Source organism: Chionomys nivalis, chromosome 9, assembly GCF_950005125.1.
Source record: "Chionomys nivalis chromosome 9, mChiNiv1.1, whole genome shotgun sequence".
NCBI classification, from domain to species: domain Eukaryota; kingdom Metazoa; phylum Chordata; class Mammalia; order Rodentia; family Cricetidae; genus Chionomys; species Chionomys nivalis.
Genome location: NC_080094.1, coordinates 54,923,210 through 55,049,090, shown reverse-complemented (window position 1 = coordinate 55,049,090; position 125,881 = coordinate 54,923,210). Strand labels below are relative to the sequence as shown.

The 125,881-nt window shown below is 46.5% G+C and overlaps 4 protein-coding genes across 5 annotated transcripts; 2 read left to right on the top strand and 2 right to left on the bottom strand.

Moving 5' to 3' along the window:
* The first annotated feature begins 11,832 nt into the window (after nucleotides 1–11,832).
* Rtf1 (RTF1 homolog, Paf1/RNA polymerase II complex component) lies at nucleotides 11,833–74,789 on the top strand. The gene is made up of 18 exons (XM_057781573.1): nucleotides 11,833–12,039; nucleotides 28,545–28,655; nucleotides 42,641–42,788; nucleotides 46,180–46,384; nucleotides 49,308–49,422; nucleotides 50,512–50,623; nucleotides 60,401–60,536; nucleotides 61,407–61,584; nucleotides 65,353–65,435; nucleotides 67,759–67,846; nucleotides 67,944–68,051; nucleotides 68,615–68,692; nucleotides 69,212–69,333; nucleotides 69,493–69,550; nucleotides 70,641–70,718; nucleotides 71,373–71,468; nucleotides 73,565–73,676; nucleotides 73,925–74,789. Exons 1-18 carry the CDS (start codon nucleotides 11,833–11,835, stop codon nucleotides 74,029–74,031), a joined length of 2,142 nt encoding a protein of 713 aa, XP_057637556.1. The 3' UTR covers nucleotides 74,032–74,789.
* Nucleotides 74,790–82,927: 8,138 nt separating this feature from the next.
* Nucleotides 82,928–91,439, top strand: Itpka (inositol-trisphosphate 3-kinase A). The gene is made up of 7 exons (XM_057781903.1): nucleotides 82,928–83,505; nucleotides 89,402–89,498; nucleotides 89,575–89,791; nucleotides 89,901–90,105; nucleotides 90,298–90,399; nucleotides 90,665–90,736; nucleotides 90,846–91,439. Exons 1-7 carry the CDS (start codon nucleotides 83,023–83,025, stop codon nucleotides 91,047–91,049), a joined length of 1,380 nt encoding a protein of 459 aa, XP_057637886.1. The 5' UTR covers nucleotides 82,928–83,022; the 3' UTR covers nucleotides 91,050–91,439.
* A 254-nt stretch (nucleotides 91,440–91,693) lies between these two features.
* Ltk (leukocyte receptor tyrosine kinase) lies at nucleotides 91,694–100,364 on the bottom strand. Of its 2 annotated transcripts, XM_057781338.1 has the most exons (20): nucleotides 100,322–100,364; nucleotides 99,676–99,819; nucleotides 99,415–99,586; nucleotides 98,837–98,987; nucleotides 98,567–98,713; nucleotides 98,279–98,435; nucleotides 98,007–98,189; nucleotides 96,455–96,553; nucleotides 95,751–95,903; nucleotides 95,097–95,192; nucleotides 94,603–94,798; nucleotides 94,023–94,113; nucleotides 93,824–93,888; nucleotides 93,321–93,450; nucleotides 93,129–93,226; nucleotides 92,893–92,985; nucleotides 92,697–92,798; nucleotides 92,439–92,573; nucleotides 92,273–92,363; nucleotides 91,694–92,165 (listed from the first exon to the last, which is right to left on the bottom strand). In XM_057781338.1, the coding sequence occupies exons 1-20, from the start codon at nucleotides 100,362–100,364 to the stop codon at nucleotides 91,836–91,838; spliced, it is 2,676 nt and encodes an 891-aa protein (XP_057637321.1). In that variant the 3' UTR covers nucleotides 91,694–91,835. The 2 variants fall into 2 exon arrangements, with proteins under 2 accessions (XP_057637321.1, XP_057637322.1); XM_057781339.1 differs by lacking the exon at nucleotides 98,007–98,189.
* Nucleotides 100,365–103,365: 3,001 nt separating this feature from the next.
* Rpap1 (RNA polymerase II associated protein 1) lies at nucleotides 103,366–124,868 on the bottom strand. Its single transcript, XM_057781711.1, has 25 exons — nucleotides 124,736–124,868; nucleotides 122,028–122,278; nucleotides 121,297–121,445; nucleotides 120,959–121,048; nucleotides 118,300–118,420; nucleotides 116,813–117,034; nucleotides 114,830–115,009; nucleotides 113,479–113,594; nucleotides 113,197–113,295; nucleotides 112,162–112,263; nucleotides 111,816–111,983; nucleotides 111,408–111,587; nucleotides 111,156–111,290; nucleotides 110,577–110,747; nucleotides 109,804–109,961; nucleotides 109,142–109,300; nucleotides 108,817–109,018; nucleotides 108,212–108,321; nucleotides 107,821–108,016; nucleotides 107,484–107,636; nucleotides 107,133–107,275; nucleotides 105,658–106,414; nucleotides 104,124–104,300; nucleotides 103,931–103,990; nucleotides 103,366–103,831 (listed from the first exon to the last, which is right to left on the bottom strand). The coding sequence occupies exons 2-25, from the start codon at nucleotides 122,203–122,205 to the stop codon at nucleotides 103,682–103,684; spliced, it is 4,176 nt and encodes a 1,391-aa protein (XP_057637694.1). The 5' UTR covers nucleotides 122,206–122,278; nucleotides 124,736–124,868; the 3' UTR covers nucleotides 103,366–103,681.
* Between the last annotated feature and the right edge of the window lie 1,013 nt (nucleotides 124,869–125,881).

Sequence of the window (125,881 nt, the reverse complement as noted above, 5' to 3'; positions counted from 1 at the left end):
GGTCCCGAAATGGAATCAAAGTTTGAATAAAGGATGAAAGAAATACGTATCTAAGCAGCCCAATCTAGGTGTGGTCCTGCTCAGCACTGACTCATCATTATTGGGCTCCAGTCTCATCCTGTAAGGTGGTCTGACAAGGAGCTGGGTAATAGTCTCAGGTCATGAGGAATTGAGCCAGGCTGTATCTAGTAATAACATCTAGCCATAAAGAATGACTTAGCCCCAGCCTGACCGTTCAGCTCCACCTTCAGAAACAGTATGTCCAGATAGGGAAAGCAACCCAGCCTGCTCCTAGTCAAACCTCAAAAAAATAACAGGAACTTCCTGGTAGTTACCCAGGTTTGTGTGTACCTGTGCCACAGACTGTCTAAGTATGCTCAACCACCATCCCATGGAAAGATTGAGGACCCTTGTTGTCCCAATAAAACAGTTTTATCCTGTTGAAATTGAGTCTGCCTGTCTCTCCATCTCATTTTTTTCCATGTAAAAACTGTATAAAATCTGTTTCCCAGAGACAAGTTCCCCATTTGGCTATTGGTGTTTCTTCTCTCCACATGAGATTCCCAGGGAAACTCCCATTTTTTGAGGTACATTGTTCAAACCGTGTGATAGATGGAGAGACACAAAACATCTCTTTAGAATATCTATTTTTACTAGGCTGGGTTTTACACACATATAAGTGCAACATGTGTGTTTGGTACCCTCAGAGGCCTGAAGGTATCAGATCCAATGGAACTGTAATTACTTAAGATTATAGACCACCAGGCTGGGGCCGGGCAGTGGTGGCGCACGCCTTTAATCCCAGCACTCGGGAGGCAGAGGCAGGCGGATCTCTGTGAGTTTGAGACCAGCCTGGTCTACAAGAGCTAGTTCCAGGACAGGCTCCAAAACCACAGAGAAACCCTGTCTCGAAAAACCAAAAAAAAAAAAAAAAAAAAAAAAAAAAAAAAAAGATTATAGACCACCAGGCTGGGTAACAGTAGCACACATCTTTAATCCCAGTACTCAGGAAGCAGAGACAGATAGATCTCAGTGAGTTCAAGGTCAGCCTGGTCTACAGAGCGAGTTTCAGGACAGCCAGGACTGTTACACAGGGAAACCCTGTCTTGAACTCCTTCCAAAAAGATTGCAGACCACCATGTGAGTGGTGAGAATCAAATCCGGAAAAATGTTCTTAACCACTGACCCATCTAGATTTTCTAGTCCCTGTCCCAAGGAAATGTCATGCCCAGAGCAGCACTTGCCAGAAATGCTGACCACAGCAAAATCCAGACGTGTCACTTATATCAACAAAGAAACATTGATCATTTGTCTTCTTTAGATCCTTAGATCTGTAACCCTCACCAGCATATGTGAATGAGATAAGATATACACAGTCCACACTCAAGAAGAAGCTGTTTACTCGGGAGGCAGAGGCAGGCGGATCTCTGTGAGTTCGAGACCAGCCTGGTCTACAAGAGCTAGTTCCAGGACAGGCTTCAAAACCACAGAGAAACCCTGTCTCGAAAAACCAAAAAAAAAAAAAAAAAAAAAAAAAAAAAGCTGTTTGTTGAGAGATTAGAAAGCGTGCACACATGTATTGAACTCAGGACGGGATAGAGAGAGGAGCAAGGGTAAGGAGTGTTCACCTGAGTCTGGTTGAAGCTTCTCTTCCCCAGCGATTGTCCAGGAATATCAGTAGAAACCTTGCTTACAGTCAAAGAAATGTCCTAAATGTCTTATGTAACTCCAGTGTTCTGGTTTTACCTCATCAAATTATAGGCCCATTCAAGGTGCCTCCACAGCCACCCTTTAACTTTGCCTACCAAAGAAAGGGGTCAGATTTCATAGCAACACTTTCAGTAAGAGCTTGAAAGCCAATAAAACACTACACATGCCCAAACCTAAGACATTTAATTGAGAATCTGCTACAGGAGTTGGCACCCAAGCAGGGATATAGCTTTTATTTTAACAGTGTCTTAATATATAGCCCTGGCTGGCCTTGAACTCACAGAGATCCACCTGCCTCTGCCTCTTAAGTGAACTTGGATATGTCTTATTCACTTCTGAGTACCTTTCTTTCTCTTAACCCTTGAACTTAAAAATCTATATTAAAATATTTTTAATAAAACGCCACTGGGCTAGACCTGAAATTTCTTTTTCATTCTGAAGTCAAAGATCTGGTTTAACTTGATTTGAGGTCCTGTAGCAGTGTGACAGTGTGGAGCGGTGTCTCTGTTCCTGTCACCACTAACATAATCCACAAGCCTTTTAAAAAAATTTATGCCGGTTGTGGTGGCGCACGCCGGTAGGATTTGCTGAAGGAGGCAGAGGCAGGAGGATCACGAGTTCGAGGCCAGCCTGGGCTACACATTTTTTGGCCGGGCGGTGGTGGCGCACGCCTTTAATCCCAGTACTTGGGAGGCAGAGGCAGGCGGATCTCTGTGAGTTCGAGACCAGCCTGGTCTACAGAGCTAGTTCCAGGACAGGCTCCAAAACCACAGAGAAACCCTGTCTCGAAAAACCAAAAAAAAAAAAAAAAAAAAAAAAAAAAAAAAAAAAAAAATTTATATTTAAAAAGCTTCCTCATAGCAAGAAACCTGCTGCCCTCTAAAATGCCAGCTTTGCTGTTAATGATGATAACGGACTCTTCAGGGCTGGGGATGTAACCCAGTTGACAGATGCTTGCCTAGCGTGCATGAAGCTGTGCATTGACTCCCCTAGGACTTGTGGTGCTCTCTTGCCTTCTCAACACTTGGAAGGCGAATACAGGAGGTTGCCTCTGAATTCAAGGCCAGCATGGGATACACAGTGTGCCGTGTCACATAAAATACAAACAAAAACAGTAAATGTTAAAGGAACTGGGCCTGGGAAAGCAACCACCCCCCAAAAAAAACAAATAAACAAAAAACATGCTTGGGACTAGAATTAGTGTTTGAGATGTTATTCATTTGGTAAATATTTGCCTAGCATGCATGACGTCATGAGTTCAATCTTTTCCACTGTGTAACTCTGACCTTGTGCACATCTGTAAATGTACCACTTGGGACATGGCAGTAGGAAAGTCAGTAGTGCAAAACAAGTCTCAGCTATGTAATGAGTTTGAAACCTCTCGGTTACATAAGATCCTTCATGTCTTAAAAGAAAATATGAAGTTGCTTGGGAACAGCTATTGGGACGCCTAAGGCAGAAGGATCACATGTCTGCCTGTGTTACTGAGTGAGTTGAAGCTCAGTTGAGCAATCCTAGCAAAACCTTCTCTCTCAAACTAAAAGGGAGGGCTGGGATTAACTCAGCGGCCAGTGCACTTGCCTAGCATGTGGAAGGCCCCAGACTATATATATAAACTTTATGGGGTACAGAAGGGCAGTCATCATTACTTGATGGTGCAATGGAGAAGTTTTAAAGTTATGGCATTTTAACAAGCTGAGTGTCCCCGTAAACACCTGTAATGCCAGTTCTTTTTTTTTTTTTTTTTTTTTTTTTTTTTTGGTTTTTTGAGACAGGGTTTCTCTGTGGTTTTGGAGCCTGTCCTGGAACTAGCTCTTGTAGACCAGGTTGGTCTCGAACTCACAGAAATCCACCTGCCTCTGCCTCCCAAGTGCTGGGATTAAAGGTGTGCACCACCACTGCCCGTAAAATGTGTAGCCCAGGCTGGTCTCGAACTCGTGATCCTCCTGCCTCTGCCTCCTTCAGCAAATCCTACCGGCGTGCGCCACCACAACCAGCACAGCGAGTGTTCTTAAACCACTGAACAATCACTCGGGTTCCTTTTAAAAATTCATGTGTAGCCGGGCGGTGGTGGCGCACGCCTTTAATCCCAGCACTTGGGAGGCAGAGGCAGGCGGATCTCTGTGAGTTTGAGACCAGCCTGGTCTACAAGAGCTAATTCCAGGACAGGCTCCAAAACCACAGAGAAACCCTGTCTCGAAAAACCAAAAAAAAAAAAAAAAAAAAAAAAAAAAAAAATTCATGTGTATGCGGTTTTTTCCTGAATGTATTTATGTCTGTGGTACACGTGCATGTAGTTTCCACAGTAGCCAGAAGAGAGCACCAGATTCTCTGGAACTGGAATTACAGGCGGTGAGAATTGAACCAATGTGCTCTGCAAATGCTCCTGACTTGAACCACCTTTCCAGACTCGTCAATATATTCTTTATCTATAGCCTTTGACTTAGTTCCCTCCATGTTGGTCAAATTCCACCTATCCTCTATCACTAAGTCCATGACCCCCCCCCCAAGATAGGATTTCTCTGTGTAACTTTGAAGCTTATCTCAGAACCCGCTCTGTAGACCAGGCTGGCCTCAAACTCACAGAGATCCACCTGCCTCTGCCTCCTGAGTGCTGGTACTAAAGGTGTGTGCCATCACAGCCTGGCAACTATTTTTTAATTAGTTGATTGATTAATTTTGAGATAAGGTCTTATTATGTAGCCCTGGCTGACCTGGAATTTACTATGTAGATTTGGCGACCTAGAACTTTTGGTAATTCTTCTTACTCTGGCTCCTGGGTGCTGAGATTATAGGTGTCTTCACCACAAGTGGACAAAACGAGAAAAATCTGGCCTCTTTAAAATGACAATCGTGGCTGGGCGGTGGTGGCGCACACCTTTAATCCCAGCACTTGGGAGGCAGAGGCAGGTGAATCTCTGTGAGTTCGAGACCAGCCTGGTCTACAAGAGCTAGTTCCAGGACAGGCTCCAAAGCCACAGAGAAACCCTGTCTCGAAAAACAAAAACAAAAACAAAAACAAAACAAAACAAAACAAAAAAAAGACAATCGTGGGCTGGGGTTGTAGCTAAGTGGTAGATAGAGGGCTTTCGTAGAACACATGAAGCCTGAGTTCAATCTTCAGTACTAGAAAAAAATGGCATGCACAAATGTCATGTGTGTTGGAGCGTGCCTATAACCCCTCCTCCGAGGTTTAAGGATTTGAGGTGAGACCCTGTTCCAAAAAAAAAAAATTACAGCCACGATGTGGGAGGCTTCACCATTGGTCTCCTCCTGAGGTGGAGCTGGAGAAGAGTGTTACCTTTGCCCCAGGTTCACAAAAATTCTCAAGTGCTAAGTTCTGCCACGATACAAGGGTTAGGCAGACTCGAAGCTTCAGTTTCTGACTGGCATTCCCTAACTTGGTTATGACATTCTGGTGGTGAGCCCTGAAAGAAAACCAACCATTATTACTGACATAGTTTTCCACCTTTCCATTTCAATTCAATATTTAGCTGGGCACATAAATAATCATTATATTTCCAAGCCCCCATTGCAAATAGCAGTGGGATTAGCAGTGCCATGTGATAGCTTCCAGGACAGCTTGTTTCTGAAGTTTTATTTGCTTTTATTTTATGTGTATAGGCATTTTGCCTGTATTTATGACTGTGTAACACATGCTTCTGGGAACTTGCTTCATGTGCATGGATTTTTGCCTGTGTGTATATAAGTGTACCTAAAGTTTACAATGTCCTCGAAGGCCAGAGGAGAGCGTTAGGTAGCCTGACACTACAGTTACCGTCTGTTGTGAGCAACCATGTGGGTGCTGGGAATTGAACAAAGGTCTTCTGGAAAAGCAGTCAGTGGCCTTAAGCACTGAGCCATCTCTTCAGCACTATGGGAACCTTTCTTAAAAGACAACTGTCTCTTGAGGTTGAAGCCCCAGCACCACTGCAGACAGCAGGAGGCTGCTTTCTCTAGAACTTACAAATGACAGAATGCCATCTTCAACTATGGCAGTGAAAACAACCACTAACAAACCAGCAATGAACTGAAAGGCGTTTGGGATTTGAGGACTTCTTGGATCAGGGCAGTTGCACCTGCCTTGGGGTCCCAGCAGCAGCCATGCTTGTAATTGCAGTGCTCAAGAGACTGAAGCTGGAACAGCACATGAATCTGAGGCCAGCTTGGGCTACAGTGAACTCTGTCTCACACATGAGACAGAAAAGTGAGTCTTGGCATTTATTGTGCACATCTGGACTTTTTCATGAAAACCCTTTTCTCCAATTTAAGCCACTACTAAATTGGGTTTGTCCACAAATAGTATATTCCAGTTTTTACCTCAATTCAACTTTGAATTAGATTTTTTTCAAAATTTAGGGCAGTGCTGGCTCATGCCTTTAACCCTAGCACTTCGGAGGCAGAGGCAGGTGGATCTCTGTGAGCTCAAGGCTAGCCTGATCTACAGAGTGAGTTCCAGGACTGGCTTCATAGCTATTGGGAAACCCTATTTTTTTTTTTTGCACATGGTAGGCAAGGACTAGTTCTTTGTACACAGCTTATTTAGTTACTTTGGTGTGTGTGTGTACACACAGGTGTGTGCAGAGGTCAGAGGTCAATGTCAGGATCTTCCTCTATCACTCTGCTCCTTAGTTTATCACTGAACCAGAGTCCAACGTCTAAGCAAAGCTGACTGGACTTACCTGTCTCTGCTCCCCAGCACAGGGTTAGACACTGGCCTGAGCCTAGCGTTCTCCCTTCCCTTATTTATTTGCTAGGGAGTAGTCTCCTGAGACGGAAGATTTATCAGCACACCAAGGATTCCGCTGTTTGCAGATTTGCTGCCACAGAAAGGACAGAAAGGACAGCAGGATGACTCAGGGAGCAAAGGCGATGGCTACCAAGACTAATGACCTTGGTGCATTTCCTGGGACCTGCGTAGTAGGAGGAGAGAGCTCACTCCTGGAAGTTGTCCTCTAACCAAAGCATAAGGAAAACACGTTGGTAGGAGGTGTACCAGCATCACTACTGGTCTACTGTGGAACTGGGGATGCCGTCAGTGGATGGGTTTCCTTCCTTATAGTGCCCATTTATATCCTCTCTGGTTGCACATTTCTCTGAGCTCTTTAATCTTTTCTTATATGTTTTAGTAGTTCTTACCTTTAAAAAAAAGTAATTGCTAGAGAGTTTTCCACGTCAAACCCTTTTTAACAAAACAAAAATGACCATCTAACTGATTTTCAAGTTTAAAAAAAGATGTAACGGGAAGCTGGAGAAATGGCTCAGTGGTTAAGAGCACTGCCTGTTCTTCCAAAGGTCCTGAGTTCAATTCCCAGCAACCACATGGTGGCTCACAACCATCCGTAAGGAGATCTGGTGCCCTCTTCTGGCCTGCAGGCACACATGCAGACAGAATACTGACAATACTGTATACATAATAAATAAATAAATCTTTAAAAAAAAAAAGATGTAACGGTAAAGACAAAACTGGGGAATAGCTCAGTTGATGCGAATACTTGCCTAGCACACACAAAGTCCTCTTCAGCACTAGGAGAGGTGACACAAGCCAAGTTCAAGTGGAAGAGGCAGGAGAACCAGAAGTTCAAGGTCATCTTTGGATACCTGGCCAGTTAAAGGCCATCCTGGGACACTTGAGAAAAACAGCTAAAAGAAATACAAACTAACTTGTTAGGAATCCATAGTTTTTTCATTTTCTATTTTATTTAGTTTGTTTTTTTCTTTTTTAAATATTTGCTTTTCGTTTTCTAGGTTTTCAAGTAAATAATATACAGTAAAAAGTAAAAAATAAAATAAAATAAAAATAAAAAAAGCTTGGTGTTGGTGACACACACCTTTAATTCCAGCACTCAGGAGGCAGAGGCAGGCAGATCTCTGTGAGTTCGAGGCCAGCCTGGTCTGCAAGAGCTAGTTTTAGGACAGGCTCCAAAGTTTCAGAAAAACCCTGTCTAGAAAAACCAAAAAAAAAAAAAAAGTAAAAGGTTTCTATTTTGCAATCTAAACACTGAGAAGATAGAGGATCAAACACAGCAGCAGTTCAGGCCCAACTGAGAGACCCTGTCTCAAAACATTTTCCCAGCTGGGTGGTGGTGGCGCATGCCTTAACTCCCAGCATTCCAGAGGCAGAGGCAGAGGCAGGAGGATCTCTGTAAGTCTGAGATTTGCCTGGTCTACAGAGTGAGTTTCAGGACAACCAGGGCTACATAGAATAACCCTGTCTCAGGAGCAAAAACAAAACAAAACAAAAAACCAAGACTTTTTGTTTGATCTCTTTACACACACACACACACACACACACACACACACACTTTTGTCTTTTAGAGTGGTCTTGAAGAAAAACAGGTTTTCATCCACCACCACCACCTGAACTATGAAGACCAGGCTGCCTTAAACTCTGTCTCCTGAGTGCTGGAACTATAAGCCTAAGTCACCACGTGATGTTGGAAGTCTTTCTATGTGTTGCTTTTATTGGTTAATGAGTAAAGAAACTGGCTTGGCCTGAGAGGGTAGAGTAGAGCCAGGCAGGGAAAACTAAACTGAATGCTGGGAGAAAGAAGGTGGAGTTAGGAGAAGCCATGTAGCTCCTCTGGAGACAGACGCCGGAACTTTAACTGATAAACCACAGTTTCCTGATGATACACAGATTAATGGAGATGGGTTAATTTAACCTATTTTTTTTTTAGATTTATTTATTTATTTTGTATACAACATTCTGCCTCCATGTATGCCCACACGCCAGAGGAGGGCAGCAGATCTCATTACAGATGGTTGTGAGCAACCATGTGATTGCTGGGAATTGAACTCAGGACCTCTGGAAGAGCAGCTAGTGCTCTTAACCACTGAGCCATCTCTCCAGCCCAAGGTGGGTTAATTTAAAGATATGAGTTAGCCAGAAATATGCTTAAGCTATTGGCCAAACAGTATTGCAAATAATATGGTTTCTGTGTGATTATTTCAGACCTGAGCTGCCAGGCAGCTGGGAAACAAATAAGTGGCCTCCTACAACAACCATGCCTAGCTATTTTTTAATTTAAAATATTAGTCAGTATGTCTGTATGCATACACGTGTTCCAGCACTTCTGAGTAGAGATCAGAAGACAACTTTTGGAGATCAGTTCTCTCCTTCCACCTTGGATGAAATCTGGGGGTCAAATTCAGATGATCAGGCTTTCGTGGCAAATGCTTTTACTCAGTCATCTTGTTGACCCATCTTTGGTTTTCAGTGGGTTGTTTGTTCATTGAGAGAGGGTCTTATCTAGCCTGGGATGGTCTTGAAATTACTATGTAGCTGAGTCTGACCTGGAACTCCCGATCTTCCTGATTCCACTTCCCAAGTGCTGGGATTGCAGATGGGCATCGCGATACCTGGCTACCCCCTAAGTGGAACAATTACAACTGACATGTACCCAGTGTGGGTTCTTTTTCAGAAAGAACTCTGAACATCTTTTTACATATTAACTCACTTAAAGTTTCTAAGAACTCAAAGACAGAGGCAGGCAAGCAGGCTCAATTATCTTCATTCTAAGAACTCAAAGACGGGCAGGGAGCAAGCTCAATTATCCTCATTCTAAGAACTCAAAGACAGATGCAGGGAGCAGGCTCAATTATCCTCATACTGACTGGAAACTTCCAATCAACCTTTTGGAAAGCACTCAAGAAAGGGTTTAGAGAGCAGGACAGCTATTCCCTCAATGTAGACACTGATTAGGCTCAACAAGGAGTCACTTGTCCCTGACTCCTTAGAGGACCCTTGTAGGTGGTTCAAAATTCATCAGATTTCACTCCAAGAGCACCTTTAAAATTCATTGCTTATATTATGGCCTTTTAGCAATCCTGTGACGAACACATTTAAAGACCCCTTCCCAGAGGGCACTGGACTTAAGGGTACCTAGAAATTCAGGAGCTTTTGTGGTTGTTTTGGAGGATCTTGGCCATGGACTTTGTGCGAGTGTATGCTGAGGATTAGATGTCTAGGCATTACAGCTGGGGAAAACTCTCCAGAAGTGGTACCTGGGTTTTAGTTTGTTTCCCTCATCCTAATCCAAAATATCTTTTCAGGTAGATAACAGTAGACAGTGTTTTCTCTCTAGGGGTGATATTGTGTATGTATACATGTAAGTACACACACAGAGATATAAACTGGGTCTTGCTTTATAGCCTAAGCTACACTCAAATGTGATCCTTCTGCTGGGGTTAGTATTTTGAAGCATGCACATCTGTTGTTGGTTTTAACTGGAGATTGAGCCTTAGGCCTTACACATGCTTCTAAGTACCCTACCACTGAGTTACATCCCTCAACACTTCATTTATTGAGAAAGGGTCTTAGTACGCTGCTCAGGCTAGCCTTGGACACATTATGCAGCCTTAGCCAGGCCTGTGTTCCTTATGCTCTTCCTGTCTTAACCTCCCAAGTATAACTCGACACTTGGCAAGGGATCTTTGATGTGTACCATAGCTGAGTTGAGAAGAATAAACTTAAAGAGTCAAGGTGGGATAGTGAGCACAAGAGCAAGAGCTTATCAACCCAGCCGAGGAATATTTGCATTCCAAAACTATCAGAATGAATGAACTAATGGGCTCGAAGAAGGCTTGAGACTCTCCTATTGCTGTTTATACCCCCTAATAATCCAAAACCTAAACCTGCTGTATGTAAGATATATATATATATATATTATAATCTATCTATCTATCTATCTATCTATCTATCTATCTATCTATCTATCTATCTATCTATCATAATTTCTGGTGCTGATCGAGACAGGGTTTCTCTGTAGCTTTTGGAGCCTGTCCTAGAACTAGCTCTTGTAGACCAGGCTGGCCTCAAACTCACAGAGATCTGCCTGTCTCTGCCCTTCCAAGTGCTGGGATTAAAGGTGTGCGCTACCACTGCCCGGTCTAAGATTTCTTTTTTTTTTTTAATATTTGTTTATTTATTATGTATACAATATTCTGTCTGTGTGTATGCCCGCAGGTCAGAAGAGGGCACCAGACCCCATTACAGATGGTTGTGAGCCACCATGTGGTTGCTGGGAATTGAACTCAGGACTTTTGGAAGAGCAGGCAATGCTCTTAACCTCTGAGCCATTTCTCCAGCCCCCTAAGATTTCGTTATTATGTATAGTTTTCTGCCTGCACACCAGAAGAAGCACCAGATCTCTTTACAAACGGTTGTGAGCCACCATGTGGTTGCTGGAAATTGAACTCAGGATCTCTGGAAGATGCTCTGAGCCATCTCGCAAGACCCTCTTCCCGGCGGGTTTTTTATTTTTATTTTTTTTGGGGGGGAGGTGCTGATCTTTTGTCAGATGATTTCAAATTCAATAAAGACATAAAACATTTCCCCTCCTCTCCAAACCTCTCTCACATTTTGATAAAAGGCTAGCTTGCCTTCATCTTCCTAAAACAAAACCTGCAATTCCTGCCCCTTCTGGACACCAATCTCAAATTCTAGGGAACTGAATTCCTAGCAAATAATCCAGAATCTATCTTCTTTTCTATTCTCGGTCTCTTCCGATGTCGAAGGTATCGTCGTCTCTTACCAAGATACAACCAAGAGAGTTTGAAACTCCTTAATATAACTCATTAGGTACTGCTTTCGTTTTGGGCCACGTTCTCAGCTCATCATCCCACACCCCCGACACCTGCTGCTCTCCCACAATGAATTTGAGTTCCCCAAACTAATATTATTATCGCTGGACTTTTTTTCCACGATGCTATCCCTTGGAATATTCTTCCCTACTCTTTGGGTCGCTGTTCCGCTGTCACTAATACGTCCCAGGCAGGCAGGCTCCGGTTCCTCCACCCGTGCCCTCGGCAAGTTCCACGGGAACTGTCGTCCACTCTGGTGGCTCCTGAAGTCGCCTTCCAAGGCTGGAAACGCATGAGATTCCTCAGAGTGGACCCTGGTCCAGGGTCTCAAACTAGCTTCTAGCAGAGAATCCCTGGGAAACCCGCAGCTCTAACACCCTGCCCGCCGAAAGAGACCGGGTAACTCCCGCCCGGAACCAGCAGGAACGTAGCCCCGCCCCTCGCGCTGCGTCGGGGGTGGGGCGGGGCGGGGCGCCAGGCATTGGCGAACGGCGTGCGCCTGGCGGGGGGCGGGGCCAGGGGCGGAGCGGAGCGCGCATGCGCGGTCGCCTTTGTGTGGGTCGAGCGACGGCGGCGGCGGCGGCGGTGGCGGCAGTGGCGGTCCCACTGGCAGGCGGGCAAGAGGGTAGTCCCGGCGGCGTCCGGCGTGGGAGCCGGGGGACCACCATGGTAAAGAAGCGGAAAGGCCGTGTCGTAATCGACTCGGATACTGAGGACAGCGGCAGCGACGAGAACCTGGATCAGGTGAGGGCAGGCCGCGGAGGCGCGGGCCGGCGGAGCGGGAGGGCTGAGTCCTGGCCACGGGAGCTGTGAGCCGCCCGGCCCGAGCGTCCGACTCGCCCGGTGTCCGACCCGCTGCTGCAGCACCTTCCTGTCTCCCCGCTGAGTCTTAGGCCCTGGGAACCAGGGCCAGGCCTGGAGACTGTGCCCCGAGGACTTGGCGCCTCGGGCCGGGAGGCGGGGCAGGGATCGGGGCTGATGGGCCTCGGGGTTTGGGGTACTGAAGGGGGCCGCTGTCTGCTTGGGTCGGTTCAGGGCGTCATGACTGTAGGCCGAGAGATCCGGGCCGGGCGAGATAGGAAGTATCGTCCGCCAGCCCCAATGGCTGGGAGATTTTGGAGGAGGTGCAAGAGTGAGCATGGGCTGTGGGAGGGAAAAATAGCCTTGAAGGTGTGGACTCTGGAAGGAAGATGAAGTTTTTCAGATCGGACATGTGGACATAGGAGGGACATCCATAAATGTCCCGAAGAGCTTCCGCAGTGTTTGGGGAGGAAGACTTAGCTGTAGTCTCTTTGGAGACTAGGGTCATTTACCGTCGAAATGGGTTCCCGTTGGGATGTCAGACAAAAAACTCCTATCCAGGGAGGAGGAAAGAGGACAGAGAACTGAAAGTTGTGAACTGAGGGGGGCGGGGGAGGTATAGAGGGACTGTGACACAGGCTCTTAGCCTTTTTTTATGCAGCCGGCATTCTTTTTCACTTGAAGATCGGGGAGCAAGTATTGAAAGTAACTTGTGGCCTTCGTGTCTCGGAGTAGCCTGCATTTTTTGTGGCCTTAGTGTCTTGGAGTAGCCTGCATTGCTTGTGTAGTCTAGAAAACACTACAGGGAGGAAGCTGTTCTTGTTGCGGTACTCTGATGGTATCAGGAGGTACAAAGATGGTTTCCTCCATGTTTCATGAGTGACATAGAGGAGAGTATGCAAGATACAATAGCTTTATAAATGGAGTAGATTACTAAATTCGGAATCTGAAATTCTGAGTCCTAATTGCTTTCTAGCCATGTGCCTTTGGTCTCCACTGTAAAGTAGAGGCATATACCATCAGCCTTGTGTATTGAATTGGGCAGTTACATGGATCAAATGTTTATAATAATGTTGGTATAAGCTACAAAGTTTTTGTATAAAAACCTTCTTGGGAGTTTTCATTAATAGACCAGAGGTCTCAGAATTAATTTTGGCTTGAAAAGGGAGGACTTTTACGAAGGAAAGACTGATAAGGCTTTAATCTAAAGAAAGCCCCTCCTACACACACACACAAGTTTTTCTTTTTTGATACAGCATCTCAGACTATAGTCTGTTATTGAACTAAACTAGTTCTACCTTGACTCCTGAGTGCAGGGTTATCAGGCATGGATCACTACACCCAATCCAAAAAAAAAAAAAAAAAAAAACTTTTTAAAAATGGTGGTAGGGAGGTGGAAAAGTAATGGGGCCAGTAAAAGAACTATCCAAGGACAGGAAACCCTGTTTAGAGATAGGAACTGAGTGAATAAATTGAAGGCATTTTCATTGAAAGATTCCTGAATATCTACCAAAAATGTATTGCTGTCTATAAAAAGTTTTATTGATAAATTTTTAGACTGGTAGGAAGATTGGAATCTATATCATACCTCCGCCTTCATGGAGTGCAGATGTAGTCATTTACATCATATCTGGGGCAGATGTAGTCATTTACATCATATCTGGGATAAATGAAATACCTAAGTGCTCTTTATTCACATGGTCACATTTTCAAATCTTGGTGAAGTTGAACATATGAAGAAAATGAGATTAAAGGAGCTAAATAATTCTCTAGTAAGTAGTAGAAATGGAATCTAACCCTGACATTTGCAAGTTTCTACTACATCAGGTTAGTATGTATTTTTAGTTTTTCATATTGCGAAATGAGAATAATGTTGCCTTTAAAAATTGTTTTGATTTGTTTAAAAATATATGTGATATATATCACACACACACATACATACACACACACACACACACACACACACACATATAATATGCATTGATGTTTTCCCTGCCTGTGTGTCAGTGTGAGGGTACCAGATTCCCTGGAACTGGGGTTACAAACAGGAGCTCCCATGCGGTGCTTGGAATTGAACCTGGGTCCCCTGGAAGAACAGTCAGTGCTCTTAACTGCTGAGCCATCTCTCCAGCCCCTAAACATTTTTTTTAACATGTATGAGTGTTTTTCCTTTGTGTGTATCTGGACCATGTGTGTACCTGTTGCTCATGGAGACCAGAGGAGGGTATTGGACTGCCTGGAGCTGGAGTTACAGACAGTTGTGAACTATCATGTGGGTGCTGGAACCAAACCCAGGTCATCTGTAAAAGCAGCACGTTCTTCTAACAGCGGAGCCATCTCTCTAGATCTTGGTTTGTTTTTGAGATAGGTCTTGCTATGTAGTCTGTGCTGGCTTTGTACTTGGAGTTCTCCTGCCTCAGCCTCCAGAGTTTTGGGTTACAAGCTTGAGCCCCAACCACACCCAGCTTCGTGTCCAGCTAGGGAATAATGTTTCATGACCAGTTTCCATGTTGTTAAAACTCATGTTTTTAAGATACACTAAATAGAGAAAGTTATCAAATCAATTAGGGAGACTGTTTAGGGTGCTTGGTAAAGCCTTCCTACAGCATCTGTTCCAAAGAGGAATGAAACTGCAAAATATTCTGAACCTTAATGATTTTTGATGAATGATTGATTGGGCGAAGTGCATCTATTGGTGGTAGAGATATTTTATCTGATCCACAAAGAGCATTTCCAGGGGCTGGAGAGATAGATGGCTCAGTCGGTTAAAGCAGCATACTGTTCTTGCAGAAAACCTGCAAGAGTTCAGTTGGTGGCTCACAACCATTTTTAACTCTAGTTCTAGGGGATCACATCCCCTCTTCTGACCTTCACAGGCACCAAGTTGTGGATGATACATAAGCAAACATACAGGCAAAACAAACACACAAAGTAAAAATAAACATATCTTTAATAAAAAAAGTATTTCCAAAGTAATAAATGAAGGAGGTTGCAACTTTAGATGTAATTCTAAATATCTATTTGAAAAAAGAATGTGAAGTTTATATATGGTTTCACAAATGTTTTAATAGCAATTCTACCTCCCCTTCAGCTACTTGTTGGCATGTTTGCAATCAGATGGGAACTGGATCAAAAGTCCCTTTCCTTGTGCATCCTAACAGGAGCACCAGTGCCTTCTCTTTGTTTGTTTTTATTGTTGTTTGTTTTTGTCTGTTTAGCACTGTGTCTGACCCACAAAGGAATCCAAGAGAATGATCTGTCTTCTGGGTGGCCTTATCAAAGTCGTTTAGAAGAAATTTATAGTCCACCTGATTTTAGGATCTTGAGTCTGTAGAACATAGGCAGTGTATCCCAGGTCTTTCCTGACTAATGCTGAGTTTTCATAGGAGGCTTCACATTGGGCTTGGCTAGTTCATGGTCCTGTGGAAAGAACAAACCATGACAGGTCTGCCAATGTCTACTAGGAGACTGGTGCACGGTTAGTAAGGAGGCTGTTCCCGAGTTTTCAGGTGGGAATCTAACCCATTATGTCAGCATTACTGGAGCACCTCCAAATGAGCACTTCCTGAAGGGACAGTCAGTAAGCCGCTTGTGCTTTCCTTGGTGGTTAGAAGAAGGACCGCCTGTGTTGTTTATTTAAAATGTAGATTGACTTTAAAAACCAACACTATGTATGATACCAGTTTAAAAGGCACACATGATAATGTAAAATAAACAAAAAAATAGGTTGGGGGTTTGAGGGGCATAGTTTCTACCTCCGGTCTACTAAATCAGACCCTCAGAGACTGAAAGTCCTGGATTCTATATTTATAACAAGTACAGGCTAGGCAATTATGATTCATGATTGAGACCACTGCTTTGTATGTAAGTTCATCTTTCTTAGTAAGACATTGTAACTAGTTGGGGAGAGAAATAACTACTTGTTTCCTATAGTGTATCCAAGTTCAGGGCATACAAGCAACCCAAAGAACTTGACAAGAGATGTTTAGCATGGCAAAGCGGCTAGTGCATTTAAATCTCTAGTGATTAATTAGTGGGGTGGTTTTTGTATTTTCGTTGCTGCTGCTGTCATTGAATCCAGGATATCATTTGTACTAAATTGCTTTGCTTCTGAACTAAATACCCAGCCACTAGAGGCACTTTATTTGTTTAACTTTGAAAAAAATTGATATATATGGATATTTTTCCCTGCATGTATGTTTGTGTACCACATTCATGCCTGGTGACTGCAGAGAACTGAAGAGGGTGTTGGGTCCCCTGGAACTGGAGTTCCACATGGTGATGAGCTGCCGTGTGGGTGCTGGAAATGGAACCAGGTCCTCTTAACCCTTGAGCCATCTCTCCAGCCCTAGAGATTTTTTCTTTCTTGAGTCAGTGATTCTTTCTTCTTAGGAAGGTATTTGTATAGTGTGTGTGTGTGTGTGTGTGTGTGCTTGTGCATGCACTCGTGCTCATAAAAGTAACACTGGAGATTAAACCCAAGACATCATACATGCTGGACGTAGCTGTGCCACTGGGCTATACTTCCAAGCCTTGGAGGATTTTTGTTACTATCATGTAACCTGATAGTGACCCTGGTTTTTATTTGGCTGCACTATTCCTTTTCCATTTTTAAACTGCAGGATACTTGTCGTTGATGCTTTACTCATCTCTAACCTACCATGGAAGTGCATAGCTGTAACCCTAGCACTCAGGAACCTAGAGCAGGAGGAGCAACAGTTCAAGGCCAGACAGAACTACAGACTTCCTTCTTCCTTCCCTCCCTCCCTTTCTTTTTCTTTCTTGCTGCTTTGCCGGTCTCAAAACTTGTTCAGGTATATTCATACTAAAATGTTTTATAGTTTTCTTTCTTTCTTTCCTTTCTTTTTTTCTCTTCTTTTTTTTTAGAGAGAAAGTGTTTCACTTATATCTAAGCTGTCCTGAAACCTATGACAGTTTGCCTGCCTCAATTTTCCAAATGCCAGGATTACAATGTGACCCATCATTCCTGGTTTTCCTTCCTTCCTTCCTTCCTTCCTTCCTTCCTTCCTTCCTTCCTTCCCTCCCTCCCTCCCTCCCTCCCTCCCTCCCTCCCTCCCTCCCTCCCTCCTTCCTTCCTTCCGTGTTTTGTTTTGTTTTTTTTAAGATTTACTTATTAAGTATACAGTGGTTTGCCTGCCTGAGGGCCAGTTAAGAGGGCACCAGATCTCATTATAGATGGTTGTGAGCCACCATGTGGTTGCTGGTAATTGAACTCAGGACCTTTGAAAGAGCAAGCAGTGCTCTTAACCGCTGAGCCATCTCTCCAGCCCCATTCCTTTCGTGTTTTGAGAAAAGGTTTCTTTGGCTGTCCTGGAACTCACTCCTTAGACCAGACTGGCCTCAAACTCATAGAGATCCTCCTGCCTCTGCATTCCAAGTGCTGGGATTAAAGGTGTGCGCCACCACCCTCTGGCCATATCACTTTTAAGTGGCAGCAGTGAACTTTGTCTTTGAAGATGGCACAGCCCTATAATCCCAGCCACTCTACTTAGGCCTGTTTGCACTGAAGAGTAAGATGAAGGCTAAAGTGACTGAACAACTTGATAAACCATCCCAAAAGATAAGAAGAGAGCTAGGGATATGATTTAATGTTAGAGTGCTCACCTAACGTGCAAGAGGCTTGAGATTCCAACTCCCATATTGAAAAAAAAATGATAGTGTTTATCTTAGATGGGCCTACTAGAGATTTCCTAGGACCTCTCTTTACTGTTTTGTATAAAACACTGATATAAAGTATCCTCGTGCAAATTTTCTCATAAACTCAGGAAATATAAACGTTATACTTTTAGCTGACAGCATTTCATGTTAGTCTGCTATAGATTTTGAAGGCTATAATGAATTGGTGAGCGGCAGTGTTCTTGTCAAGTGCTACGTTTGTACAATGGTGTTACATGTAGCTTGCTGAAACTTATTTACTAGTTTCACTTGGCTTTTATTTGGAAATGATTAGAAGACCGAAGGCTCTTGGCAGCTTTGATTCATTTTGTGTGTGTGTGTGTGTGTGTGTGTGTGAGAGAGAGAGAGAGAGAGAGAGAGAGAGAGAGAGAGAGAGAGAGAGATCTTGAGGATTTCACATGCTAGGCCAGCACTCTCTACCACTGAACCACTCTTCTAGCTCTTTGATTTTTTAACTTTGTTTTGTTGTTCAAGACTTATTTATTTATTTATTTATTTATTTATTTATTTATTTATTTATTTATTTATTTATTATGTATGCAGTATTCTGCCTCCATGTATGCCCACACGCCAGAAGAGGGCGCCAGATCTCATTACAGATGATTGTGAGCCACCATATGGTTGCTGGGAATTGAACGAAGGACATCTGGAAGAGCAGCCAGTGCTCTTAACCACTGAGCCATCTCTCCAGCCCCGGGTTTTAACTTTGTAAAATTTACATTTGCTTGCTTATGTGTGTGAGGGTGCTTTAGTGCCATGGCATGTATATGAGGGTCAAAGTGCAGCTTTCAGGAGTTGATTCTCTGTGTGGGTCCTGAAGACTGAATTCAGGTCATTAAACTTGGTCTTGGTAGCAGGTGCCTTTCTTTACCTGATGAGCCATCTCATAGGCTCCCACTTGTGAGTGTCCCATTTTAACTGAGAGTAATGGAACTTTAGGCCCATGACTGAAGATTTATTTGTAACACCAACTTGCAGTAAGATAAATTATATATCCACTATGTAGATAAACGAAATAGAAATTAATTGAAACAATACTTATAATATCCAACAAACTTTTAAGTTTTCTCATGTTATCCTTACTTTTTTTGTTGTTGTTGTTGTTGTTAGTGGTTTTTTGAGACAGGATTTCTCTGTGTAGCTCTGGCTGTCCTGGAACTCACTCTGGTAACCAGGACTCACATAGATCTGCCTATGTCTACCTCTTGAGTACTGGAATTAAAGGTGTATGCCACCATCGACCTACCCATCTTTACTTTTAATGTTGCCCATAATCCATTAACCTTAATTTCTCCATTCTCAGAGTTAAAACAGATTCTGCTTCTCCAGCTAGGTCAGATAGTTCATATCTGTAATGCCAGCACGTAGGATGCAGAGAGAAAAGGTTCAAGGCTAGCTTGCATTGCACAGTGAGATCCTGTCTGAAAAACTAAAACAAGGCATGTGCGGTCCTCTTCACTCACTCGGGTTTCTTTCAGTTTCACAAAGGGACTCAGTCTTTCCTGCCTAGCTTCTTCTGTGCACACTGGTCTCTCAAATGAACACACAGCAACCTCCCTTTGTTCTTCAGAGCCCTAATCTTTTTCTTAACATCTGTTCTAGTTGTCAGCTTAAATGCCATCCTTATCAGGCCAATATAAAGCCCCACATACGTCTGCTCTTCCTTCATAACCTGCAATCCAATAAAGAAAGGGACTGTAAGCCACTCTCTCTATCAGATCCTTGAATGTGGCAAACACTTCCATTTTGTTCATCTAACCTAACACATTTGTTGAAAGACAACAATCTCTGCTGTTGAGTAAACAATAAATATACCAACAGAACCAATTCTAAAATGACTTTTGGCTCAGCAGAATTTTTTTTGAGATTTATTTATTATGCATACAGTATTCTGTCTACAGATATGCCTGCACGCTGGAAGAGATTCACCAGATCTCATAGATGGTTATGAGCCACCTTGTGGTTGCTGGGAGTTGAACTCAGGATTTCTGGAAGAGCTGCTTAACCTTTGAGCCATCTCTCCAGCTGTCAGCAGAAATTTTAAATGAATTTTCTATTTTTCTTAAAAGCTTTGCTATCAAAGCTCCCATCAGGGTTGGACATAGAGCTCAGTAGTAGAGTACCTGCGTAGCATACCTAGGAATGAACACACAGGCGCTCTCTCTCTCTCTCTCTCTCTCTCTCTCTCTCTCTTTCTCTCTCTCTCTCACCCCCCCCACAGAGTATTAATCAAAGCTGCGAAGAAGCTTCACTCTTCTAATCATTTCCAAATAAAAGCTAAGTGAAATTAGTAAATAACTTTCAGCAAGCTACATGTAACACTATTGTACAAACGTAGCACTTGACAAGTCAACACTGCCACTCATAAATTCATTATAGCCTTCAAAATCTACCGTAGACTAACATGAAAGAAACGCTGTCAGCTAAAAGTATAACGTTTCCATTTCCTGAGTTTATGAGAAACTTTTGTATGAGAATACTTTATATCAGTGTTTTATACAAAACACGAAAGAGAGGTCCTAGGAAGTCTCTAGTAGGCCCAACTAAGAAAGACTATCCATTGCTTGCCTGCATGTGTAGGTTAGAGGATGACTTTTGGGAATTGGCTCGCTCTTTCCACCATTGGTGCCAGTGATGGAACTTTGGTTGTCTGGCTTAGTGTCATGCACCTTTATCTGCTGAGAGCCATTTCTTCACCATACCCTGCTTTCCCTTCCTTACTCTTTTTTTTAAAGATTTATTTATTTATGTACTTTATGTATATGAGTGTTCTATTTGCATTTATGTTTGCATAACAGAAGAGGGCATCAGGAATGAACTTAGGTCCTCTGGAAGAGCAGAAAGTGCTCTAACTGCTGAGCCATCTCTCCAGCCCATACCTTCCTTAATCTGAGTATGTAGCCAGTGCCCACTGTTGAATCACGTTCTTCTGCCAATACAACATTCTGTGGGGTGTTCTTTCTTAGCAGTTCTCTCCATACCTGTGACTGCTTACTTTATAGGCCACCATTCCTCTGCTGAGGCTGGATCAGTTCTCAGACTGACTCCTCTACTCCTCCACCCTGGCTCCAAGTGCTCCTCTAAAATACCTTAGTGGATAGATCACTCCTCTACTTCAGACCATTTGCTGCTTTCTTGCTGTCTCCAAATGAAATATCTCTATTTCTGACCCTGGTTTGCATTCCTCTGATATTGTTTCTTCTTACTCTGACACACCTCATTCCCCCCCTTACTTAAACTATCAGTGACAGTTTTCTCTTTCAGTTCTTTGAGCCAACCTTATCAGCTTCATGACCTCAGCTGTTCTGAGGAGGCCACTGGTGGGAGCCGCATATACCCTTCTCTCTGAAGTTTCTGCTCGCAGCTCTTGGAGAAGCCTCTCCCACTCTCCTGCAGATAGGATTCACTTTCTTAGTGCTTAGCTTTATTGGAACTGATTCCTTTATTTTCTTGCCTGTCTCCTACTCTTGGCCTTAAATTCCATAAAACCAAGGACATTTGTATCTTTTCTTTGTTATCTACCTAACCTATGTTTGAAACATAATAGGTGCTGGTAGCGAGGTAACCAACCATTCTAGTTTGTCTGGACTGAGGTGTTTCTATGAATGCAGGAGTTTCAATACTAAAAAATTCAGGGTTGTAATGGGCAAATAATATCTAGCTGTTGGGAATTAGTTATGTTTATAGAGTTAAGAAAAAAGGAGCTTAGCATGCTATTTAGTTATGAAACCTCATGAATTTTATTCGTATGAGCTTTTTTTCTGTTTTCTTTTAAATACTGAAGATCAAAAAAAAATAGAGAAGATCGTGCCCAAGTATTAGACACATACTAGACAAATGCTCTGCCACTGAACTATAGCTTCACCCCTTTCTCTTTCTTTTTACATTTTTTACTTTATTTTTATGTCATGTTCATTGGTATGTGTGAGTATGTCAGATCTGGAACTGGAGTTATAGACAGTTGTGGGGTGCCATGTAGGTTCTGGGAATTAAACCAGTGCTCTTAACAGCTAAGCCATTTATCTCCCCAGCCTCTTTTTCTTTTTAAGACAGGATCTCACTATATAGCCCTCACTGGCCTAGAACTCACTAAATTTCTCAGGCTGCCCTTGAATTCTCTGTAGCTCAGGAGTCCTTAGATTTAAGATCATCCTGCCACAAGCTCTCCACTATCTCAGATTATAGGTTAATGTTATCAGTCCAGTTTCTTGCTTTATTTTAGGTCCCAGTTTGTGCTCTCTACTTAAATGTGGCCTTTGAACAGTGTGATTGAAACTGCTGTACAGGCTAGATATGGTACCACTTCACAACTAGACCTGTAGTAGATTGGGCACTGAGACATTAAGCACGTCTTTGGCTCAGCTTAAATTTGATAGATCAGAGTGTCACCTCGCACAGCATTCTTCTTAAGACAAATCAAGGTTTTCACTGGATGAGATGAAATACAGGGATGGTAGTGAAATAGCTCACTGGACATAGAAGTGTGACTGGCCAGTGTGGAATTGTGGAGTGGGCTATAGGGAAAAGGTAAATAGGTTTTGTTGTTGTTATCGTCATGGAATTAGAGCCCATAGAGATCTATCTACCCGTCTCTGCCTCCTGAATGCTGGAATTAAAGACCTGTGCTACCACCACCTGGCCACTTTAAAAAAAAAATATTTATTTAGTATGTATACAGGGTTCTGCCTGCACATCAGAAGAGGGCACCAGATCTCATTATCGATGACTACGAGCCACCATGTGGTTGCTGAGAATTGAACTCAGGACCTCTGGAAGAGCAGCCAGTGTACAGTGTACTCTTAACCTCTGAGCCATATCTCCAGCCCACTAAGTGATTTTTGTATGAGACTAGTCACATGGGACCAGGCTGGATGAAAAGCTTTCCCTGGGGAGGAAACTGGATACATGAGGGAAGCTCCCAAACCCGGAAGGGCGAGCAGTCTCCCCAGGAGGGCACTGCACTGTCTGCCCGTGTCACCTCCTCCTCTCAGTCCTTCCATTCTTCCACTTCCGACTTCAGGTCAGTAAGCTGTGTTCATTACAAAAGTTTTCTTTACAGAACTTCAAGTCTACAGAGTAATTCAGCTATATCTCCAGTCCCATGGACCACTTTTTGTAAAAATACAGATATCAAATAAAACACCCTTAAAAATCTCTTCCTGTGGGTTTTGAGATGGCTAAGCAGTTAAGAGTACTTGCAACTCTTCCTGAGGACCCAAGTGTGGTTCCCAGTACCCCTGTCAGGTGGCTCCCAACCACCTTTAATTTCAGCTCCAGGAGATCTGACACCCTCTTCTGTCTTCCTCAGGCACACGTGCACATGTGTGTGCACACGCATACACACAGAAATAAAAATGATAAAAATCTCTTCATGTGTGCAATATTGTGGAGATTTTTATTGGCTTATTGTTCTAGCCATCTGAACCTAGGAACCCTCATTAGGATATAAAAGATTAAGCCATGGAGTGGTTTGATCCAAGTTCCCGGAGTGGCTTTCTGGATTGAACTTCAGAAGTGAAGAGGGCAGTTTTCACACTATTAAGGTCTTGTTGTCTCCACACTACTGTTGTAGTGTAGCTACTGTGCTACACAAAGTGAAAGTGCTTGTCAGATACACTGTTAATGGATGGAAAGCCATGTGTTGGGTGTTTAGTATAAAGTGATCTCTTGTTTTTTTTATTTTGTGTTTATTTTTTTGCTCTAGGATCTTGCGCTCTACCCCAGGATGGTCTAGAAATCCTTCAGTCCTAGGCTGGCCTCAAGGTTGTGTCAGTTTTCTGTCTTCCAAGTGCTGAGGTCACAGACTGATGATGCCAGATAAGAGGTGTGCGTGCGTGCACATTCTTATCTTATGTATTTATTTATTTTTCAAGACAGGGTTTCTCTATGTTACAGCTCTGGCTGTCCTGAAACTTGCTTTGTTCTTTTTTGTTTTGTTTTTTGAGACAGGGTTTTTCTGCATAGCTTTGGAGCCTATCCAGGAACTCGCTCTGTAGACCAGGCTGGCCTCGAACTCACAGAGATCTGCCTGCCCCTGCCTTCCAAGTGCTGGGATTAAAGACATGTGTCACCACCACCCAGTCGTGTGTGAACTTTTAAGTACACAGGTGTGTGAGATTCAAAGGACAACTTGAGGTGGTTGGTTCTGTCCTTTCTGGGGTTCTGGGAATTGAATGCAGGTTTTCAGGCTCATGGCTGGTTCCTTTTATCCACTGAGCCATCCTGCCATCCCGTTTCAGTAACTTTTAATGAATATCTACTGAATATAATACTTACTGTTTCGGGGAAGGACTTGATTACAAGCTGTAGTCAAATGTTCATTACTGTAATGAATTAGGTTACTTCTTAGGGTGAAAGGGGATACTTAGCTTACAATTTTGGAGGCTGGAAGCCAACAGCATGGTACAGACTCAGGGTGGATGACATCGTGTGAGAGACATTAGATAGACACGTGTCTGTCTGCTTACAAAGCTGTTAGGCTTCAGCCATGAAATTGTAACTTCCTTAAGCTCCACTTCTGCGTACCATAGCCAAATCAGCTTCCTTTCCTCTTAATACCATCAAGTAATTCTCTGTGACTTAAACTACTACAAGAAGCTGGGTGTTGTGGCACATGCCTTTAGTCCCAGCTGTAGGCAGTCAGAGCTCTGTAACCAGGGCCAGGAAGTGAGGCTCCATCCCAAAACAAAAAGAAACTATTGCAAGAGTTAGGGAAACAAAACATATTCAAACCAGAGCAAGAGTTTTTCCAAATGCATGTTCAGTGAGTTGGTGTTAAAACTGAATTCCACAGTCCTCAAAGTGATGCAAGATTGCTTACCAGGTACAGGTGCCTGTGGCCAAGCTTGACAACCTAAGTTCAGTCCCTGAGACCAGGTGAAAGGTTCTGGTAGAAGGAGAGAACTGACTCTCACAGGTTGTTCTTTGACTCCCACGACTTCACGTGCACATGGACACAAATAAATGTAATAAAAAAATTTAAGTTTATAATTTTGCATTAAGTGAATATAGGGCAAAGTGTAATGGCAAAGGCCATCAACAAATTCACATACAATCCTATTTTTTTTATTTTATCCCAAGTGAAATAGAAACTGAACGTGAAATTGCCCCACAAATGGAAACAGTCCAAGTAGTTATCATCTGGTAGGTGATATACACTGAGATACATTCACATAGTGGAATGAAGTTTATTATTAAAAATGGACACACTTGGGCTGGAGAGATGGCTCAGGGGTTAAGAACACTTGCTGCTCTTGCAAAGGACTCAAGTTCAGTTTCCAGAACCCATTTCAGGCAACTAATAGCTGCCTCTAACTTCAGGGGATCTGATGCTGCTCTCCTCCAGACTCCACAGGCACTTGCATAATCCACGTGTGCATAAACTGACACACATATATACACATAATTTAAAATTATAAAATGGGGCTGGAGAGATGGCTCAGTGGTTAAGAGCATTTGCTGCACCATTGGGCAGTGGTGGCGCACGCCTTTAATTCTAGGGAGGCAGAGGTGAGTGAATCTCTGTGAGTTTGAGGCCAGCCTGGTCTACAGAGTAAGTTTCAGGAAGGCTCCAAAGCAACAGAGAAACCCTGTCTTGAAAAAAACCAAAAAGAAAAAAAAGAAAAGAAAGGCATTTGTTGCTCTTGCAGAGGACCTGGATTCTGTTCCCAATAACTATCTGTAAATATCTAGTTATCTATAACTCCAATTCCAGGGAATCTAAGGTCCTCTTTTGATCTCCTTAAGCACCCATTTGATGTGCATGCATACATACAGACAAAACACTCATACATATAAAAATAAATCTAAAAAGTTAAAATCTTTTTAAAAAGGGAAAGGCTACTGTTACTTGTTGCAACATGGATGAATGTCGGATGTGTAAATATTAAATCAAGCCATATTCATGCCAGTGAAATGGCTTGGCAATTAAAGATACTTGCTGTCAGGCCTGATAATCTGATTTTGATCCTCAGGATCCACGTGGTAGAAGAAGAGTACAGAAACTCAAAAGTTGTCCTCTGACCTCCATATACATGTGCACACAAAAAATAATTTAAAAATTTACAATGAAAGCTGGGCGGTGGTGGCGCACGCCTTTAATCCCAGCACTTGGGAGGCAGAGGCAGGCGGATCTCTGTGAGTTCGAGTCCAGCCTGGTCTACAAGAGCTAGTTCCAGGACAGACTCCAAAACCACAGAGAAACCCTGTCTCGAAAAACAAAAAAAAACAAAAACAAAAAAAAAATTTACAATGAAAAGTAAGAAACCACTCTCAAAGAGGCCACAAGACCGTATGATTCCATTCTCATACCAGTCTCTAATGGGGAAATCTGTAGGGGTGGAAAACATGACAGTGGGGCTGGAGAGATGGCTCAGTGAGAGCATTGCCTGCTCTTCCAAAGGTCCTGAGTTCAATTCCCGGTAACCACATGGTGGCTCACAACCATCTGTAGTGATGTCTGGTACCCTCTTCTGGCCTGCAGACATACACACAGACAGAATATTGTATACAAAATAAATAAACAAATAAACAAACAAACAAACAAATATTTTTAGAAAAAAGAAAACATGACAGTGATTTCCGGGAAAGGAGGAGGAGATTTGGAGTGATGGCGGGGTCCTGTGTCTTGATTTTGGTAGTGTTAAACTGTATGTATTTGCTATTTCTTACCTTGGGGTGTGTGTGTGTTTAGTTTTCAAAAACAGGATTTCTCTGTAAGCCTAGCTATCCTGGAACTCACTTTGTAGACCAGACTGATGTCCATCTCATAGAGATCTGTCTGCCTCTGCTTCCCAAGTGCTGGGATTAAAGGTGTGCGTGACCACGCCCAGCTATTTTCTTTTTAACCATTAAGCATAAATACTTCATTGTCATAATATACATTTGGTCTGTAGGAGTTACCTTTAACCTTTTCAGGATCTGGTGTACTTGGTCTCCAATGACACGAGAAGAGTGGCAGACATAGCATGCCCACTTAGGAAGAAGAAGCATGCCAGCTGTTAATCTCAGAAGGTCATTTTCTCATCCTGGCCAAGGAAGGACACTACTCCTAAAATAGCAGGAGACTGTCAGAAGAAAACAGATGCTTTGTAACAGTCTGCTTTAAAATCTGTCCTGCACTTCATTTCTAATTGCATAGCACTGCAGTCATCAAGGGTTGCTCCTGCCAGTATTGATTAACTGCACTCTGTCTGGCACAGTAGGAAAATGTTTTAGACTAGTAAATCATGGCTGCATTAGGAGCCAGGATTCTGCTGCCAGGTTTAAGTCCTGTACTCTCATGTACTCCTGTTACTAAGTACATTATACAGCTTAGGGACAGGACTTAACCTCTTCTGCTCCACATACTGCCTTTAAAAATGTGTGTGTAAGGGACTGGAGGGATGGCTCAGTGGTTAAGAGCACTGGCTGCTCTTCCAGAGGTCCTGAGTTCAACTCCCGGAAACCACATAGTGGCTCACAACCATCTGTAATGAGATCTGGTGCCTATTTCTAGCATGCGGGCATACATGGAGTCAAAATGTTGTATATGTAATAAATAAATAAATCTTTTAAAAAAATGTGTGTGTAAGCACTAGAGGGGTGACTATGTTAGGGCATTGGCTGCTCTTCAGAGGCTCTGGGTTCAATTCCCAGCACCTACACGGCAGTTCACAACTGTCTGCAACTCCAGTTCCAGGTGATCTGACACCCTCACACAGACACACATACATGCATGGAAAACATCAATGCATGTAAAATAAAAATAGATTTTTGGAAAAATGTGTGATGCTTGTGTAAAATTGTGTGTGTATGTATGATGCATGTGCGTGTATATGTGTGTATGGGCTGACATATGTACAGAAGCCAGAGGACAGCTTCTTGGAATCTGTTCTTCCCTTCCACGCTAATATGGGTTCTGAGGACCAAACTCAGATCATCAGGCTTTTGAAGCAGGCACTGAGCCATCTCACCAGCCCACCAGGCGCTTCTTTATCTCTCAATGGGATGATAGTTTGTATTGAGTTATGATGAAGAGCAAGTGTCAGATGCGGAGAAAAGTGCCTGCTGTCTAGTAAGAACAGTCTAATGTCAGCTGGTGGTGTGATTGCAGAGAGTAGAGCAAGTGACCCTTGGTCATGATTTTGAACAACTGGACTGAGAATATGGGAGAAGTAATTGGAAACCATGTGACAGTGGACAATCCCCCTCGTATTTAATCACCAGGACAGGGCATAGGTAGTGAATGGGAGTATTGGCATTGTCAGATCAGAGCTCTGGCCAGCGCGTGTCCTACTTACGGTGGGGCCCTGGACTGTACATCAGAAAGATAACCTCCTTTTTTCTAATTTACATTTTCAAAATATAAAATGACCCCAGAAATGTATAGTTTGTGGGCTTATTAGATAGAATAGCCATAATTGCAAAAATTTACCATGAACTACAATAAAAAATTCTTGCAGTATATTGACTCTACCATTTGAAACATGAAGCAGATTGCCTTTGCAAACATATTACCATTCAGTATCAGTGGTCAGTACTCAACAGTGTAGAGAGGAATCTGAAAATCTGAAGGTAGCTCCAATTCCATTTTCTGTTTGTTTCACTCCTCAAGGGAGGGCAGATTTTGAAGCTTCAGTTTTGAACCATGAATTCTGGTCTCCTGTCTGCTCAGTGCTCATGGGTGTACTAAGTTGAACACAGGCATGAAGAGATCAAGGTGGGCACTTTTCTGTTGAGCACAACTGATGTGACTATTTCTACCCAATTAGGAGCTCTTGTCCTTGGCAAAGCGGAAGCGCAGTGACTCTGAGGAGAAGGAGCCTCCTGTGAGTCAGCCTGCAGCCTCGTCAGACTCCGAGACGTCGGACAGTGATGATGAGGTGGGTGTGGAGGAGCCAGGCCTGTGTGGTTGGCAAGCATTTAATGAAGATGCTTCCTAAAACTAACACCTATAACCCGAGACCTACAAGAACTTAGTAGGGAAAAGAAATTGTGTAAGCAAAGCTTGAATTATACACATTACCTGGTGGCCATTTTCTACTGTGGAAGGACCAAACATTAGTTACTTTTTATTTGTTTGTTTGTTTGTTTGTTTTTGAGACAGGGTTTCTCTGTAGCTTTGGAGCCTGTCCTGGAACTCACTCTGTAGACCAGGCTGGCCTCAAACTCACAGAGAACCACTGCCTTTGCCTCTCAAGTGCTGGGATTAAAGGCGTTCGCCACCCAGCCATTAGTTACTTTTTTTTTTAATATTTATTTATTTATTATGTATACAATATTCTTTCTGTGTGTATGCCTGAAGTCCAGAAGAGGGCACCAGACCTCATTACAGATGGTTGTGAGCCACCATGTGGTTGCTGGGAATTGAACTCAGGACCTTTGGAAGAGCAGACAATGCTCTTAACCGCTGAGCCATCTCTCCAGCCCCATTAGTTACTTTTTAAAGGTCATCTTTTAAATACTGCTTTCACATTAGAAAACAAATTCTAAGTCAGACATATGGTGCTGAAGCAGAAGGATCAAGGCCACTTAGACAAGGTCCAGTCTCAGAAGAAAGGTGGTACAGAAAAAAAACATAGATGCTGTATTTATTTTATGGTCAGTACTGTGAAACACAATGCTTTCTCTAGGAAGATTGATTTGCCTTCCCTCAAAGTGATTGCATTAACTTCAGAGGAAGGTAAAAGACAAACCAAACAGCTGTTCATGTGCCAGGGCACTTTTCACAAATGCCCAGTGATCACAGCAAGGCACGGTGGAAGATGGGCGGCGGCGGGTGTTCTCGTTTGACATAAAGGACTTTTCACCATAGCGATTTCCCTCTGTTCAATCTCTTGTTCTACAGTCTAGGAGAATACTCCTAACACATTTTAAAATGTTTATTTATTAAACTAAAGTTTAATTAACATCTGAACAGTATTTACCAGTTCTCCTTGTATGTAAATTGAGACTGTTTGCATTATGATTGACTGTAGTAATATTCTCTTAGTCTTAAATAATTCAGCAAACCTAAGACTGCTTCTCACAGTAAGAGGTAGTAAATGTTTATTCTTTTCCATTGCAGGGACTGTAATTTGCCTCAATAAAATTACCTGATCTATTAAAAAAATGTGTGAGGCCTCTGAACTGTTAATTTGATTTTTTTGAATGTTATTTTTTTAATGAATAAACAATACAGAAAAATCTTGTTACTGTTTGTTTTGAGATAGGGTCTCCCTCTGTAGTCTTGATTGGTCAGGAACTCACTATGTAGTTGGGGGAAGCATTGAACTCCTGAGCCTCCTGGGAATTGAACTCAAAGTCTCTGGAAGAGCAGCCAGTGTTCTTAACCACTGAGCCATCTCGCCAGCCCTTTAAGGTTTCTTTGTTTCTTTCTTTTTTTTTTTTGAGACTTATTTATTTATTATGCAGACAGTGCTCTCCCTGCATGTATCCTTACAAGCTAGAAGAGGGCACCAGATCTCATTACTGATTGTTGTGAGCCACCATGAGGTTGCTGGGAATTGAACTCAGGACCTATGGGAGATCAGGCAGTGCTCTTAACCCCTGAGCCATCTCCAGCCCTTTAAAGTTTATTTTTAATTGTATATCTGTGTGTGGGCATGTGCATGTGAGTGCCAGTGCCTGAAGAGGCCAGAAAGGAACATTAGATTCCCTTAAGCCAGAGTTTCAGATGGTTGTGAACTGCCTAATATGGGTGCTAGGAATGAACACCAGCCTTCTGTAAGAGTAGCAAAGCATTCTTAGCCTCTTAGCCATTTCTCCAGCACCCTATATGAAGTTTTTGATGCCTCCTGATGCCACCGCCTCCCATTTCCCTCCCCATCCCCCAATCAACTCCCCCTCCCTCAGCAACCCGAAGAGCAGTCAGGGTTCCCTGCCCTGTGGGAAGTCCAAGGACCTCCCACCTCCTTCCAGGTCTAGTAAGGTGAGCATCCAAACATCCTAGGCTCCCACAAAGCCAGTACGTGCAGTAGGATCAAAACCCAGTGCCATTGTTCTTGACTTCTCAGCAGCCCTCATTGTCCACTATGTTCAGCGAGTCCAGTTTTATCCCATGCTTTTTCAGACCCAGTACAGCTGGCCTTGGTGAGTTCCCAATAGAACATTCCCATTGTCTCAGTGTGTGGGTGCACCCCTCGCAGTCCTGAGTTCCTTGCTCGTGTTCTCTCTCCTTCTGCTCCTCATTTGGACCTTGGGATTTCAGCCCGGTGCTCCAATGTGGGTCTCTGTCTCCTTTCATCGCCTGATGAAGGTTAATATCCAGGAGGATGACTATATGTTTTTCTTTGGGTTCACCTTCTTATTTAGCTTCTCTAGGATCATGAATTATAGGCTCAATGTCCTTTATTTATGGCTAGAAACCAATTATGAGTGAGTACATCCCATGTTCCTCTTTTTGGGTCTGACTTACCTCACTCAGGACAGTGTTTTCTATTTCCGTCCATTTGCATGCAAAATTCAAGAAGTCATTGTTTTTTACTGCTGAGTAGTACTCTAATATGTATATATTCCATACTTTCTTCATTCCATTGAAGGGCATCTGAGTTGTTTCCAGGTTCTGGCTATTACAAACAATGCTGCTATGAACATAGTTGAGCATATACTTTTGTTGTATGATAGGGCATCTCTTGGGTATATTCTCAAGAGTGGTATTGCTTGCTGGGTCCAGGGGTAGGTTGATCCCGAATTTCCTGAGAAACCGCCACACTGCTTTCCATAGTGGTTGCACAAGTTTGCATTCCCACCAGCAATGGATGAGTGTACCCCTTTCTCCACAACCTCTCCAGCAACGGCTATCATTGGTGTTTTTGATTTTAGCCATTCTGACAGGTGTAAGATGGTATCTTAAAGTTGTCTTGATTTGCATTTCCCTGATCGCTAAGGAAGTTGAGCATGACCTTAAGTATCTTTTGGCCATTTGAACTTCTTCTGTTGAGAATTCTCTGTTCAGCTCAGTGCCCCATTTTATAATTGGGTTGATTAGCATTTTACAATCTAGTTTCTTGAGTTCTTTATATACTTTGGAGATCAGACCTTTGTCAGTTGCGGGATTGGTGAAGATCTTCTCCAGCCAGTGGGTTGCCTTTTTGTCTTAGTGACAGTGTCTATCATTTGCTTTACAGAAGCTTCTCAGTTTCAGGAGGTCCCATTTATTTAATGTTTGCTGTAGATTTTTTAGGTTGAGTAGGGGATTCCTAAGGAATCCATGAAATATGAAATTTGAAACAGGGGCTATTGTCTTTTTTTTCCTTTGCCATAGTGAATATTCATCCACGTATCTGGCTGGGGATTATTTCTGCTTTGAGTTTTACATCTTTGCTACTTGCAAACCAGCCTTTTAAAAATTTTTGGTTGTTGAAGTAGTCAGGTGGATCGTACATATGCCAGAGCTTCGGGGTTTCTTCACATATGCTCCTTTATTTTTGTCTTTGTTTGCTTGGTTATGGTTTTTTTTTTTTTTTGGTTTTTCGAGACAGGGTTTCTCTGTGGCTTTGGAGCCTGTCCTGGAACTAGCTCTTGTAGACCAGGCTGGTCTCGAACTCACAGAGATCCGCCTGCCTCTGCCTCCCGAGTGCTGGGATTAAAGGTGTGCGCCACCACCGCCCGGCTGGTTATGTTTTTTTTTTTTTTCTGCTTTTGTTTGTTTTGTTCATTGGTTTGGGACAGGATCTAATATATGCAGTAGTCTCCTGCTTCCACGTCCCAAGTGCTGGATTGTAAGTATGAACCGTGCTTGCCTGGCTACTCTTGCTATTTAATAAGTCATGAATATGTGTATAGATATTTTCCTGTCCCCTTAGATTTTGTAGGACAGAAAATTGATGAAAACACTTAAGTTTAACCTTCCAAAATTTTTATTTACTCTTCTGTGTGCAAGTGAGTGTAATGTATGTATTTGGTCATGCTTACCGTGATGCACATGGAGAGGTCAGAGGACAATTTACAGAAGGAATCAGTTCTTTATTTCCTCAATGTGGGTTTCAGAAATTGAATTTGAGTCATCAGGCTTGGTAGCATGTGCCTTTACTCGCTGAGCTACAAACCAAGAACAACTAATTTAAAAGGTCAATGGGAGGTGGGCATGGGGGCACAAATCTGTAAGCACTTGGAAGGTAGAGACAACATGATCAGGAGTTCAGGTCATCTTTACCTACATTTCAAGCCCAAAACTAGTCTAGCTACATGAGACCCTGTCTTGCAGGGCCTGGGTGGAGGAGTTAATGAGTAGTTTGTCACAAGGAGAAAAAGCTCTCTGATTTTTTGAGCAAAATAATAGCTACTTAATTGATATAAGGGGCAGGGGGAATGGAGAAAATTTATGACAATTTTCCATTTAGAAGAATATATTCACTAGACAGTAAGTATAAGATCCAACAAGTGATTCGAGGCCAGCCTGGTCTACAAAAGGAGTTCCAGGACAGGCTCCAAAGCTATAGAGAAACCCTGTCTCGAAAAACCAAAAAGAAAAAAAAAAGATCCAACAAGTGAAGGAATAAGTGGATGTTTCATGCATAATATTTTTAAACGGGTAACCCTAGGTTTAGTAAATATGCTGATGTGTTATTTGGGGCAAATGATTCTTGCAACACACATAAAAATAAGAAAGGCTCATTCTGTTTCATATGAACCAAGCCTCAGAAACTGGAAAGACTTCAGTGGCAGAAGGTCATAATACTGGCTAAGGGTGTAGCTCACAGTTAAAGTGCATGTTTGCTGTGCTTGAGGTCCTGGCCCAGTTCTTAAGAGCAGTTGCTGCAGCCAGGGGGTGCTGGCGGCTCACGCTTTTAATCTCAGCACTGGAAAGGAGAGTGAAAGGCAGGTGGATCTCTGTGAGTTCAAGGCCAGCCTGGGCTACACAGAGAAACCTTATCTTGGGGTGGGGGTGGGGGGGAACGCACTTGCTGCTCTTGCAGGAGATCTGGGTTTGGTTTGGTTTGGTTCCCAGCAACCGTGTGTCAATTTGCCTACTGTCCCTAACTCCACACTCTCTCCAGGCACTCATGTGGTACATATACATATATGCAGGAAGAATACTAACACACATAAAATAAAAATAAGTCTTTAAAGCATAAGAAAATCAAAAGTTCAAGAATTCTATGTGAGGGCTGGAGAGATGGCTCAGAGGTTAAGAGCACTGCCTGCTCTTCCAGAGGTCCTGAGTTCAATTCCCAGCAACCACATGGTGGCTCACAACCATCTGTAATGAGATCTGATGCCCTCTTCTGACATGCAAGCATACATGGAAGGAATGTTGTATACATAACAAATAAATAAATAAATAAATAAATAAATAAATAAATAAAAAAGAATTCTATGTGAGACACATTCAAGAGTCCTTTTTAGAAACAACTACCAGCTAGATAAAAAGGAAATGTGAGTTCTCCCTTGTCGTCAGTAAAGTTCTTTGAATGTCTAAAGAACTTTTGTTTTGTTCAGAACTGAGTATCAGCTACATTTAAACAAACTAAAGAAATAGCAGAAATTAATGCCTGAACAATAATTATTATTTGTTTGCTTTTTCTAATGTTTGAATTTTAATTTTTTATTGGTTAGTTTTTGAGGCTGGCCTCAAACTTGATATGTAGCAGAAAATGACTTTGAACTTGTGGTCCTCCTGTCACCTCCCAAGTGCTGGGATTGTAGGCGTTTGCTACCAGGTCTAAAGAGAGTTGTCATCTTCAAGATGTCATGAGTAGACTTCCTTCCAACAGTTTTGAGGAGCAAACACATTGGCCTAACCCTGCAGGTCAGCACCTGTCACTCCTGTATCTTCTCTTCCAGAATTCCCACAGTCTTTCTTTTTCTTTTCTTTTCTTTTCTTTTTTTTTTTTTTTTTTTTTTTTTTTTGATTTTCGAGACAAGGTTTCTCCGTAGCTTTTTGGTTCCTGTCCTGGTACTAGCTCTTGTAGACCAGGCTGGCCTCGAACTCACAGAGATCCGCCTGCCTCTGCCTCCCGAGTGCTGGGATTAAAGGCGTGCGCCACCACCGCCCGGCTCCCACAGTCTTTCTAAGCTGTATTTGTGCCTGTACCCTCCTCTTCAGACTCTGACCTCTTCTTGCTGTTGCTCTCCCTCCCCCCCCAAGCTTCTACCTTCTCTTTCTTTTAATCCACCTAATTTTTCAAGATCTTCCCTTGAATCTAGTTGTACCTCTAATTACACTCTATAATCTCTGGGTATCTCTATGAATATATTAACAGAAGAAAATTAATGGAGCCACGTATATGGTACATGCAAATAATCCCAGCTTTCAGAATGCTGAAAGCAGGAGGGTCAAGAGTTCAAGGCCAGATTGGCATGCATATAGAGAGCCTATCTCAACAACAAAAGTAGACTACTTGGAAAAAGATACAACTTGCCGGGCGGTGGTGGCGCACGCCTTTAATCCCAGCACTTGGGAGGCAGAGGCAGGCGGATGTCTGTGAGTTCGAGACCAGCCTGGTCTACAAGAGCTAGTTCCAGGACAGGCTCCAAAACCACAGAGAAACCCTGTCTCGAAAAACCAAAAAAAAAAAAAAAAAAAAAGATACAACTTTTAATTTCAAATAAAAATGAATGAGAGCATTTTGTTCTTGTTTTACCATATAGATAATAATAATTAGCATATACATCCAATAAAGACCTCATTACTTCCTACCAAATAGTATTAATTATATTTTACATATCTCTGATTCACTTCTGTTCCACTTGTGGTTTTGTCTCTATAACTAGACTATAAATTTTTCTGATTTAGTGCAGGTATTCTTTCTTTATGCTTCTTCTTTTTTTTTTTTTTTTTGGCCACCACCGCCCGGCCTCTTTATGCTTCTTATGTGATTACCAGATTTATAAAATACAGTACATTGATTAATTTTTTTTTTTTTTTTTTTTTTGGTTTTTCGAGACAGGGTTTCTCTGTGGTTTTGGAGCCTGTTCTGGAACTAGCTCTTGTAGACCAGGCTGGTCTCGAACTCACAGAGATCCGCCTGCCTCTGCCTCCCGAGTGCTGGAATTAAAGGCGTGCGCCACCACCGCCCGGCTACATTGATTAATTATACAATAGAAGTAGGATCGCCGGGTGGTGGTGGTGCATGCCTTTAATCCCAGCACTCGGGAGGCAGGCGGATCTCTGTGAGTTCGAGACCAGCCTGGTCTACAAGAGCTAGTTCCAGGACAGGCTCCAAAGCCACAGAGAAACCCTGTCTCAAAAAACAAAAACAAAACGAAAAACAACCCAATAGAAATAGGAAAAAGCTTAGTTTTCATGTTCTTTAAAAATTTATGATGTTTATTTAATGTGTGCGAGTGTATACACATGCGCAGCATACATTATGTACATTATGGAAGTCATAGGACAACTTTCATTCACCATGTGGACACTAGGGATCAAAGTCAAGTTAGGCAACAAACGCCTTTAACCGCTGAGCTATTCCACCAGCCTTCTTTATGTGTTTGGTACTGATATTGTTGCATTTATTGTTCAACTCATTTTCTGTATTCAGGATGGGGGAATAAAAAAACAACTTCAGAAGTCATGCTCTTTCAAATACCCTTGTTGTTTTGGCCACTGTCAGGATTTGTAACAGCAAATACAGAAGCCCTCTGACAATTGCTTTGACTTCAGCCCAAGAAAGAAGAGAAGGAGGGAAAAAAACAGCCTCAATGGAAGTTTTGATTTTCTTTTCCAACATGGGGTAGTGTATTACATTTATGTAGAACAGGAGTTTTGTTTTGTTTTGTTTGGAGACAGGGTTTCCCTGACTGTCCTTGAACTTGCTGTGTAGTCCAGTATGCCCTCAAATTCACAGAGCTGTCTTCCTCTGCTTCTGCCTCTGCCTCCTGAATGGTGGGATTAAATTTGGGCACTACCACTCCCTGCTGTTTGTTTCATTTTTTTGAGACAGGTTCTAATATGTCCGAAGCTGACTTCAAACTCATTCTGTAGCCAAAAATGAACTTGAACATTGTTTTGAAAATGGTGTGTGTGTGCGTGTGTGTGTGTTATGTGTGTGTGTGTGTGTGTGTGTGTCTGTTATATACATGTGAGTGCAGTTCTGGTAATCTAGAGACATTGGAACTGTACTCAACAGAGAACAGTGGACCACCTGATGTCGGTGCTGGAATCAAGTCCTCTGCAAGAGCAGTGTGTACTCTCAACTCACTACCCATTTCTCCAGTCTGAGTTGAACCTCTGCTCTTCATGTCTATAGTTATGATTTGCTGGAGATGAAAACCAGAGCTTCCTGTGTACCAAGTTAGCACTCTACCCACTGAGCTCTACACACAGCCAGAGCATGGTTTATGATTAGATTGAAACCACCTTCTTACTCTGTCTCCTTTTAGTCTCGTGTTACCCATAGTAAGCAGTCAACTCAAGGTGTTATTTGTATTTTACAGATAAGAAAACAGTCTCAGGGGGGCTGGAGAGATGGCTCAGAGGTTAAGAGCATTGCCTGCTCTTCCAAGGGTACTGAGTTCAATCCCCAGCAACCACATGGTGGCTCACAACCATCTGTAATGAGGTCTGGTGCCCTCTTCTGGCCTGCAGGCATACACAGACAGAATACTGTATACATAATAAATAAATAAATAAATATTTAAAAAAAAAAAAAAAAAAGAAAGAAAACAGTCTCAGGTTAAAGACTTAGCTCTTTACCAGTTCTTTTGACCCAATTCCAACACTGTTTGTTACTAGCCTAGCTATTATTCTTGAACACTATTTACTTGAAATATTTTTATTTCACATAAAAATTCAATTCAAGCCGGGCGATGGTGGCGCACGCCTTTAATCCCAGCACTCGGGAGGCAGAGGCAGGCGGATCTCTGTGAGTTCGAGACCAGCCTGGTCTACAAGAGCTAGTTCCAGGACAGGCTCCAAAACCATAGAGAAACCCTGTCTCGAAAAACCAAAAAAAAAAAAAAAAAAAAAAAAATCAATTCAAAACCAGCATGGAGACCCGTTGCCTATAATCCCTTTGTGGGAGATGAGGCAGGAGGATCAGAAGTTCAAGCTCATTCTCGGCTATGTAACAGGCTGGGCTACATGACATTGTGACTCAAGGGAGAAAAATAGCTCAAAGAGCCAGAATGGTTTCTCCTCTGGGTCCCAAGACCTGTACATATAAGTATAAGTACATATAAGTATTTTTGCCTCTCAGAGATGTCTGAACTCTTGAAGTGTCTTTGTTCCCCTGCCTCCCAAATATTCACAATACTCAGTATCTTGAGGTTACCCAAGTCTGAAGCAACCACTTTGATCATGTGTTCAATTCCATCTTTCCACTGTTTGGACAGAAACTGGTCACAGGCTGCTTGTAACATCCACACACCCTCAGTACACACCTTCTGATTTGTTATTTAACTGTTGCCATTAAGTCATTACCTAAGTGAGAGTCAGGCTGTAGTCTGTGTTATTAAGTAAGAAATGTCTTCCCTCTAGCCTTTCCTTTGGGCTTTCTTTGTTGTATATTTATGTAGTTGCTTGCCTTGTATTATGTGAGGCTTAGGAGAGCGGCAAGATGACTGACAACCCGATCCTCCTTTACTTGGTAATTTTTGGGTAGCTCTCACTGGGGGATGTTCTGGCCTCTGTACTCAGAGTTCAGTGCAGACCAGGGGCTTTACATTATCATAAAGTTGCATTTACTCTTCTTCAATTCCTCTGACTCTTTTAATCTTCAGGAAAAAAGTGAACAAAACACCCAAGTTCAGAAATCGTGGCTTCTCATATATCTTTTTTGTGACTGTTAGTGTTAACAGTATAACAAATACAGAGAGCCGACCTGACAAACACCCAGTTTATATAAAATCTCATAATGCTGAGGGTCTAGAGATCATTCTTGAAAGGTATCAAGTTTCTCCTTCAATCCCCAAAACAAATCATAAGATGTCATCTCATTTCTTTCCTTCATCCTTAATGAAGAAAACGTCAGAACATCAAGTCTGTCCTGTTTTCCCTCACTGCATTTACTATCATACAGTGGCAATGAACAACTTCATTTTCCTCCTCCTTAGTCAGGAGAATAAGGGCTTTGAAGGGGTAGGTGAGCAGTTTCTAGCATAATGGCCGGAGGAAGTTAGTTCTGTATCATTTCTTCTTGCCACAAAGCCTTTTTTTTATTTTTTTATTGATAGTAATTGAGCTCTACATTTTTCTCTGCTCCCTTCCCTGCCTCTCCCATCCCCTCTTCAAACCTTCTCCAAGGTCCCCATGCTCCCAATTTACTCAGGAGATCTTGTCTTTTTCTACTTCCCATGTAGATTAAATTTATGTAAGTCTCTCTTAGTGTCCTCATTGTTGTCTAAGTTCTCTGGAATTGTGGTTTGTAGGATGGCTTTCTTTGCTTTATGTTTAAAAACCACCTATGAGTGAGTACATGTGATAATTGTCTTTCTGTGTCTGGGTTACCTTACTCAAAATAATGTTTTCTAGCTCCATCCATTTTCCTGCATAATCCAAACTGTTGTTATTTTTTTCTGCTGTGTAGTACTTCATTGTGTAAATGTACCACATTTTCCTTATCCATTCTTCCACTTTTTTGGTTAGAGTTACTCCGAGATATTTGTGGCTATTGTGAAGGGTGTTGATTCTCTGATTTCTTCCCCAGCCCTTTTACTACTGTGCCACAAAGTCTTGATTGTCTTCATTTATACTTTATTAGGTCTTTGTTTTAGGAGAATGAGTATTGCACAATACTTAACTATATGTGCTTAGATCAAAAAACATCTAGGAATATCTTATTTATATATTTTAATGTATATGTAATGCAAATGGGATATATTCTCCATGGGCAAAAGATCTTTGATTATTGGACTCCTTTCAGTCTTCCCAAAAATTCTCAAATTTTAAGTGTTTATTTTTGAGTAGTGAAATCCCCACTCTGGTGCTGGGAACACCATGAACAAAGGGTATTGCATGTGATAGTCAATGTTGTATTGCTGAGTACACCTTCGGCCAAAAATTTGCTTTTTTATAAAAAAAATATTTATTTTTATTTCATATACATTGGTGTTTCACCTGCATATATGTCTGTCTGTGTGAAGGTGTCAGATCCCCAAACTGGAGTTACAGTTGTGAGCTGCCATGTGGGTGCTGGGAATTGAACCTGAGTTCTCTGGAAGAGCAGCTAGTGTTCTTAACCACTGAGCCATCTCTCCAGCCCTCCAAAATTTTGCTTTTAAAAATTTTTTTATTAATTTTGTGTTTGCATTCATGTGGGCATGTGTGAATCATAGCACATGTAGAGGTCAAAGGACAGCTTTCAGGAGCTGGTTCTCTTCTCTTGCTATGTGGGTTCTTGAGATTGAGTTCAGGTTGTCAAGCTTGGAAGCAAGTGCCCTTACTAAACTATTTCACTGGCCCCAGAAATTTATTTTTAGATTTAATACTCTAATTCCCCTAAAGGGTCACATACTGGGTTATTGATTATTTTCCTTTGGTGTCATAGAGCTCGCTGAGTCAACCTCATAAGGGGCAGCTTTGTCATCTTTTGAAAATTGTTGGAAGCAAAACAGCCAGTGTTCCTTCACATTCAGATTTAGCAAAAAGCCTCTTGTAAAATCAACGTTTAAATAAATGTCTTCTGTTTTTACCTTGTTTTTGTCCTCCACATAAAGCAGGGAGTGTCATATGCAACAGATGAGAGGCAACTGCTGGGCTCAGGCTCAGGCTGAGAAAGAGAGCGAAGGATGAGGAAGCCAGGTGACTCCATAGTTCTTTCCCAGCTGGGTAACTGTGTGACTTCACAGTTAGGTAATTTTTGCTCCGGTCAACGCCCACCTCCCCTGGGAGTCCAGAGTTTGGCTCTGTTGCACATTAGAAACCCACATCTGTAGACAAAAATAGACCTAGCTACTCTGACTCACGTGACCCTTTGAACTGCCTCCTATTTCCGTTGAGAAGTCCAGCATGCCAGACAGTTTGGAAGAGGTGGATTGAGTCCACTTTTCCTAACTGAGACATAAATAACAAGTACTATGTGTGTGTTTGTGCTATTTCTTGTAGCAAGAATCATTGGAACAATATATATTATTGACTCTAAAACTTTCTTCATAGAAAATTGTTGAATTTTTATTTCATTTAACTGAAAAAGAAAATGAACATTGTGGAGTGTTTTGAATTCTAACAGTTTAGAAAGTAAATTCACCTACACAAGTCACTGTATTCACTCACATAATATTTTATTTCAGAATGTACAGTTATTTTGTTTTCATTCCCCTTTAAATGAAAACTAAATAGCAATTATATCACACCTGTAATCCCAACACTCAGGAGGATTGACAATATGAGTTCAGCTGGGCTATGTAGTCTCCAAAAACAAAACAAAGCATTTTCAATATTTTATCAGGGAGAAGTAAGAGCAAGGGTCTTATAAGGGTATAACTTTTGTGGGCTACCTCACCAGAATTATCAAAACAAAAACAAACATTGCCCAGCATGAATGTACTGAGCCATGTTTTTCATCCTGATAGAGTAAGAGCAGAGATGCTGTGTTTTTATTAAATAGTAGATATAGAAAATTTAGTTTGCAAAATTGAATAATCTGGTGATGAAAGGATCATCATAATTTAGTACATATTCCTTATAGAATGAAAATCAAGAAGTAGACTAAAATTCATGTCCTTTTCACCTAAAGTCATTCTAGAATGCCAAGTTAAAATATCAAAAGACCTTTTCACCGCAAGCATGAACACGTGCTGCTTGCTGTTTTCATGACCCATGCAGGTTCCTTAAGTTTAGAAGTCCAGGATCTCATGTTTATGAACTAATGAAGCATTGTTACAGTATAATCCAGATTGCTACTTCTTCCTTTCTTTAATGTATATGGGTGTTTTGCTTACATATATGTCTGTGCAACACTTGAGTGCCTGGTGCCGTGGAGGCCAGAAAAGGGCATTGCATTCCCTGAAATTGGAGTTAACAGATGGCTGTGAACTACTGTGTGTGTGCTGGGAACTGAACCTGGTTCCCCTGAAAGATCAGCCACTGCTCTTGACTTCTGAGTAATCTCTCCAGCCCCAGTCTTTATAACACTGCAGTCAGTAAAGTGTCTGCCATGTAGGCATGAGGATTGGAGTTCAGATGCCCAGCACCGCACAGAAGCCAGGAGTCATAGTGGTGCATGACACTCTGGGGGCAGTAAGCACAGTTGGACCCTTGGAGCTCCAGCCTCAGTAAGAGACCCTGTCTCAAACACTGACATGGAGAGCAGTAGGGAAGACACTTGACATTGGCCTCTAGCTTGTACATGTACAACCGTCATGTATATTCACGTCCACGCACATGTACATCACCCAGAGAAAAATAAGTAAAATAAGTAAAATCATAGGAGGCAGGGGACATTATTGCCACAGTGTTCCAAATCTAGTTCTGTACTTGCTAGCAAAGTGTTACAGTGCCTGTCTGTGACTGAATCGGGTCCTCTGCAAGGACAGTAGGGCTCTTAACCATTGAGCTGTCTCTGGAGCCTCACAGTCCAGATTTGTAACAAGATTCCTACTCAGACTTAACAGTCTAACTTAACAGCTTCCTTGATGTTGCCAAAAAGTGTCATTTCTCCCTTTGCTTTTTGTCTTTTTTTTCTGTAGAAAGTTCTCAGTCTTCCTGAGACCCACCTGAGTGCTCAGCCATCCTGTGTACTCTAACCCAGCATGCCGACCCTCAGAAATTACTGCCATCTGTATCATAGAAAATAGGAAAAGTTGTTTTTTCTCAGTTTTGTGTTTGTTTTTAAAAACATAGTCTCACTATGCAGCCCCAGGCGAGCTTCAGGCTCAGAATCCTCCTGCCTTCCCTTCAAGATTACTGATATTATAAGCATGTGTCACCTCATTAAAAGTGCCTAGTCCTATTTCAATTTTCCTTTTTTCCCCCCCCTTATAGTGGACATTTGGGAGCAATAAAAATAAGAAGAAAGGAAAAGCCAGAAAAATAGAGAAGAAAGGAACCATGAAGAAACAAGCCAACAAAACTGCCTCCTCAGGCAGTTCAGACAAAGACAGTTCAGCTGAGAGCTCAGCTCCTGAGGAAGGTGAGCTCAGCACCCAGCCCAGGAGGAGGCTGTGAGGACGGGAGGACCTGCCTGGGTGTCAACTGGGCCTCTGCTCTTAGAGCTGGGGACTTTAGTTGCTTTCAGTGACGATGGGTCTGTAACACTGAAGGGTTGGTGAGGCTGCTGTAGTTTGACCACATGTCCTCTGCATTAGTCTCCTCTCAGTCTTAGGGAACTTCTCTTTTTCTGTATAATTTATGGTCTGACTGAGAAGAGACATCCTTGAAACATACCAAATCCCATAGAAAATATTCTTCCATGAAAACAGTTCAGAAATTTTGCAGTTTTTGTTAATTCTAGTTTGACAGCTGAACTTGGTCCAGGACTAGAATGGTAAATTTTGTGTTTTCTTGGCCAAAAAAGGAAAGAAGGAAACAGAGAGAGAGAGAGAGAGAGAGAGAGAGAGGGCCTAACCTGGTTTTAAGCCCATGTCTATGCAAGTTGAATCAAGCAAATTCTGGTATAACTGATAATTTAATATCCATTAGTAATATAGACTGTCTTTTTTGTTTTGTTGTTTTGTGTTTTTTTTTTATTTGTATCAGACTGGCCTGTATTCTCTCTAGTTCAGGTTAACTTTGAACTGGTGATCCTCCCGTCTCAAATTTCTGAGTCTAAGAAAAGTAAAAAAGAATGCAGAATTATCAAAATCCCCTGGGTGGTTTGAGTTCGTGAGGAACAAGATGTTTATGCGGTCTAAAAACATTGCTTCGTACGTACTGGCCTTTATGTAGGGAAATCTGGAAATATCTAACCAACCAAAAATCTAAATGATCAGTGCCAGTAGCCATAGACAAACATTAGGTAAATGGGAATGCAAGGGAGAAAAAAAACTACAGCAGCACCTAGCATAGGTCCCCGGCCAAGACTAACACAGTGAGGAGGAGAGGGGAAGGTGACACTTTTTTAAAGGGCCCAGCACCATGGAGGTAGAGATAGCAAAGGACACATGTTGCTATTTAAACGTAAATGAAATAAAACTCATATTTAAATTTAGTTTCTCAGTTGCACTACTCACATTTCAGTTGTTTGTCAGTTACCTGTGGCAGCTGTCATTCAAATGAAGAATTGTCAATTTATAAGCAATGAAGGCTGAGGTGGAAAGATGGCTCGGTGGTTAAGAGCATGTACACTTTTACAGAAGACCTGAGTTAGGTTCACAGGTAATCACAAGCACCTATGACTCCAGCTGCAAGGGGATTTGATCCTCTGGCCTTTGAAGGCACTGCACTCATGCACAGACACATACACACACATATATTTACATGTAATTAAAAGTAGTAAAAATAGAACTGGAGAGATGGTTCAGCAGTTGGGAGCACTGTCTGCTCTTCCAGAGGCCCTGAGTTCAATTACCAGCACTTACATGGGGACTGACAACTGTCTGTAACTCCAAGATCTGATATCCTTACACAGATATGCATGCAGGCAAAACCCCAGTGCACATAAAGTAAAAATAAAGATAAATTATTTTTTTTAAGATTTATTTATTTATTATGTATACAGTGTTCTGTTCTGTCTGCATGTATGTCTGTAGTCCAGAAGAGGGCACCAGATCTCATTACAGATGGTTGTGAGCCACCATGTGGTTGCTGGGAATTGAACTCAGGACCTCTGGAAGAGCAGCCAGTGCTCTTAACCTCTGAGCCATCTCTCCAGCCCCAAGATAAATTATTAAAAAATAATAATAGCAAATAAAAAATAAAAAGCATACATATTCACTCATGGCTGTAAAGACTGAGATGTTCAAGGCAGGGCATTCCCTCTTTGGTACAGCTTTTTGCTGGTGCAGACTACAGAATCCAGAAGTAGGTAAGGTATGGTAGTAAACACTCTCAGTCCTAGCACTTGTGAGGCAGAGGTGGGACAGCCTGATCTCCATAGAGAGTTTTGAGCCAGCCAGGGCTGCACAGTGAGATGGGGGCTAACTTTTCTTGTTGCTATAAAATAAGGGAGAAAAGATTTCTTTTGACTTATAAGGTTTGGGAAATAGCCCATCATGGCAGGAAAGGCATGATGGCAGGAGGCTGAGACTTGCTACATCTGCCCTCAGGAAGCAGAGAGAGATTAATGCTGGCACATAGCTCCCTTTCTTTGTTTTGTGCATCCAGGACTTACATCCATGGAATGAATGGTGCCATTCACTTTTAGAGTTGGTTTTCCTACCTCCGTTAACCTAGTCAAGATATCTTCAGGTATGCCTGAGCTCAGTTTCTATGTGATCCCAGATCTAATCAAGTAGGCAAGCTTGCCACCAAACCTGAGAACTGAGTTTGATCCCTTGGACCCCAGATGGTAGGAGATTAATTTTTTTGTTTGTTTGTTTTTGTTTTTCGAAACAGGGTTTCTCTGTGGCTTTGGAGCCTTTCCTGGAACTAGCTCTGTAGACCAGGCTGGTCTCGAACTCACAGAGATCCGCCTGCCTCTGCCTCCCGAGTGCTGGGATTAAAGGCGTGCGCCACCATCGCCCGGCGGTAGGAGATTATTGACTCTAAAGGTTGTCCTCATGTGTTCTGACACATGCACATGCACGGGTGCACACACATAACACACACACACTAAATAAGTAAATGTAAGAAAAAAATAGTTAATTAAAAATTAAGAAATTGGGCTGGAGAGATGGCTCAGTGGTTAAGAGCACTGGTTGTTCTTCCAGAGGACCCGGGTTCAATTCCCAGCACCTACATGGCAGCTCACAACTGTCTGTAACTCCAGTTCTGGGGAACCCAACACCCATGGCAAAACCACCAATGCATATAAAGTAAAATAAATTTTTTAAAAATTAAGAAATTTAAAGGTGCTAATCCTCATTAAAGGATACTGGAGAAATATGTAATGTTTTGTAGGCAGTATTAGCAAGTGAATCTTAAGTAAAGAGAGTATAAAAGTCAAACTACTTTTTTCGTTTATTTGTTTTAGTTTTAAAGACAGGATTTCCCTGTGTAGCCCTGGAGCTATTTCTGTAGACCAGGCTGGCCTCTGTCACCCAGGTGCTGGGATTAAAGTCGTGTATCACCAGGTAGAGCTAGATTACAGGTGGTTTTTACAGGTTTGTTGTTTTTTTCCAAGTAACAAAGTTGAGTTGAAAGATGAATGTGGTGTGTGGCACAGGCCTATGAACCCTAAACTCAGGAGGCAGAAGCAGGAAGAGTTTGAAGACGTCTTGTGCTACATAGTAAGACAAAAAGTAGAATGTGGTGGTTTATTTTCCCAGCCTAAATTTCCCTGATCCTTTTGCATTTACCAAAGGCAGACCAAGGAGACACCAGGTGAGTGGAATGGCTGTGTGATGTTTCGTCTGGGAGAGCAAAGGGGTGGCAAGTGTCACACTGGGGTCACCATAATATCGTGTGATCTTATGTCTTTGCAGGTGAAGTGTCAGATTCTGACAGCAACAGCTCCTCTTCCAGCTCAGACTCAGACTCCTCGTCTGAAGATGAAGAGTTCCATGATGGCTATGGAGAGGATCTTATGGGAGATGAGGAAGACAGGGCCCGACTGGAGCAGATGACAGAGAAGGAGAGGGAGCAGGAGCTCTTCAACCGCATAGAGAAGAGGGAGGTGTTGAAAAGAAGGTAAGACTCTCTCCACCCTGTGCTTCATGGTGGGTGGTGTGAGGCTGTAAATATGTAATTATTCTGTTTTTCTCATTCGTTACAATTTTCAATACCAGGAGACTTTGTGAAAGTTAGTTTTCAAGTGATAATAGTTAAGATTTTGAGAACTGGCAAGATGGTTCAGTGGGTAAAAGGAGTTGCTGCCAAGCCTGATGGCCTGAGTTTGATCCCCAGATGCCATGTGATGGAAGGAGAGAACTGATTCCTGAAAGTTGTCCTCTGACCTCCAGTTTGTCCAGACATGTGTACATTCTCCCCACCACAAGATAAATAAATAAATATAAATTAAAAATTTGGAAGATTTTGAGCATGCTTGAGTCAGTCTAGACTGTGATGTTTGGTAGGTTAGATGTAGTAAATGCATTTTCAGTTTTCAGTGTTTCCGCTCCCAGTGGGTTGAGGTGCAGTCTCTTAATAACCTGAAGGGAATCTGGTCATAGGAATGGACAGTTGAAGTATGATTGTTAATATACTGGAAACCCAATAATGCCCTTAGGGTCACATTTATTGCCCCCTCAGTGCTGTCAGCTTTACTAGTGTGTGTTATTCAGTAGGTTTTTCACCAGTTTGTGGTTCTGATGATGGAACCCAGAGCCTAGGGGAATGCTAAACAAGATTTCTTCTATTGAGCTGTCCATTTTTGATTTTTATTTTAAACAACTTTTTGCGAGGCGTAATGGCTCATGCCATTAATCCCAGCACTTAGGAGGTAGAGGCAGGCAGATCTCTGAGTTCTAGGCCAGCCTGGTCTACATAGTGAATTCCAGAACAGCCAGAGCTACATAGTGAGACCATGTCTCAAAAAAACAAACAAAACACACAAAGAAGATAAAATGTAATTAATTTTAACTTATTTATTTATGGTTTCTTGAGACAGGGTTTCTCTTTGTGGCCTTGGCTACCCTGGAACTCACTTTATAAACTAGGCTGGCCTCTGCCTACCAAGTGCTGGGATTAAAAGCATGCACCACCACCACCCAATGTAATTAATTTTTTTAAATAAAAAATAAAGTAAGTATATTATTTAATTTCTACCAGACAAAAACTGTCGAGAAAATCATAATCTTGTCTTGATTTTTATATTGTATGTGTTTGCTGTATGTGTGCTGCATGGATGTAGGTACTCAAAGTCTGTGTGTGCACATTAAAGTCAGAGGAGAGTGTCAGGTGTCTTCTTGTATTCTGCCTTCTCATTTAAGTCAGGATTTATTTCTGACCCTGGGATTCTGGTTTTCTTGGCTTAGCTGGAAGCCAGCAAGCTCCAGTTATCGTCCTGTCTCTGTGCCTCTTAGAGTTGGAATTACAGGCCGGTTATGTGGATGCTGGGATCAGAATTCTCTCTGTGCTGCATAGTTGTGCAGTAGCTCTTTTAATCACTGAACTATCTCTCCAGCTCTTGAATTCAGATGTCAATTTATTAATTAGCAAAAACAATATGGGCCAGCTCTGGTAGCACATACCTGTAATTCCAGCACCTAGAAAGCTGTAGCTTAAGGGCAGAATGGGGCTCCAGAGTGAACTGTCCTAAATAAAACAGAAGGCTGAAATGTTGGGCTGGTGATTGGCTCGGTGTAAATTGCTTTTATGGTTTCCCCAAGACACAAGCTCAGTCACCAGTGCTGCTGTGCAAGCTGAGGAGCTTAGTCGGAAGCTGCTTCAGGGTTCTTTCTATCTTTTTTTGGGAAAAAAGGTGAAAGTAAACTTGGCTTTTGTCTTGAGTGATGGAGTGCCCAGAACTTGCTTCCTTTCCTGTCTACCTAGTATCTTGAGAAGAAAATTGAAGCACCTTGGCAATTAGTTCCAATGTCTCAGGGATCCTGTTTGTCCCTTCTGGATTCCATATTAAGTATGGTGAGTTATGCTAGACAAGAATGTTCAACTTTCAGTCAGCAGAAAGTGGTAGGCATTCATTTTTAAGTGTGAATGCCTCCAAGGTAACCTGTATTACAAAAAAACAGGATTTGGAATACTGCACTGGAGTTGTGGGTGAGGAAGCATGACTTCTAAAGTTTGGATTTCTGAACTGTGGAGAGCATAAGAGTTTGACCAAAAATCCAATATCATAAATTTAGAGAGTAATTTTCACAAACTTGATATGTGATTATTAATCCATGTAGTGTATATTGGCACTTCATTTTTATTTAGAGCTGAGTAGCATTCCATTATAAGTATATACTACAGTTTGTGAATTTATTCAGTTACCATTAAAGTTGTTCTTGCCTTTTTTCCACTATGAATAATGCTATTACAAAAGTTGATATTCAAATATTTGGTGTCTATTTTTAGTTAATTTGGGTGTATTCTGCTGTATTTTTGTTTGATATACAATTATTTTCTTTATTTAGACAAAGTCTCCTGTATCTGAAGCTGGCCTCAAACTCACTATATAGCTGAGAATGACTGATCTCTGACCTGAATATTTTCTTTCAAATCCCTTCCACCTTTATGCTTTTGAATAGTTTGTTTGTTTGTTTTAAGTTTAGCTTATATGTATGGGTGTTTTGCCTGTCTGTCTGTGTACCACAGGCATACTTGGTGCCCACAGAAGCCAGAAGAGGGCATCAGACTCGCTGGAGCTACAGACAATTGTGAGCTGCCATGTGGGTGCTGGTAATCGAGCCTGGGTCCACTGGACGAGCAGACAGTGCTCTAAATCACTGAGCCATCTCTCTAGCCGCACAGTCAACAATTTTAATGTACTTACGGTGCATTGGAGTTTCTTTCAGGAAGCCAAGAGATTATTTTTGTGTGAGTGTCTGATACTCTCATGTTCCAAAATGTTTTACTCCTTTTCTTACTTATTTCCTGTCTCCTAGCCAGATAGAAACCAGCCTTTACATATGTTTTATTGATTTTTAAAAATTAAATATCTTTTAACCAGGTTTGAAATTAAGAAAAAACTAAAAACAGCCAAAAAGAAAGAAAAGAAAGAAAAAAAGAAAAAGCAAGAAGAAGAACAAGAAAAGAAAAAGCTGACTCAGATTCAGGAATCTCAGGTAAGAGGCCATCCTCAAGTGCACCTGAGGCTGTGCTGACCCTTATGTTAGCCTTGGGTACTTCGCGCGGATTATTTCACGCACCCTCACCCTGGGTCTCATTAGTCTGAACACCATCTCTCCAGCGGCTACACTGATGAACTGCTTAGGACTTGTTCACTCAAGTCTGCCTAAATAGAAGCCCACTCGAATGTAAGCATCCCTGAAGGGTAAGTTGATGAACTTCCTTTCCCAGATAACCAACTTGATTATGTTTAAATATGTCACCTCTGCATTTGAAGTAACATATCAAGAGATATTAGAAAGAGTTCACTCTGATAATTAATTCTTTTCTTTCTCTTTCTCTCTTTCTTTTTCTCTTTCTCTCCTTCCTTCCTTCCTTCCTTTTTTCCTTCCTTCCTTCCTTCCTTCCTTCCTTCCTTCCTTCCTTCCTTCCTTCCTTCCATCCTTCCTTCCATCTTTCTTTCCTTCCTTCCTTCCTTCCTTCCTTCCTTCCTTCCTTCCTTCCATCCTTCCTTCCATCTTTCCTTCCTTCCTTCCTTCCTTCCTTCCTTCCTTCCTTCCTTCCTTCCTTCCTTCCTTCCTTCCTTCCTTCCTTCCTTCCTTTCTTCCCTTTTGTTTGTTTGAGACAGGGTCTCACTGTATAGTCTTGGCTGTCATGCTACTTGATACGTAGACCAGGCTGAACTCCTAAGTGCTGGGATTTACAGGGGTGTACCACCACACCCAGCCTGATAATTCTTAAATTTACTCTTTAATTAGGCAGGTAAAAAGGGGGCTAGTTTTATTTTTACACCTTTTTTGTCCACAGGATCCCCTTTCTTGGACAGTTTTTTTGTTTTCTTGTATCTTGTTTTCAAGCAAGGTCTTACTATACAGCCCTGGCTATTCTGGAACTCACTCTTAGACCAGACTGGTCTTGAACTCAGAGATCCACCTGCCTCTGCTTCCTGAGCGCTGGGACTAAAGTCATGGGCTACTTTGCTCAGATAGGTTTTTAATTTTGTACTGGGCTGAAAGTTGTTGCTTGTTGGCATAGAGAATCGTATCAACATTGACTAAAAAGGCTACCCTTACATACCTCCACAGGTAACTTCCCACAATAAAGAGCGGCGCTCCAAGCGGGATGAGAAATTAGATAAGAAATCTCAAGCCATGGAGGAGCTAAAAGCAGAGAGAGAAAAACGGAAGAACAGAACAGGTAAGTGGGGAAATAAATATTGACTTGTTTTCTTTCTTTTTTTTTTTTAAGCTCTATATTTTATGGAAGCTTCCAGGCACTGTAGTGGTAGTAAAATGATCATCTTTGATTCCATTATCTGGTCTCTATTTATTTCATAGTCTTATTATTCTCTCTTCCTTTTTTTCATCCAATCATCTTGAAGTGAACCCCAGCATCCCCGTGTTGTAACTATAATAGTTCAGCATCTCTTAGACAAGAGCCCGAGTGTTAACTTCTTTTTGTGGGTGCTGGAGATAGAGGCCAGGGCTTTGTGCATGTTAGTCAGGCCCTCTCCACTAAGCTATATTCTCAGCTCCAGGACTCATGGGGGTTTGTTTTGTTTCATTTATCTGAAAACAGTGTCTCACAGCCCATGCTGGCCTTGAACTTGCCTCATAGCTAAGGATAACTTTGAAATCTTGATCCTCCTACCTCTAACTTCTGAGTGCTGGGATTATAGGCTTGTGCCATTAGACTCAGTCTCATAAATCTCATTTTCAACTTCTGCTTGTTTGTTTGTTTGAAAGATTTATTTATGTATTTTATGTACATGGATGTTCTGTCTTCATGCACACCGTTACAGATGGTTGTGAACCACCATGTGGTTGCTGGGAATTGAACTCAGGACCTCTGGAAGAGCAGCTAGTACTCTTTTTTTTTTTAATTTAAATAATTTTTTTTCATTTATTTTACATAACAACCAGTTTCCCCTCCCTTCCCTCATCCCCTCTTCTCCCCTCCTCCATCTCCACTCAGGAAGGGACAGGCCTCCTATGGGCTGGCACAAAGCATGGCACAGCAAGGTGAGGCAGACCGTAGCTCCTCCCTTTATGTCAAGTTAGGGCCAGGTAATCTAGCATGGGGAGAAGGTTCCCAAAAGCCAGCTAAATGCCAGGGAGAGAGAAATCCTGCTCTCACTGTTAGAAACCTTACTAAGGGGCCAAGCTACACAGTTGTCACATACTGCAGAGGGCCTAAGTCGGTGTCATGCCAGTTCCTTGACTGTTGGTCCAGCGACCATGAGGTCAGCTGTCTCTGGGTTCCCCCATCATGACCTCCCTGGCTGGTACAGTCCCTCCTCTTCTTCTGTAAGAAGGCTCACAACTAGTACTCTTAATAGCTGAGCCATCTCTCCAGTCCCCTGTCTTTTGTTTTTGAGATAAGGTTTTACTGTGTAGCCCTGGCTTGCTTGGAACTTGCTGTGCAGATCAGGCTGTCCTTAGCAAAGATCTGCCTGCCTGTGCCTCCCATGTACTGGAATTAAAGGCATTTGCCACCGTACCCTGTTAAAACTTTTTTTTTTTTAGCTTAAAAATTTATTTCAAGACTATGTCTGCCTGTTTTGCCTGTGTGTGTGTTTGTTCCACATGTGTGTCATACTGTAGGAAGCCATAATGGCATTAACTCCCCTGAAACTGGAAATACAGTCGGCAAGCCACCCTGTGGGGGCTGGGAACTGAACCCAGGTCTCCCGCAAGAGCAGCAAGTGTTTTTAACTGCTGAGCCATCTCTCCACCCTCTGACATAACTTCTATGCCATAAACACATACATTCTCACGCACACATGCAGGGCTGGATGGATGCTGCAGTGGCTAAGAGTGGATCCTGTACAATCATAAAGAAGTGTAATTTGCATCCCAGCATCTGCATAACAAGCCAGACATCTTGCAGACGACTAAAACTCTAGCTCTGAGGACTCTGATGCCCTCTTGGCCTCTGCACACAGTAGGAGATCCCCTGAGCCTTGAAAGAAAAGGGTATGATATAGATGCCCAGGAGTTGGCATTCTGCATTCTTAATCTCTACACATGGACCAGTTATAGGGATTTGTCTGTCTGTCTATCTACCTTTCTATCTATTTGTTTATTTTTAAGATTTATTTATCACATATTCAGTGTTCTGCATGCAGAAATGCCTGCATGCCAGAAGAGGGTACCAGATCTCATTATAGATGGTTGTGAGTCACCATGTGATTGCTGGGAAGACCTCTGAAAAAGTAGACAGTACTCTTAACCCCAAACCATCTCTCTAACCCAGGATTTTATTTATTTGTTTATTCATGGATTTATTCTTAATATTTATGTGTACTTATCCATGTTTTGTTTTAATCTGGTATAGCTGTTATTCTTCATATTCAGTTAGTCAACCAGTTATGGACCCTTGACAAGACCCCAACACTCCTTTCTCCAAACCCTTCCTTTTCCCTTTGTTGGTAAAATTCTTCCCAGGAAGAGAGATAGGCAACATCTCTTCCTCCCAAGGTCCCATGGAGGCACGATCCCACCAGAGTTCACTCTGGAGAATCAGTGAATTTATTAGGCTTCCCTACAAACATGGTTGTATTAGTCAGGGTTCTCTAAGAGAACAGAACTTAGAGAAAGATTCTCTCTCTCTTTCTGATATCTACGTTAAATAAATAATATATACGGGGGTTTATTAAAATGACTTGCGGGCTTTGGTCCAGCTAATCTAACAATGGCTGCAATGTACGGAAGATTCAAGAATCCAGTAATTGTTTATTCCACGAGGCTGAATGTCTTAGCTGATTTTCAATATACATCAGAATCCTAAAGAAGAATGCCTTAATGCTAATGTAGGAATGGACTTGCTAGCAAGGGTGGGAGGAAGCAGGCAAAAAGAGAGAGCTTTCGTCTTCTGTGACCTTTATATAGGTTCCAGCAGAAGGTATGGCCCACATTGGAGGCAGGTCTTCCCACCTCAAAAAACCAGATTAGAAATGGATCTTCTCACTTCAAATGATCCAATTAAGCAAAAAACCTCTCACAGGTGTGCCCAGCTATTTTTCTGTTTTAATTTCAGATGTAGTCAAGTTGACAACCAAGAATAAGCATCACAATGGGTGAGGTGTTACTTATAGGGGTTTGAGTGTCCCTCCTTCCAAAAGCTATATCCAGCAGAGATGAGGGCTCCCCGCATTGATGGAGCAGCTCCACTCTTCTAGTCCCCACCCCACACTCTAGCCCCTCCCCTTTCCTGAGGGGATGGAAATAGTCAACAAGCCCAGCTAGGGTAATCCTTTTACGGGGAGTGCGGCTAAACTCCCCATGATGGTTTGCAGTCATGCATAATTCTTTTTTCTTTCTCTTTTCCTGCTCAAGTCAAGACTGACTGGGGACCTTGTAATCTTAGGCAAGTGTTGTATCACTGACCACAGCCTATACCTTTAGTTCTTCAGGAGTGGTAGGTTGCTGAGAATAGAACCTAGGGTTTTAGGCATGCCAACCATGGTTTCTGATATTAAGCCACATCCTTAGGGTGCCCCAACCCCTCCGGTCTATATACTTTATTGCTTTATAGATTTGGAATTAGCCATTTCTGCTGAGAAAGTTAGAGAGACTAGTGTCTGGAAAGAAAAATGTTCATTCTACTGATTTTTTTTTTCATTATTGTGCCTTTTCAGTGTACATAGCTAGGATTTGGGTTCATTTATTTGTTTTTTAAGGATAACATCAAGGAGTTAGACATAGGGCTGGGGAGATGGCTCAGCAGTTAAGAGCACTGGCTGCTCTTCCAGAGGACCTGGGTTCAATTCCCAGCACCCACATGACTGCCTCCAACTATTATAACACCACTTCCAAGGAATCTGGTGTCCTCTTCTGGCCAGACATGCGTATGGTACATGGATGTACATTTAGACAAAACAGCCGTACATATAAAATAAAATAATTTTTTAAAAATCAAAGAAACGAGCTAGGCGTGAAAGTGCACTCGGTAGACAGAGGCAGGCAGCTCTCTGAGTTCAAGGTCAGCGTGGTCTACAGCATGAGATCCGGGAGAGCCAAGGCTACACAGAGAAACCCTTTTTGCAAAAACAAACCAACAAACAAAAACAAAAATCAGAGAAACTAGTCATGATGGCAACATGCCCATCTTCCTAACAACTTGAGAAGCTGATGTAGGAAAATGGCTCGAGCCCAGGAGTTTGAAACTAGGTTGGGTAACATAGCAAGACCCTCATCTCAAAAAAGAAAAGAAAAGAAAGAAAGAAAAGAAAGAAAGGAGAAAGAAAGGAAGAAAAAAAATATATATATATATTTTTTTTAATCATACTTTTTTCTTGTGTCTTTGAGACAGGATTTCTCTGTGTAGCCCCGGCTGTCCTAGAACTCTCTTTGTAGACCAGGGTGGCCTTGAACTCACAGAGATCTTCCTGTCTCTGCCCCCGAGTGCTGGGATTAAAGGTGTACACCATCATTCTTTTTCTTTCTTTTTAAGGCAGGTTGTCTCTTTATAGTGGTAGCTCTCCTGAAGCTCACTATGTAGATCAGACTGGCCTCAAACTCACAGAGATCAGCCTGCTTCTGGCTCACAAATAGTGAGATTAAAGGTGTGCACCACCACACCCAGCTGATGTCTCTTTTTCTTTTATGTGTATGAGCTTTTCATGTCATGGCCAAAAAATCTTTGCCAGATCCAGTTTGATCCCCAGTGATTTCTTCAAAGAGTTTTTATAGTTCAGTTCTTACATTTAGGTCTTTGATCCATCTTCAGCTAATTTTAATATATTTTCTTTCTTTATATTGTTATTGAGTTTTCCCAACACCCATTGTTGAAGGCACATTTGCCCACTGATTGTATTGTTACTCTTTTTTCCCCCTTGGCTTTTCAAGATAGAATTTCTCTGCGTAACAATCCTGGCTGTTCTGGAACTCAATTTGTGGACCAGGCTGGCCACGGAGATCCACCTGCCTCTGCTTCCCAAGTACTGGAACTAAAGACGCGTGCCACCACCGCCCGACTTGTTATTCTTTAGAAAAACAAAACAAAACAAAAAAATATTTAATCGAGACTGGAGAACTCACTCAACACTTAGGAGCACTGGCTGCTCTTCTAGAGACCTGTGTTTGATTCTGAGCATCCATACAGTGGCTCACAACTACCTGAACTCTGGTTTTAAGGGACCCAATACCATCTTCTGACCTCTGAGAACTGCTGTATTGTGTGATACACATCAGGCACACACATATGCTGCACATACATTCACATGCATGTACGCACGCACACTGTCTTTTCTATGCTGAGATTAGAAGTATATGACCCCATACCCGGCTTTGTATGTAGAGTCCTTGGATCTGAACTTGTAGGCAGAGTGTTCCTGTGCCATAGTTACTTCCAAATAATTACTCAGATACTTAATATTAATTGTAAATGCTCAGCCAATAACTCAGGCTTGTTACTAGCTAACTCTGACATTTAACAATAACTCATTTTTTTTTCCTTTTTTTTTTTTTTTTTTGGATTTTTGAGATGGGGTTTCTCTGTAATAGCCCTAGCTGTCCTAGAACTAGCTCTGTAGACCAGGCTGGCCTCAAACTCACAGAAATCCGCCTGCCTCTGCCTCCTGAGTGCTAGGATTAAAGGCGTGTCCACCCCTGCTCAGCTAACCCATATTTCTTATCTATGCTTTGCCACGTGGCTTGGTACCTTTTCACAGTATGGCATGCCCATCTTGTTTCTCTCTGTCTCCTGGTTACTCTTCAGCCCTACCCTTCTTTCTCCCAGCATTTTCAGTTTGACTCTCCCATCTAACCTTGTCCTGTTCAGCTATTGGCCAGTTAGCTTCTTTTATTAAAAAAATAAAATCTTCACAGTGTACAAAAGGATTATTCCACAGCCTGAGCTTGAATCTTTATGACATTTGGTAAGCTCTTTGGGGTAAAGTCTCCCAACCCAGACCACCCTACAAGTGCTAGGGCTATAAGCTTGTATTATATCAGATTCAAATCTTTTTTTTTTTTTTAAGTTACTCATTACAGTTTCTTTCTGTGTGCTTATTGATCAAATGAATATTTTGTTTCATCTTGCTGTTGATGTTTAGAAATAACCTTTAAATTATTACTTTGTTTTGTGAATATTTAAAATATAGGGCTGGAGAGACGGCTCAGTGGTTAAGAGCACTGGCTGCTCTTCCAGAGGTCCTGAGTTCAATTCCCAGCAACCACATGGTGGCTCACAACCATCTATAATGAGATCTGGTGTCCTCTTCTGGCGTGCGGGCATACATGCAGACAGAATGTTATATACATAATAAATAAATCTTAAAAAAAATATATAAAATATAAAATCCATGGTTCCAAATTCAAAATTTCTAATAAACATCTGTAGATAAAGAAGAAAAAACAAAAAGAAACTCAGTTTCTTTAGATTAATTTATTTTATATGTATGTGTGTTTTTTCTACATGCATATCTGTGCACCTGGTGCCCACAGAGGTCAGAAGTGGACATCAGATCCCTTAGAACTAGACTAGAGGTGGGTGTGACCCACTGTGTGGGAACTAGGAACTAACCAGGGTCCTGTGCAAGAGCAACCAGTGCTCTTAAGGATCCATCTCTTCAATCCCCAAATTTAGTTTTATCGTGTGCTTCTGTGATCTCTAGTTGAGAATTTCTTCCACTGACAAACTAGTGTCTGATTCTATACCAGACACTAACTAAATGTCCTATAATTGAATTCAAGTGCTGAGCTGACACTGTTTGTCCACAAGCTGAGGACTCAGTCCTCCCATGAATGTCCAGGCTCTTTTTTCAGTGCTTCTGAGCTGTGGGCCTCATCCTGCTTCCTTTTGCATTCAGTTAATTTGCTACAGTGTTGCACAGGATTCAGGCATACTTAGGTTTGTTTTTGTTTGAGACAAGGTCTTATATAGCTTAGTCTGGCTTGAAATTCTATGTAGTTATGCTTGACCTTGAATTTGTAGTCCTTGTGTCTCCACCTCTAACCTGTGTTAGGATTACAGGTATATATATCATCCGGCCTAGTTAGATTATCAGTTTATTATAAGGATTATTACAAAGGATACAACTGAAATGATTCATAGGATGGGACATTTGCAAGGAAACTTCCCTCTCTCTGGACAGGCCACCGTCTAGCAACTTCCATTGGTTCCTGGTTCAACTACCCAGCCTTCCATATCCTGTCCCATGAAAGATTTTTGATTTTTGTTTTGTTTTTGAGGCTTCATTACATAGGAAAGTTGAGCAAATCATTACATAGGAAAATTGAGCAAATCATTGGTCATTGGTAATCTGCTTAACCTTCAGCCCTTTCCCCTCCTTGGAGAATCTGCATCTCAGCTCTCTAATACCGCGTTGGTCTTTCCAGGGACCAGACCCTGTCCTGAAGCGCCTATGGACTTGCAGCCACCAGTCAACTCATTAGCATACTAAAAGCACTATCACTTTGAAGATGCCATGAATTTTAGGAGTTGTGTGCCAGGAAAGGGAATGAAGATATATTTTGTAATGTCCTACAAGGTATATTAAGGGAAGTTCAGCTTCCATGCCCTTCTACTTGATGCCATGCCCCCTCCCATAGTGAGCATCACTTAAACATTTCTTATATATACCAAAGGGATGGAGTATCACTCAGTTGGTAGGAGCTTTGCTAGCAATGCACAAAGCCCTGGGTTTGATCCCCAGCAAGTACTAACCAGGCATGATGGCACACCTCTAATCCTGGCATTTGGCTTGGGATAGTTGAAGCAGTAGAATCAGAAGTCTGAGGTTATCATTGGCCACATGGCAAGTTCAAAGCCAGTTTAAATATATCAGGCCTCTCTTTCTCTGTGTATTTCCTTTCTTCTTTTTTGGTAAACATAAAGACAGAGCACATGCTTTCTTCCATCAACAATCAATAGGTAGCATCATACTATACATTTATTTATATATATATACATATATATATGCGCATGCATACCTTTCTTCCTTGTAGCTGTGTTAGTTTTGTATTCTAGAAATTTTTCCTAGTTTGAGGTTTAGGGTGGATTTTTGGTTGCTGTTTAGGTTTTTAAGTACTAGACAAAGAAGCGTCCTGCATGTATGTATATCAGAACTTTTTATTCTTATTTATTTTGTGTTTGTATATATGGGAGCACATATGTGGAATTCAAGAGACATCTTTTGAGAGTTGGTTCTCTTCTTCCACCATGTGAGTTCTGGGGATCAAACTCAGGTTGTCAGGCTTGGTGGCAAACATGTTTTGAACTACTTCCCCAGCCTGAATATTTTTGTTTTGAGACAGGATCTTACTGAATTGCCCACACTAGCCTTGAACTCAACTTCCTCCTGACTCAGCTTCCTAAGTAACTGGGGGTATAGAAAGTACCAACCACTACATCAGGCTCTACTGCCTTTCTTTTACGTAGTTGCTAGAAGACTACCATCTTTTGTGAATTAAATTTCATTGACAACTAGGGGGAGTAATAGCATTTACAAGGCAGTCTCCATCACCAAGAGGAAAAACTTCCTTAAAATAAATCAACATTCATTTTTGTTTGCCTGCTGTTCAGGACCACCTTCATGCTTGGCAGCTAAGTAGTTGAAACAGTACACTAAACCAGAAGCCTGCCGTGTTTGCCGGTTGACCCTTTAAAACTCACCTTATCATCCAGAAAGCACTAGAGTCTCTCTTTCTTTTTTAATTATATGTGTGTGCGTCCATGTGTGTGATGATGCCAGAAGAGGGTACCAGTTCTTCTGGAGCTAAAATTAGAGGTGGTTGTGAGCCTCCTCATGGGTGCTGGACCTGAATCGGGTCCTCTGGAAGAGGAGTAGGAATTTTTAATCATGAGCCGTCTCTCTAGCCTCTCTCTCCTTTTTTGTACTTTTGGACTCATTTTTCACAGCTTTACTGAAGTGGAAGTGGCATGAGTGATTGAGTGGTACTCCCATTTGTGGTCACCGAGTCTGCCATTACATAGTTCTACAGATTCAAAATAAAGCTTTCCTTAAACGCTAGAAAGGGAATGATAATGGCCTAGTAGTGATGAAAGCTTGTGATCCAGACTAAAATGGGAGAATTTTTTTTCTCTCTCTCTGTAGTCCTGACTGTCCTGGAATGCTCTTTGTAGACCAGGCTGGTCTTAAACTCATAGATATGCACCTGACCGGGAGAATTTGAGTTCAAAGATAGCCTAAACTACATAGTGAGATTGTGTCAGAAGCCAAGCAGTACTGGTGGAATGAGTCAGTGGTTAAGAGTGCTTGGTGCTCTTCTATCAGACAAAGTCAGGAGATTCTCAAATACCTGTAACTCCGGCGGATCTGACAGCTCTTGTCCTCCTTGGGTGCCTGCACATAATGGATTGAGAGAGGAGAGAGAGAGAGAGAGAGAGAGAGAGAGAGAGAGAGAGAGAGAGAGAGAGAGAGAGAGAAGATAATATGTTTTTTTCCTTCTTTCCTGTCTAACTTAGACAGATCAACATGTCAAAGGCATTTGCCCCCAAGACTGACAACCCAAGTTCAGTTCCTCAAATCCACATGGTAGAAGGGGAGGCCTGACTCCTGCATGTTGTCCTCTGACTTCCTCATACAAACATACATACATACATGAAGTAACTGGAAGCCTTTTCTTAAAGAAAATAGGGGCTGAATTTATAGCTCACAGGTAGAACACTTGCATGTCAGGGTCCCTGGTTTCAATCACTAATATATGGGGAGGATTAGAGAATGTCAGTATGATTGCTAGCCATTCCTCCCACCTTATAACAATCTAACTTTCTTTCTATATATCTTTTTTTTTTTTTTTTTTTTTTTGGTCTGTCTCTTGGTGCCTGAATGTTTAACTATGGTTTGCTTACCTGACTATGGCTCAAGTTATCACAGAACATTCTAGGAAGGGTAGACTGTCTGCTCAGGTTTTTTTTTCTGTGTTCCAGTTCTTTTCAAAGGTGAAAGATGAGTCATTTTCTTGTCTGTGGAGAGTACATAGGTAAATGTTTCCTCTTTTGTTCTAGCTGAGCTCCTTGCCAAAAAACAACCATTAAAAACAAGTGAGGTCTACTCCGATGATGAGGAGGAGGAAGACGATGACAAGTCCAGTGAGAAATCGGACCGTTCTTCCCGAACGTCGTCATCTGACGAGGAAGAAGAGTAAGCTGTGTCTGTTCTCCTCTATCAGGATAAGTGGGATGAAAGTTTATTTCATTTTAAAGGTTCCATCTTGAGCCGGGCGGTGGTGGCGCACGCCTTTAATCCCAGCACTTGGGAGGCAGAGGCAGGCGGATCTCTGTGAGTTCGAGACCAGCCTGGTCTACAAGAGCTAGTTCCAGGACAGGCTCCAAAACTGCAGAGAAACCCTGTCTCGAAAAAACCAAAAAAAAAAAAAAAAAAAAAAAAAAAGGTTCCATCTTTAAGGGAAGCCAAGGCAAGAGCCTTGAAGCAGAAACCAACAAGAAAATGCTGCTTATGCCTTGCTCAGTCTGGCTCTTGCCCAGCCAGCTTTCTCATAGAACCCAGAACCACCTGCCCAGGGCTGGCACTGCCCACACTAGCCTGGGCCCATAGACATGGCCCAGACCATTCTGATTAAGACAGTCCTCTATGTCTGTGTTCCTTTTCCCAGGTGTGTCAAGTTGACAACTGAGATTAGCTGTCACAGGAGAGTTCTTGAAAAGAGAAGCTTAGTGTAGGTGTAGGGGTTGCATCTTTGGCTTGATTCAGTATCCTGAATTTTGCATTCATTTTCCTGCCTCTGGCTCCTGGCCGCATCGCCTGGACATTTTCCCCGGGGCTGGTAGATAGGAACTGACTGCATATCACCTCAAACTGGCCTGCAGCTTATCTGCTGGGATGAAGTGTCAGTCAGGGCTTATGGATATGCACACAACTATAGACTGTAGTTCTTTTCCGGTCCTTCGTTGCGCCTGTTAAGTTGATCGCGTTGGAATAATTATTAAGAATTTGATGTCTGTCTTTCTGATAGTTTTACAGTGAATACTAACTATTCTTTGTTTCTCACAGGAAAGAAGAAATCCCTCCAAAGTCACAGCCAGTCTCCTTACCTGAGGAATTGAATCGAGTTCGGTTATCAAGGCATAAGCTAGAACGCTGGTGTCACATGCCCTTTTTTGCTAAAACTGTCACAGGCTGTTTTGTGCGAATTGGCATCGGAAACCATAATAGCAAGCCAGTTTACCGGGTTGGTATTCTTCCCTTGGACAATTCTGCATATTTTAAATATAATGATTGTCTACTGGGAGTGGGAGCTTCTGAACAAATCTGTTATTCGTCTGCCACCATTTGACTGTATTAGTCAGCTTCCCTTATAACTAGAAAAAGTAGCCCACACACTTGGGAGGCTGGTTTGAGGATTGCTGTGAGTTTGAAACCAGCCTAGGCTACAGAGGGAGACCCTGCCTCAAGAACGGAAATGGCCAGGTATGGTAGCATAGACCTATAATCCTAGCACTTGAGAGACAGAGGCAAGAGAATTTCCACAAACCAATCTAGTCTGCAGAGGAAATTCTAGTTCTACCAGTGCTATTAAGATCCTGAGGGAGGGGGGCTGGAGATATGGCTCAGAGGTTAAGAGCACTGACTGCTCTTCCAGAGGTCCTGAGTTCAATTCCCAGCAACCACATGGTGGCTCACAGCCGTCTGTAATGACATCTGGTGCCCTCTTCTGGCCAACAAGCATGCAGACAGACAGAACACTGTATACATAATAAATAAGTAAATCTTTAAAAAAAAAAAAAAAAAAAAAGATCCTGAGGGAGGATAGACAGTGGTACTGCACAGCTTTTATCCCAGCACTTGGGAGGCAGAGGCAGGCAGATCTCTGAGTTCAAGGACAGCCAGGTCTACAGAGTGAGTTCCAGAGCAGCCAGAGCTACACGGAGAAACCTTGTCTCAAAAAACAACAACAATAGCTACAAGAGCAAGTTCCAGGACAGGCTCCAAAACCACAGAGAAACCCTGTCTCGAAAAACCAAAAAAAAAAAAAACAACAACAATAACACAAAAAGAAGTCAGCAGAACCTCCCAGTGGTTTCTGCCACCTCCCAGTATTGCAAACCCAAAGTAAGACTTCACCACATGGGCCTTTGGGGGACACTTAGGATCCAGACGAGCAGAAGAAAAACTGGATTGTAGGCAAGCAGCTCATACTACAGTGAGAATCATTCACAGTTAACTGAAAGGGTGCTTGGGAGCCCCAGAACTGGCTGCTTGAATTCAGAATCATTTTATCTTCCCCTTTCAGGGTGAAAGGGGGATGGACACTCATGACATTGTTGTTCAGACTTATATAGAAGTTTTGTTCATTTGAGAAATAAGTGAATGAAATTTTTCTCTGTATGCAAAGTTGCCAAGTCACCTCTAGACCTAGGGAAAAGAAATAAGGTAACTCCAGTTCTCCTGGTTCTTATATGTCCCAGCACTGTAGTTGTGGTTTGGATACTAGAACTGAGCTGTTTACTTTCTTTTTCTTATTTATTTTTTAGACTGGGTCTTACTACATTGTCCACACTGACCTTAAAGTTGACTCACACATACACACACACACCCCAAAAATAGGGTTTCTCTGTGTAACCCTGGCTAGGTCCTAGAGCTTGCTCTGTAGACCAGACTGGCCTCTTAACTCAAGAGATCTGCCTGCCTCTGCCTCCCAAGTGCTGGACTAAAGGTGTGTGTCACCACTGCCCAGCAAACTGGCACCCTACCGCAATCCCATCCCCATCCCCTTTCCCTTACCCCTGGAGACAAGGGTCTCACTTACGGATTGTTGGAATTGAAGGCACGTACAACCATGTTTAGCTTTGAACTCATGATCCTCTGACCTCAGCCTCCCAAGTTGGGGCCCCAATGCTGGTCCCATTTGATTGCTCTGTTTGGTTTTGGTTGCTTTGTTTTCGGTTGTCTAGTTTTAGTTCTCTCCTTGTATAGGTACTAGTACCCATGAAACTCACCTCCGTGCTCTTCTCATTGAACGATAGAAATGTCCAGTAAGCCAGACATGGCAGCACATGCCCATACTATACGCATTCAGAGACTAAGGCAAAAGAACAAACTTAGTGAGTTTCAGACCCCCTTGGGCTACATAGTGAGCTCAAGGGTGGCCTAAACCACATTCAAGACGGTGTCTCAATTTAAAAAAAAAATTTTTTTTTCTTAGCTCAAGAACTAGGTGCTCAGGCTGGGGACATAGCTTATTAGGTGAAGTGCTTCTGCATAAGCAGGGGGACTTGCATTCAGGTCCCCAGCACCCATACAAAAACATGTTTTGGCAGTACACATATGTAACCTATGCTGAGGGCCAAAGACAGGCAGGTTCCAGGGGCTCACTGGCCAGTCCAGCTGGAACACCAGTCTCCCTGTTCAGTGAAAGACCTCCTCTCAAAAAATAAAGCAGAAAATGACAGGACACCTGGCTTTCTTGTCTCCACATGAGCACAAACACTTACAAATTTTAAAATCTTTAAAAAAAATTACTTGGCTCGGCTGGTGGCGCACACCTTTAATCCCAGCACTCAGAGGCAGAGACATGTGGATCTTTGTGAGTTTGAGAGCAGTGGTCTACAAAGCAAGTTCCAGGACAGCCAGGGCTGTTATACAGAATTCCTGTCTTGAAAAACAAAAAACAGCAAAAAATTATCATTACTGTGTATATTAAGCCCAGCTCACTTCTGGCTTAATATATAGGTTCTAGATAGCAAGTTCTTTGCACTTAACTGTTTTGCCTTTTGATCCATCTCCCTAGCTCAAACTTTTCTCTTTCTCTCTATCTTTGCTTTGTTTTGTTTTGTTCTGTTTTTTCAAGACAGGGTTTCTCTGTGTAGCCCTGGCTATCCTGGAACTCACTTTATAGACCAGGCACTGACCTCAAACTCCAAGATCTGCTTGCCTCTGCCTTTCCACTGCTAGGAATAAAGGTGTGCTCCACTACTGCCCAGGCCAAACTCCAAACTTTCTTACACACACACACATACACACACACACCATAAATAAGAGCCAGATGTAGTCCAGTGCTAGAAACCTGGACTGAGTGCTTGGGAACAGAGCCAGGAGATTTGAGCCTGGAGTTCAAGAGCAGCCTGACCAACATAGTGAAACCCTGTCTCATTTGAAAAAGACAAAAGAGCCGGGCGGTGGTGGTGCATGCCCTTAATCCCAGCACTTGGGAGGCAGAGGCAGGCGGATCTCTGTGAGTTCGAGACCAGCCTGGTCTACAAGAGCTAGTTCCAGGACAGGCTCCAAAACCACAGAGAAACCTTGTCTCAAAAAAGGAAAAAAAAAAAGAAAAAGACAAAAGAAAGGCAAGGAGGGGGCTTTGGGGGTGGCTTAGTGAATGAGGGCATTTGTCACCAGACCTAATGGCCTGAGCTCAACACCCAGAACCCACATGGTGGAAAGAGAGAAGCCACTGTGGGTTGTCATCTGAACTCCACATGTCTTGGCAGTAACATTCATTTAGCCAGGATGGGATAGGGTGAAATGGTTCAGTTCATAACGGCACAATCAAGCCTGACAGTTGACTTTATTCTCTGGAACCAACAGTAAAACAGAACTGAAACTCACAAGTTATCTTGTGGCCTCCACAACGTGGCACATATATGCCTACATGTAAGCACATGCACAGAATAAATGAAAGTAAATTTTGTTTTTTAAGGATGGGATGCTGGGAATGTCAGTTCCTTACCTAGCATGTTCAACACTCAGCAACAATGAAAAAGCAAAAGGACTGACCTTTGATGTTTCAGTAGTGGGCCCTCCAGACTAGCTGCCTTTTTTCCTGCACCTTGCTTGCCCTAAGCGTAAGGCTTAGTGACCTGAGCCATCTGCATTCTCAGCATGAGAAAGGTCCCTGTGGGCTCCTCTTTCACAGCTCTTCAGTCTCTGGGTGGAGACAAATGAGTGATGTGGAAAGCTCTGGAAGAAGCTTTTTACTGGTATCTGTTCTTTCTCTTAGGTGGCTGAGATTACGGGTGTTGTGGAAACTGCCAAAGTTTACCAGCTGGGTGGTACCAGAACTAACAAAGGGCTGCAGCTACGGTAAGAGGCACTTCCTGAGCCAGGCACGAAGACACACCCCTCTCTATAATCCTAGCACAGTGGCAGAAACAGGATGATAACTGCAAGTTCAAGGCCAGCCTGGCATGCATGGTGAACGCCAGGCCACCTAGAGTCATCTAATGAAATAGGTCCTCCCTCTTCGTCCTCCTCACCCTGTAGAAGGAGCTGTGGGCGTCATTTGTAGTGAGGAGGCGATCAGGCCTGCATTTCTTCCCGCCCGGCTTCTGCATGGCTAGCTTTACACCCGAAATAACAACACACAAATTGTATTTTTTTTTTAAAGATTATTTATTTATTGTGTATACAGTATTCTGCCTACATTCATGCTTGCAGGCCAGAAGAGGGCGCCAGATCTCATTACAGATGGTTGTGAGCCACCGTGTGGTTGCTGGGAATTGAACTCAGGACCTTTAGATGAGCAGGCAATGCTCTTAACCACTGAGCCATCTCTCCAGCACCCAAATTGTATTCTTTTAAAAACTGCCTGGCCCATTAGCTCTAGCCTCTTACTGGCTAACTCTCACATCTTGATTAACCCATTTCTATTAATGTGTGTAACACCACGAGGTAGTGGCTTACCAGGAAAGATTCTAGCCTACATCCGTCTGGGGTCGAAGAATCATGGCGACAGCCTCACTGCCTTCTATCCAGCATCCTGTTCTGTTTACTCCACCTACCTAACTTTCTGTCCTATTAAAGGGCCAAGGCAGTTTCTTTATTAACCAATGAAAGTAAGACATAGACAGATGACCCTCCTACATCATCACCCCTCTTCCCTTTCTTTCTTGTGACAAGGTTTTGCTGTATAACCCAAGCTGGAGACAAACTCATAATCCTGCCTCAGCTTTCCAAGGCTTGGGATAATGGTGTGTGCCACCACACCCAGGTGTAAGAGATCCTTCTGTGGCAGCGTTAGCTCCCTCTGCTTCTTGGGCTGTTGTTGCCTTCAATATGGTGTTCGTAGCATTGGGCACTAACTGTGGTCTCCACAATACACAGAGGAAAGCTTGTGTCTGTGTTTCCTGGAGAGAAGTTACTGTCTCCCGGAAGGGAGGAAGGCTGCAATATTTTGGGGTGTACGTAAGGACAGTAACCAGGTCTGTGAAACCCTCCTGCCAGAGGCAGAGACATTTTCTGTGTGGCTTGTTTCCTTCTGATCCTGGCTTTCTTAACTAGCCTCACCTCTGACAAGTAAGGTCAGCTTTCCAGACTAATTTTCCTCTTCAGGAACTGGAAATGTCGTCTACTCAGCACATAATGAATTTCTGTCGTACCTGATCCTGTCCTTGACTTTAAGAAAAGGGAGATGACAAACACACAAGTCTGGGCCCCTTCCCTCACAAACCCTAAGAATTCTAAAGACCCCATGTCAGAAGGTATAAAAAGTTTGCCAGGATCATGTAGCAGATAGCAAGTAACAGATATGGCTGTCACCACAGTCTTTCCATTCCCTCCCAAATCCTCACCCCTCAACCCTTTACTTTGTTTAAGCAGAGTTTAGGGGCTGGCAAGATGGATCAGAGGATAACGGTACTTGCTGCAAAGATGGTGACCTGAGTTCAGTCCTAGGAACCCACGTGGAAGGAGGGAACTGACTCTTGCAAGTTGTCCTCTGTGACACTTGCAATTGTAGGCATGTTCACACACAGAGAGATTTAATATTTTTGTTTTAGTAAGAACTGGTTGAGGGGCTGGAGAGAAAGGCTCAGTTATTAAGAGTCCTTGCTGGTCTTTTAGAGAGTTGCGTTCAGTTTCCAGCACCCTCATGGTGGCTCATAACCACCTACAACTCCTTCTGGCCTCCCAGGCACACACATAGATACTTGTAGACATATATACATATACGTTTTTTTAAATCTTTTTTCTTTTTTAAAAGAAGAAATAAAAAAGAGCTGGTTGGGCCAGTGTCCAGAGAAATCTCTAAGAGGATGGCTTTGAGTCCCCAAACTTTGCCAAGCACTGGTCAGTAGAAACACTTTTCTTCAGTTCATCCCAGAATCTGTGCAGAGTGCATACTGATAGTGATGGGCTCTGGCAGGCTTTGTGATAAACAGACTTCTGAAGTACTTGCCGGGCGCCCTCGGTTTCCACTGTTAGTTTTGTAAGCTCAGTCCTGGCTGCCCATTGAAACGACCCCTAGGAGTTGGTGTTGTGCCTTGGCTTAGTAATTAGGTCTAGTTGTTTTATCTCTCCTTGGTAATTCAGAGACCCACAGACACAAGCAATATACACAGTCTGGTAGGGTTATTTATCTGGTTATCAGCGTGCACATTCTTGGAGATGCTGTTTCTCTTTTGTGTAGGCATGGCAGTGACCAGCGAGTGTTTCGCCTAGAGTTTGTGTCAAACCAGGAATTCACGGAAAGTGAATTCATGAAGTGGAAAGAAGCGGTAAGTGGCTAGGCTGCCAGCAGTTGTTTGTGCACATGTTCTTTCCTAAATCCCTTAATTGACAACTTTTTTTTTTTTAAATCACATGTTGGTCCAGATGTTTTCGGCTGGCATGCAGTTGCCTACTCTAGATGAAATCAATAAAAAGGAATTATCTATTAAAGATGCTCTCAATTATAAATTCAATGATCAGGACATTGAGGAGGTAAGAAACCTGAATCCCAGGGCCTGGGTTCTTTAAGAATCATTTTGGAGAAGGTCAGGCTTGTCTTGACATTTTCTGTGATATGTGAAATTAATTAAAGGGATGCTTAATTTGCTATCTTGTTATTTATGCTTCATCAGGCCTTCCCTGTACATTCTCATCTACAGTGAGACCACGTAGACTCAAGTCTATGAGGATGTGTATTCTCCTAGGCTTTTTCTTCTAGACTTTTCTTTCTCCAAAACATTTCAGTAAAATTCCTGGATCTCTGTTCTCTTGGACAGTGGCTAGCCTTACAATACCAGGCCTTTGTGCTGCTGCTGCTGCTGCTGCTGTATATTGATGCATGCTCCTTCATACTGTCCCAGAAGAATCTCCGTGACCCTGGAAACAGACAGTATCCCTTGGAATGAATTTGCTCACCCTCTGGGGCGTGACACTGCTATATATAGGATTAGCAGTTTCCCTTTAACTAGCAGCTTACCTCCCAAATGGGCTCCCCTAGCCCGTCTACAAAAGTAGTTTAGGAATGCCTCACTGCTGGTGTCTCTTCTCTGGTACAGATTGTAAAAGAGAAAGAAAGGTTCAGAAAAGCTCCACCAAACTATGCTATGAAGAAGACTCAGCTGCTAAAGGAAAAGGTAGGACCTATCTTGTTAAGATGAAAAGTCACACTCGTGTCCATTCTCTGATGCCAAGTCAGTGAGCAGGATGGGGAGAACGTGCTGGGCTCTGTGCTGGGCTCTGCATTCTTCCCCCCAGCAGCTTTCCTTCCTGTAAGTGCAGTTGATCTTGTCTTTCCATTTTCCTTATTTCCGATGTCTTTGCTTTGTTTTACTATGACCGTCACTATGACAGGTTGTTTTCCACTCCATCCATCAGGATAGGATGGACTTAGTTATGGAAGTTTAACCATGTGGGCAGACTATAGTCTAAGGTCAATTAATGTTGCATCATTACTATCTGGGCTTCTAGAGCCCAGTAACTAATGTAAAAAAAGACACACCTTGACTTTGTCAAATACTTTTTTTTTTTTTTTTACTATTTCTTTACCTTTCTTGTCATTGGTTCATCATGTGAAGTGCCTTACCTGGGCTGTATGAAATATGTAATTAGAGAGCTAACAACATCCAAAAGCTCACATGTCTCTCTGTGTACAGGCCATGGCTGAGGACCTGGGAGATCAGGACAAAGCCAAACAAATCCAAGACCAGCTAAATGAGCTGGAGGAGCGGGCAGAAGCCCTGGACCGCCAGCGGACCAAGAACATATCTGCTATCAGGTGTGTCAGTGCGCCTGTTTGGGGAAGGACCCTGTCCTTGGTCGGCCTGTAGCCTTGTCTGTTCCGTGCTTCACATACCCCACAGGTTTCTGGGGTGCCGAGGTTCCAAGTTGCCCTAGCCCTCTCACAGCCCACTGACTGACCCCTCTTACTTTGTAGCTATATCAACCAGCGGAATCGGGAGTGGAACATTGTGGAGTCTGAGAAGGCTCTAGTGGTGAGTTTTAAACTTCACATGGATTACTAAAAAACTCTAGTAAAATGGTAGGCGGTCCAGCGTGATGGCACACACCTGTAATACCAGCACTTGGGAGATAGCACCAGGAGGGTCATTAGTTCAAGGCCAGCCTCAGCTGCATTACTGTCCAAGGCCAGTCTGGGTTATATAAGACTCTGTTTCAAAAGAATGAAATTAGGACTAGTGAGATGGCTTAGCAGATAAAAATGCTTGCCATGCAAGCTTGATGCCCTGGATTCAAGCCCTAGAATCCACATAGAGGTGGAAGGGGAAAACCAACTCTACAAACTTATCCTTTGACCTCCACACATACAATCATGGCAGGCATGTGTCTCCCCACAGATAACAAAATAATTTAGGTTAAACAAAAATAAAATTTTTGTATGTTTTTTTATATTATATTTTTTTATATTATCCGTGCATGGATTTAAATGACATATACTTTTAGCGTGAGTTCACTCTCTGCTTCATACCTGCTCAGAACATTTTAACATGTTTTCTGGCCTGTTCTGCCTTACATTTGTTTTTATCTTTGAGGTTGTTGCTCCTGTATCTATTCTGTTGGGGTGGGGGGTGTTGTTTGGTTCCTACTTCTATGTCTATTTTGTTAGGTGGGTGAGTGGGGTTGATTGTTGCTCCTGCATCTGTTCTGTTGGAGCATGTTTGGTTCTTGTGCTAGTATCTGTTCTGTTGGGGAAGGTTTGGTTCTTGCTCCTGTATCTCTTTTTGTAGGGAGAGGTTTTTGTTCTTGGGCATGTATCTATTGGAGGGGTGGGGGCGTTGTTATCCCTGTATCTATTTTGTTGGCAGCAGGTTTGGTTCTTGCTCCTGTACCTGTTCTATTGGGGGTTGGTTGTTGCTCCAGCATCTATTCTGTTGGGGGTTGTTTTGTTTTTGTTCTTGTTCTGCAGTGTGTAGCCTTGAACCTTGTGTGCTAGACAAGTGATCACTGAAAAGGACAGGCAGCTTTTGAATTTTTTCCTAGTTCCTTGCAAAGATGTTATTTATGTGTAAGCTTAGGACAAATGAGAGGAGGGGGAGAAACTCTAATGCATATTTTCTGTTTTAGGCTGAAAGTCACAACATGAAAAACCAGCAGATGGACCCTTTTACGAGGCGGCAGTGCAAGCCCACCATCGTGTCCAATGTGAGTGCCCGAAGAGAACGTTTTTAGTTGGGACCTAGATTCTAGGACACAAAATGAATTCCATTAGGAAATTAATAAAGAAGTTAAAAATAATGTTTTTCTAGCTGGGATTTGCTTGCCTTGAACTTGGGTCTGAATTCTTCCTTTTTTATCTTGCTGTAGGACAAACAGGTAGTGAAACCTAGGAGTTAACCCTGTGTGTCAGGATGCGTTTCAGTACAGCAGATGTTAGTATGATCCATAATGCATGGGACTGAAAACATCTCAGAGCTTGGGCATATTTAAACTTGGAACTATTAGCAGTATATATATCTTGAGGCTAAGCCCCAGATCTACAGAAGAAATGCATTTGTTTTGAATGTGTGTATATTTCACCTGTGTAGCATTTAATCATACCTTTATTAGATATTGAAGCATTATGAACTTATCAGACACGGGGTGTACACAGCCTGTGTATGCTAGCATGGGGGCCTGGACAGGCTGTTTTGTAGGTTTTCATTGTGCTTTTCTGCTGCTGACTTGAGGGAAACGACCGAGCTGCTGGTGGATGCCCGTTAGTACTTATGATGTTAATGGAGTAAGGGGGAAAGAATTGGGCATGGGACTCGGAATGTTAAGTTCTCTTTAAAATAATCTATGTATTTTCTTTCCTAGTCCAGAGACCCAGCTGTTCAGGCTGCCATTTTGGCCCAGCTAAATGCAAAATACGGTTCAGGAGTATTGCCAGATGCTCCAAAGGAAATGAGCAAGGCAAGTAGAAGCTGTGGGGTTAGGCTGCTGGCTAGGACCTCAGAGACCACCCAGCCTTGTATCAGCCTGATGTTTGTATACGGAGGAGCGTGCATTGTGCTTGCAGTTCTTTCTTCAGTTGTGCAGGAATGTAGGCACTGCACTGAACTGTGGTCGATTCTAAACCACTGCTTAGTGAGACCTTGACTGCCCAGGCCACTGACTTCTAGACTCTGCAGCGCATTTTCTCTCACAGAAAACAGTGTGTCTTGTGTATCTTATAGGATAATTAGAAGAAACGAGGGGCAAGTAAGGATCAGGCATTTGTAAGAGTAAAGGCAGAGATGGTAACCCAGGAGAGGCTCCTTTAGTTGTTTTTCTTTTCCCTGAAGCAGTCTTACTATGGCCTTGGCTGGGCTGAGCTTGCAGACCCTCTGCCTCTGCCTCCTCCAAGCGCTGAGATTACAGACGTAGTGGCGCATGCCTGTAATCTGAGTACTCAGGAGGTGAAGGAACCCTTGTTCTTGATCAGGAGTCCAAGAGTTTGAAGGCCAGCCTGAGTTCATGAGACCCTGTTTCAAAGAAAGGAAATAAATAGGAGCTGGGGTATGGCTCAGCTGGCAGAGTGCTCGCCTAGTGCAGCATACCAGCATTTCCTGAAACTGGGTGGCTCCTGTTCCTTATGCCTCCCTGCGGGGGTGAGGCTGATGCATCAGAATAAAGCAAGTAGTTTTCGATTTCAGATGTTTCCTGTCTTAACCTCATGAATGCCATGAATCTTGGGTTAGAAGGGGGCCTATTGTCTTAAGCCTACCCTTTCCATTCATATGCCACAGACAAGTCTGCCTTCTCCTTTGCACGTTGAAGCCTAGAAAGGCTCCAAAAGAGAAGGCCCTTTGTTCATGCCCTCTCCTGATCTCCCTGAGAGAAACATTTTGAAAGGAGCCCTAGAGCTAGAGAGCACAGCTACGATGGAGAGGGTATGCCTGGCAAGCTCAAGGAACTGGGTTCCATTCACCAGTGCCACACAGAAAGTAAAATATGTAGATATGTAAATATATATATATATATATATATAGTTTGTTTTGTTTTGTTTTTTAAGAAAAAAAAAATGTCAAGGAGGGAGCTAGTGAGATGGCCTTGTTGGTACAAAAAGCATAAAGACTTGAGTTTGATCCCAGAACCTATGTAAAAATGCCTAACATAGTGGCTTACATCTGTCATCACGGTGCCAGGGACACAGAGGGGATTCCTGGACCTGCTGGGCACTGGCCTAGTCTAATTGGTGAGCTCAAGGCCAATGGGAGATCCTGTCTGAAGGAGAAAATAGCATTTCTGAAGAGTGCACACAAGTTCATTGTCCACATGTGTGTACATTAAAAAAGATGGGAGAGCTTTTTTTTTTTTTTAATATTTATTTATTATGTATATAATGTTCTGTGTATGCCTGCAGGCCAGAAGAGGGCACCAGACCTCATTACAGATGGTTGTGAACCACCATGTGGTTGCTGGGAATTGAACTCAGAACCTTTGGAAGAGCAGGCAATGCTCTTAACCGCTGAGCCATCTCTCCAGCCCCAATGGGAGAGCTTATTATAAAAAGCATATGATTTTTTTTTATATTTATTTATTATGCATACAATATTCTGTCTGTGTGTATGTCTGTAGGCCAGAAGAAGGAATCAGACCTCTTTACAGATGGTTGTGAGCCACCATGTGGTTGCCGGGAATTGAACTCAGGACCTTTGGAAAAGCAGGCAATGCTCTTAACCACTGAGCCATCTTTCCAGCCCAAGCATATGATCTTGAACAAGAGCGTTGGCCATCATTGACTGCTGTTTCTTTAAATCTATTTATATTTTATTTATTTTATGTATATGAATGTTTTACCTCTATGTATGTCTATCACATGATGTGCCTGGTGTCCATAGAGGTCAGAAGAAGGCATCTGATCCCCTGGAACTGGAGTTATGTATGGGTGTGACCTTTGATGTGGGTGCTGGGCACTTAGTCCAGGTCCTCTGAAAGTGCTCTTAACCTCTGAGGCAAGGCAGCCTTCTAGCCTCTCTGTTTGCATATATGTTTTATAACATAAATGTTTCCTTTTCTCATTGCAGGGTCAGGGAAAGGATAAAGATTTGAATTCTAAGTCAGCCAGTGACCTCTCAGAAGACTTGTTCAAAGTCCATGATTTTGATGTGAAGATTGACTTACAGGTTCCGAGCTCAGGTGTGTGTGTGTTGGGACTTGGAAGGGGTACTGAGGACCAGATAGATTTGTGGGTCTCTCAGCTTGGAGTCTTGACTATGGGGAAGAAAAGGAGGTGCCTGCTTTTCATGATCCATACAGCCAAGGTCAGATATGCCACAGGTCCTTCTTGGGAGAGCAGGTTCCAGTCAACAAGGCTACCTGAAAGAGGGAAGCCAAGATCAAAAGGTCTGTATAGATTCTTAGTTTGCCGATTTGTTCTTTCCCAGAGTCCAAAGCTTTGGCCATCACCTCTAAGGCCCCACCAGCCAAGGATGGAGCTCCAAGGAGATCTCTGAACTTAGAAGACTACAAAAAACGACGGGGGCTTATTTGAGCACTCCCAGCCTGCTGCTTCCAACCCTGCATGCCCCATCAGGGTCTGACTTTCCTCTTTTCCTCTGGTTTGCCCTCTTTGGGCTGGAGCAGCAGTGGAACTGGGAAGAGACTCTAAACTGCCAGTCATTGTAATATAAACCATGTGCTGTATAGACCACCCTTGTCTGCACCATCTCCCATCAGCCCCCCCCCCCACCCAAGGTGGATATGTTCCCTGTCTTTAGATTTGTGTTTCTCCTCCCCACCTCCCCACCGGCTTTTGGTTTTTAACTAGCACAGTTTGGCCACTCTGCACGTTCAGTATTACCGTGGAGCTGGGGTTCTTGTAGAGCCCCTGGTGGCAACAGTGGCAGCATTTCAGTGTCCTCTTCAGACTGCCTTGGGCCTGACCCTTGAACATGGCACCTAACCCCTGCAGAGAGAGTGGGGACTGAGCATCTGCCATCCTCTTTCCTCTCTTCATCTTTCCCTTCTTCCTGTGCCCATGGAAGAGGGATTTTCGAAAACAGTTTAGTTTCCAAAAAAATGTACATTTATGGGGAGGGAGGGGTCTAATTTGAGAGTGGGTGTGTGTGGGTACGGTGTGTGTGGGTGCGTGTATGTGTGGATTTTTTATCATTTTTTAAAATGCAGTACTCTTTGTATCAGTCTGTCATGGGTCTATAGCTGTTTCAGATTTTTTTTTTTCTTTTGAGCTGTACTTGAGCATCTGAAACTGCAAGAAAGAAACTGATTAAATGTGATTCTTACTAAACAGGCCTGACTGCTGTAGCTGTGTAACTTCCCCCTCGTCCCCTACCCACAGGAAACACCCATCTAGCCCCTGCCCCATAGGCTCTATCCAGGTAGGTGGACAAGAAGCTCATGGCAGGTCCCAGGGAGGTTAGCCAAAGAGTCTTGCACATTTCACAGGCACAGCCGTAACTTCTTGATTGACCGTAGTGTGTCTCGTCCCCTCCCAGTGTACCTACCTGTCTTTTCCTAGCTGACTCTGTTTGATGTCTGGCAAGAATACCACTTTGTTTTGTTTTTTTAAAGAAATAATTCAACATGAATGTGGAGAGCAAACACAAAAAGATGTAGGTTTCAAATGTTACCAGCATGTGCATTGGTGCGTGCGTGCCCGTGTGTGTCTGTGTGTGTGCATATATGTGTGGTAAGCATATATATATATTGTGCAGCTAGGGTGAAGCCAGCAAAGAGGTGTGTATGTCGTTATGAAATGTTTGGAAAGAGATAAGCTGACTGCTTGATAATCATTCTCAGGTGTAAAGCTCCAACTGTAAATAAAAGTGGTATTTAACAAATCTTTTCAGAACAAAGTACAGCTGGTGATACCCTCCAGCCGAGAGCTGCGATCCTCACAGTGAGGACTGAGCTCTGCTCTGCTTCACTCGGCTCCTGCATGAGGAAGGGATGATGGGAAATCATGGTATTTAGTATTTAAGCAAAAATGGACTTAATAGTTCTAATGGTTGAGTAAAGCCTCGGTGTTGCTTTATCTTAGTTTACATTTTTACTTCTTTAAAAAGCAGCAGCAGATGGTTTTGAAGAAGTGTGACTGTAGAATCAGCCATGTGGCTGTGCCCCAGCTGGTGTCGCTGTGGCTCAGAGCTGGGTAGAGGATCGCGATGGATTCCTTGCAATCATACGTACTTGAAGAGTCCATCGGCTGACGCTCTTTACAGACCGTGGTGTAAATGTGGGATCGCAGACCTGACCTCCACCTGCACTCTAGCGGGGTCTCTCCTGTCATGTCAGACTTGGACTTTTTCTTCTTATTTAAAGGACATACAACCATAGAATCCATATACTCTGTGGAGTCATCCTGGCCCACGTGTAGATCTGTATCTAGTATCATTTGGATTTGGACAAGTGTCGATGACATTATGACTATGTAATAAAATTTTTATTAAAACTGCCACACACTGTAGCCCCTTTGCCACAACCCACCTGCAGCTGCCGAAACCCTCGTTCTGAGATGCCAGAGCACAGGGCAGGGAGAAAAGCCCACCAGAGAAGATTGAAAGGTAACCTGGCAACTGACTCACCCACCTGTCTGGTGATTTCCAGTCAACAACACTGAGCATCCCCCTGCAGGCTCAGCTGAGGTGGGGGACCTCTGAGCAGCCGGGCTTCCCGCTGGGTCAGTCTTCTTCTATTGGATAGCATCAGCAGCCCCTCCACCGCCCCAGCTTCGCTTCAGTGTTGAAGGATGTAGTGCCCAAAGCTATTGTCTACATTTTCCTCAGCTCTGGGAAGTAACAGTATCCAGATGCGCAGGTCATGCTGTCTGTAGAACTGGTGTCTGATTTCTGGCAGGGGCAGAGAAAGTCTTATTTTTCTGTGAAGTCCTGGCTTGTCACTCAAACTAAAGATATTTCTAAATAAACGATGGCATTTTAACAAGGGATCAGGTTTAGTACAAAATTTGCATCCCAAGTGGTACCTGGTACCCTTAAAGTCCTGTGTAGAAGTCCCAGAGAACTCCTTTTTTTGTTTTGTTTTGTTTTGTTTTTCGAGACAGGGTTTCTCTGTAGGTTTGGAGCCTGTCCTGGAACTAGCTCTTGTAGGACCAGGCTGGCCTCGAACTCACAGAGATCTGCCTGCCCCTGCCTCCCAAGTACTGGGATTAAAGGTGTGCGCCACCACTGCTCGGCGAGAACTTTCTTTCCACCCCACTTAAGGTTCTGCATTCACAGAATCAAAGGGGCTGCCCTCAGCTCTTTGTTTGGTTTTAGTTTTGGTCTTTGAGATGGGTTCTCTGTGTAGCCCAGGCTGTCCTGGAACTCGCTCTTTAGACCAGGCTAACCTCAAACTTAGAGGTCCACGTGCTCTGCCTCCGGAGTGCTGGGATTAAAGAGTGCCACTACTGCCAGGCTGTTTTCTACTCTTAAGCAACATCCTCATAATGGTAGTTCCCTGTCCCAGCCTGAGTCCCAGCGTGATGTAACTGAGCAAGTAGATGCCCAATGTGCTGCTTAAACCTAGCGAGAACCTGGTCCTCACAGTTTTTGTATGACCTAGGCACAGATCCTTTGCCTACCTTGTGTGGAGCAGGCTGATCTGCCGCAGTCCTGCCCTACCCGGTGAGATCCGCGAGAGCTTCCCGTAGTGCTGAGGCTGCACCACCATTCTTTACACTGTGTTGGCCAAGCAGCAAAGACCTGCATTCATCCCCTACAGAGACGGTAGAAGCCAGGTGCAAGGCTGCCTGGTGTTCATAAGATAGTACCCACAAGTCTACCAATGTTACCACTTGACTTGGCTGTTGGGTGCAGAGAATGAATAGACAAGCCACTTAGTTTTCAGTCCCTGGTTGCTGGGCAGTAGCCACTGCTGCCTAACTGGGAAAGGGCAACCTCCAGTAGAGAGAGGGGTGTAAAATGGTTAACTTCATCTCAACTTCTCCTGGGAGAGGAGACTTCGGTGACCCAACTGCTCCAAGGAGCCAGGAAGCAATTAAACTCAGCTCAAAATTACTTGTTTATTTTGCATGATTTCAAAGATCAAAGGCTGACACTAGGTTCCTTTGTGTTGTGCTGGGTCCGCTGCAGCTGTAAGGCTGCCTAGGCCTGCCCCAGTGACTGGTGGGCAGGACCTGGAATGCAGTTGCTTTGTCCGGGGTAGCACCCAGCTACTGGAGTGCAGGCACATCTAGGAACTCCAGCCTGCTGTGCACCCGAGATAGCCGAGGGCCAGAGGCAGCAGTTAGTTCAGGACTCATCACCTGGCACCACCACTTAATCCCTAGGGATACCCATTTCGCTGATACAGCACCCCATCTTGAAATGGATAATGTGCTGGCCATGGTGGCCCATGTCTTTAATCCCAAAACAATAATTACCAAGACCAAAAAAAAAAATAATAATTACCAAGACAGCTGTAGCTAAAAAGTCAAGTTACATAGCCAGTCTGACTCGGGGAATCTTCCAGAGGCCTCATTTCCCTTCCATGTCACTCTGGCATTTCAACATACACCTCCACTAAAGATTGTGAGACTCGAGTCGCCCACACACCTCCAGGATTATTGAAACTCAAGCCAGAAAAATATAAAGAATCCCAACAAATTCTCGATTCTTCACAACTACGTCGAAGCAGGGTCCAGAAGTGCAAGTTTATTTCCATCGGTTTACCTCACGGGAAGCCTTCCTGGGACCCGCCTCTGCCGTGGGTGTTCTTTCAGCTCCCCCTAGCGCAGCATTTACCAAACAGTGGAATTGGGAGCTAACCCCAGTCAGGGAGTCCTCCGTGGCCTTCCAACACTCAGCCTGGAGGAGCGCTTTCTTGAACACGGATAAACGAAGAAGGAAGAAGGAAGGATCAAGCTGACTTCCTGCCAGGACCGCCCAGCCGAAGGCACCCGCAGCAACAGGAGCCCAGGTTTCCTGTCCGTTGGGTTCTAGAAACGCAGGGGCAAAAGGTGAAGCCCTCCCGCTGGCTAAGCCAGTGTGTGGTGCTGGATCTGATGGGTCCCTGGGTCTTGGCAGCCCTAGTAGAAGGGCGAGCAGCAACTGCGATGGAGAGGCCATGTGTCCTGCACCTGTGAGTGCTTGCACTTAAACTAATGTGTAGCTGTACCCACTCCCACCCCCCAAGCTGGAGGCTCTCCTGGGACTTAAGGAAGCCAGGCCTTGACAGACTTGTTCATGGTTCATGGTGCCAGGTGACTTAGTGACTACACTCACATGCAATGAGACCTAGCTTCTGGGACCCTAAGCCCCAGTGGTTCCCGTGGTTCCTGCTTCCAGTCCGACTTTGATGCTCTGTGGACCAGGCCCCCTGAGGGGAGGTCACAGCTACAGATTCAGTTTTAGTTGAGGGCTACATCTTACCTGTTCTGCAAAAAAATGGGAAGTTCCCTGATAAGCCCTTACCGTAGGCAGACCCAGCACATCTCTAAGGTGCATGGGGCTCGAGCAGCCTCAAATTTCACCCTCAGCCGGGCGGTGGTGGCACACGCCTTTAATCCCAGCACTAGTTAGGCAGAGGCAGGCGGATCTCTGTGAGTTCGAGGCCAGCCTGGTCTACAAAGGGAGTTCCAGGACAGGCTCCAAAGCTACAGCGAAACCCTGCCTTGAAACACCAAAAAAAAAAAAAAAAATTTCACCCTAACCTCAGGCCCTCTGGGAGGTCATCACCTCCTAGTAACTGGACACTAGGAGAGGCCTTGCAGTTCCCTGTCTTCAGGAGAAGGTGGAGACTCAATGAACCCAGGTCCCTAAACAAACTGCAAACCTTGTTTCTGAACTGTGTCAGGAGAGACTTTTAACAGCACATACACAGTAACCCTTTGGTTCGCTTAAGACAAGGGTGACATTAAGTAGGGTCAGCCAACTGCTAATCCCCAGCCCTGCTATCGTTATGACTGACTGTTCCAGAATATTGCCACAAAGACTGAGCTATTGGGATGGCTGCTGGAGAAGAGGTGAAACCCAGCACCAAGAAATGTCAGAGGCTGAAACTGACAAAGAAGACACCTTGCATGTTTCCTTTTCTAGAAGGGACCCGCTTACTCACCCTAAAATTGAGGTTGGGCCCTGGTTCCCACTAGTCCTCTCTCCAGAATGCCTTGGGCAGAGCCAGACATCAGAGTGACCACTTGAGAATGTTAGAAACACACAAAGAAACTGACAGACCAAGATTCTCAGAACTCCACCGACAACTCACTGGAAGCAGGGAGGGAAGCTCTGTAGCATCCTACAGCCAGTGTTCTGGTTGCTCCCTTGTGGTTTTCTTCTGTAAAAAACTGGAATAATAACCACACCCGGTAACAGGGCCATTTGTCCCCATAACCATTGCATCTACACAATGCCTGGTTCACTGCAGCTACTCATTGTTTGCTCTGTGAATGAGTCAAGATATTCCCACAAAACATTGGAGTCTTATGTTCAGAACATCTCTTAGAAGGCCCACGCATGTGCTACTGGAACGAGATATTTTATTAATCAGATGGATTAACAGAAGAAAGTAACACCCCCTCCCCTCCATCACTGAGCTGGTTCTGCTGCAGAGGACCTGGAGTCTCAGAGTAATGGGTTCCTCATTCAAGAGTGCATGATTTTCTGCCCCTTCATTCTCCTTACTTGTCTTAAAAAACTAGAGACTCTGGAGAGATGGCTCAGTAGTAAGAGTCCTTTCTCCAGAGGACCTAGGTTTCCAGCACCTACATGACAGTAAAACTGTAACTCCAGTCCCAAGGGATCCGACACCCTCCTCTGGCCTCTGTGAGCACTGGGTACTCATGTGGTACACAGATAGGCATGCAGGCAAAACACCCAGATACATAATACAGATAGATAGAGGTGGGGGGTGTTCTCTGTGTAGCCTGGAGACCCACCTGCCTTTGCCTCCCAAGTGCTAGGATTAAAGGCATGCGCCACCTCACCTGGCGCACACACACACACACACACACACACACACACACATATATATGCTTGAGAAATTGCACCTGACCTGATAGAGGTGGGATAGTGAGCAGTAATTTTGCTTCAGTCTCTGGAGTGGAGGATAGAGATAAATTAGAACCCCCCCACACACCCCCACTTTGCTCGTCCCCTTTCCAGTCTTCCGTTGTCCCATATTTTGTGTCCCAAGGTTGTCACCCTCCAGGAAAACTGCCCTCACACATACTGAGTCCAGAGGGCCAGGCACAGAGAGAGGACTCATGCACCTCAGGATGTAGTTTCCCCAAGATATGGGAGGACCACCCTATTGAGATGCCTCAAGGAAACAGGCTGAAAGCTGGGTGTGGTGTTCCATGCCTGTGATCCCGGCCCTCAGAAGGTTGAGTCAAGATTGGGGGGGGGGCACAGGACTTTAATCCCAGCACCCAGGTGCAAAAGCAGACCAACCTGGTCTACACAGTGAGTTCCAGTACAGCCTGAACTACAGGATATCAAGAAATGCAAGGGCAGGGAGGGAGAAACTTAACACAGGAATAGAAATCGGGGGCCTAGCCCGGACTCCCAGCGACGGCTTTGAGCCAGTACTCTAGACAGCATTATGGTTGGAGGCTTCTAACTCTCAGTTCATCCATTGTACTTACCCATCAGACAGGCATGACAAAGAACAATTTATGTTGTTATTGTTGTAAAAATGGTTTCATGTAGCCCAGGCTGGCCAACTTATAGCTTGAACACCAACAAAGAGCCGTTGTTTGGTTCCTGCTATGATGAACCTAAGACTTGGTAAATACATTGATATAAGAAGAAAAAGAATTGTTCTGGGTTTTCTCTCAGCCTACTTATATCCCAGCATTGCCCGCATACTGCCTGACACACGGGTACCCGGTAGCAAGTTTTCTCCTCCCTCTTCTCTTCTCCTCCCTCAGGTTCCCAGTCTACCCTCTGAGGACAGCACCTCTGAATTCCCTGCTACAGCCTGGCAATAGCTCTAGGCCTTACAGCTCAAACATCCAGACCCCCTACCTGCCCCAGAAAACATGTCTGTGTCCATGCTGCTTTTTGACTTCTCCATCAAAGGGGCAAGTGCTTTAACTTGTGTTTTCTCTTTTCTTGTGCTTTCATTCTCTAAACACACACACACACACTTTTTCTTCCATTGTCAGTCCCTCCCCTGGGATCTTTTTTTCTTTGCCAAAGGTTCTCATTCTCCCTCTGAACACTAATCTCCCCTTCTCCTGGCCCATTTTAAATTCTGTCTGAAGAAAGAAAAGGGAAGACACATACATACTCCCTACTCCTGTGCCTCTGTCAGTCTTGGGGCAATTCTGCAGATGCACCAGAAATCCCAAAGAGGGTACCCCCAATCTTCTGGCATTTAGGGGAACACAGAAAAGTCTGGCTTCAGCTCACCGGAGCCTTGCAGCTCAGCTGACCACCAGCATAAAAGGCCACAGACCTAGCCAGAGAGGGTTTTGCGGTGTCTGGACGGCTGTGTCCGCTCTCTCTTCACACTTGTGCAGCCCCAGCTCTAGGCCAGGTGAGGTTTTCTTCTGTTTACCAATGGGGATGAGGAGCGTGTCTAAATTTCCACCTGAGCCTGAGAGACTGTGCCCTACAATCTTAGAGCATCACACCGTTTTTCCTTTCTTTCGTGCTGGGCACGGAATCCAGCACTTGCCACACGCTAGGCAAGTGTTCTACCACTGAGCTACGCACCCAACCCCATCTCTAAAATTTACTCTCCCAGCGACCCTATAAAGTTGACAGCTGCTGTATCAAGGCGAATCAGCAGTTCGGAGAGGCGAAAGGACTCTTTTGAAGTTACGAAGCTCCAAAGCAAGTGGGGAAAGAGGAGAAATTTAGCATTTCCAGCTGGGGTGAGGGTTGGAAAGGTTGGGGGAAATGCAGGCCAGGAGAAGCTGGAATACTTGGAGTCAGGCTCCACCTCTTGACCTTGTTCTCTTCCCGCCGGGAAGTGGGGAGCTTCGAGGGGCAAGGAGCAGTCTCAGCTCGACCCTGGGCACAGAATCTCCAGTTGGGCGCCTGCCTTGAGGTTTGGCCTCCTTGGACGCCTGATGGCCTTGAACTCTAGATTAAGGCGCCCAAGCCAGAGAAAAGCCCCAGAGACTCAGAAGCGTTTGACCAGGAAGACAGAAACACGGAAAAAAGTACGAGGAAGCGTGTGAAGGAGCAGGCGCAGCTCCTTCCTGTGCAGGTCAAGACCCTTGGATTGCATTGAAGGAATCCTTCAAAAGCCAGGGAGGGCACAAAGTTCAGAGGCGGAGCAATCCATCCCACCTCCTCGAGGGCAGGTGGAGAGAGACAGTGGAGGTCTGACCCGAACCTTCCCGGCGACTTTAGGGGAACCGCACGCCTTCTGCGGCTGCAAGGACCGCGGGAGGCCCGCGCTTTCTCAGAAAGTGAAAGGAGTGGGCGGGGGGGGGGGGCGCGGCCGGGGCGGGGCCGGGCGGGCGTTGCCGAGGCTCCGCCCCGGGGCAGTCCCAAGCCCCGGGCGCTGAGCGTCTCCAGTCCCCGCCGCGCCGCGGGCTGGTGGGCTCGGCTGCTACTCCAGGTGTCGGGAGATGACCCTGCCCGGGCGCCCGACGGGCATGGCACGGCCACGGGGCGCAGGACCATGCAGCCCTGGGCTGGAGCGGGCCCCGCGCCGGAGCGTCGGGGAGCTGCGCCTGCTCTTCGAGGCGCGCTGCGCCGCGGTCGCCGCCGCAGCAGCCGCAGGGGAGCCCCGGGCCCGCGGGGCCAAACGGCGTGGGGGACAAGTGCCCAACGGGCTCCCGCGAGCTGCCCCTGCCCCAGTGATCCCGCAGCTCACCGTGACAACCGAGGAGGACGTGGCCCCGGCCAGCCCCGGGCCGCCAGAGCGGGAGGGGGACTGGCTCCCGGCCGCTGGCTCGCACCTGCAGCAACCACGCCGCCTCTCCACCTCGTCCCTCTCCTCCACCGGCTCCTCGTCGCTGCTCGAGGACTCGGAGGACGATCTACTGAGCGACAGCGAGAGCCGGAGCCGCGGCAACGTGCAGCTGGAAGCTAGCGAGGACGTGGGGCAGGTACGGGCCGCGGGGGCGGGGCCAGCGGGGGCTGCGCGCCGGGACTCGGCTCCCCCGCGGAGAGTCCAAGCCTCACTGCTCGGGAGATACATGGGGGGGGGGGCGGAGAGGGACCCCAGAACGACCTCTGGCCTTGGCTCATTTTCGGGGGCTAGGCGGGCGATTGTGGTTGAGCGCTTGGGCGTCTAAAGGAGAGTGAGGAATACACGACCCACCGGGAGGGACCAGGCGGGTCCGCGGGCATACCCGGGGAACTGTCAGGGCTGGGGAGATCAGAGCGGGGTAGCCTTGCCCCGGGAGCCCTGGGGGAGAAAGGGGCGCCTGAGCTCTTGCCTCTTTCTCCTCCCCCTCTCGGTGCCGCGGCCCCACCCCCGCCGTTGCCACGGTTTCCCTCTCCTGAGTGGGAGTGGAGCGGAGCTCCTGGCTCTGCTCCGGAGCCGCTGCCGTCTGCTCCCCGCGCACGCACGAGGCGTGGACGCGGGAAGGGAGGGGCGCGGGACTGGGAGCTCTAGAACCGAGCGGAACCCAGATCCGCCTGGTGCGCCCCCCGCCTCCCCCGGGCCTCCAGCTCCTAAGGGTGGTGGTGAAGAAGGTAAACTGAGGCTGACAGGAGACAGGATTTTGCTTGTTAGTCGCTGCCTTTAGTAGTGTGGATGTTCCAGAGCCAGTTTAATCCTCAGCACCAGCTAGTGTGAAGTCACGCGTGGTGTGGCCCTCCTTGGAGAGTAGGGCCATCCCTCACTTCCCACCCCTATGCTGGAGATTGAATCCAGGGTCTCAAACACTCCACCACTGAGTTTACATCCCCAGCCCGCTTTTATTCTGAGACAGTCTCACTAAATTGCCAAGTTAGATTGAGACACAGCAGGTAGCCCATTCAAGCCTCGAACTTGCCGTCGTCCTGCTTCGGTAATCCCCCTCGTTTTAACTGTGGCCAGATGCTTAAATTAACTGCCCGTGGACTGTGCACCGTTGCTCTAGATGCATTTTACCCAAGCGTTCCTCGAGTGGCGAGAGAGACCGGGAACACCCCGCTCTGCTTCAGTACCCTCCAGCCCTGTCCCAGCGACTTCGAGTGAGAGTAAGACGCGCGCCTGCGTTGCCTAGACACCTTGAGAAGAGCGCTAAGGTGTGGCCTGGGCCTTCTGAACCTGGCATCCCCATACACTGGGATCGGACCAAGGGAGGGAGGCTGTGTAACGACTCGAAGTACGGCTGTGACTCAGAGACTTACAATACCCAGAGAGGGGGGTGACACACAAGAGAAGGGGGGGAGCTCACAGCAAGGCTGTCGTCTCTCCTCCAGCTTCCTGTAGCCAGGTGTAGGTGCGGGGGCTCGGTCACGAGTCCGCTGCGCCCCTCGCCCTGACATGCCAGCGTACCCTCGGCGGGGTGGGCGTTCTTGAGGGGACTCTAGCCCGGGTACTGAGGCGAATGCGAGCGGTGGGAGGACCTCTGAAGAGCCTGAGCCGTAGATCGGCCACTCCCCTGCTCAAATCTCTGACACCTGAGAGGCGGGCCCCAGGGAAGGGCGCGACCGGTGAGCTGGGAGGACCCGGACTGGGACGCAGGCACACCCGCTTTCCTGTTCCGCCGAGGACCCGTCTAAGTACTTAGGGAGAGGCTGAGCGGAGGAGGACCCGAAGTCCAAATCTGGGTGCCGTGTAGGTAGCCCCAGCAGGGGTCAGGACGTCGAGAACAAGCGGAAGTTAGCCATCCCTGGCGAGTCTTCCTCGTCCTTTCCCACCTTTGGTGTCTCCGGAGCCTCCGGGAGCAGCTCCAGATGGCCTCGCAGGGCCTTTTCAAACTCCCAGGCTGTGTCTTCCAGGCCTTCCCAACCCCCAGCCCGCCGGGGCCTCCCCGAAGGCAAACAGCACCGGAGCTGCAGATAAGCCTGGAGCTGTTGACAGAGGCTGCCTGCGTCTGCGTGGAAGGGCCAGGAGCGGACTTTGCCTCACAGCAGGCTCCACAGCGTGCCTGCCCAGGCCGCCCTTAAGGGCTTTCCCAGGCGGGTCCCCCTGACCGTTAAGGATGCACCTGGGGAAAGATATGGCGACTGCACTCTGGGCTGCCATCTAGCCATGTCTCACACCCAACTCGTGGCCCTGGAAGGATCTGCCTGCCTCAGCCAGGCTCTCTGACCTTCCCTTCTACTTCCCAGAGCTTGTCTAGCCTACTCAGATAGGGCATGTAGGACTGGGCAGCTTCGCTCCCTCCAGTGGCCTTTTATCCGATGGAAGAAGTCAGGAACAAGAAAACTGACTTCTCCCAGGGAGAAGCTGGAGACCTACTCCAATGGCAGATGCCGTGACTCGGAGGCCTTGGCTGTCTCCTCAGACAATCGTGGGGTGACCCCAAACAGAGGAGAGGGCGTTTGGTTCTTAGGTGGTTTTATTCTCTCAGTAACACAGGCTAGGTAAGGAGGCCTGGATGCTGTCCCCTCCTGGACTCAGAACCCCCACACATCATTTCCCACTAATTATAGAGCGGAATTTAGGTTAACAGACTTCCTTTTTAAAAAGCAAATGCCCATGGGAAGGTGAAGTCGCGGGTCACTTATACCTTAGTGTAAATCATTTTGTAAATTTAAATGGATTGTTCTCCCCATCACCACCACAGGGAGTGCTAGTTTGATAGGACAATTGGAACATGAGGAGGGGGTGGGGCCGGCAGGAGTTTCAACCAGGATTGGGGACTCTGTAGAGCAGTGGTTCTCAACCTTCCTAATGCTTTGATCCTTCAATACAGTTCTTCGTGTGATGGTGACCCCGGCCATAAAATGATTTCCATTGCCACTTCATAACTCGAATCTTGCTACCATTATGAATTGTAACGTAAATATCCGTTTTTCAGTTGTCTTTGAGCAACCTCTGTGAAAGGTTCATTCGTCCCCCAAAGGGGTCGGGACCCACAGGTTTAGAACCTCTGTTATAGAAGCAGGGAGCTGGGTGGAAACTAAAGACAGAGTGAAGGCAGGAAATAGGCGATCTGGGTTGATGGGAGGAGCAGACATCCCCAAGGCTTTCAAACAGAGTCTAGCCAAGGGAGGGTTTAAGGGTAGGACACAGCAAGTCCCTGCCTATAGAGAAACACTTTCTGCTCATCTGTGGGGGTGAGAAATTATCAGAGGGTCCTCCTGTGTCATTGGGAGTCCTGGACACAAAACTACCTGGCCTTTGCACCAAATGTCCAGGTGGCCTATGGCTGTGGCTGTGTGTTGGTTAGTAGAAGCAGCCTCTGCATGGAGGGAGGGCTGGGATATATCTTCCCTGCTGTTGTTTATGAGCCAAAACCTTCACTCACCCACCAACCCGAGAACGGTTCTCTAGCAGGCTCTCTGGATACATTCGTTTGTGAGTGCCTTATGTTCCCTGCAAAAGGAACCACTCTTAAGAGGGAAGACGGCAGTGAGCTGGTTTCCACGGCACTTACCTCAACTGGTTCCGTGGTTCACCATATCCAGTGGGGTGGCGGCTGGGGGACTGAGCTGAGATAATGGACCTGGGAGGCCTTTGCTACCTGCAGAGTTAGGGTCTGCTTGCTGTTTGCTTATGTGAGACCCACAAAACCAAGACAGGGAAGAGACAAGCTGGTACTGTTACGTACATTGACCCCTCAGCCAAGTGGTAGTATATACATTTTTAAAAGATCCATCTTAAATGTTTCTTGGGCTGGCCTCAAACTTCTAGGTTCACGCCATGTTCCATTTTCAGCCTCCCAGGTAGCCAGGACCACAGACATATGCCATCATGCCCAAGCTACCCATTTCTACCAGGCTCCTCTTCACCTGCAAACCCCTTCACTGAAACCACAGGACCCCAAAGGAAGGGTGGTGCAGTTTCCCCACACAGCCTGGCTGGTCCTAGATCTCACTCTGTAGACCAAGCTAGCCTTGAACTCAAAGATCCACCTCCCTTTGCCTCCAGATTAAAGGGAGGCACCACCACCGCCCGGCTTCCCCCGAAGTTTTGTTAGGCATCTCAAACCACCCGAGCCTTTCGCCATCCTTAAACTCATCCTTTGGATGAAGGCAGTAGCGGGAGGCCCTCAGATCCATCCAAACCTTCACAACACCCTGTAACTGTTTCGTCATGTGAGAGTGTCCTGTCATGTGTACCCCATTTGACCCCCAGAGGGAAACTGCTAGAATGATGAGGAAGCTGGGTTGAGGAAGCAGGTCATGAGGATGCTAACTTCTCTGAGTGCTGATTTCTGCGTGTAATGGTACTAATAGCAGCTCAGATTCATGCTGTGTATGGGCATTGTGACCATGGTTCTCTAGTTGGGTGTGAAAGGAGAGTTTTAGGGTGCTTCTGCTGAACACGCATGCTACATACATCACCTTCCTGGAATTTTACTTGAGGATTTGGGAGGAAGGGAGTTTTATAATAAAACTTGGATCTATTATGCAGCAAAATGCAAACCTTGTATGTATTTAAAGATTTATAAAAGAAGTTTTGAAAGATGTCATGCTTTTAGTGGGCTGCTTCTGGCTACACCCCCAGATCCCTGGGGATTGGACATGTGATCACGCCCTAGCGTGCCTTGTTGGGAAAGGGAGAGCAGTGAAGGCTGTGGGAGGATGAGAAGGTGCCTGGTGTGCAGTAGGCAGTCAGTAAATGGCTCGTGTTAGGGCAGCCGCTACATCCTCCCGGAGGAAACAGACCCACACGGATGGCAGCGCTGCTTGAACACACGGAGCAAAGCCAGGACTGGAAGCGGCTGCTCACTCCAACCCAGTGCTCTGCCACCACTCCTACCTCTTCCTCGGCAGTAAACTACCTCCTCGTTTCTTAGCACCCCCCTGGGTTCTAGTGATTCCTGTACAAGACAAGCATCTGTGGGACAAGGCTTCAGACAAGACACATCCATGAGCAAATCCCTGCCCATCAAACAGCAGATGCAGGACTGCTGAGCTTGGGATAGGAGGTGGAAAGGGCCAGGGTGTGTGGTGCTTTCAGGATTGAGCTGAAGCCTGAGTAATGGCCTTGAGGCCAGAGACAGCACACCCGCAAATACCTACACATACCTGCAGTTTTATCTAAGAGGAGAGGCCTTCAGCTTTGTATTTCATTTTCAGGCCTCAGGGTTTTTCATCCAGATCACAACCACGGATGCCTTGGGCTTTTGACTTTCTCAGCTAGTAAGAAGTGCATGGGATTCCGGGGCAGCTAGGTGGTCTTAGGGAGCCCCTGAGGTCTTTCCTAAGCCTTGGCAGGCTGTCCTCTCTTCCCTGGTCCTGTGTAAAGGGTTGATTGTGATTGGTCCGCCTCCCTAAGTGAGAGAATTAGGTCCCAAGTGAGTAAATTCAGTATCTAAATTTGGCCCAATTCTCTCCATGCCGAGGAATCAGATAAGGAGGGTCAAACTCAAGCCTCACTGGTTACAACAGTTCAGAAAGAGTAATTGTCTCCCCGTTCCACAGATGGGAAAAACCCAATACACAGAAGCATTTTTCTCAGGCCTCCTGAGGTCTTGGTAGAAATGTAGATTTTTAGTTTCAACCCTGGCTGACTCAGGATGTCCCTATGGGAGACCTCAGACTCAGCATCAAGGGTGGCCTTCATGTGGTTCTGATAGCCACAAAGTTCAGAAACCTTACAGAAGAATTAAATAACCTGCCCACTCAATGGCAGAGCTGTGTTCAGCCCTAAGTCTGCTGCTAAATCTTGGGCTCCTTTCAGACTTTTTGAGAAGCTAGAATGACCTTCCCCCCCTGCCGGTCTCAGTACCTGCCATACTGGCTCACAACGCATTTTCTTTGGGTAGGTGGCGGAGTGAGTGAGTAGTTGAGGCTTGAATGCGGCTAGTGGGGTGGTCAGGTTGGACTCCAGCCCTAGCGGGGGAGGCTTACACGGTAGAGAGATGCTGACCCACCTGCCCTTGTTGCTTTCAGAAAAGCCACTGGCAGAAGATCCGTACAATGGTCAACCTGCCCGTCATGAGTCCTTTCAAAAAGCGCTACTCTTGGGTGCAGTTAGCGGGGCACACAGGTGAGCATCAGTGCGGGTGGGTGAGGTTGTTGTGACAGGAAGGAGCTGGGCAGTTCTAACTGGAGCCCTTCTGCAGGGAGTTTCAAAGCTGCGGGCACCAGCGGCCTGATATTGAAGCGCAGCTCGGAGCCAGAACACTACTGCCTGGTGCGGCTGATGGCCGATGTGCTGCGCGGCTGTGTTCCTGCCTTCCATGGTGTAGTGGAGCGGGACGGTGAAAGCTACTTGCAGTTACAGGACCTGCTGGATGGCTTTGATGGCCCTTGCGTGCTTGACTGCAAGATGGGTGTCAGGTTTGTGTCCCCTCTCTTGGTCAGGCAGAATCAATGAGGGAACCAAGGAACTGAGCTAAAAGCTCACATGGGGGTCCTTCATGCTCTGGCCCCGACCTGTACCTCACAGAACTTACCTGGAGGAGGAGCTGACCAAAGCTCGCGAGAGGCCCAAGCTGCGGAAGGACATGTACAAGAAGATGCTGGCGGTGGACCCTGAGGCACCTACTGAGGAAGAGCATGCTCAGCGCGCTGTCACCAAACCGCGCTACATGCAATGGCGCGAAGGCATCAGCTCCAGCACCACGCTCGGCTTCCGCATCGAGGGCATCAAGGTGGGTCAAGCTTCCTTGGCTTTGCAAGGCTTTTCTGACCTCCTGCCTCAACTGCCACCAGGAGACGCCCTCTGGTCGCCATCTCTTGGTCCCCAGAGGTTAAAGCCCCAGGGAGGTACCACTGCCCTTGCATGATCCTCTCTCCTCTCAGATGGGTCCGGGTCCCTGATACTCCTTGCCCACCTTCTTCAGAAAGCCGACGGATCTTGCAGCACTGATTTCAAAACTACACGAAGCCGAGAGCAGGTGACTCGTGTCTTTGAGGAGTTCATGCAAGGAGATGCCGAAGTGCTGGTGAGAGGAGGTTTCTAGAACCCTGAGGTTTGGGCATACCTGTTTACAGAGTGCCTCTTGGTCACTCTTTCTAACGTCCTTACCTATGCCACCCCCAGAGGTCGCACTTCCCGCGTTGTGCCGTAATTGTTTGACCTTTGCTCCTATGTGAGCACGTGGGGGGTTGTGTCTCCCTCCCCACAGTGTTTGTTAAGCTGTAATGCATCTCAACGTCAGTAGAGCCTCCCTTGGTGCGAGATTAATTTGTCCACACTAACCCTTCCAGAGGAGGTATCTGAACCGCCTACAACAGATCCGGGACACGCTGGAGATCTCAGATTTCTTTCGAAGGCATGAGGTAAGAGGTGGATGGGCTGGGGGCTGGCTTTGTGCTTTGTGAAAGAGAGAACGGGAAGGGGGGGCTCTCTGGGAGAAGCAGGTGGCCTGACTGCCATGGTGGCCGGCAGGTGATTGGCAGCTCACTCCTCTTCGTGCATGACCACTGTCATCGCGCTGGCGTGTGGCTCATCGATTTTGGCAAGACCACGCCCCTCCCCGATGGCCAGATCCTGGATCATCGGAGACCCTGGGAGGAGGGCAACCGTGAGGACGGCTATTTGCTGGGGCTGGACAATCTCATTGGCATCTTGGCCAGCATGGCTGAGAGATGAGGCTGGGCCCATGTCCCCACCCGCCACTTGGGCCGGCTGGTCAGACAGATGTGGACCGGTGGCTGCATCCCCACCATGCATGCCGGCAACAGACTGGAACCCCGCTGGGCGGGCAGTTCACATGGTCCTGCAGGACCAGGTGCCATCCACTAAGGGGCATACTACCAATACCAGGAGTTGGCCTCCACACAAGCCTGTGTCCCAGAGCCGAGTGACACTGGTTTACCGGAGGGGAAGGAAACAATGGGCTTTTCCCTCAGCCCAGCTCTTCTCAAGTGGCGTTGCACCTCCCTAGAGGGGCCAGACCCAGAATTTTCTTTCACAGGTGTACAGACTTACTACCCTCCTATGCTACAGTGGGCACCCTTCCTAATAAAACTCAAAGACACAGCTTCCAGCTTCTGTGACTCATGCCTCATCCCCTTCACCTCTGGTCCTCTCTTCCTTAGTTCCAGACTCAAGTCCACTCAGAACTGAAGAATGAGAAGGGGTTTGTTGTTGTTTTGTTTTTTAATTAGTATTAGAAACATTTGTAGTTAGCAAGCAGGGATGGGCCAGATGAAAGATACTTATTGGGAGAGCACAGTCTGGGATCCCCAACTGAGTTCTGTAGTGGGCGGGTGGGTGGCCTCTGGTTCCAAAGACTGAGAGTGGCCAGGCCCTTCCCTAAGAGGGTTTGGACTGGTTTCCAGTGTGGAAAGGTCAGGCCCCCAGGACAGCCCGGAAACATGCCTGAACACGCAGCGCAAACTGTAGGGGGCAGAGGCTACTGGACTAACAAGTCATCTAGGTGCCTGGAAAGGAATGCAAGGAGGAGCCATTGCTGAAATCAACACCTAAATCTTCACCCTTGGGGCTCCTTGGGGTCCAAGAGCCATAGGTGGGGTTCCAAAGGTTCTGAGGTCGGAGGCATCTGGATTTGAGGGCCTTGAGGCCAGAGGGCAGCCATGAGCCAAGGAGGCCTCCTCCCCAGCTTTTCAAGTTCTCTGAACTCAGCTGTAGGGCCTGTGGGGATCTAAGACCCTCCAACGACCTGTTCCCCAGGCCAGAGGCCCCTTCCTCCTCTAGAATGGGCCCTGGTTCCACCGGCAGGGATGAATTCAGCACATCAGGGTCCTATAATGGGAGAGGGGGAAACAGGCTTTCTTCCGGTCCTACAGAACCAGGATAGTTAGTGGGGGATCAAAAGGACACGTGAGAGTGGGGGAGGGGCAGAGGCACACCTGAGTGCAGTATTGAAGGCGCTCCAAGATGCTGGCGAAGTCAGGGCGGAGCTCAGGTTGGTGCTGCCAGCACTGGGTCATGATTCTGTACCTAGGGGAAGGGCAGGAGTTCATGCCTCCTAAAGCCTTGAGGGACCTCCCTCCCTGGGTAGCGCTTTTAACTCACACTGGCCCAGGGCAGTTCCTAGGAGGGTCCATCCGGTTCCCTGTGACGATGAAGTCTAGGACCTCCTGGTTGGTGTGCCCAGGGTAGGGCATATAACCCAGTGAGAAGATCTCCCAGAGCAGTACCCCAAAAGACCTGTGCCCACAGGTGGGAGGAACAAACGAGACCCATCAACTACAGCCTCCTCTTGAGGTGGCCTGAAAGGGTAGGATTAGCCTCAGGACAGAGGAGGGGATCACAGGGGAGCCATGCTGTCACCAGGAATCTGTCTTGGATGTGAAAATGCCCTCCAGGAGAGCTTCTGGGGGCATCCATTTGACAGGGAGCAAGGCCCGGCCCCCCTTGCGGTAATAACTGGCCCTGTAGGAAGGAGAGAGAATGTGATGTTTTTCAAATGCTGTCCAGTGAGTCTCCTTGGCGCAGCAGGGTTCCCACCTCCCCAGTTCCTACTCACCGGTAGATATCTCTTGCCATCCCAAAGTCTCCGATCTTAGCCACTCTGCTGGGTCCAGTGCAGCTCAGTAGACAGTTCCGGGCGGCAATGTCTCTGTAGAACAGACAACATAATCACTGTAAGAACTTAGTTGCTCTGGCTCTTCCCGATCTGTTTCTTTAAAAGTTGCCTATGGGGGATCTTCTTTGAGGGGACAAGTGGGGCTGAGGGTCTCCTGAGTCAGGATTTCTTCCAACCTGTGGATGAAGTGGTTTTCTTCCAGGTAGTGGCAGCCCTGGGCTATATCCTGGGCCAGCTGCAACAGATCCTGCATGGCCAGAGGTGATGGCTGGCCCTGGATTGGGCAGAAGGTACCTAAATTGATCCTGGCCTTAGGACAAATGGTCAGGGTCTTGGAAGGGTCTAGGGAGCTCGGAGAAAGGTCTTACCGGGTGTGCTCTGCTGTGTCTCAGAAAACTCTTCATATCCCCGCCAGACATCAGCTCCAGCAGAATGAGGCGAGGGGCAGCCTGGAAGCTGAGCCCCACACAGCGAACGATGTTCTGATGGCTGAACTTGCTGGGTGGGAGCGGTGCACATACCCCATCACCAGTGGGGAGATGAGCACGCTCTAGACCCCATTAAACTACGGAAGACCTCTGTGCCTTAGAATGCTGCCTCCTATGCCAGGCAGTGGTGGCGCACGCCTTTAATCCCAGCACTCGGGAGGCAGAGGCAGAGGCAGGCAGATCTCTGTGAGTTCGAGACCAGCCTGGCCTACAGAGCTAGTTCCAGGACAGGCTCCAAAACCACAGAGAAACCCTGTCTTGAAAAACCAAAAAAAAAAAAAAAAAAAAAAAGAATGCTGCCTCCTAGCCCTAAAGAGAGGAGGGGCATCCCTGCAGGCAGGTCCTGCCTCCCACCACACCCTCCTGCCTGCCCTCAGGAGCACCTGATGATGAGAGCCTCCATGAGAAAGTCCAGCTCGTCCTGTCGGGAGCAGAGCTCTGGCAGTGTCTGGGAAGGGAAAGTAGAACATCCAGCTTTGGCTGGGTGCTTTAGGAGGGTGATAAGCAAAGGCTGTCCTCCAGTCCGTCCCTCCATGGTGTCCACCCCAACCCACCCCAACGGGAGCCCCTACCCCTTCTCACCTTGATAGCCACCTGCAGAGGGCTGGAGTCCCCAGGAAGGCCAATGACTAGTCCCTCATACACCTCCCCAAAGGCACCATGGCCAAGGGCTCTACAAGAAAACAAGTTGGAAGGGAGTGGGTGGCACAGACAAGGTCTGTAGAAGGAATAGGGCCCCTTTATCTCTTTGGTTCCCACCCCGTATGTCCAGATGACTCTATCTGAGCTCTCTCTGGGTCACAGATGTTCTCAGGCACAAGCTCGCAAAGATAATGCTGCCGCACAGAGCTGGGGCAGAGGAGGGAGCAGGTGGGGCCTGAGTCAGTGCTAATGGGATAAGGCCTCTCCTTGTGCTAGTGCAGCTCCTCCTGGGAAAAGGCAACCTGTGGGTTCCAGACGGTCATGTTCCCGGGTCTCTGCACCCCAGAACTGGGGCAAAAGCTGACCCTCTCACATGTTACTTTGCTTATTGGAGCTTGTGGAGTCTCCATCTCTGTATTAGGGATGTGCGTTGTGTGCTCAGTGGGATTGATTCATAATGCACCATGACGGGGAAGGACAGGGGAGGAAGGGGGTTCAGGGAGCAAGCGAGAGGACTCACCTGAGAAGAGTGACATTGCCTGGGGAAACTTCCGTTAGCCCTGGGGGCAGAGGCCAGGGCAGGGCAGGGCTGAGCCCCACCTGACAGTAATAGGGGTTGGGAGCTGTCCTGATGGCAGAGGTGCGGAGCTTGCTCAGCTCCAGCTCAGGGCCCGGCAGCCTGGGCCCCCACAGGTTCTGCCACTTCCTCTGGTTCACTAGGGGTGAGAAGGACAGAGGGACATTCTCTGCCTGCACCCATTAGGCCCACTCTGCCTCCCCGTACCCAGAATACCTTTCTAAAAGTTCTTTCAAATTCACATTTTCCCCACGACTCCCCGGCTCAAATACACATTTTCTCCATGACTCCCCAGCTTCTAAAAGTCTAGGGGAATCTACCATTGTTTTGTGTAAGGGCCCTGAAGTCAGCTACACTTGCCCTGGAACCACAAAGATCATCACAGCCTAGTAGAGGAGGGCCAGCCTGCAGCAGCCATGTCTGCGAGATGTGCCTACCTAGAATGAGGACTCCACACATGAGAAGGAGACTCAGTGTCAAGGCTGCCACCAGAGCTCCCATCAGAATCAGAGGGCTTGCAGTGGTTGGCAGATCTAGGGAGAAAGAAAGTCATCTCCAGCAGGCAGCAAGAGGCTCCACTGACCTCTGCCCTCAAGTATTTTTCTTATTTGTTTTGTGGAGTTTTTGTTGGTTTCTGAGACAGGGTCTCCCAGTGTGGTGCAGGATAGCCTCACAGTCTCAATTCTGCTTCAGCCTACCCACTGCTGGGATTACAGACGTGTGCTACCTTATCTGGGGACCCTTAAATCTCACCCCTGCTTCAAGACTCAGCTCAGTGTTTACTCTTCCATGATGCCACCCACCTAGACAAAAGCAACTCTCCCTCCTGAGAATCCCTTAACTATTTGATACCTTCCATAGCAACTGCCATTTTTAGATACAGATCTATATCTAAATATCCATCTTGCCTCCCACACTGGCCTACATGTCCTTGACAGTGGAGTGTGCCCTGATGCGTTTCCAGTCCTCTACCTAGAACTCCATAGAGTACCTGGCACACAACAGGTCTTTACACTGTCTTTCCCAGTGCCCTGCTCCTACCAGCCTGTGTGTGACCCAGCAGTCAGACCGAGGGCAAAGACAAGACATACCCATGCAAGTGATATTATCCGCAGCCAGTTCCATGCCCTCTGGGCATATGCATTCAGTCACCTGAAGCTCTGCCTGCCACTGGCAGTCTTTGGAAGCGCAGTGACTGCAGTTGGGGTGCTTTCGGATTTCCACCTCCCCATGGCCCTCTGTGACTGTGAGGAAAGGTGAGATACGGCGGGGTGGGAGATGGGGATCAGCACGGGCCTGTGCGGACTTTCCAGCCATTCTAGCTTAGGAGTTTAGGGTAGCAGCAGTACCAACCACACCCACACAACACGCAGGGCGAGGACAGAGCCTGGGGACTTATTTTTTCTTCCATTGATTTTATTCAGAGGCAAAGAGAGGCATGCATGCACATGCTTACGGAAGTCAGAGTTCGGTTTTTTCCTTCCACTGTAGATTTGGAGCAGATTATCAAGCTGAAGAGGTTTTACCTCCTGAGCCATCTTAGTGGCCCAGCCTAGGGGACCTCAGTCAAGCCTGTATATTACACTTTGCTGAGCCCTGAGATGTCTGGAGAGAATTCGCAGCAAGGATACTTGACTAGCAGTAGAAGATACCTGTACTAATGCCACAGCTCACAGATATTCTCAAATGTTCCTATGCCATTTAAGAACTGGGAATCTCAGCTCAGCGCCGATGGCACCTATGGTTGTGGGGCCAGGGATCAAGGGGATGGCTGGCCAGGCTGAGAGGCAAATACCTGCCAAAGGCTGCAGGTAGAGCTCGCTGCTGGGATGTACAAAGGATACGCCATCTTCCCCATCAGCCCAGAGGATGTCAGACTCCGAGGTGTCGCCACCTTGAAATGGAGAGTGATGGTGGTTTAGCTATGAAAAGGGGGGAGGGTGGAGGAGGAGCACACAGCTGCCTCTCTTGCAGTTGGGAAGCTGGTTTAGGAAGAGCAGGACAGCTATGATTGCCCACTATAAATCCTGTATGGCCTTCTCTACAATGGCATTGCCTTACAGGTACTGAGGGGCTAGAGAAGCGGGAACTGGCTGCTCTGCTGAAACCTAAAGACGGGCATAGCCTGGTTCAGATACCCTTTGTCTGTCTGAGCCCCTCCAGCCCCACATACTCACTGAGTTCAACCCACAAATTCCATTTCTGTGTGAACAAAGAGATGTGTCATAAAGTACTTATGAAGAGTCCAGTCCTGATAGATCAGGGGTTCCACTTCTTTACATCAGTGTCCCCAAACTCTGGACCATTAGGATCAATTAAAAGAGATGCCCAGCACCCTCCCCTGGAGTTATAGATTCTGGAGACTGGCCATGCATTTCTCTTAAAAATAACCAAAGTAATTAATTTTTAATTAAAAAATAAAATTTGTATATTTATTGTACCCTGTATGATACTTTGAGATTTGCATGCATTGTGCAATCACTTACGCCAATCAACATATGTACTGTTGATAGTAAGAACATCTCACATCTACTTTCTTAGCCATTTTGTTATTGGGACTAGGGATGTAGCCTAGTGGTAAAGCACTTCCCTAGCATGCCCATGGCCCTGGGTTTGACCCACAGGCTGGGTTTTATCCCCTACACTGACAGAACCAAAAACTTTGTTATTAATTGTGGTCTCCATATTGAACTAAAGATAACTTAAATTGACTCATTCTGTCTAATTAAATTCCTTTCTAGCGTTTGACCGACATCTCCCCTTCTTCCAACCCTGCATTTGCATTTCTAACAACTCCTGTGGTGACACCTGGAGCAGTACCGACATCTTTGCCCTCCCCCTTCCCAGCTCAGCTTGCTCACAAGGCCGGCCCTAAATTCCTTTGATTTTGGCAGAGTAAGGACTGGTTCGGTTTGCAGGGCTTTTTTTGTTTTGTTTTGTTTTGAAGTCAGGGTCTTGCCGTGGGGCCCTCGATGGTCTGGAACTTAAAGAGATCTGCCTGTCTCTGCTTCCCAAGCACAGGGTTCAATAACTGTACCACCAAGCCTGGCTAATTTGGCGGTTTGTAAAAGGCAAAACAAAACCAGCCTGTAGCCCAGACTCAAACTCTCTGTCCTCAAACTCTGTTGTTCTGTTGTTACTTAGCTAGAAATCCTCCTGCCTCCACTAGGCAGGCGAATGTGCCACCACGCCCAAGTTTGATCTCCTTTCTAAGAGCACCTACTGTGGCTTGTCACCTTGGAGAGGGGCGTTCCCCATCCAGCCTCTGAAAAGTTCAGGCCAGGTTCTTAGTCTCTACCCTCACATCACCAGGATTGCCCGGCTACCCTCTCCAAGGGAGCACCTACCCCGGTAGCCGCCGCCACCGCCGCCCGCCGAGCAAGCCCCGCCGCCGCCCCCGAAGCCTCCGGCCGCCGCCCAGCGGAGCGTGGCCCAGGCCTCCGCGCAGCCCTCGCCGCCCTCGGCCCCTTCCTGCAGTGAGCGTCCGGCCTGCGGAGAGGGGGCCCGCGACGTCCAGCCGCCTCCTCCGCCTGCGAAGCGACAGCGGACGACTAGCAGCGGCGTGCGTGGCGGCTAGCCTCCCCTCCCCCCCACCCCCGCCCCCGCCCCGCGCGCTCACCTGCCGCACCCCCTCTCCCGCCGCTCCCAGGCGCCGCCGCGCGGTTCTCCAGTTTCTCCCGGGCCGCCTGAGTCCGACCACGGTCACGTCGCCTCCAGTAGGCCCTCCCGCCGCCTCCCGCCGCCACCAGCAGCGGCTCCGGTTCCCCCGCGCGCAACTACGGGGCCAGTGGCCGGTCAAGGGCCGTGTCCGTGTACTGGGGGACCCCCGGGAACCCAGACAGAGAGAGGAGCCCGGGACTTCAACGCCCAGCTAGGGGTCGAGGCGGCCAGCACCCGGTGCACCTACCCGGAAGATGTAGGTGGCACCCCCGCCACCCCCGCCCCCGCCGGCCCAGCGTCTCCAGCCTGGGACCCTTTCGGTCCCATCCGTTGCCGCATGCTCTCCAGTGGCCCAAGACTCTCCCAGACAGACGAGCTGGCTCTCAGGGCTCCCCTGAGTGGCACCAAGGTGGAAATCTGCGTGACCAGGGACCCCCCGGCCATGCTGGTGTCCAGGCACCAAGGACGCCTCCGCCTGCTCTTGGCCCGGGCGCCCCTTAGCCCTCGCCCCGCTTACTCCGGGACAGGCGTCCTCGCCCTGCTGCCCCACAAGGATGTACAACGGCTCCCCGCGACGAAGGAAGAAGAGCGCCGAGAGGAAGATGCCGTGCGCCCGGGACAGGTGGTTTCTGGCGCCTTTGCCGCCGGCGGCTCCGTAGGCGGAGATCCTGCCGGGAGAGGACGCAGGGTTTTGCGCCTCGGTCCTGGGCCAGGCTGCGGCGCGAGGTCGGAAACCCGCGGCTGGGAAACTTGCTAAGCGGCTTAGTGTGATCGGCTGTGAAGGGATGGGGCAGACTGGGTTTGCAGTTAGGTTCCGCGCCTATTTCAGGAGTGGTAATGGGGATGGCGGGAAAGGGTCAAGCCGCGCTTGGAGCCACTGCTGATTAGGCGGCCGTCCTGTGAATGGTAACAGGATCCCTGCTACCCGCTAGCTAACACGGGCCCTGTTGCTGCTACACTTCTAGTGAGTGACACTAGGCACCGCTGCGGAATACTTTAAGACTAAAAGTGATGGTGCTCTGGCTCCTGCTTCCCCGGACTGAAGCACCTTAGCCAGGCAGGTGACTGCCACCCTCGCCCTTGCCAGGCACTTACAGATACTGGCCGGTGTCTGGCGCCCGCCACAGCTGCACGCCTTTCAGCGGCCCGGCAGTTCCCACCGTCACCATCACGCTGCTTCCCGTGTATGCCCCGTCGCACTGTGTTTGTGTGGGCCCCCGCCGGCCGCTGGCGCCACAGGTGTTGAACACCCAAGGCCCCCGCGTGCCTAGGTGCAAGGGAGAAGGAAAGAGTGGAATTCCTGTCCAGGCTTAGGGTTGATGGTGAGCCAAGGAAAGGGAGGAATCGGAAGCTCACCTAGAGGATTTGGGTGGGAAGCTGGCTCCACTCTACTAGAGGTGGGGGTGACTTTCTCCTCCTGGGAATTGGAGACTAGCACCAGCAAGGGCGAGGATGTTAGAAAAGGTGCCTGGAACTCCTGGTTGGAGCAAAGAATAGTTCCTGAAAGGCGGCAGGGGGAAAGCGGGGTTAGAAGAAAGTGCAGAATATGGAGAGACGGAAGAGATTGATGGCCACTCAACAGTATCCTGCTTGCAGCCACACCCCTAATGCCACCCAGAGGGCGCACACCAGAACCTGAAGCAGCCAGAGTCCCAACCAGGTAGCCCAGGGCCCTGCAAGGTGTCTGCATATACCAGGTTCTCCGTTCCAGAGTTCTTCTCACTGAGTGATTTGGGGGCTTCACCGTGCCCGGCTGTACAGCACCTCCTCCCCTTTCCTCCATTTAGATTGGTGTCCTTACTCCTAGGTAGTGCCAAGGCCCACCCGATTCTTAGATTTGTAAGCCCTCTGCGCTTCCTTTACTGCACTCTAGAAGCACAGACCAGAGAGCTCTGGTTCGAGGCCGCCTTAGAAGGAACCAGTAAGACCTGGTCTGTTTCTGACACAGCCCCAAATCTAGGTGTCTCTGGTTGGTTGGTACCCTGACCACCACAGTACTTACCGGCAGCTCCCAGCCACAGCAACAGCCAGCAGGAGCAGCTCATCGCTCTATTCCGTTGGGTCCAGCTAAGGATGTAGTCTCAAGCTACCCCCACTACCCCGCAGACCTGGAGCTGGCCTGGCTACGCCCAAATGAGGGGGGGGGAGCAAGAGGAGGAAAAGGCGGGGCATGTGGGCAAGCTTCCGGGTGGAGCCTTGCTGAACTCCCACCCAGAGTCTCAGTCACTAGCCACTGTCTCGTGCACTGGCCACCCTAACAATCAGGGTGAGTTCGTGGTAGGAGAATAAAGTTGGCTGCACTCTCGTCTGAGATAACAGCCTGGATAGAAGCCAGCCACATCCTAGCACTTGGCAGTGGCTTCTGTGGGTTTCAGGATAGGAACAGAGCGAATGGCTTTATTGGTAGCCGTGTTAATGTGTGTGAATGCTCACACGTGGGAAGTATACAGAACCAGGCTGGCCTTCAGAGACCCTCCTGAGTGCCGCCGTGCCCTGCAGGAAGTCCTCTCTAAACTGTCCCCAGTGAGGCATTATTGCTTCTGACCACAGGACAGAACATGACTTTCTGGGCTGGTCACCCACAGTTCCACTGTCCTGTGCATAACTTGTCACTGCCATGCCTGGACAAGGTGTCTGGGAACGCCAGCTGGCTAGCTCACCCTGCTACTCAAACACCTGCCAGCCAGGTGGAGAGAGTCCAGTGTTCAAGGTGATCCTCTGCTAACAAACTGAATGCCAGCCTGGGCTACAGGAGACTTCCTCAAAGAAAGCCAGTCACCACCTAGAGACGTCAGGGGATCCAAGTGCTAGGACCCTAGGCAACACAGCAGCACAGCCACGGTCCACACCTGTCAGTCACACGCTAGGACACTTGAGTCACAAGTACCCAGTAGTTTCCACACTGAGAGGGCCACTGGAATTAAGCCTTCAGGTAGTTTTGTGCATTGAATCTGTGAGGCCCAGCGGTGATAATCTAAGTCAGGGCAGGTCACCCAAAGGAAGTTCTTTACTTCCTCCAACCATTATCACCTGGGACTCTGGCCATTGATGAATTTCAATGAAGGCTGGAGTCTTATCTTTTGTTCAAAATGCTAATGTTAAACCAGGCGTGGTGGCTCATGCCTGTAATTCCAGCACATAGAAGGCTGAGCAGGGAGGACAGCTATGAGTTCCAGGCCATCCTGAGCTAGGGTAATACTTTCTCTCAAAACAAAACTCTCTCTCTCTCTCTCTCTATCTCTCTCTCTCTCTCTCTCTCTCTCTCTCACACACACACACACACACACACACACACACACACACAAACCTCCCTACAAGAATAAATCTCTTGAAAAGGATCTCCTTCATCCATCTGCAAAGGAAAAGAGATAGGGATTACCTGGTACCCAGTGCTAATTTCTTTCTAATCCATGGATGTGAACCACCCAGCATGCTAAAATCCTACCACAGTCATTAGCCCTGCACAAACAGTAGTCTTTTTTGTTTTGTTTTGTTTTTTTGTTTTTTTTTTTTTGATTTTCGAGACAGGGTTTCTCCGTAGCTTTTGGTTCCTGTCCTGGAACTAGCTCTTCTAGACCAGGCTGGCCTCGAACTCACAGAGATCCACCTGCCTCTGCCTCCTGAGTGCTGGGATTACGGGCGTGCGCCACCACCGCCCAGCCACAAACAGTAGTCTTGTGTGTTGCCTGTACCCCTGTCCTCTTTGGGCCTAAAAGAAGGAAAGCAAGGGTTACGGGGGACATTCCTTTGGGAGGAGGCACACTAAGTAAGAGTACCTGGATCAAGATGAAGGCGAACCATCCCAATAAATACTGGATTAAAAAAAAATGGCCGAAGCCTATGTTTTAACACCTGAAAACTGAAGTTATGCCTAGTAGTTAACTAGCGACTTGGTGCAGTGGTACCATTTAACAGAGGTGGGTGGATGTAAGCATGAGGCCAGCCTGGTCTACAGAGTGAGATCCAGGACAGCCAAGGCTACACAGAGAAACCCTGTCTAAAAAAAAAAAAAAAAAGAAAAAAAATCAACCAACCAGCCAAACAAACAAAACAAAAACAAAACCTTGAAAACAAACAAAAAAAGCGGTGTGATGAGCCACACCCACAATCCCAGTCCTTTGGAGGTAAAGCCAACCTAAACTGCATATGGAGTTCAGAGTCAGCCTGAGCTATATGAGACCCCATATAAAATAAGACACAGGGCCCGTGAGGTGGGGACCAATGAAGAGTATAAAATAAAGCAGGGCAGTGAAAGGGTGCTTGCTGCCAAGCTGATGTCCTGACTCCCTGGGACCCACTTGGTGGAGGAGGACTCACTCTTCTTAGTGCTTCTCTGACCCTCACCCCCTCAAACACACGCACACACACACACACACACAACAAATAAAATGTAATTTAAAGTTGAAAGGCTGAGGGCAGTGATGCACACTTGTTTAAGAAAATAAGTAAACAAAATGAAATTAGACAATGTATGTTTTGATCTATCCTCCCAGTCATGGTCCTACTAAGGAAAGTCCACTGTGTGGGGCTGGAGGATGGCTCAGTGGTTAAGTGCCTGAGTTTGGTTTCCAGTACCTACAGCAGGCAGCTCACAACTATAGCCCCAGCTCCAGGGGATCCGACATTATCTTCCGGCCTCTGTGGCCACCTGCACACACACCATTCATACAAACAGAGGCATGCACATAAACTGGCTTACTGGAGTGGCACACACCATTCATACAAACAGAGGCATGCACATAAACTGGCCTACTGGAGTGGCATACACCATTCATACAAACAGAGGCATGCACAGAAACTGGCCTACTGGAGTGGCATACAGAAAGTACTACCTCAGGCTGACATTGGCCTGGCTGACCCTTGTCCTTCCAGGGGCCTGCAGGACCACACCCACTCCCAAGGGCACTGTCACTCTCACAAACTTGTAGGACACATCTTTCCATCTCCAGATGGAGACTGTTTTTACCTCCCACCTCTCTCCTTGAGATAATCCACCCGAGACCAACTCTGAACATTACAAAACAGTCCGGATCAGCTAGAGTAGAAAAGAATTTATTTCAATGACACACCCTGGAGGTGAGAGGGGACTCAGCCTGTTCTGTGCCCTCAGTGGGGTAAACAGCTAAGTCACCCTCCACTCCTAGCACAGCCCTCAGAGCCCCAGATCCTGAGTTCCAGTATCGGGGTGGAATAAGCATTCCTTCCGTTTCTAAAAAAGGCTCAAACAATGTGCTCGCAGGAAGGCAAGTCGTGCGTTCCCCTGTCCCCACTGTCCCTCATGAAATGCTGTTCTTCTGTAAGAGCAGACTTCCAGTGTCCAGCCCCAGGAGAATATACCCATCTTGAGCTGCTGCCAAGTGCCCTACGTCTTTAATCCTCCATTCTGGAGCACTTCTGTGGGCAATGTCTGAAGGTACTGCTGTCTCAGGCGAGGCAACTGAGAATACAGCTCAAAGCCCTCTGGGAGGCTGGAGTTGGGAAGCTTATAGTGGAGGAGATGCTGCCGCAGACCCTGCAGAGAGGGCAAAACCATGAAGTGGGTGGTGAGTCTGTTGAGGTTTGGTTCCTTAAGCCCCTGTATCTTTCATCTTCCCAATACCCACAGTCCTACCTCATCTGCCAGCAGCCACGTTTTCTGCAGCATATTCCTCCGGGAAGCCTTCACCTCATCCTAGGAGCACAAGAGGGAGATGTGGTACCTAGCCGAGGACTGATACCCACCACTGGCCTGGTTAACTCTCATCCCCTCCCCAACTGGACTACCAGCTCCCCTCCCACTCTTTGAATATGGAGATGGGACTTACTGAGCTCTTTGGGTCTTGGGAGAAGATGAAACTATTGACATGAGCCACAGCTACAGTGTAGAGGACAGGGCACCAGTGTGGACGGAGCGCACCAGTAACCAGGGCCCGGAAATAGAGCCGAAGGAGAGGCAGGCTGTCCTCGGCGGGCTCTGTGAAGCACTCCAAGGGCACAGGCAGCTGTGAGGGAGGGAATGAGCTCTGAGGGCGAGGGTGGAGACGTGCGCAGCGGACAGTGGTGGATGACTGCTGGCCACAGGAGCCAGAGCAGCAGGTCCTCCTTTAGACTAGTGCTGGGCGGGGCTCAGAGCCCGAGCACCCTCCCGGGATACATAAAGCCCTAGGTTACATTTCCAGCACACGCAGCATTGATTTCTTAAGCCTATTTAATGATGACAAATGCTTATGATATAGGGCTAAATGAAAAAATTCTCTATGCAGTAGTTCCTATTTTATAAAAATATGTAAGTATTCAAAAGAAACTAAAAAGCCGGGCGGTGGTGGCGCACGCCTTTAATCCCAGCACTCGGGAGGCAGAGGCAGGCGGATCTCTGTGAGTTCGAGACCAGCCTGGTCTACAAGAGCTAGTTCCAGGACAGGCTCCAAAACCACAGAGAAACCCTGTCTCGAAAAAAACCAAAAAAAAAAAAAAAAAAGAAACTAAAAAAAAATATATAAATAAAAACAGTTGTTACTGAGCTGGGAGTGGAAGCACGTGCTTGTCATTCCTGAATACAACCAGAGGACTGGGGCCAGCCTGGGATACAAAGGAAGGCACTGTCTCAAAAACTTTTTTTGTTTGAGACAGTCTCTGTTCTCTGTGTGGCTGTTTGTCTTGGAACCCACTCTATAGACCAGGCTGGCCTCAAACTCAGAGATCTGCCTGCCTCTGCCTCCTGAGTACTGGGATTAAAGGTGTGTGCCACCATATCTGGCTCTAAAACTATTTCATTATTTATTTATTTACTTATTTATTTGGTTTTTGGAGACAGGGTTATCTGTGTAGCAGCCCTGCTATCCTGGAACTCACAGAAATCCTCCTGCTTCTACCTCCCATGTGCTGGGTTAAGACATGCACCACCATGCCCAGCGTGGGCTTCACCACCGGTTAGGACTTTGCCTCTTAGCTTTATTTCCAGCAAGTGCTCCACAGAAATTTGCCAAAAGAGTCAAACTCTCCCCAAACTTCCCCACCAGGCCAAACCTCTCCCCCAATAACACTTCTTCCTTACAGAAAGTCCACTCTGATTGTTCTAAAAATTCTCTGAACTCTGACTTACCTTAAATCTGGGTGATTAAGATCTATGGTTTCGTTTTTGGTCTTAGCATATCTTTCATCTAGACTACCGGAGCTAACAAGTGGAAGGGAACCTTGCTAATACCAATGCCTACTCTCTGCCAGATGCCATGGTAAAAACCCTCCTATTCTCTACCATCCTGACGCCTTCAAAGCTCCCAAGAGGTAAAATGAGGAACCCCGACACACCAGAGCCCCGCAGGCTCAGGATGGTGGCCTTGTAAGGCCGAGGACACATACCTGAGTCAGTGGCAGGCCCAGGGCTCGCAAGACCCCCACGTGCTCCCCAAAGAGGGCAAGGCGCAAGGTGACACTGAACCGACGCTGCAGCGGAAGGAGGACCAGGGCCCCAAACAAGTGGTCCCCAAAAGAGACAGCCTCAAAGTGGTCTAAGAAGCTGGCATAGAGGTCAGGAAACGACGTCAGGCCAGGGAGTGGGCAGTCCAGGTTGAGGTTTGGCAGGACTTGGGGCCGACAGAGCCACGTTAAAAGAGCTACCACCAGACGCTGTACAGGAGTCTCTCGGAATAGCTCGCTATCCACCAGGAACACACACATGAGCCGTGCCAGGCGGGCACCAGGAGGCACAGCCCAGAGGGCCTCAGGGCGCCAGCTCTCCAGAACCAGCACCCACTGTAGGACTCGCATGGTGATGCCTACGGTGTCAGCAGCAGGGAGCCCAGAGGGAGCATCTGAAGCCCGATGGTAGAGATGGATCAATGGCTGGAAGGGCCAGTCAGTGGGCAGCAGGGGCTCCTTAGGTACAGGCAGTAGCAGGCTTGAAACTCGCAGTAACTCCCCGCGGTACAAGGCTTGGGAGGTCAGCAGGCTGGCTCTGGCTGGTGAACAATGGGCCAGGTAGCAGCTGCGGATGCTGGGGAGATCCTGGCAAGCTTGAACTAGGAGAGCCCCTCGTTTACACTGAGGGTCCCCACTGTTCCTTAAGGACAGTCCGTCAGAGAAGTCAGCTGCCTCTGGACCCCCTGACGCATTCTCCCTGTAACAGGACACAAAAGCCAAACCTGAGGGCTGGGACCACAGCATCCAGACGGCTGTGCCGCCAGCTCCTGAGGGCTTCCGAGTTCAGTCCTGTGCCTTTCTGCCCCAACTGCCTCTCACACCACAGTGCTGCATAGCACTTAGGAGATGGGGCAGGGACAAATTTACTTAAACTTCTGTGCTTGACCCTAGCTGTGTGGGGATTACGATGTGTCCCACCCAGCTCCTACTTGTTTATTTATGGGACAGCCTCATTCTGGTGTTTGGCCCAGTTCCCATTCATTCATTCATTCGCTTTTGAGACAGTCTCTTTCTCATGTAGCCCAGGCTGACCTAGAATTTGACAGGTAGCTAAGGCTGGCCTTGAACTCCTGATTTCCTTGCTGCTACCTCCCAAGTGCTGGGACGAGAGGTGTGTATCACCATGCCAGGCCTTCACTCAAATCAGAGCCTCACACATGCCACAGGCCACTGCTAACTACATCCCTGGCTTATGTACATTTTTTAGTCACTGTCTTACTGTAAAGTCATTCTTGGGTAGGATGAAGATGAGTAGCCTCATCTTCACTTCACTGAGGGAATAACAAATTAAGTATAATACGTGAAGGAAAGAGACTAAAACCTAGGTTTCCTGGCTCCAAGATGCTGTTTTGTTAATAAAATTCAGCAGCATCCAAAAGTGCCAAGCACCAAATGCCTGAAACCCCTGGACTCACGGCAGGAACTCCAGCCGGAACACACAGCTCAGCAACAGCTCTTGGGCGAGGTATTCACTTCCAGGCAGCAGCCGGCTCAGCAGGGCCAAGGCCATGGTATGGTGGAGGGCAGTACTCGTGGCTGGCTGTGGCTGCAGTGTTGCCTAAGGAAGAAAGACGGTGTTAGTGCAGGGAGGGCAGCAGGGAGAGAACAAAGCAGAGCTGAGTGAGGAAAGGGACAGGGAGATGGAGGACAGCAGCCAGGGAGTGTGGACTGGAGTAGGAGCTGCATGCTCCAGTAGAAACGGCCCAGGCAATGGAGAAGTAGGGAGGACAGCAGGGTGGGGGCTGACTCTGCAGGCAGGAACTCACCGCTTTTTGGGCTAGCGAGAGCACCAGGTACTGCAGGTGGTATTCATGGCGCAGGGCCCAGGCAGAGAAGGGTGTGAGCTGTGGGGCAGGCACAGGAGCCACACACTGGAGAAAGTAGTTCTGGAGTCCTGGGGCAGTCAGCACAGCAGCCAGCTGAGGAAACACCTTTGTTCAGACCTGGAAACTGACTCTCATGTGTTCCAGGGCTCCCCAGATGGCTGTCCCCTCCCAGCCACTCAGAAAAACAAGGCCACCCTTCTTCTGGCCACCTCTCCTTTTTCCCACCCCAGCTACCTCTGCCCCATGCCTAACCTCTAAACAGGCACCCAAGGTTTACCTGTCCACAAAGCCCCTTGTGGATCCGGACCAGAATGTCGAGGAGAGAGAGGAGGGCAGTGAGGAATGGGAAGGGTGAGGCTGAGCCAGCTATACTGAGAGGGGGACAACCTCCTGCACAGCCCAGGGACACAAGGCTGGGGGGGGCTTCAGGAGCAGGAGCACAGGACAGCGGGTTGCAGAGCGGGGAGCAGTGCCTGCGAGGAGAACGGAGATGCTGAGAACAAAAGCGGGACCTGGCTGTGCGGATCAGTGCTCACGTCCCAAGGGTTCTCCCTGCCTGGGCCCCTAAGGGGCCACTTACTGGGATGGATGGGGAAGACAGACCCAGGACCCCTCAGGAGAGGAAATGCCTCCTCCCCACATTCCCCCAGCCACCCACCAGAGTATACCTCAAGGAATCCCACAGATGGCCCAGAGAAGGCTCGCTCAGCAATGGCAGCAAGAGCTCATCCAACAGGCGCTCCATGTCCTGAAGCCAATCCTCTGGGCACAGATCTGACTGGAGGACCAAGAGAGGCACTAAGCTGATAGACCAAAACACCCGTTTTCCTCATCCTATAGACTCAGACTCCACCCCCCACCCCCGCCATGCTAAGAACCTCAAAGGAAAAAATCTGTTTGGAAGCCTCCACAGCCTGACCTTTCTGAAGGACAGACAGCCCTGAGCTTCCTCCAGTGCACAACATCTAGGGGTACATTAGAAGAAAAGACAAGCTGAGCTGCTGCTCAGGGGTCTCTGGTCCCATCATCAAAGTTCCTGGGAAACAGCAGCAGGAAGACACAGGTAGAGTGAAAAGGAGAGGTGGGTTCAGTAGAGAAGCAGCTACATGTGTGAGGCTCCGGGTCCACTCTTCCACTCCCGGACCACATCTACACATACCGACCCCAAGCCAAGGAGACGGGGAGAGGTGCCAACAGAAAAGGAGTGGGGAAGTGGGGTCAGAACAGGAGGAAGAGGACAGGATGCAGAGAAAGACAGGCAGGCTGCACTCACCTGCTGGCTCCAGGCCTGGTAGTAGGCACCAAGGAAGAGCAGGCAGGCACTGGGTACTGGGCCCAGGGCATTCCATACATCAGGTCTGGGCAGGAACTTTAGGGTCTGCTTTAGACATGGCTCGATCAGTGGTTGAAGTCCAGATACCTGCATCCAGGTGACGGAAGAAGGGATGGCCGACACGCAGGCCTCAGCAGAGTCACTGCCGGAGTATCAAAAGGGGCAAAGGTGTGGGTCTGGCCGCCTTGCTCCCTGTGGAGCAGCATTCCCACCTGTCCTGGGTTGCTGCTGGGCATGCCTGCCAACAGGCTAGCACCTGGCCTACCTGCTGGGTTCAGGATGTGTGCTGCTAGCTGCCAGGGTCAGCTGGGTAAGAAGTGTGAGCAGAGAGGCCATTCGCTGCATGGACAGTGGCTTTGGGGGATGGGTGCTGAGCTCCGTAGGCAGGGTCTGCAAGGTCCGCATGAGCACTGGGTACAGCTCCCTGGGGAAGAACAACTGGCCTTCACTGTACGAAGAGACCAAGATGAGGGCACAAAGCACAGGCCTGCCAGGAGCTTCCATCTGGTGAAAGAGCATCAGGAAGGAGAAAGCCCCAGGGTGGAGACACTGTGCACTGCTAGGTCCTGAAACTTGGGACGGTTGCAACCCTTCCAGGTTGCCCCTCAGCACAGATATGACACCTGACTTCACCAATGTACAAATGCTTTTGTCAAAGACTGCAGCTAACCTTCTCTTCCCTAGCAGGTCCTGACTCCCAAGCATCATCCACGAGACATCCCTCTCTTCCCTAGCAGGTCCTGACTCTCAAGCTATATCCAGCAGACATCCCTCCCTTCCCTAGCAGGTCCTGACTCCCAAGCGTCATCCGCTCACCACTCTTGGCCTCCCCTCCTCTGGACCCTGAACAAAGCTGAAGGAAGTAACAATAATACTCAAAACACAGAACGGAGGGCTCTACAAGAGACCTACTCCTGCCTTCCTCACCTGTAAAGGTGGCCACCCTGGCCATAGGAAGCGACCACAGCCCACAGACGGAAGGCCTCAGTGCTCAGCATCTCTGCCTCCTCGGCGGGCAAGGCCAGCTCTTGTGGAGCTTCGGCTATGAACCGGCTCAGACGGCTCCTGAAGTCACAGCTGCTGAACTGGAGATGAGCAGAAGGCGTGGTATCAGCATTTTCTAACTGGTATCTGGTTCTCTCTTGGAATAAGGCTCAGGCTGGTCCCACTCTAAGTCTCTGTCAGGCCACAGGGGTGAAAGAATCTCGGCCCTTCTCCTTCATCTTTTCTAAGCACTGATTTGGGGCTGCAGGTGCTCGCATGTCACAGCATGCACATGGAAGTCATCTCCCTCCTCCTTCCCTGTGGGCTCTGGAGACCGGCCTCCGGTCATCAGCGTTGCCAGCAAGTGCCTTTACCTGCTGAACCGCCTACTGGCCAGTGCTCCTTCCTCCTTTTTGGACAGTGTTTGCTAAGTACCTTTTCTAGGCTACAGGTGACAAGTGCCTATCTGCAGCTAGCAACTCTGGATCAGTTTTGTATCAGAGAACCTTCCCCACGTTATGAGACCAGACTAGGTCCAACAGACCCAGGTGCCCAGGCTCCTGCCTGCTGGTCTCTGTTGAGTTTCTGAGCAACTGGACCAGAGAGGAAGAGGAAGGTGAGGTGAGGCAGCTGTCCAGAATTAATGGATCATGTTTAATCTAGCCCAAATCAGCCCTGTCTTATGCCCTCCAACTTTTGCCTTGGGTCCTGCTTACCAGTCGGGCAGCAATATTCTTCCCAGCTGAGGCCAGGACTCTAAGCAGTTTCATGGCAGCAGCACAGGGCACTTTGTATAGACTGGAAGTAGGCCCCACCCCCATGGAGGACCAACTGGTCGGCAGGAATTCTTGAACTATGGTCTCTATTAGCCGAGGACACTCTAGGACCTGCAGGAGACAGGAGGAAAAGGGAGGCAGACAGGATCAAGATAAAGCCCCTCCAGTTGGGCACACACCACGGCTATGCCTATAATCTCAGTACTCGGGACGCTGAGGAAGGACTTCCACAAGCTCCAGGCCAGCCTGAGCTATATCATGAGCCCTTGGCCAGCCTGAGCTATATCATGAGCCCTTGGCCAGCCTGAGCTATATCATGAGCCCTTGGCCAGCCTGAGCTATATCATGAGCCCTTGGCCAGCCTGTGCTATATCATGAGCCCTTGGCCAGCCTGTGTTATAATGAGACCCTATCTTAAAATAACAGCAACAACAAAAATAACAATAACAAAGCCCACAAAATAAAGAAGGGAGAGCCCAGGGGCTGTTTGTCCATTCATCGCCCTGCTCCCCTTCTCACCCTCGTGGCTGACTCCAGGGAATGCCGGGCCAAGCGGATAAGGACAGCCAGGATGTCAAGGACCACAGAGGGCCCTGGGCAGGTCACCTCCAGCACATAGCGCAGCCGAGGCAGCAGGTTGGTAGCCAGGAGCCCCTAGGACTCAAAAGAAAGAAACCCATTGCCACATGAGGTGAAGACCCAGGTCTAGACCTCTCCTGCCCAATAAACCTGCTCACTAGGTCAAGGACTAGAAGGTAGATTGCCATCTACCTTGATGACATCGTGTCTGGCCAGGTCGGGGGGAGGACAGCTTTCTTCCTCAGGGGTCTTCTTCGCCTTTTTGGTTGTGGGTTCTTCGTCCTCACCTTCATCGTCTTTGTCCTCCTGGCTGGGCATCAGAGGGAACACGGAAGCTCCATGATACCAAGAGAAGGTGCTGTCAAGGAGCTCCTGCCAGAGGATGGGGCAGAGTTGGGAAGAGACGGAAAGGCATGAAAATGGTTCCGGGGTAGAGCAAAATTCCTTCTCCCGACACACCAACAGCAGAGGCAAGGCTTCCAGGGCTGTGGCTTTGAGAAGAGGCTGCCAGCTGCTCTCTGTTCTCCATTCTGCCTGAAAGCCTTGGCAAAGGGCATACCCAGAGTGAGGAGCAGAACCCCATTCCTACCCCTGACATACCTCATCTCCAGGAGCTACAAGTAGGCAGCGAAGAGCCCGGACGGCTGCTGCGATGACACCGTCTACCCTGTCATCCAGAGAGAAGCGAAGCAGGAAGAGGAAACCAGCATCCAAGAGAAGGCGCAAGATACTGCCCACTAGGCAGTCTCCAAACTCACCAGCCTGGGCCTTGGGGTCAGGGGGAAAAACTGTTGAACATGCAGAACTTGTATAGAACCCTTGCTTGCCCATGACCCTGCATTTGCCCCATTCCTAGTCTGACCTACAGTGCAAAGAAAAAGAGTCTAAGGCCAAGGGGTGAGGGATGAGGTGGAGCTAGGGAGGACCAGGCCCGCAGTCCACTTACCCTGCCGATGATCTGGGACAACACGTGCAGTGCTAGGGCTCTCTGCTGGGACACCTGGCTGCGGGTCAGATGGAACAGCTCCTGGAGAGAGTACCCTGCTCTCTGGTGCAGGGACAAAAAGTCAAAAGGAATCAAGAACAGGGCAGTGTCCCCTCAAACACCCAGGAAGATGTCGAGGAAAAGGCAGCATAAATCAGTGATATCTAGTTCTCGCTCTCCTTGGAGCCTCAAGCTGATAAAGAATACAGGACATACACAGCAATGGTGGCATAAAGCAGACAGGGATGCAGTAGCTGCTCGTTTTTCTTTTTAAAGATTTTATGTATATGGATATTCTGTCTACATGTACATCTATCTGTCCACCAGAAGAGGTCAGCTTATCCCATGAGACTACAGTTACAGACGGCTGTGAACCACCACATGGGTGCTGGGAATTGAACTCAGGACCTCTGAAGGAGCAGCCAGTGCTCTTAACCACTGAGTCATCTCTCCAGCCCAGTAGCTGATGTTTAATTTCTAAGCAGAAGACAGGTGTGGAAAAGGAATCTGGTCTCAGTGGGGGGGTAGAGCTTCAATGGCCTAGCATGGACTAAGGGTGCAGCCGTTGCTGGGAGTGAGCCCTGTGAGGCTGTGAAAATAGGGTGACCCTATGGTGGTCAGCAGAGTGGTACAGCAGTAGAGAAGGCAGAGCTAGGGGGTCCATAATAGGCTGTGCTGCCAAGCTAGGAGCTGGGACCGTATTCTATGAGCAAAGGAGACCTGGGAAAGGTAAGGAAAATCAGGATGGCAGCCCCACGAGGGATGGAACTGTCTAAGGGAAAGCACGCAAGGCCTGGCTCTGAGTTCCAGAACAGAACGAGATGTCAGTAGGAGGAACAAGAGAATTTTGACTCTGAACTGAGTGACAGCAAGGCCATGAGCTGGAACACGGCACACAGATTAAAGGCAACTGACCAGATATCCTTTTCTGCACAGATATTAACACACCTGCCAAGAGCTTCCCAGTTCTCTCTGGGTCCTATGCCCACGCCTTACCTCTGCCTCTTCTCCATGGTGGTGCAGGCCCAGGTGGGTGGGCAGGTCCACATCAGGTGCCAGGAGCTCTCCTTGAAGGCTGAATCGGGCCTGCATTCTCTAAGAGAAAGAAAAGAGCTGGCTCGCACAGCAGCGCTTCTCCATCACACTCAAGCCTTTTCGGACTGGGCCTGGGTGCTACCTCTGACTGGAAATGAGGGTCATTTCCTCAGGGCCAGGCAGGAGATGGGAGAAGCTGAGAGCACAGAAGAGCAGCGTCCCCATCCACCTGGTCCCTCTCACCTCCTGTGTCTGCTGCCGTCGGAGCGGGGGCAGGTCCTGCGTCCAGTGGAGCTTCTCCAGCTCAACCGTGTTCATATGGAGCCATTCTTTGTTGGGGGTCACGGGTAGTTTCAGTGCTAGGGAGGCAGAAGCATAGCATTCCTCAAGGGACTCAATTCACCTGTAAGATTCCCCACTGGCATAGGGCAGCTGCCACAGGCCCTCTGCACTGTCTAGCAGCTCCAACCCTCAGCTATGGCTCAATAGTATGGTTTGGGGGCCGGAGCCCCTGGGAACTGGATGACTGTTTTAACTCTAGCAGACACGGCTGGTCCTGGCTCTAGCCCCTTTCTGAATCCAAAGATTTGTTCGAGAGAGAAAGAGGAGAAAAGAAAGAAAAGGAGGAACAGAAAAGGAAGACCATCTGCCTAGGAAAGTACCGCAGTCCTCTCTCTGGTACCAGACCACTGAAGAAGTAAGGGAACAGGGACAAAGAAGAGGGGGCAGCTATGCTGTCCCAATGGTGCAGGATTTCGAAACACCTCTACCACATCCTCCGGCTTCCCCACCCCCCACCCCGCCCCCACTCAACCTGCCTGGCTGGCCCAGCAGTCCTCCAGGAGCAGGAGGTTCCGGCTCATAATGAAATTTCCTCTCTTGTAATCCCTAATGGAATAATCTTGTTTCTGGGAAATAAGTGCTCCCACTGGTCTCTGCTTCTGGTCTGGCGTGTCTCTGGTCCTGCATCAGATTCTTCTTCCCTTACCCTGGCCCTGCCATCCCCCTGCAGCACAGAAGAGGGAGGAAGCAGGAGCTGTGCACCTGCAGCAAGGCAAGAAGATGCCTGTCTAGGGAGGGACAGTGGCACCTTGCTGCCTCTTCAGGTGGGAGGGAGAAGTAGTGGTAAGAGGACGAGAAGCAGAAGTGTGTGCACCAGCAAATGAGGGCTATCTTAGCCAATTACAGCACTAATGAAGATTAACCTTCCATCTCCACCTCTCCTCCCCATCAGCCAGGCCAAGGAGGAAGGACAGTTTTTTTCTACTTTTTTTTTCCGTGTGTGTGTGTGTGTGTGTGTGTGTAAGTAACAAAACAGTCCTCGGGAGTGGCTTTTCTTGTCCACCATGTAGGTTCCAGGGATCTAACTTGGGCTGTCTGGCTTGGAGGCAAGTGCCTTTATCCTCTGAGCCATTTCACCAGCCCACTCCCCTCTTCTGTAGCCCTGGTGTCCTGGAACTTGATATGTAGAAATCAGCTGGCCTCAAACTCACAGAGGTCCTCCTGAGTGCTAGGATTAAAAAGGTAGGCACCACCACCGCCTGGCTTTCCTCGCTACTCTTATCCACCAAAAGATGGTGTCTCTCCTCCCCACCTGGGGCTCTGGGCTCCAGCTTGTCCTCCTCCGTTGGCTCACTGGTAGACGCTGACATGATGGGCTCTTCTTTAGCGACTGGAACTGTGGGTTTTCCTGGGTTCTGCTCCTTGGGGTCCTTGGTTCCTGCTTGCTCCAAGGCATGGCTATGAGATCTCAAGAAGGCAACCAAGCTGGGGTCTGGGAGTAAAGGTGGAGAGAATAAGAAGCAGGGTGGGCACTCCCTAGCCTTCCCCACACCTGACACCTAATGAGAGCTTCCACCTCTGGGTGCCAAGACAAGACAAACTGCTTCCCAGGCTTGGCCCAGGACCCTTGCACTCTCCTGTGGCTCTTTAACGACACTGCCAGCCCACACTTGTAGCCCCTGGGGCCTGACTACCCCCATGCCCCTGCTCTCCATAGTCCTCTGAACCACTCTGGCCACCAGGCCAGAAATCTGAAGCAGCTGTGGCTTAGTGAATGTTAACTAGAGCCCAAAGGAAAACACTGAGATGAACAAGTTCTTTCAGTCGGTTTGTACATATATTCACTAAAAACTGAATACACGCTCCATAAGTGCTCACTATACCGTGCGGAACAAGACGGACTCCGAGAAAGGCGTGGCAGACCACACTTGCCTGTGTACAACAGGACGCGCTGTAGTTACACCAGAGGATAAATACGGCTGTAATGAGGCACAGCATGAACTACAACAGCTCGTGCGGAGATGCAAATGGGGCCGTGGTGGCTAGACGGGTCAGAAGCACTAACTCTTAGACTGAATCCGCAGAACCAGATGTGTAGAGCGCTTTGTCTGGCATGTGCAAGGCTCTGGGTTCGCTGTAACACCCTCCTGCTGCCCCACAATTAATTCCTTCCGAAGTTCTCACTATCAACTTGTAGAGAAGTTCTTAAATTTCTGAGCCTCTTTTTTTTCCCTTTTTGGAATTTTTAAGATTGTTACTGGGTATATGGGAGGTCATAAGTGCCATGGTGCAATGGGGAGGTCAGAGGACAACTTAGTGGGATCAGTTCTCTCTTCTACCTCACATAGGTTCCAGGAATCGAACCCTGGTCATCAGGCTTGCTCAGCAAGCACCTTTACCCACTGAGCTATCACACAAGCTCCAAGTTTTATATTTTTGAGGATTTTTGAGGAACGGTCTCACAGAGACAGTAGGCCTCAAACTTGTATTGTAGCCGAGCATGAACTCCAGCCCTCACGAGTGCTGGGATTAAAGGCCTGTGCCACCCTGAGCAGCAGAGACTGGGTTGTTTTTGGTTTTGAGACAGACTTTCTCTGCGTGGACTGGAAGTTGCTCTGTAGACCAGGCTGGCCTCGAACTCAAAATTACCTCTGCCTCATGAATGCTGGGATTAAAGGCATGCACCACCGCTGTCGGGCTATTTTTTTATTTTTGTTTTTTTATTAGTAAAATTAAGCTAATACCTATCTCTCTCAGGAGTAGAGGAATAGTTTAAGAATAAAACAGAAAGCCGGGCGGTGGTGGCGCACGCCTTTAATCCCAGCACTCGGGAGGCAGAGGCAGGCGGATCTCTGTGAGTTCGAGACCAGCCTGGTCTACAAGAGCTAGTTCCAGGACAGGCTCCAAAACCACAGAGAAACCCTGTCTCGAAAAACCAAAAAAAAAAAAAAAAAAAAAAAAAAAAAAAGAATAAAACAGAAAAAAATGCATGAAAGTATTCTGCACATAGCACATCAATCTCCAATGCCACTAAATAAATAAATACTCAAAACACGTCTGTCCTATACTAGCACATGCTTTAGTGGATCACTGCTTCCCTCAGCTCCTTTAGGGGCTAGAGGTACAGTTCATGATAGGATATTTGCCTAGAATATGTAAGGACCAGGGTTCAATCCCAGCTACGGAAATAAACAAACACACACGCAACAAAGTGCCCGGCACTCAGAGTAGGCCTTCCCCAACAAGTAGCAGCTGCTGCTAGCTTGGTCCCAGCAGGGAGACCTAGCATCATTACCAAGCTGAGCCAGTAACTGCTGCTGCTCCTTCAGGATCTCCTCTGGAGCCAGGGCTTGCAGTCTTGCAACATTCTCTTCGTGGATGGTCTGGACTTCCTGCTCAGCCGCCTGGCTCCTCAGCCCCTTCCCTGTGACCAGATTCGATCTGTGGAAGTCATGGTTGCCTCCCGGAAACTGGCTGCCTTTGTCCCTGGAGGAGGGTGTCTCAGAGGGCACAGCACCTGAAAGAAACGTTATAAAGTAATCAGCTTTATTACTCTGTCCTCCTGGCTCTACCTAGACCCTCTTGTCTCTTCAATAAGTTAACCAGTCCCAGAGACCAGTGATGAACCTGGGACTTTGCTGGACACCAAATGGAAACCACACACATCCAGACATTCTGGGGAGGCAAGGTGGCAGCTTCTCAGTCACTCTTCCCTTAAGACTTATATGGGAAGATTTCCCTCTGAATCATCAGATCCTGAGTAGCCATCCACCACCAGGAGTTTACCTCCTGCTCTTCCACTAATGAAAACCTGGTCGATACCTTTATAGTCTCTACCAGACACTGATAACCTCGCCTCAGCACTTCCTCTTCAGCACTGAGCCATCTTTCCAGTCCCAGTGCCTACTGTTTAATTCTGTAGATAATGTAGCTCTCAAGGACTAGAGGCCAAATTAATAACTAACTCTCCCTTAGTAGTTTCTATCTGAAGTCAATTCAAAGTATGCTTGAAGGAGCTGTAGACCAGGATGGCCTCAATTTCAGAGATCCACCTGCCTCTGCCTTCTGAGTGCTAGGACTAAAGGTGCTGGCCATTAGACACTACATAGCTGTTATTTATTCTTTCTTTATTTAAAAAATAATTCTTGTCAAGTGCTGGTGGTACATGCTTTTAATCCCAGCACTTGAGAGCCAGAAGCAGGCAGATCTTTGTGAATTAGAGGCCAGCCTGGTCTACAAGTTCCAGGATAGCCAGGCCTAAACAAAACAAAACAAAACAAAACAAAACAACAACAAAAAACCAAAACGCCAGGCAGTGGTGGTGCACGCCTTTAATCCCAGCATTCGGGAGGCAGAGGCAGGCAGATCTCTGTGAGTTCGAGGCCAGCCTGGTCTGGAACTGGAGTTGTGGATGGTTGTGAGTCACCATGTAGGTGCTCAGAACTGAACCTGGACCTCTGCAAGGAAACAAAGATAAAAGGACAGAAAGACTAAATAAACTACATTTGAGAGTTGAAGTTGTAGCTCTGTTGCTAGCATGCACATCCTTGCTAGGATACATGACGCCCTGGGCTTGATCCCTATAACCATATAAACTGGGCTTGGTGGCACAGGGAAGCAGAAGGATCAAATATTAGTATCATCCTCTACTAGACGGTGAGTTCAGGCCAGACTGGAATACATTACATCTGTCTCTACCCCACTCCACCACAACTTAAAAAAGAAAGCACATTTATAAGAAACAAAAAAGACTAATCTCAAGCATGTCAGCCCGGCACTCACCCTCTGGTGGGTCTAGGTTGGGGACAACTTCCCCAGCTGCTGAGACCCGGTTTTCAGTCGCCCTCCTTGCTGCAATCTCTTGGGCAAAGATGCTCCTCTTACCCGATGCTCCCGATTTCCCCTGCATGGCAAAGAGAACAACTCAAGCTGCTGAAATTTATTACCTGCTCTTCCTTAGCTCCTTAACCAAGGCTCTGCAATGAAGAGGAAAGAAACTTTCTCAAAGCAAGCAGAACTTCTGGGATGTGAAGGTACACATCTGAAACCCAGCACTCTGGAGGTGCAGGCAGAAAAAAGAAGAGTTCAAGATATTCTCTGCTACACAGCAAGTCTGAAGCCAGACTGAGAAATGAGACCTTATCTCAGAAGAATAAAAGGAACAGCAAGATGGCTACACTGGTGAGGGGCCTGAAGCCTGACAACAGGAGTCTGATCCAGGGCCACATGTGGGAAGGAGAACTGACTCCTACAGGTTTTCTTCTGATCTCCGTACCCAGGCATGAACAAACTTGTGAGCACACATATAAACATACAACACACGTGCACACACACCTACACCCATGTAAAAGTACTTGCTCTGTAAGCATGAACACCTGAGTTTGTATCTCCATAACCCATGCAAAAACTGGGCACAATTAGCACATATCTGTAATCCCAACATTTCTAAAGCAAGATGGACGATAGAGACAAAAGAATCCCTAGAAATTCAGAGGCCATTTAAGGCTGGGTGTGGTGGTCACACCTTTAATCACAACACTAGGGACAGAGGCAGTTGGATCCCTGTGAGTTCTGTGAGTTCAAGGCCAGTCTGGTCTATACACTGGACTCCAGGTCAGTCAAGACTACATAGAGAGAAAAAACAAAACAAAAATCAAAGGCCATCTAGCCTGCCGTGCAAAGCAGCGAACAACCAAGATTAGCTCTTTTAAAGAAGGTTGAAGGCAGGGAATGACAGCTGAGGTGGTCTTCTGACCTCCAGAATTCATACATACCAACTCACACACACACATCATACACTCATATACATACACACACATCACACACTCATATACATACACACACATCATACACTCATATACATACACACTCATATACATACACACACATCACACACTCATACATACACACACCAAAGGAAAAAAAGAAGATAGGACTTGGACAGCGGCTACAGCTCAGGGCTTACTGCCTAGCAGGCAGCCTTCAAACACTTGGGAAGGCTGAGGGGAAAAAAATCTGTGAGTCTGAGGCCAGCCTCTTAGGAGACTGTCTCAAACAAAATTGTGTGGGTCTCAGTGATTAGGAGCACTTGCTGCTCTTACAGAGGACTTGATTTCAACTCCCAGCACCCAGAAATGGCTCATCACCATCCATTAACTTCAGTTCCGTGGGTCTCAAAACCCTCTTCTGATCTCCATGGGCACCAGATAAAAGTGAAATTTTGAAAAAGAGGACTGAAGAGATGGCTCAGCAGTTGAGAGCACTCACTATTCTTCCATTCCCAGCACCCCAGCAGGCAGCTCACGAGTGCCTAGAACTCACTGAGGGAATCAGCACTTGTGTGCACACATCCACCCATACGTATAAATAGTTATATAACTACATAAAATACATATAAATAAAAAAAGATTTTTTTAATGGTTTTCCAATACAGGGTTTCTCTGTGTAGCCTTGGCTGTCCCTGGAACTCACTATGTAGACCAGACTGGCCTCAAACTGCTTCCCTTTGCCTCTGGCTTAGTTTTAAAATAATAATAATAATAAAAAAAAGGACTTTCCTTGTTAGTTGGTGGTGGTTCACACCTTTAATTCTAGCACTTGGGAGGCAGAGGCAGGCAGATCTCTGTGAGTTTGAAGCCAGCCTGGTCTACGGAGTGAGTTCCAGGACAGCTAGGGCTATACAGAAAAACCCTGTCTCAAAGAAAAGAACTTTCCTAAAGTACCTAGAGAAGATTTACCCTGAAACTCCCTAAGCACCACCTGTGCTAGATAGCATTATGCCAATGGATACCACTAGAGTTATCTGGAAGGAGGGAACCTCAACTGAGAGAATAGCTCCATCTGGCTATAAGGCATTTCCTAATTAGAGAAAAATGGGGGAGGGCCTAGCCCATTGTGGATGGTGTCACCTCTGGGCTGGTGGACTTGGGGTCTATAAGAAAGCAGGATGGGCACTGGTGAGACGACTCAGAGGAATAGAGCACTGACTGCTCTTCCAGAGGTCCTGAGTTCAATTCCCAGCAACCTCAAGGGGCTCATAACCATCTGTAATGAGATCTGGTGCCCTCTTCTGGCCCACTGGGATACATGCAGACAGAATATTGTATATATAATAAATCTTTAAAAAAAAAATAGAAAGAAAAGAAAAGAAAAGAAAAGAAAGAAAAGAAAAGAAAAGAAAAGAAAAGAAAAGAAAAGAAAGCAGATTGCGGAAGCCATAAGGAGTAAGCCAGTAAGCAGCACTCCTCCATGGCTTCTGCATCATCTCCTGCCTCCAGGTTCCTGCCCTGTTTAATTCCTACGCTGACTTCATCAGTGATGAACTATGACATGGAAATGTAATTGAAATAAACCCTTTTATCCCCCAGTTGCTTTTGATCATGGTGTTATGCTGCAGCAATAGAAACCCTAACGAGACCCCACCTAAGGTAACCCTGTTTACCTGTCTCTCCTTCGAGCGATGGAACACAGCGGGGAAAGGGACACCACTGGACACAGGCAGAGTCACAGTGACTGAACTCGTATCCCGTTCCTGTGGCAACGGAACACAAAACAATGAAGATGCACAGGTTTCTCCAGGCTGAACCCTAGTCCACTGGCCTCAGGACCCTCATTCCAAGGGTTCCTGAACCTATGTTGGATTTGTTCTAGGTGGTCTAACATAGCCCTAACCTGACTGCAGAGCGGCAAAGTCTACCTTTCTGCAGAACCCTCTGCTCATAAATCCTTTCTTCTCCAAATGGGATCTCCCCCCTCCCCCCCGGCTGGGCTAACACGTACAATAATTTTAGACAGAACAGCGGTGATGTGCTGATCGTGCCTACTCAGCCTCTCCTCAGGGTCTTCATCGTGAGGCAGGGCGTGGCCAGGGCTGGGTCTAGCTCTCTTTACAGGAGCAGGCACCAGAGCTGGGGGCACATCTGGGAGATCTGAAAGAAAGAACCCAGATGTTGAGTATAGCCACACTTTCCTAAGAAGATATCAGAGCTGGGGGCAGCAGCATAGAACAAGACAGATGCTCTGGGCCCTGGATCAAGCTGTGTTATCTTGGGTAGAACATTAACCTCTCTGAACCTCAACCTCTTCACCTATATAGCGGAGCTGCAGAGGTGCAGAACTGCCTGTGGTGGTGCACACCTGGTATCCTAGAATTAGGCTGAAGACCGCCACAAGTTCACAGTCAGTTTGTGCTAAATAGTGAGTTCCAACAAGCTTGAGTCAGAGTGAGACCCTTTCTCACAAACAAAACAGAATGCTAAAAAATAAAAATAAAACAAACTTTCAGCAACAGAAGTTACAGCTGGAACAGTATTCAGCCACCTCAGGAGAAAAAGGGGGTCTCTTAGGCTGACCCCTCTCTCCTCAGGAGAAAAAGGGGGTCTCTTAGGCTGACCCCTCTCTCCTCAGGAGAAAAAGGGGCTCTCTTAGGTTAACCCCTCTCTCCTCAGGAGAAAAGCAGGCTCCCGTAGACTGACCCCTCTTCTCCTCATGCCCATCCTGCAGGCACTCACTGTCCAGCATCACCACATCCCGACGGTCCTGCGATGGGAGCTGGTCCGGGTAAGCATCACCATGTCTCCTACTTCCTTTCACCAGCTGTACCGCTGGAGCCACACCAGCCTTGAGGAACTGACTCTGGAAGCGCAGTAGGTCCACCTCAGACTCTCCAGGCTTTGGTCTGGACAGCATCTTGACACTAAAGCTGTGACCTTTGTATGACTCCTTCCAGTCCTTCTTGCTGTGGAAATGTTCTCATTAACCCCTAGGTGCAATCGAACAACAGCCTTTATAACCGAGTACTGATTATGTTTTTCATGAGTCTATGCGAACTCACTCCTCATCATCGCCATTTCTCTCTCTCTCTCTCTCTCTCTCTCTCTCTCTCTCTCTCTCTCTTTGGCGGAGGGAGGGGGTTGAGACAGGGTTTCTCTGTAGCTTTGGAGCCTGTCCTGGAACTAGCTCTTGTAGACCAGGCTGGCCTCGAACTCACAGAGATCCACCTGCCTCTCCCTCCCAAGTGCTGGGATTAAAGGCTAAAGGCATGTGCCACCACCACCCGGCTGCATTTCTTTCTCTATCAGCACTCTCTGGCCATCAATCTAGTAAAATTATTTAGAAGCAAGTATGGTGGTGCACATCTGTAACCCATTACTAGTGAGTGAAGGCAAGAGGGTACAGAGTTCAAGGTTATCCTTGGCTATACAGTAAATTCAAAAGTCAGTCTGAGATACATGAAATTCTTTATCAAAAAACAAGTAAGAGTTGGCGTGGTGGCACACGACTTTAATTCTAGCACTTGGGAGGCAGAGGTAGGTGGATCTCTGTGAGTTTGAGGCCAGCCTGGTCTACCTAGTGAGTTCCAGGACAGCCAAGGCTACAGAGTGAGACCCTGTCTCAAACAAAACAAAACAACAACCAAAAAGGATATATAGACAATTTAGGTTGTTTACAATCTGTGCGTGGCAAAACTCTCAAAATGTTCGCAAACTAGATGTTGGCAGCAACCTTATATATGCACTAAAAAGCCACTGAATTATAAACTTTAAAAAGATAAATTCACCAGGTATGATGTAACATGCCTTTAGGAAGGCAAAGGCTGGTGGATCTCTGTGAATTTGAGGCTAGTTTGGTGTACACAGAGAGATCTTGTCCAAAAAGATAAATAAATAAACAAATATATCAACAAGGACTCAATGACTCAAATCAATAAGGAAAGACACTCGCTGCCAAGCCCGGCAACCTAAATTCAATCCCCACACAGGGTCAAGATAGAGAACCAACTCCTGCAAGCTGTCCTCTGACCTCCACAAGCACACTGGCATGTGTGCCTACCTTCACAAAATACAGTGAATAATAACGTAATAAAAAAATGTCAGCCGGGTGGTGGTGGTGCACGCCTTTAATCCCAGCACTCGGGAGGCAGAGGCAGGTGGATCTCTGTGAGTTCGAGACCAGCCTGGTCTACATGAGCTAGTTCCAGGACAGGCTCCAAAACCACAGAGAAACCCTGTCTCAAAAAACCAAAAAAAAAAAAAAAAAAAAAAGTCAAAATATGGCACATGGGAGAGCCCAGTACACCGGCCATCTTCTAAAGGCTAAGAACAATAAGAAGCAAGGAGACACTAGCCAGATAGGTCAGAATCATAACAGTGCCGCACATTTAGTCCTATGCAGGATCATATGTAATAACTATTAACTATAGTTACTAGGCCAGTATAGAAAATATCCCCAACACAAGGACTGAAGGGAACAGAAATGTCAAAATAATCATGAGCGTATAACTTAAGGAATAGTACTAAAAGTCAGCTGTGATTGGCTATACTAATAACCCTAGCACTCGGGAGGTTAAGGCAGGATTGAGAGTCTCAAGATAGTTTGTGTGATAATATAACAAAGCCTTGTTCCAAAAAAGTCAAAAACAACATTACCCCTAAAAAGGCTTTTTTGAGCCTTTTCTTTAGAGTCAGGTGTAGTCAATGGCACAATACTTGCCTAGCATGCATAAGGCCTTGGTTTCTCTGCCCAGTAAACACACACACACATATGCACACTCACAGGGCTGATGTAGGTAGTTTAGCAGTAGCATTAGAAATCAGTAAGTCAGAAATCAAATACCAGCTCCACTACTTATTAGAGTAAAATTAGGCAAATTTTTTAAGCTATTATAAATTCAGTTTCAACTGTAGAATGCACAGGGCTGGGACACCAGTAATCCTAGCATTTGGGAAGTGGAGGCAGGAGGATCAGGGATAAATGAAACCTTTCAAAACAACAACAGTAAAAAATTATTGCACAAAACGTGCCTACCACAGTACCTGTTATATAAATAAACCTCAGTGAATGAAAACAGCTAGCTCCGTGCTACGTAAAGAAGCAAATGTACTCCCCCCACAAACTCCGGGAGAGATTTGTCTAAAATCAATTTGTGTTACAAGCTACACCCTGAATCACAAGGATAGTTACTACAGATTAACTCAAAAGCGAAGGAAAACTAACAATGGATGCACTGGGTTTTCGAACAGCCCCTTACACCGCAGCCTTCACTTTGAGGACACAACCTGTCCGGTGACTGCGCCGAAGGTTCGAGTTAAGCATCTTTTGGATCACACCCGTCAGCCACGGAAAATGAAGAGCTGTGCCCCCGGTCTATGTGACACAGGGGTCTCAGCCACTGCTGTGCAAAGACTCCCAATCAGGTAATGACAAAGTAATCGGACACCTTGCTCCTGCGTTCTCCGCTTGAACCACTTGCAGCGAGTCTCTGCAGCCAGCCACCTACTCGAACGAGGAAGCCCTGGACGCCGCCATCTTGCCCGTGCGGAGCCGCACTTCCGCCGCCGCTAGAGTTCAGCTTCCGCCCAGCCTCCCGACCTGCGGCGTCTGACTTGGCCGCGAGCCTTCTGAGCCCCCTTGTCCCGCGTTGAACATGAGTCCCAAGCTGGGAAGCCTGCGACACTAACTCTAAACAGGCGCTCGGAACACGCGCGTTTGGTGTACTGCAGTCCCAGGCCTTCCCACACACCCGCAGCTCCGCTGGCGGAGGCAAAGGCTGGCACAGCCGTCCTTGTGTTCTCACCACCGCGCTTAACTGCACCCTCTATTCCAGCGCCGGTGCTCACAGTCGGCACACAAAAGTGGCACAGTCGCTGACCTCCCTGTGTGCTTAGGACGAGCGAGAAGGGAACCTGGAGAAGGATCCAAAGAAAGCAACAATCCCTGAGAGCACTCAGTAAGCACTGAGGTGTTGAAGAGAAGACAGAAATACTAGAAAGGGCCTTGGTGTCATCAAGGTTACACGCTTCCTAAGCATCTTGCCTTTGTTCATGCCAGTCTCCCTTCCTGGAAATTCAACCCCTTTTTCTTTGCCACCCCCTCCCCAAAAGCCTTTCCCCTTTAAGGTCTAGCCACGGTCAACAATAAAACCTTTACCAGTCAGGTTTGCTCACTGTACTGAGCTCGGATGATCTGAAACCTGAGCACTTTCATAGCAGGCTGCAACAATTACTGGTTACCTTTTCACAAGATTCCAACCTGGTGATAAGGAAGGCGCGTGCAATCCCAGAATTTGGCGGAGTGATTTTGGAGGATGGACCGATTTAAGGTTGGCTTGGGCTACAAAGTGCGGCCCTGTGTGGTTTTTGGTTTTGTTTTGTTTTGATTTTATCATTTTGGTTTTTCAAGACAGGGTTTCTCTGTGTAGCCTTGCCGGTCCTGGAACTCACTCTGTAGATCATCCGCTTGCCTCTGCCTTCAGAATCCTGGGATTAAAGGTGTGAGTCATCACTGCCTGGTTTTGAGATTGTTTTTTATTTTTAGATTTATTTATTTCCTTTTATTTTTTTTTTTATTTATTTATTTTTTTTTT

Excerpts from the sequence above, each read along its gene's own strand:
- Rtf1 (XM_057781573.1), top strand. The coding sequence starts at position 11,833 with ATGCGCGGTCGCCTTTGTGTGGGTCGAGCGACGGCGGCGGCGGCGGCG. Across the intron at positions 49,423-50,511 it reads CTCAGATTCAGGAATCTCAG|GTAACTTCCCACAATAAAGA; the intron begins GTAAGAGGCCAT and ends ATACCTCCACAG. Across the intron at positions 70,719-71,372 it reads AGCCCACCATCGTGTCCAAT|TCCAGAGACCCAGCTGTTCA; the intron begins GTGAGTGCCCGA and ends TTTCTTTCCTAG.
- Itpka (XM_057781903.1), top strand. The coding sequence starts at position 83,023 with ATGACCCTGCCCGGGCGCCCGACGGGCATGGCACGGCCACGGGGCGCA. Across the intron at positions 90,400-90,664 it reads AAGGAGATGCCGAAGTGCTG|AGGAGGTATCTGAACCGCCT; the intron begins GTGAGAGGAGGT and ends TAACCCTTCCAG. Across the intron at positions 90,737-90,845 it reads ATTTCTTTCGAAGGCATGAG|GTGATTGGCAGCTCACTCCT; the intron begins GTAAGAGGTGGA and ends GGTGGCCGGCAG.
- Ltk (XM_057781338.1), bottom strand. The coding sequence starts at position 100,364 with ATGAGCTGCTCCTGCTGGCTGTTGCTGTGGCTGGGAGCTGCCG. Across the intron at positions 99,587-99,675 it reads TTCCCACCCAAATCCTCTAG|GCACGCGGGGGCCTTGGGTG; the intron begins GTGAGCTTCCGA and ends CCTTGCACCTAG. Across the intron at positions 95,904-96,454 it reads CTACCTGCAGCCTTTGGCAG|TCACAGAGGGCCATGGGGAG; the intron begins GTATTTGCCTCT and ends CTTTCCTCACAG.
- Rpap1 (XM_057781711.1), bottom strand. The coding sequence starts at position 122,205 with ATGCTGTCCAGACCAAAGCCTGGAGAGTCTGAGGTGGACCTACTGCGC. Across the intron at positions 121,446-122,027 it reads GGATGTGGTGATGCTGGACA|ATCTCCCAGATGTGCCCCCA; the intron begins GTGAGTGCCTGC and ends TCTTTCTTTCAG. Across the intron at positions 112,264-113,196 it reads ACCATGGAGAAGAGGCAGAG|AGAGCAGGGTACTCTCTCCA; the intron begins GTAAGGCGTGGG and ends TCCCTGCACCAG.